The sequence below is a fragment of the Chlorocebus sabaeus genome, chromosome 9 (assembly GCF_047675955.1).
Source record: "Chlorocebus sabaeus isolate Y175 chromosome 9, mChlSab1.0.hap1, whole genome shotgun sequence".
Lineage (NCBI taxonomy): Eukaryota > Metazoa > Chordata > Mammalia > Primates > Cercopithecidae > Chlorocebus > Chlorocebus sabaeus.
In genome coordinates this window covers 49246947-49391125 of record NC_132912.1, presented here as the reverse complement: position 1 = coordinate 49391125, position 144179 = coordinate 49246947, and the positions used below count along the sequence as shown (strand labels likewise).

At 40.5% G+C, this 144179-nt stretch overlaps 1 protein-coding gene, 1 non-coding gene and 2 pseudogenes across 2 annotated transcripts; 1 reads left to right on the top strand and 3 right to left on the bottom strand.

The window, feature by feature from the left end:
• Window positions 1-12576: 12576 nt before the first annotated feature.
• On the bottom strand, window positions 12577-13563 carry LOC103215813 (olfactory receptor 6C75-like). Its single transcript, XM_038008881.1, is given in 1 exon segment — window positions 12577-13563. A coding segment is annotated over 1 exon segment (987 nt).
• Window positions 13564-46604: 33041 nt separating this feature from the next.
• On the bottom strand, window positions 46605-47460 carry LOC103215814 (olfactory receptor 6C75-like; annotated as a pseudogene).
• Window positions 47461-50294: 2834 nt separating this feature from the next.
• Window positions 50295-99722, top strand: LOC103215728 (ribosome biogenesis protein BMS1 homolog; annotated as a pseudogene).
• On the bottom strand, window positions 78236-78339 carry LOC119628219 (small nucleolar RNA U13). The gene has a single exon (XR_005244523.1). It is a non-coding gene; the product is annotated as a small nucleolar RNA U13 (small nucleolar RNA).
• Window positions 99723-144179: the final 44457 nt, after the last annotated feature.

Here is a 144179-nt window from a genome sequence, read left to right as displayed (position 1 = left end):
TAATTGATGCAGTTTCTTCATAGCATCGATGGTCATTACCATTTGCATATTTTTGCAGTAAATCATAATGGTTGTTCCTTTCCATGTTTAGTGCTTCCTTCAGGAGTTCTTGTAAGACAGGCCTGGTGGCGACAAAATCTCTCAGCATTTGCTTCTCTGTAAAGGATTTTATTTCTCTTTCACTTATGAAGCTTAGTTTGGCTGGATATGATAATCTGGGTTGAAAATTTTTTCCTTTAAGAATTTTGAATATTGCCCCCCACTCTCTTCCTGCTTGTAGGGTTTCTGCTGAGAGATCCACTGTTAGTCTGAGGGGTTTCCCTTTGTGGGTAACACGACCTTTCTCTCTGGCTGCCCTTAACAGTTTTTCCTTCATTTTAACCTTGATGAATCTGAAAATTATGTGTCTTGGGGTTGCTCTTCTCAAGGAATATCTTAGTGGTGTTCTCTGTATTTCCTAAATTTGAATGTTGGTCTGCCTTGCTAGGTTGGGGAAGTTCTCCTGGATAATATTCTGAAGAGTGTTTTCTAACTTGGTTCCATTTTCCCCATCACTTTCTGGTACACCAGTCAAATGTATGTTTGGTCTTTTCACATAGTCCCATATTTCTTGGAGGCTTTTGATCATTTCTTTTCACTCTTTTTTTCTCTAATCTTGTCTTCTAACATTATTTTATTAATTTGATCTTCAGTCACTGATATCCTCTCTTCCACTTGATCGAATTGACTATTGAAACTTGTGCATGCATCATGAAATTCTCCTGCCATAGTTTTCAGCTCCACCAGGTCATTTAAGGTCTTCTCTACACTGTTTATTCTGGTTAGCCATTCATCTTACCTTTTTTAAGGTTTTTGGCTTCTTTGCATTGAGATAGCACATGCTCCTTTAGCTCAGAGGAGTTTGTTATTACCGACCTTCTGAAGCCTATTTCTGTCAACTCATCAAACTCATTCTTCATCCAATTTTGTTTCCTTGCTGGCATGGAGCTGAGATCCTTTGGAGGAGAAGAGGCACTCTGTTTTTTGGAATTTTCAGCTTTTCTGCTCTGGTTTCTCCCCATCTTTGTGGTTTTATCTACCTTTGATCTTTGATGTTGGTGACCTACAGATGGGGTTTTGGTGTGGATGTCCTTTTTGTTGATGTTGATGCCATTACTGTATGTTTGTTAGTTTTCCTTTTAACAGTCAGACCCCTCAGCTGCAGGTCTGTTGGAGGTCCACTCCAGACCCTATTTTCCTGGGTATCATGATCAGAGGCTGCAGAACAGCAAATATTGCTGCCTGATCCTTCCTCTGGAAGCTTCATCCCAGAAGGGTACCCACCTGTTTGAGGTGTCTGTCAGCCCCTACTTGCAGGTGTTTTCCAGGTGTCACTACACAGGCATCAGTGACATGCTTGAGTAGGCAGTCTGTTCATTCTTGGAGCTCAAATGCCATGCTGAGAGAATCACTGCTCTCTCCAGAGCCATCAGACAGGGATGTTTAAGTCTGCAGAAGCTGTCTGCTGCCTTTTGTTCTACTATGCCCTGCCCCCAGAGGTGGAATCTATAGAGGCAGTAGGCCTTGCTGAGCAGAGGTGGGCCCCACCTAGTTCATGCTTCCCAGCCTCTCCTGGCCCCTTTGTTTACACTGTGAGCTACTTAAGCCTCAGCAGTAGTGGACTGCCCTCCCCCCGCCAATCTGCAGCATCTCAGGTCAATCTCAGACTGCTGTGCTAGCAGTGAGCAAGGCTCCATGGGCATTGGCCCCACCACGGCAGGCACGGAGGGTAACTCCTGGTCTGTCAGTTGCTAAGACTGTGGGAAAAGTGCAGTATTTGATCAGGAGTGTACCGTTTCTCTAGGTGCAGTCTGTCATGGTTTCTCTTGGCTAGGAAAGAGACATCCTCCACCCGTTGGGCTTCCTGGGTGAGGTGACACCCTGCCCTGCTTCATCTCATTCTCCACCAGCTGCACCCACTATCCAATCAGTCTCAGTGAGATGAATCACATACCTCAGTTGGAAATGCAGAAATCACCCATCTTCTGCGTCGATCTCACTGGGAGCTATAGACTGTAGCTGTTCCTATTTGGCCGTCTTGGAAGCAACCGCCACATCTTTTTATATTGTGTATCCCTTAACAAATTATTGTAGCTGTCATTATTTTGATAGTTTTGTCTTTTCACCTTCATACTAAACATATGTGATATATACCACCATCACAGTATTACACTGCTCTGAATTTGACTGTGTTTTTACTTTTACTACCAAGGTTTTCATGTTCATAATTTTTTATGTTACTAATTAATGTCCTTTAACTTTCTACTCAAAGAAGTCCCTTTAACATTTCCTATAAGGAAACACCTCAGCTTTTTCTCACTTTCATTTCTGAAGGATAGCTTTACCAGGTAAAGTATTCTTGGTTGAGTTTTTTTCCTTTAACAGTTAGTATAGAGCATTCCACTCCCACCTTGTGTGTAAGGCTTCTATTGAGAAAGTTGCTACTATTCTTATTGGGATTCCTTTATATGTAATATACTTCTTTTCTCTGGCTATTTTCAGAATTCTTTCTTTGTCTTAAATTTTTGATGGTTTGATTACACTATATCTTGATATAGTCTTGTTTGGGTTGAATCTGATTGGAGTCTTTTGACCTTCCTATGCCTGAATATTTATATCTTTCCTCATATTTTGGGAATTTTCAGTTATTATTTCTTTAAATCAGTTCTCTATCCCTATTGCTTTCTCTTTTTCTTCTCTACCTAGCATAATTTGAATATTAGCTCCTTTGATACCGTCCCATAAATCTTGTTTATTTTTTTTACCAGTTTTTTATCTTTTTTTCCTCTAACTGAATGTTTTCAAATAACCTATCTTTGCATTCAAAGATTCTTTCTTTTGCTTGATTAATTATGCTGTTGATGTTCTCTCTGTGTTGCATTTTCTTTTTCATTCATTTTATTCTTCTGGTCCAGAATTTCTGTGTTTTATTATTGTTTCAATATCTCTGTTAAATTTATTATTTGAGTTGTTTAATGTTTTCCTTATCTCATTGAATTGCTTCCCTGTATGTTTTGAAGTTACCTGAGCACCATTAAAAGAAGTACTTTGAATTCTTTGTCAGGCAGTATGTAGATTTCCATTTCTTTGGGGTCAGCTAGCAGGACATTATTGTGTTCTTTTGGTGGCAATATTTTCTTGTTGCCTTACATTAATGTCTGTAACCTTTTCCAGACCTTATAGGCTGGTTTCAGTGAGGAAAGATCTTTACTATGCAGACACATTGGGTTCAAGGGCACTTGTTGGGTGGGGCACAGCAGTTCTAGCATTGATGATGGTACAGCAATGTAGTCCCCATACAGCTCTGTCAACTGAGTTTGGTGTTGAAAAAGATTGCAAGGATCCAAAGCAACCAACACTGTGGATGTCTGCAGTGGCAGTGAGGGTAAAAGGGTCTCCAGTGGTAATGACTGTTAAGTTCCTCTGAGTCTCTTTTTCTCCCACTGGGAAAGTTGGGGCTTAGGGGATCCTTTTGATATTGAATCTGGCTTGTATGCCTACTTGCAGTAGCAGTGGCACTGGTGTCTGATTAGTGGTACCTGTGAAGCAACCACAAAGCCTACTCCTATAGCATGAATATATGTGGAGGAAATACAGGTCTGGGGTCTGAGGTGGTAATGGTAACAGTGCCCAGGGCACAGGCACCACCATGGACAAATTGGTAATGGTATGCCATGTCACATGCTTGTAGAGCAGCCAGGGATCTGGGAATGAGAACATGGACATGCACAGAGCTATAGTTCCTCTGGGATCAGGTTAATCCTAGTTCTCTATGGCAGCTGAACTGGTGCCCTAAGCACAGGCACACACAGAGAGACCTTGATTCCAAGGACCAGGGTGCAAACTAGCTCACAATGGTGGTGGTTCTTGTGTATGAGGCATGGGTCTATGCAGCCTTGCTTCAGAGACAGATCCAGAGCATAGGCTAGCTCACAGTGGCAGCTGAACTGGTATCTAAACTGTGGGCACATGCAGAGAGACTTTCACTCCAGGGTCCCGGATGTGAACTGGTGTCTGCGGCATAGTCATGTACAGTATGGCCACAGAGTTGGAGTCTGAAGTGTGGGAATTTATGGAGCAGCTGAGGCTCAGAGGTCAGGGACATACACAGAGTTGGTTGAGATGGCAGGTTGGGTCCCAGAGTGGCATAACAGCAGCTGCTTTTGGGGAAACAGGTGTGTACAGCCCCATCTTCCTCTCTGGGGATTCCTGGCAGGAATGTTAGTGTCCTCTGCAGAGCAGGTCACTGGGAGCCATGGCAGTTCCCACCACATGGCTGATACCAATAGATCCTACCTTTCTTATTTGTTCCTAGCCATCTCCTCGTATCTCAGGTATGCCAGTCTCAACAGTGATCCTTTCTGTGTGAATATTCTCTTTTCACTCCATGGTATTGCTGTAGATTATTAAATGGGCCCCTGAGTCCTCTCAGGGCCATTTTGATTTGTGGATACCTATCTATATTTGTTTTTAAGGGGAGAGGTGAGGGCTGAAGGGTGATGTCTTTTACTCTGCCATCTTGGTAAAGAGGGACTATTATTTTTCATTATAAAACTTTCAACACAATAACAAACGCAGCAGCTCTGCAGACGCAAACGACTCTGTCTGACAGCTTTGAAGAGAGCAGTGGATCTCCCAACACGGAGGTTGAGATCTGAGAAGGGACAGACTCCCTGCTCAAGTGGGTCCCTGACCCCTGAGTAGCCTAACTGGGAGACATCCCCCACTAGGGGCAGTCTGACACCCCACACCTCACAGGGTGGAGTACACCCCTGAGAGGAAGCTTCCAAAGCAAGAATCAGACAGGTACACTCGCTGTTCAGAAATATTCTATCTTCTGCAGCCTCTGCTGCTGATACCCAGGCAAACAGGGTCTGGAGTGGACCTCAAACAATCTCCTACAGCTACAACCTACAGCTGAGGATCCTGACTGTTAGAAGGAAAGCTATCAAACAGGAAGGACACCTACACCAAAACCCCATCAGTACGTCACCATCATCAAAGACCAGAGGCAGATAAAACCACAAAGATGGGGAAAAAGCAGGGCAGAAAAGCTGGAAATTCAAAAAATAACAGCGCATCTCCCCCAGCAAAGGAGCACAGCTCATCGCCAGCAACGGATCAAAGCTGGACGGAGAATGACTTTGACGACATGAGAGAAGAAGGCTTCAGTCCATCAAATTTCTCAGAGCTAAAGGAGGAATTACGTACCCAGTGCAAAGAAACTAAAAATCTTGAAAAAAAAGTGGAAGAATTGATGGCTAGAGTAATTAATGCAGAGAAGCTCACAAACGAAATGAAAGAGACGAAAACCATGGCACGAGAAATACGTGACAAATGCACAAGCTTCAGTAACCGACTCGATCAACTGGAAGAAAGAATGTCAGCGATGGAGGATCAAATGAATGAAATGAAGCGAGAAGAGAAACCAAAAGAAAAAAGAAGAAAAAGAAATGAACAAAGCCTGCAAGAAGTATGGGATTATGTAAAAAGACCAAATCTACGTCTGATTGGGGTGCCTGAAAGTGAGGGGGAAAATGGAACCAAGTTGGAAAACACTCTTCAGGATATCATCCAGGAGAACTTCCCCAACCTAGTAGGGCAGGCCAACATTCAAATCCAGGAAATACAGAGAACGCCACAAAGATACTCCTCGAGAAGAGCAACTCCAAGACACATAATTGCCAGATTCACCAAAGTTGAAATGAAGGAAAAAATCTTAAGGGCAGCCAGAGAGAAAGGTCAGGTTACCCACAAAGGGAAGCCCATCAGACTAACAGCAGATCTCTCGGCAGAAACTCTTCAAGCCAGAAGAGAGTGGGGGCCAATATTCAACATTCTTAAAGAAAAGAATTTTAAACCCAGAATTTTATATCCAGCCAAACTAAGTTTCATAAGTGAAGGAGAAATAAAATCCTTTACAGATAAGCAAATGCTTAGAGATTTTGTCACCACTAGGCCTGCCTTACAAGAGACCCTGAAGGAAGCACTAAACATGGAAAGGAACAACCGGTACCAGCCATTGCAAAAACATGCCAAAATGTAAAGACCATCGAGGCTAGGAAGAAACTGCATCAACTAACGAGCAAAATAACCAGTTAATATCATCATGGCAGGATCAAGTTCACACATAACAATCTTAACCTTAAATGTAAATGGACTAAATGCTCCAATTAAAAGACACAGACTGGCAAACTGGATAAAGAGTCAAGATCCATCAGTCTGCTGTATTCAGGAGACCCATCTCACACGCAGAGACATACATAGGCTCAAAATAAAGGGATGGAGGAAGATTTACCAAGCAAATGGAGAACAAAAAAAAGCGGGGGTTGCAATACTAGTCTCTGATAAAACAGACTTTAAACCATCAAAGATCAAAAGAGACAAAGAAGGCCATTACATAATGGTAAAGGGATCAATTCAACAGGAAGAGCTAACTCTCCTAAATATATATGCACCCAATACAGGAGCACCCAGATTCATAAAGCAAGTCCTTAGAGACTTACAAAGAGACTTAGACTCCCATACAATAATAATGGGAGACTTCAACACTCCACTGTCAACATTAGACAGATCAACGAGACAGAAAGTTAACAAGCATATCCAGGAATTGAACTCATCTCTGCAGCAAGCAGACCTAATAGACATCTATAGAACTCTCCACCCCAAATCAACAGAATATACATTCTTCTCAGCACCACATCGTACTTACTCCAAAATTGACCACGAAATTGGAAGTAAAGCACTCCTCAGCAAATGTACAAGAACAGAAATTATAACAAACTGTCTCTCAGACCACAGTGCAATCAAACTACAACTCAGGACTAAGAAACTCAATCAAAACCGCTCAACTACATGGAAACTGAACAACCTGCTCCTGAATGACTACTGGGTACATAACGAAATGAAGGCAGAAATAAAGATGTTCTTTGAAACCAATGAGAACAAAGATACAACATACCAGAATCTCTGGGACACATTTAAAGCAGTGTGTAGAGGGAAATTTATAGCACTAAATGCCCACAAGAGAAAGCAGGAAAGATCTAAAATTGACACTCTAACATCGCAATTAAAAGAACTAGAGAAGCAAGAGCAAACACATTCGAAAGCTAGCAGAAGGCAAGAAATAACTAAGATCAGAGCAGAACTGAAGGAGATAGAGACACAAAAAACCCTCCAAAAAATCAATGAATCCAGGAGTTGGTTTTTTTGAAAAGATCAACAAAATTGACAGACCACTAGCAAGACTAATAAAGAAGAAAAGAGAGAAGAATCAAATCGACGCAATTAAAAATGATAAAGGGGATATCACCACCGACCCCACAGAAATACAAACTACCATCAGAGAATACTATAAACACCTCTACGCAAATAAACTGGAAAATCTAGAAGAAATGGATAATTTCCTGGACACTTACACTCTTCCAAGACTAAACCAGGAAGAAGTCGAATCCCTGAATAGACCAATAGTAGGCTCTGAAATTGAGGCAATAATTAATAGCCTACCAACCAAAAAAAGTCCAGGACCAGATGGATTCACAGCTGAATTCTACCAGAGGTACAAGGAGGAGCTGGTACCATTCCTTCTGAAACTATTCCAATCAATAGAAAAAGAGGGAATCCTCCCTAACTCATTTTATGAGGCCAACATCATCCTGATACCAAAGCCTGGCAGAGACACAACAAAAAAAGAGAATTTTAGACCAATATCCCTGATGAACATCGATGCAAAAATCCTCAATAAAATACTGGCAAACCGGATTCAGCAGCACATCAAAAAGCTTATCCACCATGATCAAGTGGGCTTCATCCCTGGGATGCAAGGCTGGTTCAACATTCGCAAATCAATAAACATAATCCAGCATATAAACAGAACCAAAGACAAGAACCACATCATTATCTCAATAGATGCAGAAAAGGCTTTTGACAAAATTCAACAGCCCTTCATGCTAAAAACGCTCAATAAATTCGGTATTGATGGAACGTACCTCAAAATAATAAGAGCTATTTATGACAAACCCACAGCCAATATCATACTGAATGGGCAAAAACTGGAAAAATTCCCTTTGAAAACTGGCACAAGACAGGGATGCCCTCTCTCACCACTCCTATTCAACATAGTGTTGGAAGTTCTGGCTAGGGCAATCAGGCAAGAGAAAGAAATCAAGGGGATTCAGTTAGGAAAACAAGAAGTCAAATTGTCCCTGTTTGCAGATGACAGGATTGTATATTTAGAAAACCCCATTGTCTCAGCCCAAAATCTCCTTAAGCTGATAAGCAACTTCAGCAAAGTCTCAGGATACAAAATTAATGTGCAAAAATCACAAGCATTCTTATACACCAGTGACAGTCAAACAGAGAGCCAAATCAGGAATGAACTTCCATTCACAATTGCTTCAAAGAGAATAAAATACCTAGGAATCCAACTTACAAGGGATGTAAAGGACCTCTTCAAGGAGAACTACAAACCACTGCTCAGTGAAATCAAAGAGGACACAAACAAATGGAAGAACATACCATGCTCATGGATAGGAAGAATCAATATCGTGAAAATGGCCATACTGCCCAAGGTAATTTATAGATTCAATGCCATCCCCATCAAGCTACCAATGAGCTTCTTCACAGAATTGGAAAAAACTGCTTTAAAGTTCATATGGAACCAAAAAAGAGCCCGCATCTCCAAGACAATCCTAAGTCAAAAGAACAAAGCTGGAGGCATCACGCTACCTGACTTCAAACTATACTACAAGGCTACAGTAACCAAAACAGCATGGTACTGGTACCAAAACAGAGATATAGACCAATGGAACAGAACAGAGTCCTCAGAAATAATACCACACATCTACAGCCATCTGATCTTTGACAAACCTGAGAGAAACAAGAAATGGGGAAAGGATTCCCTATTTAATAAATGGTGCTGGGAAAATTGGCTAGCCATAAGTAGAAAGCTGAAACTGGATCCTTTCCTTACTCTTTATACGAAAATTAATTCAAGGTGGATTAGAGACTTAAATGTTAGACCTAATACCATAAAAATCCTAGAGGAAAACCTAGGTAGTACCATTCAGGACATAGGCATGGGCAAAGACTTCATGTCTAAAACACCAAAAGCAACGGCAGCAAAAGCCAAAATTGACAAATGGGATCTCATTAAACTAAAGAGCTTCTGCACAGCAAAAGAAACTACCATCAGAGTGAACAGGCAACCTACAGAATGGGAGAAAATTTTTGCAATCTACTCACCTGACAAAGGGCTAATATCCAGAACCTACAAAGAACTCAAACAAATTTACAAGAAAAAAACAAACAACCCCATCAAAAAGTGGGCAAAGGATATGAACAGACATGTCTCAAAAGAAGACATTCATACAGCAAACAGACACATGAAAAAATGCTCATCATCACTGGCCATCAGAGAAATGCAAATCAAAACCACAATGAGATACCATCTCACACCAGTTAGAATGGCAATCATTAAAAAGTCAGGAAACAACAGGTGCTGGAGAGGATGTGGAGAAATAGGAACACTTTTACACTGTTGGTGGGATTGTAAACTAGTTCAACCATTATGGAAAACAGTATGGCGATTCCTCAAGGATCTAGAACTAGATGTACCATATGACCCAGCCATCCCATTACTAGGTATATACCCAAAGGATTATAAATTATGCTGCTATAAAGACATATGCACACGTATGTTTATTGTAGCACTATTCACAATAGCAAAGACTTGGAATCAACCCAAATGTCCATCAGTGACAGATTGGATTAAAAAAATGTGGCACATATACACCATGGAATACTATGCAGCCATAAAAAAGGATGAGTTCATGTCCTTTGTAGGGACATGGATGCAGCTGGAAACCATCATTCTCAGCAAACTATCACAAGAACAGAAAACCAAACACCGCATGTTCTCACTCATAGGCGGGAACTGAACAATGAGATCACTTGGACTCGGGAAGGGGAACATCACACACCGGGGCCTATCATGGGGAGGGGGGAGGGGGGAGGGGGGAGGGATTGCATTGGGAGTTATACCTTATGTAAATGACGAGTTGATGGGTGCAGCACACCAACATGGCACAAGTATACATATGTAGCAAACCTGCACGTTGTGCACATGTACCCTACAACTTGAAGTTTAATAATAATAAATAAATTTAAAAAAAAAAACTTTCAACAATATGTAAAACTTTCAGAACTATGGAATTTTTTATTAAGGTAAGTGTACATATAAAATCATTTAAAAGTGAACAATTCAGTGGCATGCAGTATATTCAAAATGTTATGCAACCACCACCTCTAGTTCCAAAACATTTTTATAATATCATCTCCAAAGGAAACCCCATACCCATTAAGCTAATGCTCCCCATTCCCCCTACCCACACAATTTCTCTCTGAGGTATATACCCCCAAAGACTTGAAAACAAGTACTCAAACAAATACATGTACACATATGGTCATAACAGTACTATTCACAATAGCCAAAAGGCAGATATAGCTCAAATGTGTATCAACAAATAAATGAAAAAAATTGTGGAATATCTTTAGTATACTAAATTGTAGTAAACAAACTGTTTTAATCACAAACAATGCAATTATTTTTAAGCGATGTAACTTTATATGTATAGATAAAAGTAAATAAAAACATTGTATATATTTTCCATTTATTTCAAAGTAGATAATCAAATATGATCCACAATATCAGACTACTAATGTTTAAACATTTTAAAGGCTAAAAAAAGCAATGACCACTCAGTTCATTGGTATTGCTTTGTCATTTCCTTTAGCAATGCGAACGCTGCAAATGTGAGACAAAGAAACAAGCCTCTACAAAGTTGTATGGAAACCCTTATATACACATAGGGTGAGCAAAAATTTGGGTTCTGCTAGTTGAATGAAGTGTGTTTTTCTAATTGTTACATAATTATGTCCCTGAAACTTTCCCGTCATAGTCTTTTAATATCACCACTGTAGTGGGATTGATAAGGAATCAAAGAGACTGATGGGGTTGAGGAGGATATTTATTATTTAGGTGTGCCAGCTCAGTCAGATTAACATTTAAGGGACTGAACCATGAACAAACAGTTAAGTTACCTTTTAAGCATTTCGGGAGGTAGGGGGAGATCTGTGCCGGGGAACGTATATTACAGATGCAAGAAACAAAGAGAGTTATTCAGTTAATTGAGACATGCATTACATTTCTTACTTTCCAAGGAAAAACATGTTTTATGACTTGAGTTTATTGGTCTAGTGACCTTGCAGCTGCACAGCTAGAGAAACAGGGTCTTCACAATGCCTGAGAAAGGAGGAGAGATAAGGCTCACTAGCCACAGAAAAACAGGCAGTTAATTTTTAAAGGACTCCAGCTCTTTCTCTTTCTCAGGGGGAATTGGGCTTTCTTACATACAGCTGAGTTTCTGCTTACACAGTCTTTAATTTCTTTTAATTCCTGTTCCACCACAATCACAGAAATATGTGGTCAGAACAAAACATGATCATTACCATTAACCAACTACACAAAACAAATTCTAGTTCCAGGGTTTTGTCTCTAATTCATTTCCTATCAAAATCTTGAATAACTAAATTTCAGTTGTAGCATAAATGCTTCCATTAAAACATCTCATTGTCTTCTCTCTGTTATTCTCAAATTATATTTCTGTTACAGCATGTTTCTGTGTCACATGCAGTATCAACAGTGTCACTTCACATTAGTACTAAAATGAACATCCCAAGGTGACACAACCAAACCTCTCATTCCACAAATGAAGAGACTTGTTCATACATTCATTTGGAGAGATTTCACAGTCACAGACTTCTTCCCACCTGTGATTATATTTCTCCCAATTCCTTTAAACTTTCTGTAGTATGGAAACAAATATTAACTATTTAATTTCCTGTTCCAAAAATTGTAGTGTTTCTCTCCCTGTGCTGCTTCATTTTCAGGTCTGTGGGCTCTGAAATCAATCTTGCAAACCAATGAAACCAACAAGGACTTGCAATTTCATCTAGATACAGTTGTATGTTTTTATCATAGTGGGAACAAAAAGTGTAAAGATTTATATACAGAATATTCAACGTTGAAAGCAATTGTACTGAGTCATCTTAAGTAATTATATTGATATCCTGATAGTTGTGTATATATGCGTCCTTCCAAACTTCATACAATGATCATGTTATATCTACCCTTGAACTAACTTGATACTCTTAATACTTATAAATTTTGTTCTTCATCCCTTTGCACTTACCACAAGTAGATACTTGAAACTACATCATTCCAGCTTTGAAATTCTATATGCATCAAACAGATTCATGTATATGAGGTTCTTCACTAAAATTTGTTGAATCCTATTGATTTAAAACTAGTAAAAGATTCAGGAGATACTTTCATCCCAAAATAAAGATAATGTAAGAACTTTCAGGTTGAATTATTACATAAATTAGCCCTTATTCTAGGAATAAACAAACAGAACCTGAAAAAACCATATTTGCACATTTTTAATAAAGGATTCCAGAAACATAAGAAAGATTAGATTACATCAAGGAGAACGTGCATTTCTTCACTGGGAGGTTGTGATTCTGTTTTTACAATTTCACTCTGGACAGAGCATCACTCAGAGCCTGATGGACCTGCTTGTTCCGCAGAGTATAAATGATCGGGTTCAGCAGTGGGGTCACCACCGTGTTCACAAGAGCAGCCTCTCTGTTGGAATCCAGCCTGTCTATTTGCTTTGGCTTCACATATATGAAGACACAGCTGCCATACATCAGAGAGAGGACAATGAAGTGAGAGGAGCACGTGGAGAAAGCTTTCTGCCGCTCCTTGACTGATGGAAGTCGTACAATTGTGACTACTATATTGCCATATGCAATGATGGTTATAATGAGGGATGTAAAAAGAATGAATGAAATAAGGTCAAAGGCCAATATCTCAATAGATCTGGTGTCAGAACAGGAGAGTTGGATCAGAGGGCCGAGGTCACAGAAGAAGTGAGGGATGACAGGGGGTCTGCAGAAAGACAACTGGGAAACCTTTACCATGAGACCAGTGATGAGAGTGAAGTCCATGACAAAGCAGGCAGTGACCAGGTAGAAGCGAGTCTTCAGGCTCATGATGGTGGGGTAATGCAGAGGCTTGCAAATGGCCAAGTATCGATCCAAGGACATCACAGCCATGAGGAAGAAAATTGTTGACCCAAGAAATAAAAAGGAAAAGGCTTGCATGAGACAAGTAGTAAAGGGGATTGTTTGCCTGCCTGAAAGAAAGATGACCAGCAGTTTAGGAATAACTGTGGTGATAAAACAGCATTCACAGAAGGAAAAACTGCTGAGGAAGAAATACATAGGTGTCTGGAGGTGATGGTCAGCCCAGGTGATGGTGATTATGAGCATATTTGCTGTGATGGAGGCCAGGTACGCCAGAAGGTGCACCAGGAAAAGGACATTCCCCAGATGCTGGACAGCAGGAAATCCCTCCAGGATAAACTCCTGGACTGCAGTCCTGTTTGTTGTTTCTCCCATCATTGGTTTTCCATTTCTTCAATCAGCTTTCAGTGAACTATTTTACAGTGTCATGACTAAAGAATGGAGAACTTTATTAAACATGTAAAACAATATCTCTGTGAGAATTCGACTTTTTTATTTTCAAACATTATATTTTATGTAATTTTTGTTATGTAAACATCATGATTTTTATCTATGAATATACTTATATTACATGTAGCACAAAATAACTGTGCATGTAGCTATCAGCCTTCATAAAGAATAATGTAATTTTAAAAGTATTAGTCATTTTCCTATACAGTTTATTGCCAAACAGGAAAAGAAACTCTTCTTTAACTTATGTATCTGATCATCTAATACATTGCTGAGAAGATACCACTCATGGCATGCAGTTACAAGATGAATATTGCAAAAATAAATGTGTAACTTTAAAAAAACTTAAGGTCATTGAAGTCTGTCATCCTCCCAAAAAAACATTTCATCACGTCTTAGAGTTTGTTTCCATCTTGGGGGGCTCATAATAGCATATATAGGAAAAATACTCTGGCCCCAACTGCAGTCCTGTGAAGTGAGTTAGACTAAAAGAGTCAGAGACAAACTCTATCTAGGCCATTTTGACCTTTGATGAATTTGGTTTTCCCTTCATGCCATGCTAAGTGGTCAGTCCAGGGAAGAATATATTCTGACCCTTCAAGTTCACTAGTTACACTTTCATCTAGAACAAAGCCATCTAGAGATCAATGTCCCTCTAGGATTCCTGGTGGTTGCTAATTGGGCCTGTTGGAAATAGAAATTTATTACACAAGCATCACAGTTACACTTTCATTATGTGTGCAAATATATCTAAGGAATGACAACCACAATATAAAAAGAAGGGTTGTGGCTGGGCATGGTGGCTTACGCCTGTAATCCCAGCACTTTGGGAGGCTGAGGTAGGCAGATCATGAGGTCAGGAGTTTGAGACCAGCCTGACCAATGTAGTGAAACTAAAAATACAAAAATTAGCTGGGTATGGTGGCACATGCCTGTAATCCCAGTTACTCAGGAGGCTGAGGCAGGAGAATCACCTGAACCCAGGAGGTGGAATTTTCAGTGAGCCAAGACCATGTCACTGTACTCTAACCTGAATGACAGAGCAAGACTCCGTCTCAAAAAAAAAAAAAAAAAAAAAAAAAAAGGGGTTGTATGACTTGACCACAGCAATTATTTTCTGATTCATCCTCCTTGCTATTGTCCACCTAGGTAGAATAAATACTATTTCTCATATGTTTAACATTGGACTGTCTCTTGACACCAGTCAGTATCCACTAGGACCAATGGGCAGACTTCAGACACACCAGACATCATTAGGAGATGAACAAAGCCATCTAGAGACCAATATCCCTCTAGGATCCCTGGTGGCTGCTAATTGGGCACTGTTGGAAATAGAAATTTATTCTACAAGCATCATAGTTACACTTTCATTTTATGTGCAAATATATTTAAGGAATGACAACCACAATATAAAAAGAAGGGTTGTATGATTTGAACACAGCAATTATTTTCTGACTCATGCTCCCTGCTATTGTCCACCTAGACAAAATAAATATTATTTTTCATCCTTTGAATTCATAAACTTCTCTTAGGTGAGCTTTTGTCACTCTGGTCAACTAAAGTTCATCTCAGATCTCTGTCTAATTTAGCCAAGCCCAATACTCCTACTCTTTTCAGTGTGTGAGATCAGATTGAAGAGGAGCAGAGTCTGTTTGAGTTTACAGCAAATGAGTGGAAAGATGTTCCAAACACATTAAGGCCATGTACTCACCCCAAGCAGCTCACAGCAACCAGAGCTCTAGCCCCTGCTTTCCAAAAAACCAAGATGCTGTTCTAGGCCATTGGAAGTGTAAGAAAATAAACACTTGCATTTGAGATGTCCCTAATTTGTACCAGAGAAAAGTTCAACATGTGCATCATGCCTGCTAAGCATCATTCTTCAATGAATTCAGAGATTTCCTAAACTGAGATAAATGAAAGTGATAGCTTCATGGCCATCTTGCTTGATGAAATCCTGGGAAAGAAAGGAAAGAGCATACTTTCCCAACATCCTGCTGGAACCTGGGAGTGAGATCACTTGGAATTCCAAAAAGCTTTCACGCTCTTTGTAGGCCCTGGGCCTCCCAGACTACCATCCTCCTCTTGAGCCTGCCAACACCAACAGGAGAGGGTAATTGCTGGGCAAACACTCCAGGGCAGGGTAGGAGACAACATCCTCACCTAAACTGGCGTCTCGTATATAAATAGTATCTTTCCAAAGTGCATGCAAGCACACTGAGTTTGGCACTCCCTGATCTCTCCAGACTGGGAAGAATACCCACACCGTTGAAAGCAGAAATAAAAGTGATATGAATTTCCCTTACCATATGTTTAACATTGGACTGTCTCTTGACACCAGTCAGGATCCACCAGGACCAATGGGCAGATTCTAGACACACCAGACATTATTAGGAGATGAACAAAGCCATCTAGAGACCAATGTCCCTCTAGGATCCCCGATGGCTGCTAATTGGGCACTGTTGGAAATAGAAATTTATTCTACAAGCATCATAGTTACACTTTCATTATGTGTCCAAATATTGTCATATGAAAATGTCTGAAAGTGTCCTCCATGAAAATCTTCAAAAATGGAGCACATATAATAATTCCCCAAGTTTATAAAGTTCCAGATTACATTATGTTACTAAGATGGGGTTGAAGGGTCAAGTGAGGAACTTAGACCTTCACCTGGCAGTAATGAGATGGATGTCTCCTTTACTCTGCCAGAGCAGTGTCAAAGAAAGCCAGATAAAATGTAAGGTTTAAATAAGAGCCAGTGCTTCATAACGTAATACCCACAATGTCCAGGTTTTATTTGAAAACCACTTGCTATGCCAAGAACTAGGAAGATCTCAGCTTAAATTTAAGAAAACAATTAATGGACACTAACATTAAAATGACAGAGATATTAGAACTATATGACAAAGAGTTTAAAGCAGCCACCACAAAAATGCTTCAATAAGCAATTACAAATATGCTTGAAATAAATTTTTAAAAATAGAGTCTCAGCAAAAAATAGAAAGTTTCAGCCAAGATAGAGAAAACATAAAGAAGAACCAAATAAATTTTTTGGAACTGAAAAATAGAGTAAATTAAAATTTTAAAACAGTGGAAGGATTCAACAGCAGAATGGAGAGGACAAAGGGAAAATCAATTAACTGATAGATAAAACAATAGAATTTACTAAATTTGGGCAACAGAAAGAATATATACTGATGCCAAGTGTGGTGGCTCATGCCTGTAATCCCAGCACTTTGCGAGGTCAAAGTGAGTGGATTTCCTGAGCTCAGGAGTTCCAGACCAGCCTGGGCAACATGGTGAAAAACCCATCTGTATTAAAAATACAAAAACTTAGCCAAGCATGGTAGTGCATGCCTCTTGACTACTAGAGAGGCTGAGGCAGGAGAATCGCTTGAGCCTGGGAAGCGGAGGTTGCAGTGAGCTGAGATTGTGCCATTGCACTCCAGCCTGGGTGACAGAGCAAAACTCTTTCTCAAAAAAAGAAGAAGAAGAAAAAAGAATGTATACTGAAAAAAATAAAAGGAAATAAAGAGCCTCATGGGCCTGTAGGAATATAACAAATGATCCAATATTTATGTAATATATATATTATATATATGTTATATATATATATTCTATACATTCTATATATATTCTCTCTATATATAGAATGTGTATCCCAAACAACGGAACGGCAAAAGAACTGAAGCAAAAGTGGTAGAATTAAATGGAGAAAAAAATAAATCCACAATTACAGTTTTAGATTTCACCATTCTTCTCTTGATAACTGATAGAACAACTAGACAAAAATTATCAAGAATACAGAGTAACTCAATACCACCAACAACCAATAAAGCCTATCCAACAAAATAGAACACTCTACCCAATGATAGTAGAATTCACATTCTTTTCATGTGCCCATCAAACATACACCAACCACTCACACTACACTACAAAAACATACACTAATTACATTCTGGGCCACAAAATAAATTCCAATAAATTTTTTAAAGAATGAAACCATACAGAATGTGTTATATGACCAGTATTCAATCATTAACAAAAAGATAACAGGAAATTAACAGAAATGAATAGCAGAAAGATAACAGGAAAAAATCTCCAAATGCTTGGAAACTAAACAACATACTTCTGACTAGTCAATGGGTCAAGGAGGAAGTCTCAGGGGAAACAAAAAGCAAATTGAACTGAATGAAATAAAAATGTAACACTTGTGTGGCACATCTGAAGTAGTGCTGAGAAGGAAATTTATAGCACTAAAAGCATATATTTAAAAAAGGAAAAGCCTCAATAACCTAAACTCCCAACTCAAGAGTCCAGGGGCTCTTTAGTCAGCAGGTGATGAACCCTGACAGGTCTCTGTGTGACATAGCAGCACTGAGTTCAATCCTCCAGTCACTGTGCTCTCCTCCCAAGTGAACAGATTTCTCCACATTGCATGGCTGCTACTGGGACCAGGGGAAGGGGTGGCTCAAGCATTCCCTTAGCTGCTCCAGCTTGTGTTTAGTAAGTTGCATGCCCCACCAGTCCACAGCTCTGAGCCCAGCTCAACACTAGGACGTACCTGGGAATTGCAAACCTTGTGGCAAAAACAGCCCCTCAAGTTCATTTAGGGCCCCAGTTACTTTAGCAAGTCTTGCTGGAACTCAAGCTCTAACTCCTGAGACGGGAAATTTCCCTCTGGCCAGGACCAATCAAAATTCTTCTGTAGGCAGATGTCAGCTCAGTACAGCTCCCTTCTGCTTTCCACTGTGACAAGGTAGCACTGAGTTCAATGCAAAGCCTCACAATTGCTGTGCTCTCCCTCTCCAAATTGCAGATTCTCTGCGCTGTGTGCTGCTGCTGGGGGATAGGGGAGAGGGTGGTATCTGCAATACAAGACGGTCTTTTCTGCCATTTTCAATGTCTCTTTCAGCAATATGAAGTCAAAGCCAGATATTGTGATTGCTCATCTGATTTGGGGTTCTCGTGATGGTGCTTTATATATGTAGTTAGCTGTGAAAATTTGGTGTTCCTCCAGGAAGGATGAATGGTGTAGGCTTCTATTTGGCCTTCTTGCTCCATTCTCTTTCTTTGATTTCTTTCATTAGCATTTTATAGTTTTGGCATACACATTCTGTACATGTTTGATTAGATTCACATTGGAGTATTTCATTTTATTTGTCAATTGTACATGGTAATGTTTTAGTTTCAATGTCCACACATTTATTGTTAGTATACAGAAATATAATTAATTTTTCTATATTGATCTTGTGTCCTGTGGCCTTGCTGAACTCACTCATTGGTTGTTGATGTTTGTAAATGTTTTGTGTATATAAATTTGTTGGAATTTTCTAAATAGGCAGTCATGTCATCTTCAAAGAGTAGCAGTTTTATTTTTCCTTTTGATCTGTGTGTCTTTTGTTTCTTTTTTATGTCTCATAGCACGGGATAGACTTCCAGTGCTATGTTGGATGAACGTAGGAAGTGGGCATTCTTACCTTGTTCCTGATCCTCAGGGGAAACCATTCAGTGTTTCACTCTTAAGTATGATGTTAGCTGTGGGTTCTTTGTAGCAAGTTGAGGATGTTCCCTTATATTCCTATTTTTCTGAGAGTTTTAATATAAGTAAAACTTTGACAAATGCTTTTCTGTAGCCTAAAATAGCATAATGTGAATTTTCTTCTTTAGCTTCTTAATATGGTAGATTACATTGATTTCTGAATATTAAACCAGCCATGCATACTTGGAATAAACCCCACTTTGTCATCATATATAGTTCTTTGTATATATCACTGCATTCTATTTTCTAATTTTTATTAAGAATTTTGTATCTATATTTATGAGAGACATTGGCCTCTAGTTTTCCTTTTGTATTATCACTGTCTAGTTTTGAAATAGAGTAATAATATCTTCATAAAATGAATTGTAAAGTGTTTCTGCCTCTTCTATTTCTTTGTAAGATATTTCATAAAATTGGTGTTAATTTTTTTTTTTTTTTTTTTTTTTTTGAGACAGATCTCACTCTGTCACCAGGCTGGAGTGTAGTGGTGTGATCTTGGCTAACTGTAACCTCCATCTCCTGGGTTCAAGTGATTCTTCTGCCTCAGCTTCCCAAGTAGCTGGGATTACAGGTGCCCATCACCACACCCAGCTAATTTTTGTATTTTTAGTAGGGATTGGGTTTCATCATGTTGGCCAGGATGGTCTTGATCTCTTGACCTCATAATCTGCCCACCTCGGCCTCCCAAAGTGCTGGGATTACAGGCATGAGCCACCGTGCCTGGCCAATTTTTCTTAACACATATGGAGATTTCTTTTTGGGAGTTTTAAAATTTTGAATTCAATTTTCTTATTTGATATAGGGCTATTTAAAGAATTTATTTCACATTGAGTGAGTTGCGGTATTGGTTCATCTCCTTAAAGTTGTCAAATTTATAGCTGTAGTGTTTTTAGCATTCCCTTATTATCTTTTTAATGTTTGTAGGGTCTCTATTAATGTCTCCTGTTTCATTAGTGATATTGATAATTTGAGTCTTCTCTCTTTTTTCATTGTCAGTCTTCCTAGAGTTTTGTCAAGTTTATTGATTTTTTTCCAAGAACCAGCTCTTTTTAATTGATTCTCTCTTTTATTTTTCTGTTTTGAATTTTATTGATTTCTGCTCTTATAACTATTTTTTTTTCTTGTTTTTACTTGCTTTGAATTTATTTTGCTCTTCTTTGTCTGGGTTCTTGAGGTAGGATTTTAGGTCATTGAGATTTTTTCATGTTTTCTAATGCATGCTTTTAGAGCTATACATTTTCCTCTCAGCACTCTTTAGGTTGTGCCTCACAAATGCTGTTTTTATTTTATTTTATTTTATTTTATTTTATTTTTAGACAGAGTCTCATTCTGTCACCCAAGCTGGAGTGCAGTGGTGCAATCTAGGCTCACTGCAACCTCTGTCTCCTGGGTTCAAGTGATACTCCTACCTCAGCCTCCTGAGTAGCTGGGACTACAGGCATGTGCCACCATGCCTGGCTAATTTTTTTTTGTGTAGTTTGAGTAGAGACAGGGTTTCACCATGTTAACCAGAATGGTCTTGATCTCCTGACCTCATGATCTGCCCTTCTTGGCCTCCCAAGGTGCTGGGATTGTAGGTGTGAGCCACTGCGCCTAGGCACAAGTGTTATATTTTTATTCTCTGAGAATTCAAAATAGCTGTTCTGAGGAAACTAAAAGAAATTCAAGATAACAGAGAGATGCAACTCTGAATCCTAACAGATACATTTAACAAAGAGATTGAAATTATTAAAAAGGATCAAGCAGAAATTCTGGGTTTGAAAAATGCAATTGACCTACTGAAGAATGCGTCAGAGTCTCTTAATAGCAGAATTGATCAGCAAAAGAAATAACTGGTGAGCTTGAAGACAGGTTATTTGAAAATACATAGTCAGAGGAGACAAAAAAGAGTAAAAAGAATAAAGCACACAAAACAATCTAGGAAATACCCTCAAAAGGGCAAATCTAAGAGTAACTGGCCTTAATGACAAGGTAGAGAAACAGACAGGGCCAGAAAGTTTATTCGAAGGGACAATAACAGATAACCTTCCATACCTAAGAAAGATATTAATATTCAAGTACAAGAAGGCTACAGAACACCAAGCAGATTTAACCCACAGAAGACTACCTCAAGGTATTTAATAACCAAACTCCTAAAGGTAAAAGATAATGAAACTATCCTAAAAGCAGCAAGAGAAAAGAAACAAATAACATACAATGGAGTTCCAGTACATCTAGAAGCATACTTTTCAGTGGAAACCTTACAGGCCAGGAGAGAGTTACATGACATATGTAAAATCCTGATGACAAAAAACATTTTCCCTGTAATAGTGTATCTGGTGAAAACATTTTTTAAGCATGAAAGAGAAATAAAGACCTTCCTGGAGAAACAAACACTGAGGAATTTCATGAATACCAGACATGTCTGACAAGAAATGCTAAAGAGAGTTATTCTGAAAGAAAAGGATGTTAATGAGCAATAAGAAATCATCCGAAGGTACAAAACTCACCAGTAATAGCACACAGAAAAACACAAATATTATAACACTGTAATTGTAGTGCATAAAACAAATAACAAAATGGTAGAAGTAAGTCCTTACTTTTAATTACATTGAAAGTAAACAGACTAAATTCTCCCATTAAAAGACATAGAGTGGCTGAATGGATAAAAAAGCAAGACCCAGTGATCTGTTGTCTACCAAAACACACTTAACCTATATAGATACACTGAAAATAAAGGGATGGGAAAAGATATTCCTTGCCAATGAAAACCAAAAAAGAACAAGAGTAGCTATGTTTATATCAGTTAAAATAGATTTCAAGACAAAAACTCTCAGAAGAGACAAAGAAAGTCATTATCTAATGATAAAGGGGTCAATTCTGCAAGAGGATATAACAATTGTAAATATATATGCACTCAACACTGGGGCACTCCGATGTATAAAGCAAATATTATTAGAGCTAAAGAAAGAGACAGATGTTAATACAATAATATATGGAAACTTCAACACTCCACTTTCAGCATTGGACAAATCTTCCAGACAGAACATCAACAACGAAACATTGGGCTTAATTTGCACTATAGACCAAATAGACCTAATAGATATTTACAGAACATTTCATACAATGGCTGCAGAATATACATTTTTATCCTCAGCATATGGATCATTCTCAAGGGCAGATCATATTTTAGGTCACCAAACACGCCTTAAAGCATTCAAAAAATTAAAATAATATCAAACCTTCTCTGATCACAATAGAATAAAACTAGAAATCAACAAGAGGAATTTTAGAAACTATCCAAACACATGGAAATTAAACAGTATGTTTCTAAATGACCAGGGAGTCAATGAAGAAGTTAAGAAGAAAATTGAAAAATTTCTGGAAACAAATGATAATGGAAACACAACATACCAAAACCTATGGGATACAGCAAAAGTAGTATTAATAAAGAAATTTACAGTTATATGTGCTTACATCAGAGAGGAAGAAACACTGCAAAATAATAATAATAATAATAATAATAATAATAATAACCTAACATTGCATCTTAAAGAACTAGAAAAGCAAGCAACCTAACACCGTAAGTTAAAGAACTAGAAAAGCAAACCAAATCCAAAACTAGTAGAGGAAATAAATAACAGAGCAGAAATAAATACATTTGAAATAAAGAAAATACAAAAGGTCAATAAAATGAAAAGTTGTTTTACGAAAAGATAAATAAAATGGACAAACTTTTAGCTAGACTAAGAAAATAAAAAAGTAGACTCATGTAAATGAAGTCAGAGTTCAAAAAGGAGACGTTGCAATTGATGACACAAAAATTCAAAGGATCATTAGTAGCTACTATGATCAACTGTATGCAAACAACTTGGAAAAGTTAGAGGAAATAGATAAATTCCTAGACACATACAACCTACAAACAGTGAACCATGAAGAAATCAAAAAACTGAATAGACCAACAACCAGCAAGAAGATCAAAGCTATAATTAAGTCTCCCAGTAAAGAGAAGCCCAGGGGGGCTGCTTCCAAGATGGCTGAATAGGAACAGATCTGGTCTGCAGCTCCCAGTGAGATTGATGTAGAAGATGGGTAATTCTTGCATTTCCAACTGAGGTACCTGATTCATCTCATTGGGACTGGTGGGACAGTGGGTGAAGCCCACAGAGGGTGAGCTAAAGCAGGACAGGATGTTGCCTCAACCAGGAAGAGCAAGGGGTTGGGGGATTTCCCTTTCCTAGCCAAGTGGAGCTGTGACAGATTGTACTTGGAGAAATGGTACACTTCTGACCAAATACTGTGCTTTTTCCACAGTCTTAGCAACCAGCAGACCAGGGTATACCCTCCTGTACCTGACTCGGAGGGTCCCACGCCCATGGAGCCTTGCTCACCGCTAGTGCAGCAGTCTGAGATCAACCTGTGATGCTGCAGGTTGGCAGGGGAGGGACGTCCACCACTGCTGAGGCTTGAGTAGCTCACAGTGTAAACAAAGAGGCCAGGAAGCATGAACTGGGCGGAGCCCAGCCCAGCTCAGCAAGGCCTACTGCCCCTATAGATTCCACCTCTGGGGGCAGGGCATAATAGAACAAAAGACAGCAGACAGCTTCAGCAGACTTAAATGCCCCTGTCTGATGGCTCTGAAGAGAGCAGTGGTTCTCTCAGTATGGTGTTTGAGCTCCAAGAATGAACAGACTGTCTACTCAATCAGGTCCCTGACCCCTGTGTAGCATGACTGGGAAACACTTCCCAGCAGGGGCCAACAGACACTTCAAACAGGCAGGTGTCCCTCTGAGATGAAGCTTCCAGAGGAAGGATCAGGCAGTAATATTTGCTGTCCTGCAGCCTCCACTGGTGATAAGCAAACAGGGTCTGGAGTGAACCTCCAACAGACTCCAACAGACCTGCAGCTGAGGGGTCTGACTGTTAGAAGGAAAGCAAACAAACAGAAAGGAATAGCAATAACATCAACAAAAATGACCTCCACACAAAAAGCCCATCTGTAGGTTACCAACATCAAAGACCAAAGGTAGATAAAATCACAAAGATGGGGAGAAACCAAAGCAGAAAAGCTGATAATTTGAAAAAACAGAGTGCCCCTTCTCCTCCAAAGGATCGTAGCTCCTTGCCAGCAAGGGAACAAAACTGAATGAAGAATGAGTTTGATGAGTTGACAGAAGTAGGCTTCAGAAGGTCGGTAATAACAAACTTCTCTGAGCTAAAGGAGCATGTGCTAACCCATTGCAAGGAAGCTAGAAACCTTGAAAAAAGGTTAGGCGAATGGCTAACTAGAACAAACAGTGTAGAGAAGACCTTAAATGACCTGATGGAGCTGAAAACCACGGCACAAGAACTTCGTAATGCATGCACAAGCTTCAATAATCGATTCAATCAAGTGGAAGAAAGGATATCAGTGACTGAAGATCAAATAAATGAAATGAAGCTAAAAGACAAGATTAGAGAAAAAAGAGTGAAAAGAAATGATCAAAGCCTCCAAGAAATATGGGACTATGTAAAAAGAACAAACATATGTTTGATTGGTGTACCAGAAAGGGATAGGGAGAACGGAACCAACTTAGAAAACACTCTTCAGATATTATCCAGGAGAACTTCCCTAACCTAGCAAGGCAGGCCAGCATTCAAATTCAGGAAATACAGAGAACACCACAAAGATACTCCTGGAGAAGAGCAGTCTTAAGACACATAATTGTCAGATTCACCAAGGTTGAAATGAAGGAAAAACTGTTAAGGGTAGCCAGAGAGAAATGTCGTGTTACCCACAAAGGGAAGCCAATCAGACTAACAGTGGATCTCTCAGCAGAAACTCTACAAGCAAGAAGACAGTGGGGGGCAATATTCAAATTTTTTTTGGTTGCTCTGAGCTTCCTTTATTTTATTTTTAAAAATTGAGGTATAATTCATATACAGAAAAATTCAACCTTTTAGGGTTACAGTTCTATGAGTTTTGACAAATGAATACAATCATGTAAGCTCCACCAAGATTACAATATAGAAAAGGAAAGAATTTTCAACCAAGAATCTCATATCCAGCCAAACTAAGCTTTGTAAGTGAAGGAGAAATAAAATCATTTACAGAGAAGCACATGCTGAGATATTTTGTCACCAGCAGGCCTGCCTTTCAAGAGCTCCTGAGGAAGGAAAGGAAAGGAACAACCGGTACCAGCAACTGCAAAAACATGCCAAATGGTAAAGATATCAATGATATGAAGAAACTGCATCAATTAATGGGCAAAATCACCAGCTAACATCATAATGACAGGATCAAATTCAAACATAACAATAATAACCTTAAATATAAATGGGCTAAATGCCCCAATTAAAAGACACAGATTGGCAAATTGGATAGAGTCAAGACTCATCAGTGTGCTGTATTCAGGAGACCCATCTCACACGCAAATATGCACATAGGCTCAAAATAAAGGGATGAAGGAAGATCTACCAAGCAAATTGGAAAACAAAAAAAAAAAAAAAAAAGGGGGGGGTTGCAATCTTAGTCTCTGATAAAACAGACTTTAAACCAACAAAGATTAAAAGAGACAAAGAAGGCCACTACATAATGGTAAAGGGATCAATTCAACAAGAAGAACTAACTATCCTAAATATATATGCACCCAATACAGGAGCATCCAGATTCATAAAGCAAGTCCTTAGAGACTTACAAAGAGACTCAGACTCTGTCACAACAATAATGGGAGACTTTAATACCCCACTGTCAATATTAGAGAGATCAATGAGACAAAAAGTTAACAAGGATATCCAAGACTTGAACTCAGCTCTGAACCAAGCAGACCTAATAGACATCTACGGAACTCTACACCCCATATCAACAGAATATACATTCTTCTCAGCACCACATCACACTTCTAAAACTGACCACATAATTGGTAGTAAAACATTCCACAGCAAATGTAAAAGAACAAAAATCACAACAAACTGTCTCTCAGACTGCAGTGCAATCAAATTAGAACTCAGGATTAACAAACTCACACAAAACCCCACAACTACATAAAAACTTAAAAACCTGCCCCTGAATGACTTGGAGCAAATAATGAAATGAAGGAGGAAATAAAAATGTTCTTTGAAACCAATGAGAAAAAAGACACAACATACCAGAATCTCTAACACACATTTAAAGCAGTGCATAGAGGGAAATTTATAGTACTAAATGCCCACAGGGAAAACAGGAAAGATCTAAAATCAACAACCTAATATCACAATTAAAAGAACTAGAGAAGCAAGAGCAAACAAACTCAAAAACTAGCAGAAGGCAAGAAATAACTAAGATCAGAACAGAACTGAAGGAGACAGAGACAGAAAGAAACCTTCAAAAAATCAAAGAATCCAGGAGCTGGTTTTTTGAAAAGATCAACAAAATAGACCACTAACAAGACTAATAAAGAAGGAAAGAGAGAAGAGTCAAATAGACATAATAAAAAAAGATAAAGGGGATATCACCACTGATCCCACAGAAATACAAACAACCATCATAGAATACTATAAACAGTTATATGCAAATAAACTAGAAGAAATGGATAAATTCCTGGACACATACACCCTCCCAAGACTAAACCAGGAAGAAGTTGAATCTCAGAATAGACCAATAAGAGGTTCTGAAATTGAGGCAATAATTAATAGCCTACAAACCAAAAAAGGTCCAGGACCAGATGGTTTCACAGCCAAATTCTACCAGAGGTACATGGAGGAGCTGGTACTATTCCTTCTGAAACTATTTCAATCAATAGAAAAAGAGGGAATCCTCCCTGACTCATTCTATGATATCATCCTGATACCAAAGCCTGGTAGAGACACAGCAGAAAAAGAGAATTTTAGGCCAATATCCCTGGTGAATATAGATGTGAAAATTCTCAATGCTGGCAAACTGAATCCAACAGCACATTGAAAAGCTTGTTCACCATCATCAAGTTGGCTTCATCCCTGGGATGCAAGGCTGGCTCAACATATGCAAATCAATAAACATAATCCATCACATAAACAGAACCAATGACAAAAACCACATGATTGTCTCAATAGATGCAGAAAAGACCTTTGACAAAATTGAATAGCCATTCATGCTAAAAACTCTCAATAAACTAGGTATTCATGGAACTTTCTCAAAATAATAAGAGCTATTTATGACAAATCCACAACCAATATCATACTGAATTGGCAAAAACTGGAAGCATTCCCTCTGAAGACCAGCACAAGAAAAGGATGTCTTCTCTCACCACTCATATTCAACACAGTGCTGGAAGTTCTGGCTAGGGCAATCAGGAAAGAGAAAGAAATAAAGGGTATTCAATTAGGAAAAGAGAAGTCAAGTTGTTTCTATTTGCAGATGACATGATTGTATATTTAGAACACCCCATGGTCTCAGCCCCAAATCTCCTTAAGCTGATAAGGATCTTCAGCAGTCTCAGGATACAAAATCAGTGTGCAAAAATCACAAGCATTTCTATACAGCAATAATAGACAAACACAGAGTCAAATCATGAGTGAACTCCCATTCACAATTACTACAAAGAGAATAAAATACCTAAGAATCCAACTTACAAGGGATGTGAAGGACCTTTTCAAGGAGAAATACAAACCACTGCTCAACGAAATAAAAAAGGACACAAACAAATGGAAGCACATTCCATGCTCATGGATAGGAAGCATCAATATCATGAAAATGGCCATACTGCCCCAAGTAATTTATAGATTCAATGCTATGTCCATGAAGCTACCACTGACTTTTTTCACAGAATTGGAAAAAAACTACTTAAAAGTTAATATGGAAACAAAATATAGCCAAGGCAATTAAAAAGAACAAAGCTGGAGGCATCATGCTACCTGACTTCAAACTATACTACAAGGCTACAGTAACCAAAACAGCATGGTACGGGTACCAAAACAGATATATAGATCAATGGAACAGAACGGAGGCCTCAGAAAGAACACCACACATCTACAGCCATCTGATCTTTGACAAACCTGACAAAAACAAGCAACGGGGAAAGGATTCTCTATTTAATAAAAGGTGCTGGGAAAACTGGCTAGCCATATGTAGAAAGCTGAAACTAGATACCTTACTTACACTGTATACAAAAGTTAACTCAGGATGGGTTAAGGACTTAACTGTAAGATGTAACACCATAAAAACCCTAGAAGAAAACCTAGGCAATACCATTCAGGACACAGGCATGAACAAAGACTTCATGACTAAAACACCAAAAGCAACGGCAACAAAAGCCAAAATTGACAAATGGGATCTAACCAAACTAAAGAGCTTCTGCACAGCAAGAGAAACCATCATTGGAGTGAACAGGCAACCTACAGAATGGGAGAAAATCTTTGCAATCTACCCATCTGACAAAGGGCTAATATCCAGAATCTACAAAGAACTTAAACAAATTTACAAGAAAAAAACAAACAACCCTATCAAAAAGTGGGCAAAGAATATGAACAGACACTTCTCAAAAGAAGATATCTATGCAACCAACATACATATGAAAAAAATGCTCATCACTGGTCATCAGAGAAATGCAAGTCAAAACCACAATGAGATACCATCTTAGGCCAGTTAGAATGGCAGTCATTAAAAAGGAAACAACAGATGCTGGAGAGGATGTGGAGAAATAGGAACACTTTAACACTATTGATGGGAGTGTAAATTAGTTCAACCATTGTAGAAGACAGAGTGGTGATTCCTCATGGATCTAAAACTAGAAATACCATTTGACTCAGTGTATACCCAAAGAATTATAAATCATGCTACTATAAAAACACATGCACATGTATGTTTATTGTGGCACTATTCACAATAGCAAAGACTTGGAACCAACCCAAATATCCATCAATTATAGACCGGATTAAGAAAATGTGGCACATATATACCATGGAATACTATGCAGCCATAAAAAAGATGAGTTCATGTCCTTTGCAGGGACATGGATGAAGTTGGAAACCATCATTCTAAACAAACTCTCACAAGGACAGAAAACCAAACACTTCATGTTCTCACTCATAGGTGGGAGTTGAACAACGAGAACACATGGACACAGGGTGGGGAACATCACACACTGGGGCCTGTTGTGGGGTGGTGGGCTGGGGGAGGGATAGCTTTAGGGGAAATATCTAATGTAAAGGACAAATTGATGGGTGCAGCAAACCAACATGACACATGTATACCTATGTAACAAACCTAGACTTTGTGCACATGTACCCTAGAACTTAAAGTATAATAATAATAAAAAATAAAAATATGTGAATTGGGGCATGTAAAATATAAAATGTGGGGACGGGGATTAAAAATTTTGAATTTTGAAAATGTGGTCAAAGTTATCCACTTAGAATAACTTCTTATAACTGTAAGAAGTTTTAGTAAGCTTCATGACAACCACAAAGCAAAAAACTATATGGGCACAAATAGATTAAAAAGAAAGGAATCAGAGCATACCACTACAGAAAATCATCTCATCACAAGGAAAGACAGGAAGAGGAAAAAATGAACAAAGCATCTACAAAACAACCAAAAACCAACTAACCAAATGGCAGTAGCAAGTCCTTACCCATGAATAAGTATCTTGAATGTAAATGAATTAAATTGCTAAATAAAAATACTCAGAGAGGTTGAATGTACCAAAAAAAGACCCAACTATATGTTCCCTACAAAAGACTTACATCACTTTTAAGGACACCCATAGACTAAAAGTAAAGGGATGGAAAGGATATTTCATGACAGAAAACAAAGAGCAGGGTTAGCTATACTTACATTAGATAAAATAAACTTTTAAGTTGGAAACTATAAAATAAGGAAAGGAAGGTAATTATATAATGACCAAGGGGTCAGCTAATAGAGAAAAAATAATAGTTGTAAATATATATGCACCCAACATTGAGGTACCTAAATATAAAGCAAATATTAATAGATCTGAAGGGAGAAGTGGATTGTAATACAATAGTTGTAAGAGACTTCAGTACCACACTTTTAACAATAGAGAGATTGCCCAGACAGAAAATTAATAAGAAAACATTGGATTTGAACAGTGTTTTGGATAAAATGGCTCTAATAGACATATGCAGAACATTCCATTCACCAACCACAGAATGTATATTAGTCTGAAGCAGATAAATAAGAAATAGAAAGGGAAACTTAAAATATATTGAGGCAGAAATAAATGAAGCAGAGACTAGAAACACAATAGAAAGATTAACAAACTTAAAAAAGATAAGAGTTGGTTTTATGAAATGACAAAAAAAAAAAAATTTAGCTAGACTAACAAAAAAGAGTGAACATTCAAATAAAGAAAATCAGAAATGCAAAAGGAGACATTACAAGTGATGCCACAGAAATACAAAGAATAATAAGAGAGGATTATGAACATTATATGCAAACAAATTGGATAACCTAGAAGAAATGGATAAATGTCCAGAAACATGCAGTTTATTAAGAATGAATCATGAAGAAACAGAAATATGGATAGACAATAAGTAGTAAGAAGATTAAATTAGTAATCAAAACCTTCCTACAAAGAAAATCAGGAACAGATGGCTTTACTGATAAATTGCACCAAATATGTAAAGAAGAACGAATACCATCATTTCTCAAACTCCTCCAAAAATGTCAAATAGGAGGGAAGATTTCCAAATCCATTTTATGAGGCCAGCATTACTCTGATACAAAACCAGAAAAGAGCCCTACAAGAAAAGAAAATTATCAGCCAATATCCCTAATGAACATAGATGCAAAAATACTTTTATTAGCAAACTGAATTTAATAGAACATCAAAAGGATCATTCACCATGATCGAATGAGATTTATCCCAGGAATTTAAGTATGATATGACAAACACAAATCTATAAATGTGATACATCACACTAAGAGAACAAAAGAAAAAAATGCGTGATCCTCTCAAATACAGAAAAAAGCATTTGACAAAATTCTTTTTTACAGCATTCTTTCATGATAAAAACTTTCACAAATTAGTTATAGAAGGAACAAAACTCAGTACAATAAAAACTATATATAACAAACACAGTGTTAACATTGAACTCAATGGTGAAAAGTTGAAAGCTTCTAAGATCAGAAACAAGAAAACGATGCCCACTCTTACCACTTATATTCAATACAGTTCTGGAAGTACTACCAAAAGCTACTATGCAAGACACCAAAATAAAAGACATCCAAATTGAAAAGGAAGAAGTTAAATTGTCTTTCTTTGCAGATGACATAATCTTATATATAGAAAACTCTAAGCACTTCATAAAAACTATTAGAACTAATAAATGAATTCAGTAAAGTTGCAGAATAACCTAGAAGAAACTGATGAATACTAGAGAAATCTGTATCATTTCTACACATTAACAACAAACTGTCCGACAAAGGAACCAAGAAAACAATCTCATTTACTGTATCATAAAAATATTTAGGAATAAATTTAACCAAGGAGGTGAAAGTTCTGTACATGGAGGATGATAAAACATTGGTGTAAGAATTTGAAGAAGACACAAATATATATAAATATATCCCATGTTCATGGTTTGGAAGAATTAGTATTGTTAAAATACTCATACTACCAAAAGTGATTCAGTGAAATCCCTATCAAAATTTCAGTGACAATTTTTACTTATACTAACTCTAAAGAATCTGAAAATTCATGTTGGTTAATGTGAATCTATTTAAAATAAAACATTTGGGTACTGACTTTCAAGAAAGGTCAAGTAACAGTCCTACTACCAGAAAGTCCCTGAAAAAGAAAGTTTGCTAACAAGTACTAACCTTTTCAAAATGCTCAAGGTAGGCAACTTATTCTTTATTTACTTGGTTGTGGAAATGGAGACTATCCCAGAAGAGGTAGGTCTGCCTGCAGGTCTCCTAATGACAGGCACAAGAACCAGTGCCAAAGGAGAATCAAATGTGTAGCCACCAGGCACTCAGAGGTGTGTCTAGGCATCGAGGTGGGAAACGTTCCTGGCTCCAAGTTCTATGTATGGGGATTGAGGTGAGCCTAAGCATTGATCTCTTTCTGGGCATGGAGTGGAGGGCGTCTCACTGTACCATAATCCATGTTGGAAACATGTTGAGAAAACAAAATAAGCAAGAGAAGACAGAAACACATACTGTATTCCATTCAAGAGCACGCAAAAGAAATTTTTGATTATACAAATAAAAAGAATTGTTTTCTTTTGGTGTGGGCTATTGACTGGGTAGAGCCAGAGGAAATTTACGGTGAAATGGGAATGTTTTATAATTTGAGTAGTGGTTACATGGCTGTTTACTTAAGTAAAAAATTATCAACCTTTACAGTTAAGATTTGTGCATTTTACAGTATGTAAATTAGACCTCCATAAAGAAAATACTACATTAGAAACCAAAAAAAATTGGGGAAAATAGGGGAAAAAGCAAAGACAATTTAATCATAAAAAAGTATTTCTGTTGCTTAAGCTGCTCTTTCTTAACATATATAACTAAGTATCTTACAAGTTTTTAACCCTGGGACAGGCATGCCAAATCTAACTCTGAAGACTTTCACAGAGGACCATGTTGACTATTGAGAATGATGACAGTATGTTACTATATGCAGTGAAATGGCAATTGCAATATTTTTCTGCTGAAATTTCTCATTTTAGACAGTGAACAATTAAATATCCCCTGAGAATCTGTTGTGATTTTAGTTCCTGCTTCCTTTTTCACACTCCACTGATGACAGGTGAATGTTCCAGGGCTTTGTGCTTCCGGACCTTGTGTGCCTTCATTGGTGATAGCAAGTAATCCTGTGCTACCAGCGGGAATTTAAATGTATTTTCATTTATGACTGCAGTGATGCTCACCTACTTAGCAAGGTGAGGAGCAACTGGTTGTGGGGAAAGTGGCTAACAGGGTCTATAAGCAGGTTAATTTGGCCTTTGTGGTCTCCTTTTCGGGTTTGTTTTGGGATGGATACACATCCAACCAAATTTGACATTAATCATGGTGGATTGTGTCATCATGTCCCATAGAATGAATAAGACTATGTTCAAGAATTCTATGTAGTTACACCAGCAAATGCTAATGAAAATTTGGGGCATTTTTATTATCTTAATGTCTAGGATTTATTAGCCAGATTGCCATAGGGAAAAACTATGACTCTTACTCCTCCAGGGTTTGGAAATCTCTGTCTTCATTGAAAATAACTTGCCTTAACAATTGCCTATTGATTTAACATAAGGCATCAATTGACTTTCTGTAGGTCTAACTTTTTCTTTTTTCTTTCCATTAGCCTAGGAGAAAGGTCCTGGCTTGTTGAAGAAAAGAGAAGCACATAATCACAGAAGTTCTATTTCCTATGCACTGCTTCTTGGTGAGTACTTGGCCGCAGGGATGATTTACAATCTAATAGGTTAAATATTTAAACCAGAGGCTGGTCTAAGAGATAAGTTGAAGCAATGGGTTTGGACAAATCAAACAATTAAATCAAATACAATTTAATTATGGTATCTTATCCACTAGAGCACTAATTTCCAGCAGATGCCCAGATTCCTTCCCAAAGATTGTATATCAGTTCATCGAGTTTCTAGCTGGACTTTGGCTTTTTAAAAAACTAATGTTCTTCTAGTGATTGCAGTGGGCATCCAGACACAATTCCACTCCCACCGGAATCTTCCAATGTAATAATAATATGCCCAGAATAAGGAGCATTGAAGAGTAATTTATGACTAACAGCAGAAGGAAACACTTCCATTCTGCTAGTTTGATAGAATGAGAAGAATACTGATTCACCTGTTACATGCCTATCCATTGAGTCTGAACAACAAAGTTATGTAACCATTTTTTCCCCATCTTTAGACATGGTTTCTTTTAAATCCATGGACTGGGTAGTTATGAGATGCTATGATAGTGAGCTTTAAGGCTCACTCTAGGGTCTTGGGTAAAGAACTCAAGCTAAATGAACTTCAGGAAAATAACTGGGTTGGAACATGGTAATAGGAACACGGCTTTTTCATGTTTTCTATATTCAGAGGGCCAAAGTGAATGCATAGGAGGACATTATAGCACACATGTCATATCTGAAGTGTCAAAATTAAAACTGTGATCTCATGAAAGAATATTATCTGGGGGATGACAGTCTTCATTGTTATCTGTCTGAGAAAAATAATAATTTTTATTTTACATTGTTCACCTTATGGAGTATTATTCAAAGATGTTATTGTTTGGAAAACTTAAATTGCACATAAAAATTATTCTCCAAAACAAAACCAAAAAATAAACTTTCAATGTTTGTAATCTAACAATGCAAAATGTTCGCAATAATTTATAATGAAATGGTTCTGAAAATAGAAAATGATCTCTCATTCAGAATAGCAACTGCAAGAAGTGTTTTTTTTTTTTTTTTTTTTTTTTTTTTTTTTTTTTTTTTTTTAAATATGGCCATCAATTAAATTATTTGGTCTTTAGTGAAATTTTCCACCTAGCAGATCTAAAAAGTGTTGGTGACAGATGGAGGCATGGAGATAAAGATGGACATGAGAAATGGGACAGTAGTCCAGGAATTTATCCTGGAGGGGTTTCCTGCCATCCAGCCCCTAGGGTATGTCCTCTTCCTGGTGCACCTGCTGGCATACCTGGCCTCCATCATGGGAAACACACTCATAATCACTATCACCTGGCTGACTATCACCTCCAGACACCTATGTATATTTTGCTCAGCAGTTTCTCCTTCTGTGAATGCTGCTTTATAACTGCAATTATTCCTTAGTTGCTCGTCATCTTTCTTTTAGGCAGGTAAATGATTTGCTTTGCTGCCTGTTTCATACAAGTCTTTGCCATTGTATTTCTGGAAGCAGCAGCCTTGCTCCTCATAGCTGTGATGTACTGGCTATTTGCAAGCCTCTGCATTACCCCACCATCATGAGGCTAAGGACTTGCTTCCCCCTGGTTACTGCCTGCTCTGCTGTGGGCTTCACTGTCATCACCGGTCTGGTGGTGAAGGAGGTTTCCCAGTTGTCTTCCTGTGGACCCCATGTCATCCCTTACTTTTTCTGTGACCTCAGCCCTCAGAAAGGATTCTAGACTTTCAAAGAGTATTGAGTGATTTAGGTTGTTATGTCTGAGAAGGCTTGACTATAAGCTACTGTAGGGGTTATGGTCTGTTAAAGACAGGTATGTCTGTGTCTCTCATGTTTCCAAAAAAGAAGTTAGATAATTTTAACACTTCCTAAAAATAGGGAATTTCTGAGAGTGCTGACAATGGGAACCTTCATCTCTGGATGTCAGAACTCTGAGCCACATTCTAGTAAATCCACAATCCAGCTGGAAGAAGTGACCATAAGAACCCATAAGGGAAGAAGATTCGGCCGTTCTAGCAAGATGGAATTCTGAGCCTAAGTCATAGCCAGTATCCCAGTGAGCAAAGTGTGGCTCCCAGAGGGTGGGGTTTCCTTAATTTGCACTGAAAAAAACAAACCCAGAGAGAAATTATTTAAAAAAAAATTAAACTGTTTATTTTGGGATAATTGTAGATTCACATGCAGTTTTAAGAAATAATACAGAGAGATCCCTGTCCCCTTTACCCAGTTTCCCACAATGGTAACATCTTGTAAAATATAATATCACAGCCAGGGTATTGACACTGAGAAGGTCAAGATACAGAACACTCCCATCACCACAAACATCCCTCTTGTTGATCTTTTAAATTCACATCCAGTTCCCTCCTGCTGCAACTGCTAATCCATTCTCCATTTCTAGAACTTTGCCATTTCAAGAAATATGCATATACATATATGTATATGTGTGGGGGTATATGTATGTGTATATATAACTATATAAGATGTAGCCATTTGGGTTGGCTTTTTTCACGTAACGCAATTCTCTGGAGATTCTTCCAAGTTGTTGTGAAACTACCTTTGCAAAAATTATATCAGTGAAAAAAAATAACAGTGAGCAAGCTAACCCACCCTTCATCTTGCCTTTCCCTTAATTATTCCTGGGCTTTTGGGCCAAGTTGACTTTGAAAGACATTTATAGTTTAAGTAGTAATAGCCCTTTCCCCAAACTCAACCATCTCTATAAAGCTAATGAAAAGTCATCAGGCTAGGGGCTGGAGAGGAGCCTGATTCTGCTAAGGTATAGACATAAGTTGCCAGCCGTTCCTTCAGATTACACCACTGTTGTAGATTGGCCTTTCAAGATACCTTTTCAGGTTTTTTTTTTTTTTTTTTTTTTTTTTTTTTTTTTTTTTTAAACATGTCTGAAACTCCATAGCTTTACCTTGACCCCATTACTCCACCTGGACCCACCAACCCTGCACCTGTGACCCCACCTAGAAGCAATTTAGCATGCAGGAAAATGGCTTGACCCCCTGTGATTTCATCTCTGCTCCAATCAATCAGCAGCAAGCCTAGCTACTGCCATCCCTTCCCCCAAACTACTTTTGAAAACTCCTAACCTAGGAGTTTTGGATGAGACTAATTTGAGTACTAACTCCAACTTCCACATTGTGTGACTGGTCTCATGTTTGTTAAACTCTCTCTTTACTACAATACTGTGGTCTTTATTTGCACACCAGGTAAAAACAAAACAGAAAACCCTCCTTGGGCTGTTACAGTTGCATGTGTCAATAGTTCACCCCCTTTTAACAGCTGAATATTATTCCATTGTATGTATGGACCATATTTTGTTTAATAATTTACCTGTTGAAGATATATGGGCTATTTTGAGTAGTTAGCTATTATAAATACATCTCTAAACATTTACATACAGGTCTTTGTATGAACATAAGATTTTGTTTCTCTTGGATAAATGCCTAAGAATTCAATTGCTGGGTTGTATGGTAGTTGAATGTTTAGTTTTATTAAAAAATGACAAACTGTCTTTCAAATTGGCTGCAACATTTTACATTTCCACCAGCAATGCATGAGTGATTCAGTTTCTTCACATTCTTGGTAGCATCTGGTATTACTATTTTTGTTTCATTACAATTAAAAAATTAAACATCCATTTGATTAAAAAAAACAAAAAACAAAAAACACTTATCTATGGGAGAGGAAAAACAAATGGCAGATGGGAAGCAGGACTAACTTGCAGCTTCCACTCAGAGGCACAGAGCAGCTTGTGGAGACTCACATTGTGAGCTATTGCTCCAAGAACTACCACAGGAACATACCAGGAAAGACAAGAGAATCCATGGACCCTTTGAAGGAAGTGGTTTACCCCTGCAGGCCCTGTGAGACAGTCAAAAAACTGTGAATGCCCAAAGTATGAGGGCGAATGACTGCCCCCCAAACACACATCATCACTGCAGAACCTGAAGGTCCAGTTCACAAGAGAAAGATTTAACCTTACTTGGAACTGAGACAAATTTAGAGAGCTGAGTGAAATATAAGGGTAGAGAAAGCAGTGGGAAGGGCCCTGTGGGCACTCTCAGTCCCCAGGGAAACCATTCCTGACTTTGTCTCACAGGGGTCCTTGGGAAGAGCTGCCCGTGAACTGGGGAAAGATCACAGGGAGAAGGAAACTTCCAGCTAAACTTAGTAACAGTTTCAACTGAATTTGAAGTTTCTTGGACAGAATGTAGGGGAAGGGTGAACAGGGAGTGCGGATAGTAGCACAGAAACCATGGGCAAGTGGGGGGGCACGAAACCCAAAAGCCCTGCTTACTTTCTCAGCAGGGAGGTCGTCTGGGGCAAGATCTCAGCCCTGCTCACCAGTTGCCTGGATGTAAATTCAGTGCTATCTATGGGGGCACCTTGGGAGTAAGACTGGTCTTTTGGGCTGCGTGGGAGCTGGGTAAGGCCTGTCACTGCTGACTTTTCCCCAGTTCCCTAGTGACCTGTACGACATAGCAGAAACACCCATAATTTCCCTGGGAATGGAACTCCATTGGCCTGAAAACCACACCCCCAACTCCCCACAGAAGCTGCAGCAAGCCCAACCCAAGGAGATTCTGAGCTCAGACATGCCTAACTCTGCCCCCACCTGATGGTCTTTCTCTACCCTCCTTGGTAGCTGAAGACAAAGGACATAATATTTTGGGAGCTCTGTGGCTCCACTTACCACCTGAGAAACCTGAATATTTATCTAGGTGACCCTAGGGCGGCTTGTATCCTCCCTTTACTGCTGCAGTTGATGCTCTCTTGAAAGTGACATCTCTTGGCTGCAGGCCAAAAAATACAAAACTATAGCACTAAACAAAACTATAACCAAGGTCCCACACAGAGTCCACACCACTTCCCTGCTGCCTCCACTGGAGCAGGTGCTGGTACTCATGGCTAAGAGACTTGAAGACGATCACATCACAGAACCCTTTGCAGACACACCCCAGTAGAACTCCAGAGCCTGCTAGCCTCGCTGGGTGGCTACACCCAGAAGATAAATAACAATCACTGGAGTTTGGCTTACAGGAAGTCCCATTCCTAGGGGAAAAGGGAGAGGAGCACATCAAGGGAACACCCTTGTAGGACAAAAGAATCTGAACAGCAGCCCTGTGTCCCAGATCTTCCCTTTGATGTAGTCTACCCAAATGAGAAGGAACCAGGAAAACAATTCTGGTAATCTGATAAAATAAGGTTCTTTAACACTATCAAAAGACCACACTAGCTCAGCAGCAATGGTTCCAAACCAAGAAAAAAAAAATCTCTGAATTGCCAAAAAAAGGAATTCAGAAGATCAACCAGGGAAAGACAAATACCAACATAAACAAATAAAAAACATGTTACAGGGGCCAGGTGTGGTGGCTCATGCCTGTAATGCCAGCACTTTGAGAGGTCGAGGCAGGCAGAGCACGAGGTCAGGAGATCAAGACCATCCTGGATAACACTGTGAAGGTGGAGCTTGAAGTGAGCAGAGATCATGCCCTTGCACTCCAGCCTGGGAAACAGTGCAAGACTCCGTCTCAAACAAACAAACAAACAAAACATGTTACAGGATAGAGACAGAAAAATCTCCAGAGAAATAAAGAGGATAAATGAAAAACAATCACTACTTCTGGAAATGAAGGACACACTTAGAGAGTGCAACATACACTGGAAAGTCTCAACAATAGAATCAAACAGGTAGAAGAAAGAACTTCAGATCTTGAAGACAAGACTTTCAAATTAACCCATAAAGAAAAAAGAATTTTAAAAATGAACAACATCTCCAGGAAGTTTGGGATTATGTTAAACAATCAAACCTAAGAATGATGTGTGTTCCCAAGGAAGAAGAGAAATCTAAAGTTTGGAAAATATATTTGAGGGAATAATTTAGAGAAATTTCCCTGGCCTTGCTAGAGATCTAGACATCCAAATACAAGAAGCTCAAAGAACACCCGAGAAATTAATCGCAAAAAGACCGTCATCTAGGCGCGTAGTCAACAGGTATCTAAAGTTAAGACAAAGGAAAGAATCTTAAGAACTGTGAGGCAAAAGCATCAGGTAACCTATAAAGGAAAACCTATAAAGGAAAACCTATCAGATTAACATCAGATTTCTCAGCAGAAGCCCTACCAACTAAAAGGGATTGATGTCCTATCTTTAGCTTCCTTATACAACTACCAGCCAAGAATTTTGAATCCAGTGAAACTAAGCTTCATAAATCAAGGAAAGGAAACTAAGCTTCATAAATCAAGGAAAGATGTAGTGTTTTTCAGACAAATAAATGCTGAGAGAATTCGCCACTACCAAGCTAGCATTACAGGAATTGCTAAAAGGAACTCTAAGTCTTGAAACAAATCCTTGAAACACACCAAAATAGAACTTCCTTAAGGCATAAATCTCATGGTGAGAGGTGACAATGCACTAGCAGCCCTCACTCTCGGTGCCTCCTCGGCCTCGGTGTCCACTCTGGTGGCACTTGAAGAGCCCTTCAGCCTGCCACCGCATCGTGGGAGCCCCTCTCTGGGCTGGCTGAGGCTGGAGCTGCCTCCCTCTGCTTGCCGGGAGGTGTGGAGGGAAAGTCTCCAGGGCCACACACAGAGCGGCAGGCCTGCACCCCTGGCCCAGGGCAGTGAGGGGCTTAGCACCTGGGCCAGCAGCTGCCGAGGTTGCACGGGGTCCCCCAGCAGTGCTGGCCTGCCAGCCCTGCACTTAAATGCTGCACTCAAATTCTGGCCGGGCCTTAGCTGCCTCCCCACAGGGCAGGGCTCAGGACCTGCAGCGGGCCATGTCTGAGTTCCCCCACTTCCCTGGGCTCCCGCGTGGCTGGAAACTCCCTGAGGGGCACTTCCCCCTGCTCCATGGCACCGGGTTCCATCCATAGCCCAAGGGCTGAGGAGTGCAGGATTGGCTGGGGACTGGCGGACAACTCCACCTGCAGCCCTGGTGCAGGATCCACTAGGTGAAGCCAGTTGGGCTCCTGAGCTGGATGGAGACTTGGAAAACTTTTATATCTAGCTGGAGGATTGTATGTGCACCAATCAGCACTCTGTATCTAGCTAATCTGGTGGGGACTTGGAGAACTTTTATGTCTACCTAGAGAATCGTAACTACACCAATCAGCACTCTGTGTCTAGCTCAAGATTTGTAAATACACCAATCAATACTCTGTGTCTAGCTCAAGGTTTGTAAATACACCAATCGGTACCCTGTATCTAGCTAACTCTGTGTCTAGCTAACCTAGTGGGGACTTGGAGAACTTGTCTGTCTAGCACTCTGTGTCTAGCACTCTGTGTCTAGCTCAAGGATTGTAAACGCACCAATCAGCAGTCTGTCAAAACGGACCAATCAGCTCTCTGTAAAATGGACCAATCAACAGGATATGGGTGGGGTCAGATAAGGGAATAAAAGCAGGCTGCCCCAGCCAACCATTGCAACCCACTGGGTTCCCCTTCCACACTGTGGAAGCTTTGTTCTTTTGTTCTTTGTGATAAATCTTGCTGCAGCTCACTCTTTGGGTCCATGCTGCTTTTATGAGCTGTAACAGTCACCACAAGGTCTGCAGTTTCACTCCTGAAGCCAGGGAGACCATGAACCCACCGGGAAGAACGAACAATTCCAGACGTGCTGCCTTTAAGAGCTGTAACACTCACCACGAAGGTCTGTGGCTTCTCTCCTGACAGTGAGACCATTAATCCACCAGAAGGAAGAAGCTCCAGACACATCTGAATGTCTGAAGGAACAAACTCCGGACACACCATCTTTAAGAGCTATAACACTCACCATGAGGGTCCATGGCTTCATTCTTGAAGTCGGTGAGACCAAGAACCCACCAATTCTGGACACAATGGGACCTACAAGACAATAACACAATAATAATAATAATAAACCAACCAAGAACAACAAGGTATTCAGGAAACAACTAGCACAGTAAAGGCAATACCTCACTTCTCGATACTAAGGCTGAATGTAAATGGCCTACATGCTCCACTTAAGAGATACAGAATAGCAGAATGGACAAGAATTTTACCAACCAAGTGTCTACTGTCTTCAAGAGACTTTCCTAACACATAAGGATTTATATAAACTCAAGGTAAAGGGATGGGAAAAGATATTCCATGCAAATGCACACCAAAAGCAAGCAATAGTAGCTATTCTTATATCACATACAAAAAAGCAACAATTGAAAACAACAAAGAGACTGGGCAGTGACTCACGCCTGTAATCCCAGCACTTTGAGAGGCCGAGGCGGGTGGATCATGAGGTCAGGAGATAGAGACCGACCTGGCTAACTCAGTGAAACCCCGTCTCTACTAAAAATACAAATAATTAGCCAGGAATGGTGGCACGCACCTGTAGTCCCAGCTATTTGGAAGGCTGAGGCAGGAGAATCTCTTGAACGCGGGAGGCAGAGGTTGTAGTGAACCGACACTGGGCCACTACATTCCAGCCTGGGTGACAAAGTGAGACTCCAGCTCAAAAACAAAACAAAAAACAAATGAAAAAACAAACAACAACAAAAAAGAGGGACCTTATATAGTGAATAGTCCAGCAGGAAAATATATGTGCACCTAACACCAGAGCTCCCAAATTTATTAAACAGTTACTATTAGACCTAAGAAATTAGCAATACAATAATAGTGGGGGACTTCAATACTCCACTGACAGCACTAGACAGGTCATCAAGACAGAATTAAACAAAGAAACAATGGACTTAAACTATAATCTAGATCAAATGAACTTAACAGATATTTATAGAATATTCTACTCAACAGCTGCAGACTATACATTCTATTCATCAGCACAAGGAACATTCTCCAAGACAGACCATGTGATAGGTCACAAAACAAGTCTCAATAAACTTAAGAAAGTTGAAATTATATCAAGTACTCTTTCAGACTGCAGTGGAATAAAATTGGAAATCAACTTCAAAGGAAACCCTCAAAACCATGCAAATACATGGAAATTAAGTAACCTGCTCCTGAATGATCATTGGGTCAACAATGAAATCAAGATGGAAACTAAAAAATTCTTTGAACTGAATGGTAATAGTGACACAACCTACCAAAACTTCTGGGGTACAGCAAAAGTAGTGCTAAGAGGAAAGTTCATGGCATTGAATGCCTAGGTCAAAAAGTCTGACAGAGCACAAATAGACAATCTAAGGTCACACCTCAAGGAACAAGAGAAATGAGAACAAATGAAACCCAAACCCAGCAGAAGGAAAGAAATAACAAAGATTAGAGCAGAACTAAATGAAATTGAAACAAAAAATTTATGAAAGAAAAATGAAACACAAAGCTGATTGTCTGAAAAAATTAAACAAAATTGATAGATCATTAGCAAGATTCACCAAGAAAAGAGAGAATATCCACATAACCTCAATTAAAAGCTATATGACATATTACAATTGATACCACAGAAATACAAAAGATCACTCAAGGCTACTATGAACACCTTTGTGTACACCAACTAAAAAACCTAGAGGAGATGGATAAATTCCTGGAAATATAAAACACCCCTAAATTAAACCAGGAAGAAATAGAAACTCTGAACAGACCAATAACAAATAGCGAGATTTAAATGGTAATTTAAAAATTGCCAACAAAAAGAAAACCCAGAAGCAGAGAGATTTGCAGCTGAGTTCTATCAGATATTCAAAGAAGAATTGGTACCAATCCTATTGACACTATTCTAAAAGATAGAGAAAGAGGAAATTCTCCCTAAATCATTCTGTGAAGCCAGTATCACCCTAATACCAAAATCAAGAAGGGACATAACAAGAAAAGAAAACTACAGACAATATCCTTGATGAACATAGAGGAAAAATCATCAACAAAATGCTAGCTAATAAAATCCAACAGCATATCAAAAAAATAATACACCATGGTCCAGTGGGTTTCATACCAGGGATGCAGGGATGACTTAACATATGCAAGCCAATAAATGTGATACACCACATAAACAAGATTAGAAACAAAAATTGCATGATCATCTCAATAGATGCAGAAAAAAAAATTGACAAAACCCAGCATCCTTTCATAATTAAAACCTTCAGCAAAATCGACATAGAAGGGACATACCTTTTGGTAATAAAAGCCATCTATGACAAACCCACAACCAACATTATACTGAATGGAGAAAAGTTGAAAGCATTCCCCCTGAGAACTAGAACGAGACAAGGATGCCCACTCTCACCATTTCTATTCAACATTGTACTGGAAGTCCTAGTCAGACCAATCAGAAAAGAGAAGGAAATAAAGGACATTCAAATTGGTAAAGAGGGAGTTAAACTGTTGCTGCTTGCTGATGATATGATTGTATATCTAGAAAACGCTAAAGACTTATCCAAAAAGCTTTGAGAACTGATAAATGAAATTGGTAAAGTTTCAGAATATAAAATTAATGTACACAGATCAGTAGCATTGCTATACACCAACAGCAACCAGGCGGATAAGCAAATCTGTACTCCTTTTACAGTAGTTGTGAAAAAAATAAAATACTTAGGAATATACCTAACCAAGGAGGTGAAAAACCTCTACAAGGATAACTACAAAGCACTGCTGAAAGAAATCATAGATGACACAAACAGATGGAAACACATCCCATGCTCATGGATGGGTAGAATTAATATTGCCAAAATGACCACACTGCCAAAAGCAATCTACAAATTCAATGCGATTCCCATCACAATACCACCATCATCCTTCACAGAACTAGAAAAAGCAATCCTGAAATTCATATGGAACCAGAAAACAGCCCATATAGTCAAAGCAAGACTAAGCAAAAAGAACAAATCTGGAGGCATTGGATTACCTGACTTCAAACTATACTATAAGGCCATAGTCACCCAAACAGCTTGATACTAGTATAAAAACAGGCACATAGACCAGTGGAACAGAATAGAGAACACAGAAATAAAGCCAAATAATTACAGCCAACTAATCGTCTACAAAACAAACAAAAACATAAAGTGGGGAAAGAACACCCTATTCAACAAACAGTGCTGGGATAATTGGCAAGCTACATGTAGATGAATGAAACTGGATCCTCATCTCTCACCTTATACAAATATCAACTCAAGATGGATCAAAAACTTAAATTTAAGATCTGAAACCATAAAAATTCTAGAAGGTAACATCAGAAAAACCCTTCGAGACATTGGCTTAGGCAAACACTTCATGAGCAAGAACCCGAAAGCAAATGCAACAAAAACAAAGATAAATAGATGGGACTTAAACTAAAAAGCTTCTACACAGCAAAAGAAATAATCAGTAAAAAAACAACACACAGAGTGGGAGAAAATCTTCACAAACTATGTATCCAACAAAAGACTAATATCCAGAATCTACAAGCAACTCAATCAAATCAACAAGAAAACAAACAAACAATCTCATCAAAAAGTGGGCTAAGGACATACATAGACAATTCTCAAAAGAAGATATGCAAATGGACAACAAATATATGAAAAATGCTTGACATCACCAATGATCAGGGAAATGCAAATCAAAACCACCCTACTCCTGCAAGAGTGGCACTAACCAAAAAAATAAAAAATAAAAAAATAGATGCTGGTGTGGATGTGGTGAAAAAGAAACATTTTTATACTGCTGGGGAAATATAAATTAGTACAACCACTGTGGAAAACAGTGTGGAGATTCCTTAAAGAACTACAAGTACATCTAGCATTTGATCCAGCAATCCCACTACTGGGTATCTACCCAAAGAAAAAGAAGTCATTGTATGAAAACCACACTTGCATGTTCATGTTGATAGCAACACAATTCGTAACTGCAAAAATATAGAATCTGCCCAAATGCCCATCAATCAGCAAGTGAATTAAAAAATGTGTTACATATATACCATGGGATACTACTCAGCCATAAAAAGCTAATGAAATAATGGCATTCCCAGCCACCTGGGTGTGATTGGAGACCATTATTCTAAGTGAAGTAACTCAGGAATGAAAAACCAAACATTGTATGTTCTCACCCATAGGTGGGAGCTAAGCTATGAGGACACAAAGGCATAAGAATGACACAATGGGCTTTGGGTACTTGGGGGAAAGTGTGAGAGGGGTTGAGGGATAAAAGACTACACACTGGGTACAATGGACACTGCATGGGTGAGGCGGGTGCATCAAAATCTGAGAAATCACCACTAAGAATCTATCTGTGTAACAAAACACCACCTGTTCCCCCAAAACCTATGGAAATAAAAAATTAAAATAAAAAATACCATTCTTAGGAAATCTCCTTTATATCTATTAAAATATTAAGTAGAAATAGATATCAGCATATGGAAACAATTTTTATTTGTGATTATCTAACTTCAGAGTTTAAATTAAAACAACAACAACAAAATGATATCAATCTTTTTGGAAGTATTTCCTCTGAAGTTAAAACAGATGCATTTCTAACCTGGAAATAGGAGCTAAAGGCGCATAATGGTTAAGGATTAAATAATAAAGAAATGTAATCTTTAAAATAGGTTATCAATCAGAAAATAACCAAGTAGTTGATAACATAAGTCCACCAGAAAAAAATGCTTAATTTGTTTATGTTATTTTCATTAACAATAAGAAGTAGGTAAGCAAATAACTTAGATCCTATCTTCTTGATTTTTTGGAAGAAATCACACAAATGTGGTTTGATATCTTCCTCCCCGATACACATACCCCTTCCATAGTATATATGGCCCAATATACAATCTTCCATCATGTAATTATTAAGTGCATTTTGATAAATAGTAATTAATTCTGTTGAATCCTTTTAATGGCTAGAGATGAAGTGAAATGAAAAGAGTGTAAATGAATATATTTTGATAAATTCAAGCACATGGGTTTTATCAGGAGGAAGAATAAAAATTCAGTAAGTGATTTTATAATTAAAATAGATTGTTATCAACACATGGGATACTGAGGGAGAAGATAGTTATGCATACCAAATGTGACCTTGAGAAAACAGAGGTTTCCACCTTGCTGGAGACGTGCAGAGAGGTTAAGTGAGCTCCACTAGAGACTCTCCACTGGAAACTCTGTTGACCGCACACCACTGGACTGGAGACATATGGTTCTCTAAAGCCTTCTGTTCCAAGGCCATGCAATGCACCTTTTAAAAGATCATGGTATCTTCATTCTGCACATAGTCTCCCTTAGGTCCTGGTGGACGTGCTTGTTCCACACAGTGGAGATGAGCAGGTTCAGGAGCGGGGTCACCACCATGTTCACAAGAGCAGCCTCTCTGTTGGAGTCCAATCTGTCCATTTGCTTTGGCTTCACATATATGAAGACATAGCTGCCATACACTAGAGAGAGGACAATGAGGTGAGAGGAGCAGGTGGAGAAAGCTTTCTGCCACTCCTTGGCTGATGGGAGCCATACAATTATGTCTACTATGTTACCATATGCAGTGGTGGTTATAATGAGGGAGTAAAAAGAATGAACAAAATGAAGCCAACATCTCAATAGATCTGGTGTCAGAACAGGAGAGTTGGATCAGAGGGCCGAGGTCACAGAAGAAGTGAAGGATGACATGGGGTCCACAGAAAGACAACTGGGAAACCTTCACCACAAGACCAGTGATGAGAGTGAAATCCATGACAAAGCAGTCAGTGAGCAGGAGGAAGCAAGTCCTCAGGCTCATGATGGTGGGGTCATGCAGAGGCTTGCAAATGGTCAGGCACTGATTCAGAGACATCACAGCTATGAGGAGGAAGCCTGTTGCTCCCAGAAACACAAAAACCAAGGCTTGTATGGAACAGGCAGCAAAGGAAATTGTTTGCCTGACTAAAAGAAAGATGACCAGCAACTTTGGAATAACAGCACTTCTGAAGCAACACTCAAAGAAGAAGAAAATGCTGAAGGACCAGAGGACCTTCCCCTGGTGCTGGACAGCAGGGGACCCAACCTTGGTGAATTCCTGGACAGTTGTCCCATTTCTCACTTGCATAGGCATCTCTTTCCACAGCAGCAACATCTACTGGTCTTAACCTACAAGAAAGAGATATAGGGAACATGGAGTTTCTAGGGGAGCACAAGATCAGGTCATTTAACTGCCTGAGGAGAAGACTGGAGAGAATAGCAGAGTGGACCAGCAAGTTGGTGCACACATCAGAAAGACCTGAGTTCAACACTAGTTCTACCTCCTGAGAGCTGGGTAATCTTTGGAAAGTTAACTTGTGTCAACTTCACCCTCTGTAAAATGAAGACAATGATAGGACCTAAATGCTCATATTGTGAGTATTAAAGCATGTAACTATTTGAAAAGTGATATCAACGTTATCTACGTGATCCTCAAAGTCTACTGTAATATTATGATCATTGTCATATTGCTAAGTATAGTGTATTCAGTAGACAGGGTTATCAACATCTGCATAGTTATAAAACATTTTATTGTGTTTACATACAATCAGTTTGTAAATAAAACATAACAGCAATTTTATTAATATTCTCTTGAACAATACTTTTTAAATTGTACAATAATTCTTTGTTCCAAATCCTTATCAACATGACTTCTTGAAGAGTTTACTAACGTTTAGTACAAAGCTGGTGACCTAAATTCAGTATTTCTATCACTCTCCGCCATAATCATGAATGTCAGGTTGCACCTACTCCTTCTTCCACAGAAGTAGAAACTGAGGCTTAGAGAGTATCAAAAAAGTTAAGTTACACAGCCAGGAAATACAGAGCTTGGATTTGGCCAAGCCTGCTCACATCCAAAGCCCCTGCTATTTCCAAACGCTATGGCAATTTTTTTTTTTCCAACAGTGCCCAGGCTGGAGTTCAGTGGCACAATCATGGCTCAATGCATCCTCAACCTCCTGGGTTCAAGCAGTCCTCGTCCCTCAGCCCCCTGTGTAGCTGCGACTACAGGCACACATCACCATGGCTGGTCAAAATATTTTTAATAGGAACAAATCTATTGTTGACATTCTCTCAAACTTAAATGACAGTTAAACTTAATTTATTTTACTTTTACCCATCCCTCAGATAATTTTTTTTTTTTGAGACGGAGTCTCACTCTGTCGACCGGGCTGGAGTGCAGTGGCCTGATCTCAGCTCACTGCAAGTTCCGCCTCCCAGGTTTACGCCATTCTCCTGCCTCAGCCTCCTGAGTAGCTGGGATGACAGGTGCAAGCCACTGTGCCTAGTTTAGATAATATTATGAATGAATTACTGACCTACAAATAACACAGATTTTAGAGATTATCTATTTTAGCACAACCATGTTACAGAAGCAATCTGAGATCATCTGAGACATGGTAGGGGTTCAAGGGAGGTGGGTAGCTCCCTGACATGGTATGAACTGTAAATCTAGGATTAACTGTGTGGTGTTCTGAGGCTGCATGCTGGCATATCAGGGATGGGGAGTTCACAGGATTAGCCCAGTTAGGAAGGACATTCCAGGGAGCTGGCACCACCCCTCTTATACATCAAAGTTCAATGAACCTTCTTCCCTCTTTAGTCCCCTTAATAGAGTGTTTCTTTCATGATGGCTATTGGGAGCAAGCCCCCCAAAATCTGGCCATGAACTGGCCCCAAACTGGCCATAAACAAAATCTCCGCAGCACTGTGACATGTTCATAATGGCCCTAATGCCCAAGCTGGAAGGTTGTGGGTTTACGGGAATGAGGGCAAGGAACACCTGGCCCACCCAGGGTGGAAAACCAGTTAAAGGCATTCTTAAGCCACAAACAATGGCATGAGCGATTTATGCCTTAAGGGTATGTTCCAGCTGCAGTTAACTAGCCCAACCTATTTCTTTAATGCAGCCCATCCCTTCATTTCCCATAAGGGATACTTTAATTTAATATCTATAGAAACAATGCTAATGACTGGTTGGCTGTTAATAAATATGTGGGTAAATCTCTGTTCGGGGCTTTCAGCTCTGAAGGCTGTGAGACCCCTGATTTCCCACCTCACACCTCTATATTTCTCTGTGTGTGTCTTTAATTCCTCTAGCGCCACTGGGTTAGGGTTTACCCAACCGAGCTGGTCTCAGCAACTGCCTTGGGCTCTAGCACCTCAATACTAAGCTAGGGTCTGCAGTCTGGAATGCAACTCTGCTAACCTGCTTTGGATAAGCATTCCCTGAATGTGCTGCTCAGGCCACCAAAGCCCTCACCCCCAAGCCACAGGGCCCACAGAGCACCTTGAAGGAGCCTCAGCTTCTGCTCTAGGTGACAGCAGGGCACGATGTTTTCTGCTAAGATCTTTCAAAGAAATTACACAGCTTGCTTTCCTGAGGATTTTAAAATTCCAATTTGAATGCTGCTACTGACTTGACGTAAAATGCAGAGTGAAATTTTCGGCATTTCATATGATTTTTATTATTTCTTAATTAAATGAGACACTGAGATGTGCCACCAGAAATAGTCACAGTCACTATGGATTCTAAGTAACGGAAGGATAGAAATTAAGGCTACAAAGATTGTCATTTGGTTAAAGGACATATAGTTGTAGCCATGAAGAATGGGGCTAAATGAATGGGAGAGCAGCGAAAGGATGGTCCAACTCAGATACTACATACTAGCTCCTAGAGCTGCTTTGAATCTAGAACCACTCTCCACCTTCAGTGTCCATGAGGACCAGACCTGTTTTGACCCTTGTTTTTGTTTTCACTCATGTTTCAAGGTTATTATGCATGAGCTACCACCTGTGAAAATAAAACTCCCTCTTGGCCAAGGTTGACTGAACTTCTATTGGCTTCAAAATGAAGAGTCAAACTAAGACAGATGTGAGGAGAAAGCAGAGATGAGCCTTCCCAGCTCCTCTGTGTTTGGCTGGATGTATCTTTTCTCATCAGTAGACATGTTGTACAGAGGTGAGGCACACTACAAGAAGCAGCCAGCCTCTGCCATCCAGCGCATGCTCACTCTGGCAGTGACTTTCTCAATCAGCCTAAGCAAAGGCTCCTCCACTGTAGCTGCACTGGTCCCTTTCCTTCTCTGTCTTACAGGTGGCCTCAGTAAGGAAGGCAAGACAGAGAGATATCTCTACCAGAGGTTGAGTAGTCTAATCGTATAAACAGATTGAAAAACTCAAGAATTCAGATACGGCCGGGCGCGGTGGCTCAAGCCTGTAATCCCAGCACTTTGGGAGGCCGAGACGGGCGGATCACGAGGTCAGGAGATGGAGGCCATCCTGGCTAACATGGTGAAACCCCATCTCTACTAAAAAATACAAAAAACTAGCCGGGCGAGGTGGCGGGCGCCTGTAGTCCCAGCTACTTGGGAGGCTGAGGCAGGAGAATGGCGTAAACCCGGGAGGCGGAGCTTGAGGTGAGCTGAGATCCGGCCACTGCACTCCAGCCTGGGCGACAAAAGCGAGACTCTATCTCAACAAAAAAAAAAACAAAAAAAAAAAAAAAAAAGAATTCAGATAGTCCAGTGTATCTCCTCTGGCTCCTGAAATCCCACAGAAGTTGACCTTCAGAAGACAGGACAATGTGGGAAAGTTTGAAACTTCCTGGAGACTTGTTACATGGCTTTGACCAAAAGGCTGATAGTGATATGGACAATAAAGTCCAGGCTGAGGTGGTCTCAGATGGAGATGAGGAAATTCTTGGAAACTGAAGCAAAAGTGACTCTCGTTATGCTTTAGCAAAGGGACCGATGGCAGTTTGCCCCTGCCCTACAGATCTGTGAAACTTTGAACTTGAAAGAGATAATTTAGAGTATCTGGTAGAAGAAATTTCTAAGCAGCAAAGCATTCAAGAGAAAGCAGAGTGTAAAAGTTTGGCAAATGTGCAGCCTGATGATGCAATAGAAAAAAAAAAACAAAAAACATTTTCTGGGGAGAAATTCAGGCCTGCTGGAGAAACCTGCACAAGCAATGAGGTGCTGAATGTCAATCACCAAGACAATAGGGAAAATGTCTCCAGAGTACATCAGAGACTTTCACAGCAGACCCTCCCATCACAAGCATGGAGGCCTAGGAGGGAAAATGCTTTCCTGTGCCAGGTTCAGGGCCCCCCTGCTATGTGCAGCTTATGGGCTCAATGCCCTGTATCCCAGCTGCTCCAGTTGTGGCTAAAGAGGGCCAAGGTATAGCTCGGGCCATGGCTTCAGAGGGTGCAAGCCCAAAGTCTTGGCAGCTTCTATGTGGTGTTGAGCCTGCGGGTGCGCAGAAGCCAAGAATTGAGGTTTGGGAACCTCTGCCTAGATTTCAGAGGATGTATGGAAAGAGCTGGTTGTCTAGGCAGAAGTTTGCTGCAGGGGTGTGGCCCTCATGGAGAATCTCTGCTAGGGCAGTGTGGAAGGGAAATATGGGGTGGAAGCCCCCACACAGAGTTCCCACTGGCATACTGCCTAGTGGAGCTATGAGAAGAGGGCCACTATCCTCCAGACCCCAGAATGATAGATCCACACACAGCTTGTAGCATGCACCTGGAAAAGCCGCAGATACTCAATGCCAGCCCATAAAAGCAGCCAGGACAGTTGATTTTATGCAGATTTTATGGAGCCTGATTTCCTAAAAAACCTCACTAATTCAGTGATTACCAATTTATTGGCCACAGATTCCCAGGTACCTCAGACATCACTGAAAGGGTCTCTGTAAGTCCATGGGGTCTCCAGGCATCATCTAGAAACAGTCATATCTCACACATACAGATATTGCTGTTTTTCAAATGTATGTAGATGAGTTGTAATTTAGGAGTTTTACAGAGTCAACAGGTACTAAAAGTAATACTTCAATCATATTGGAGGTTTATAAAAATGTTTATAATTTTTTATTAAAATGTAGATTAAGTTAGGAAACCACTTCATTAGACCAGTTGTTATCTAGGTCTGAGCCATCCAGTATGGTAGCCACGTGTGACTATTTAGCATTAGAATGAAATTAATTAAAAATTCACTTTCTTCAGTTTCCCTAAGTACATTTTAAGTAACCACATGAGGCTAATGGCTAAATGACCAAAAAGTGTAGATATATAATATTTCCATCCTTGCAGAAATTCATGCTGTTGATGTTGACACTTAAGATGAATAAAAAGTAACTTAACCATGAAATGTAAATTTAGCAGAAGTCAGTCATCTAATTTATAGCATAACAGAGAGAAAAGAAATTGGGGATGATTAATCAGTTTCTACCCTTGTTTGGTGAACAAATACATCATCTCTTCATAAAGAAATAAATGAGATTTATTGGTTTTTTTTCTGGGTATTGCCTGGATTGTAAATGCTTCTCCCACCTCCTTATCCCAACCTTCTTCCTTGTAAGTTAGTTACTTGTTATTGGCAAATGGCAACTATGGAGACTAGAAGAAACACAGAAAGAAAAATAGTGGGTCCAAAGCTGAAAAGAAAAAGAAGTGGCATCTGCAGGATCTCCAGCTAGGGGATGAAGAAGATGCTGCGAAGAGAAATCCCAAAGCTGTTGCAGTTCAGTCCGCTCTGCAGATGGCTCAGTCCTTTCACAGGTGTGTTTAGCTGCAGTCTGGTGCTTATTCTATTGATTCTTTTTAAATAGTAAGAGCCTTTCACAGGTGACATTTGTATTCACAAGTCTAGTCCAGCTCCAAAAGACAAGGAGATGCATGGTATGTGACTTTTACTAAAATGTGAGAAGCCTTTCCCATAGAAGCTGCCTTGCCTCCAGCATCTGCACACTGGTTGGTGTTTCTCACCCAGGATAAAAGAATTTACAGAATTTGTTTGTTCCTAAACTTTAAACTGTTTCTATGGTGATAAGTGTGCTTTCCCCCTTGGATATGTTTTACGTAGTTGTAATATAAAATACAAAAATTACAATATTTAATACTAACATAGCTTTATTTAGTGAGTCCTTGTGATATTCTTAGCAGTGTACTTTAAACGTTATTCAACTAAATCCTTCCAGCAGCCTCACCGGAGTAGGAATCATTCTTGCCCTCATTTTATGGATAGGAAAACTGAGGTCAAGAAAACGAGTTCCCTCCAATCATATAACCAGTAAGTAGGAGAGGCAAATTTAACTCCAGAGCCTCTGCTCTTATCTGTTATGATGCACTGCTTTGGTATTTACTTTTTGATTTTTTAAAAATTATTAAAATCACTCATAAAACAGATTTAAGGAGTGTTTAATTTTCAACTGTCTATACTATTGAAGTCATCTTGTTACATCTTTATTAAACAGTAATTATTTGGATAGAGGCCAGAAATTAACAAGTTAATAATTGACAAGTTAATTATATTTATATATTGTCTGTTGTACTCTCTATAAAATACACTAAAGTACTCATATCTATAAGTATACTAAAAAAAGTCTACTTACAAGGTTGATACCTTTTACTCTATTTTGAACGTGAGTTTACTTTTTTTTTTTTTTTAAATGAATAGGACACAGGATTTGAAGACAAAAAACATCATATTCCAGTGGTTGATTGAACTCCACTAGAGCCCCCATCAATAGTGGCAGTGGTGACGGGGTCTCCAAAGTTGGAAAGCGCACTTTGATATAATGCCTCATTCCGAACTTCACCGGGCAGAAGTTGACCGAGATCAGAGGCCCTGTGACGATCGTGTCAGGTAAAAGATGCCAGACACAGAGTTGGCGTGGCTGTTGTCATCTGAGGGACATGCGTGTGTTTGTTGTTTACTTGAGTGGAGCATGTTAAATATTGTCATATTATGTTACCTCTCTTATACTTTTACTAAGTTGGCTATAGCTTCAGAAAAGGGTAAGTTCCCAGAGATAAGGATGTGATACATATCTTATCCTGACTGCTCTATGGCTCTACCAAGCATGTTCCTTGGAAGGGCCTAGCAGGCCTGGTCACTGTGAACACATCATTTAACAGAGAGCACGTACCTCCTATGTGCCAGGTGCACATGCTTGCCCTTATGAAACCACATGCTGGTGGCAGTGCGCATTTTCTCTTTTTCCTGTAAGAATTGTCTGCTTTGGGAGATGGTGACCTTTCCAAGTTTGAAGGAAGATGAAATAAACTTCCAGTGGTAGAATGGCAATGCACACTCTGAAATCTCTTGTTATTGCAGTAATATAGTTAGATTGAGGTTTTTCTTTATCTTTGGAGCATCCATATTTTCTTTTCCTTTTTTTGAGACAGTCTTATGCTGTGGCACAGACTGGAGTGCAGTGGTGGGATTACAGCTCACTGCAGCCTCAACCTCCCAGGCTCAAGCAATCCTCCTACCTTAGCCTCCTGAGTAGTGTATGCCACCATACCTGACTAATTTTTCTTTGCCCCCCCCCTTTTTTTTTGAGACAGAATCTTGCTCTGTTGCCCAGGCTGGAGTGCAGTGGCACGATGTCAACTCACTGCAACCTCCGTCTCCTGGGTTCAAGCAATTCTCCTGCCTCAGCCTCCTGAGTAGCTGGGATTACAGGCATGCGCCACCATGCCTGGCTAATGTTTGTATTTTTAGTAGAGATGAGGTTTCACCATGTTGGCTAGGCTGGCCTCGAACTCCTGACTTCAAGTGATCCACCTGCCTTGGCTTCCCAAACTGCTGGGATTACAGGCATGAGCTGCTGCACTGCGCCCGTCCTCCTTTTTTTTTCTGTTTTTTTTTTTTTTTTTTTTTTTTTTTTTTTGAGAGATGGGGTTTCCCCATGTGGCCCAGGCTGGTTTCAAAACTCCTGGGCTCAAGGGATCTGCCTGCCTTGGCCTCCCACTGTGCCCAGTCCACATTTTCTTGACCATTTTCTTATAACCTTAATTTACAAATGATTATCGTTATGAATATTCTGTTACATTATGTTTGAGGATGTTTGTAGCTATAGTGGGAATACGGGAAGTTTTTTTTTTTTTGTGGAGCACTCATTTATTGAGGAGAAATTCCATTTACAAACAATTTTATGGTAGATTAAAATAAAGCAAATACTAATTCCAACTGTATAAGTATGTAACAATACAAAATAGATTGTTCCAAATTCTTTTGTTTTTTAATTTAATATTGATGTCTCCCTTGCCTTTGAGAGAAAATATTGCATTGCAAAGCTGATGGGTGTTTGAGTGAAAAAATATATATCAAACTCATCCTTAATGTAACCTGGTGATCATACTTTGGTTGATATGAGATTGGACATTAGCTTGGAGATGAGCCATTTTATTAAGCCACAGTGACCTCCTCTCTTCACTAAATTTGAGTGGAAGATAAACTTCTTCCAGATATTAAGTGGTAAATTTTTGGAATGGTCAGAATCGGTACCTTTTATCTTTTTATTCTGTTATTAGATGTGTATGATGGGTTGCAAATAATTTATTTACTTTTGTCTTTTTTTTAATTATACTTTAGGTTCTAGGGTACATGTGGATAACGTGCAGGTTTGTTATATATGTATACTTGTGCCATGTTGGCGTGCTGCACCCATCAACTCGTCAGCACCTATCAACTCGTCATTTACATCAGGTATAACTCCCAATGCAATCCCTCCCCCCTCCCCCCTCCCCATGATAGGCCCCAGTGTATGATGTTCCCCTTCCCAAGTCCAAGTGATTTCATTGTTCAGTTCCCACCTATGAGTGAGAACATGTGGTGTTTGGTTGTCTGTTCTTGCGATAGTTTGCTGAGAATGATGGTTTCCAGCTGCATCCATGTCCCTACAAAGGACATGAACTCATCCTTTTTTATGGCTGCATAGTATTCCATGGTGTATATGTGCCACATTTTCTTAATCCAGTCTGTCACTGATGGACATTTGGGTTGATTCCAAGTCTTTGCTATTATGAATAGTGCTGCAATAAACATACGTGTGTATGTGTCTTTATAGCAGCATGATTTATAATCCTTTGGGTATATACCCAGTAATGGGATGGCTGGGTCATATGGTACATCTAGTTCTAGATCCTTGAGGAATCGCCATACTGTTTTCCATAATGGCGGAACTAGTTTACAATCCCACCAACAGTGTAAAAGTGTTCCTATTTCTCCACATCCTCTCCAGCACCTATTGTTTCCTGACTTTTTAATGATTGCCATTCTAACTGGTGTGAGATGGTATCTCATTGTGGTTTTGATTTGCATTTCTCTGATGGCCAGTGATGATGAGCATTTTTTCATGTGTCTGTTGGCTGTATGAATGTCTTCTTTTGAGAACTGTCTGTTCATATCCTTTGCCCACTTTTCGATGGGATTGTTTGTTTTTTTCTCATAAATTTGTTTGAGTTCTTTGTAGGTTCTGGATATTAGCCCTTTGTCAGATGAGTAGATTGCAAAAATTTTCTCCCATTCTGTAGGTTGCCTGTTCACTCTGATGGTAGTTTCTTTTGCTGTGCAGAAGCTCTTTAGTTTAATGAGATCCCATTTGTCAATTTTGGCTTTTGTTGCCGTTGCTTTTGGTGTTTTAGACATGAAGTCCTTGCCCATGCCTATGTCCTGAATGGTATTACCTAGGTTTTCTTCTAGGGTTTTTATGGTATTAGGTCTAACATTTAAGTCTCTAATCCATCTTGAATTAATTTTCGTATAAGGAGTAAGGAAAGGATCCAGTTTCAGCTTTCTACTTATGGCTAGCCAATTTTCCCAGGACCATTTATTAAATAGGGAATCCTTTCCCCATTTCTTGTTTTTCTGAGGTTTGTCAAAGATCAGATGGCTGTAGATGTGTGGTATTATTTCTGAGAACTCTGTTCTGTTCCATTGGTCTATATCTCTGTTTTGGTACCAGTACCATGCTGTTTTGGTTACTGTAGCCTTGTAGTATAGTTTGAAGTCAGGTAGCGTGATGCCTACAGCTTTGGGAAGTTTTGATAGAGGTGAAGACGTTGGCCTGCAGCTGAACAGCAAGATCATGGTTATCATGGAGCCTGTCAAGTCAGAATTTTCCCTGTTTGAGCACTTTTATTCATCTGGGTACACTTTTGATATTATTTAAATTTAGAACACAGCAAGGAAAACAGGATGGAATTTATTTTATTTTACCAGTTTTTGCTTATAAAAATGAACTTCTGGTACACTCCTATAAACGTGTATGGTGTTTTGCTGGATGCAATTACAAAAATGAAACTTAGCATTGATGGTTACAGTTTTTTCAGGGTCTTTTTAAAGTAAAGTTTTCATCTTTTCACTTACAGGTAAAAAGTGCAGACTCACCATTATTGAATGTGGGTGTGACATTAACATGATAGTTGATCTGGCTAAAGCAGCAGATCTGGTAAGTCAGCAGGGGCAGCCTGGGGTGCTGATGGAGACTTACAGCATTGTGATAGGTTATTTACCCTGTGATGAAGGGAAGAGAGTTTTATGATTATTAAAGGAAACATGATCATCATCAGGGATACAGTAGATGTGACTGAATTGATGATAATTATAGTAATAAGTGTTATTATATTAATAATAAACATGGAATGTGCACAATGACATGTATTCCAAAATCTTAGAGCACATCACAGGATGGAGAAAACCTTTAATGAACACAGCTAATAAGAGCTCATTAATATGTGTACATAGATATGTAAAAATATATCATAGTAAGTGTCATTTCTTCTTGGACCCTTCCTGTCACCGTGCTGACTGCTTTCTACAAACTTGGCTTACATAGACCCTTGATACACCCTTGAGATGAGTAGGCATTATCTGTAGCTTACAAAAGATGAAATAGAGGCTCCCAGCAGTTAAGTAACTTGTGTGAGGATGGGACCGTTCTTCTCGATGGTTCCAGAACCTTCATCCTTAATGATAATGCTAAAGTACATGAATTGCCTGAAGAAGTGGTTAGAGTTTATCAATAGAAAATCTAGACAGTACTCAGTGTATGGAAAATGTACATGCTCTTGCATTTATGGAAATGATAATGCTCACTATTTCTGATATTCTATTAACTACTTAGTTTAATCAAAGATGGGCATTTCTGTTTCCATATTTTGTTATTTTTAGTTTATCTATGGAAAGATAAGAACAAAAGTGTATTTAATATTAAAATTACAAGTTTCCAGTAATCAATTCTGAAATTATTTAGCATCTTTGAAGTGTCTTAAATTTTAAAAATTGGTCTTATCTGCTTATATTTTCTTATAGACTACCATTCATTATAATCTTACAGTGTTTTGACTTGATTTTAAACTGGTACCTGTTTAAAAAATACTTCTGAGCAATTGAGTTATACAAGTTGACATACAAGATAGAGGTTTCCACTGCATACTTCTCAAAAAAAAAAAAAAAGATCGTTTTTTTTTTTTTCTATGAGGATATTGAAACAAGAAGTTGGTTTTCTGTACATATTTAATATATTTCATTGATTATCACTTGCTTCCCATTCTTTGGATGTCAGAGACCTGTTATTTGGCTTAAAAGTACATTGCAGAAAACTTCATTTCTTTAAATTAGGATTTCTTAGGTAAGGGCCAGGTTAGACCCAGCCTTTTCTGAGTTACTTCTCATGCATTAAAATTCTTAAAATGGAAGTTTATATCCTAGTGGACATTGTCTTATGGTTGCCTTTTAGAGCAAGTCAGAGGGTGGTGGTTTCTCTGTCTGGGTGATGCCTATGTAGTCATTTGATTTAGTCTGGAGTGCGACTTTTCTGTCAAGGACCAGATAGTAAATATTTTCGGCTTTGTGGATCATATCTCTTGCAGCTACTTAGCTCTGCAGTTGTAGTGCACAGGCAGCCATAGACAGTATGTAAATGAATTAATGTGGCTGTGTTCCAATAAAACTTTAGTTACAAACACAGGTGATGGGTGGATTTGGCCCGTGGGCCAGTTGCCAACCCCTAGTGTAGGTGGTCTGTTTTGGTAGTTTCTTTGAGAAATGATGTGTTCTGTTTGTAGGTACTGATGCTTACAGATGGCAGCTTTGGGTTTGAAATGGAAATGTTTGAGTTTCTAAACATCTGTCAAGTATACGGTTTTCCTAAAATTGTGGGAGTTCTCACCCACCTTGACTCCTTCAAGCATAATAAACAACTGAACAAGACAAAGAAGCAATTAAAACACAGGTTCTGGATAGAAGTTTACCCTGCAGGAAGAGAAATAATTGTTGGATACTAACAGTATAATCCTACTAAAATAGACTGAAGAGGGCTGATGCAGTGGTGCATGCCTGTAATCCCAGCACTGTGGTAAGCAGAGGCTGGTGGATCACTTGAGGCCAGGAGTTTTGAGCTCAGCAAAAATGACCAAACCCTGTCTCTACTGAAAATGCAAAAATTAGTCGGGTGTGGTGGCATGCACCTGTAATCCCAGCTACTCAGGAGGCTGAGACATGGAATTGCTTGAACCTGGGAGGGAGAGCGTGCAGTGAGCTGAGATCGTGCCACTGCACTCCAGCGTGGGTGACAGAGTGAGACTCCATCTCACAAAAAAAAAAAAAAAAAAAAGACTGAGGAGGCATTGCTAAAATCTCTCTAGGATTTGGATTTGGCTCCTGAATTCCCATTGTGTATGTGTTCACAGTCTCTGGAAGGTTTCCCTCAAGAGGGTGCTTATTCTGGGTCTCCTGGTATATCTCACTGCTGCACCAGGCAGTGTCTGGCTGTTTTGGGGTCAGGACTTAATAGAGTACATCAGAAGTTTCTGCCAGTTACAGGATCGGGCACTGCCCCTTCCTTTCCATGCTGCTCTGGTCCATCGGCCACAGAACCGTTTCTGTGCTCAGAGGCCTCACCTCGCTCTCCTCACCATACTTAGACAGATGAACCTGCTCAGCTGCAGAGCAGTCTGCCTCTGTGGGATTCTAATAAGTCCTGAAAGAAGCCAGCAAGACTCTGGAAGCCTCAGAACAGTGGCTTTGCTGGAAGTCTCCCTTCTTAGGATTGCTTCTTGTAAACAAGAAGAGCTTTTATTTTGTTGCAGTATTGATGAGAATTTAATTGGAATTTAATTTTTAATTTTCCTTTAATGTTTAGGGTGCCAACTGTTCTACCTTTCTGGAATGGTGCATGGAGAATATCAAAACCAAGAAAACCACAATCTGGGCCATTTTATTACAGTTGTGAAGTTTAGGCCTCTCACATGGCAAACTTCTCACCCTTATATCCCGGCAGAGAGGTAAAAAGTGATTGTAAACTTTTTCTTCCTGGGCCATATATTTCAAAGCTAAACAGGCTGGAAAAAGAAGAGTGGTAGGATTTATTTTGTGCCTATTTGAATAGTGGGGGTAGAAGTGCAGTTGATGGGAAATGTCTACTTATATCATTGCTCAAAGATGCTGTGCCTTTGGGAGTAAATTAATTATGAGATGTTTAGGAAAATGGGAGGACTTGGAAGCATTTAAGGCTATAGGATGTGGCCCCATCCTACGTTCATCCTCAGTTTTCAGTGATGCTGCCTTCGTGCCCGGGTGCTTGAGTCCTCGTGTGTGCCTTCAGTTTCCTTCCTTTGTGCTCTTCTTTGTGCTGTGGTTTTCTCAGCCTGGAAAACCCTTTCTCCATCTGCCAGAATCCAAACCACAGCAATAATCCCAGAGCACAGGCTCACCCTCTTCCAGAAAGGGATTTTCTGAATATGTTCTTCACTCTTCCCTGACCCCAGGTGGACATCATCTCCCTGTCTGGTGTCTTATGGAATGAATGTCACTTTCAGCCTAGAGACGCAATTGTGTTCCTGCCCCTTTTCCTCTGCTGGATGGTGAACGGTGCTTCCTTATTTCTTCATTTTCTAGTTTTCTAAATGAAGTGCTTAGTGGACAAGAGTGTGATGAGTCATTGACACATGAAAGGAGGTATAAGAACTTTTGGCATTCATTTCTACTGTATGATTGAGTTTATTTTTCTAGGATGGAAGATTTGACAAACCCAGAGGATATCCAAACAAACATCAAATGTGACCGGCAGGTGTCACTTTATGGTTATGTAAGAGGAGCACACTTGAAAAATAAAAGCCAAATTGACATGCCAGGTATTCTCTTGTTGTAGAACATACTAGAATTACACATAGGATTCTTGGGATGGCTTTATTTCTCAGAAAAACTGAAAAGTGACCAAACAAGGGAAGATGGCCTTGCTGGACGTTTTAAAAGTAAGCCAGCTGTGTGTAGGCCTGCAAAGGTGTTACCGAATCCCCTCTTCTCTGACCTCTTGTCTTGTAACTAGAGGGCCACTGTTTCAGTGTGGCACAATGCCCTTATTTAGTGTCATGGGTTAAGCCCTTGGACTATGGCTCGTTTTTAACCCCCCAGTCAACAGTGGATACTTCTGACTTCTTGTCAGCTGAAGCTGGCTTTTTGGATCCTGTCTTCCAGGGGTAGAAGATTTTGCCATGAGTGACATCGGTTTCCTCCCAGACCCTTGTGCTCTTCCTGAACAACAAAGGAAGCACTGTTTAAATGAGAAGGAGAAGCTGGTTTATGTGCCTGTTTCTGGGGTTGGGGTGTGCTGTGTGACAAAGACGCTGTCTATGTTGCCTTGGTGGCAGCCACGGTTTTCAGGCTTCGGTGAGACGGGAGTCATTGCTCTGAACTCTCATTACTCTTTCTGAATCTGTTTTTTAATCACAAAAAGTAAGGTACTCAGCTTTTACTTATTGAAGATTTTTCTCTTGTACTTATAATAAAGGCCCAAATGCATATTGTAAATATATAGGATAAAAATAATACTTTTTTTTTTTTTCATTTTACCAAGCAGAAGAGTCCTGTCCTCCAGGCCTCCTTGATCCATGGCCCCAGCACAGGCCCTGCTGCCATGTGGCGCCTGCACAGCCCATCCCCGTTTCTACAAAATCAGTGTGCTTTCCAGTTCTCATTGGTCCTTTTCTCATTCACAATGGTCTCCCCATTCTGTATTTTAAAGTGGATTTTAAATGTTTATTTCTTAGTTCTGTAGTTGAATTTTATTGGGTTAAAATCAGGGTTATTTAAAGATGTTAGAAAAGCTAGCATTGTTGTAGCACTGGAACTGCGATTTTTCTAGCTAGGTGTTTAGGTTATCAGGTTACATACTCCCTGAAGTTTGGAAAAGTTTAATGGAGATGGGAATCCATTTCAAGTTTTGCTCTAAGGATTTTCTTCTCTGCTTTTTGAGGCATTAAGAAAGGTTCTCAGGAAATGTGTCTAAGATAATTTTGAGAAACTGAGTGAAACCAGTGTCTCTCCAGGATCTCTGTGCTTTCCTCACGTGCCTTTTCTTGGTGGCTTTGACAGGATGAAGTGGGGCCCATCTATGAACTGGTCCAGAGTCTCATCTCCACCATCTCCACCATTGATGCCAAGATGGCTTCAAGTCAGGTGATGCTGTTTGCTGGTTCCAAGCCACTTGGGTCAGAGGATATAGATAATCAAGGGAAAGTCTGCTTTTTTTCTATTTTTAATAAAAAGATACATTTTAGAAGATGTGTAATTCTGCTATCATAACACGTTTTGGTGGAATTCGTTCTAGGTTGTTTTGGTTTTGTGGGTGTGTGTGCATGTGTCCCTGAGGGCTTGTCACTTACTTGACATTACGAGGGAGTATTTTCTTGAAATAAAATACACGATGCATTTTTCAACAGACCCCAAATATTCTTCAAATACCACACCATCTTCCATAGGTTACTTTTTGTTTTTTTTTAAGAGACCTAAGGGCACTCCGTTTTCTTTTGGAGGCCAAAACACTAGAACAGTCAGGGAGTTTGTGGCTGTCCAGAAGCCACATGCCTTGCCTCTGAAAGTTTTATTTAGATTATGTTGTATTATCTCCCATGGGTAGGTTTCCACTGATATATGGCTTATGTGAATTATTTCTCAGTCTGGGTTGGGAATTTGTATACCTTTATGCTTAGTGGATGTTTGCAAAACATTGGTTTTGTTGGATTGATTGATGACTCCCAGTAAAATTTATCTGAAATTTTTGAGATTACCTAGTATGTAATTTGTTACAGTGTGCATAAACTACCTAGCACAATGCCTGACAGATACGAAGTGTTCGCTGAAAGATCACTCTTTTATAATGAGTGTTGTTAGCTACTTTCATTTTTCCATATCCTTTTAGTCATCCTTGTCTACAAGAATACTCTCTTCTAATACAGTTATAGTTAAAATACATAATTTTATTTCTATATTCTGAGCACTTCCTTTTTCTATACAGTCTTCATGTAGTCATCATTTTGTTATTATTGGGGTATTCTTTTTTTATTTTGAGACAAAGTCTCACTTTGTCTCCCAGGCTCGAGTGCAGTGGTGTGAACTTGGCTCACTGCAGCCTTGAACTCCCAGGCTCAAGTGATCCTCCCACTCCAGCCCCACAAGTAGCTGGGACTATAGGAGTGTGCCACCACACCTGGCTAATTTTTTAGTTTTTTTTCTAGAGATGAGGTCTCACTATGTTGCCCAGGCTGGTCTTGAACTCCTGGGCTCAAGCAATCCTCCTGCCTTAGCCTCCCAAAGTCCTGGGATTACAGATGTGAGCCACTATGCCTGGCCTATTATTTCTGTATTCTGCCACTATACCTGGCCTATTATTGCTGTATTCTAACTTATCCATCTCTTATGGTATGATTTTTAGTTTTTTTCTAATTTGTGTTTTCATAATTTTACATATCTTGCTATGTTAATTAGCTTTATACAGTTTTCTTTCATCCTGTGATTTTAGCCTCCTGATGATTCTTGTCTGTCAGTTATGGCACTGGTGACTTAAAATGGATATTCTTCCTCTGTCATTCCTCCTACATTTGTTAGCCGGCATTTTTAACAAAGAGCTTTCACTTCTCCCCTTTATTTTGGTATCACTGCTGACTAATGTACTTGCATTTTGTTCCATGGGTTATTTTCCATCACTATCATTATTCTTTCTGATGCCTATGCTGTCCCAGATTTGGCCACGGGAGCCTTCAGCCTGTCTCCTGTGTCCTTTCAACTGTCTCTGTTAGTCTTTGAGCATTTCTTACTTTCTGATAAAACAAGAGGATCCAGGCTCATTTTGCCCTTTTCCTGCCTTGGGCCTGGACTTGGCCATTTCTCTTAAGGATCATGTGTTTTTAGCTTAGAAATAAATCAGCTTTCCAAAAGATCTACAAAACATTAACTTCCTTTTTAAGTGATTTTTTCCTAAAATTAGATTTTTTTTTTTTAAAAGGCTTATTTCTTTATTCTCCCTATAAGTTCTTTTGAAGTATGGTGTTAGGGAACCATGCCTGAGTTTGTTTATTAAATGTTCCAATTTTTATCAGATCATTTTTTCCCTATGCTATGTCATCTTAAACAATTCCTTGACATTTTCTATTTCTTTATGTTTTTGTTGACTATATTGCCATTTCTAGATTAACTGATTAATGTACAAGTTAAATTATTTTGCATTTCCTTGGTAATATAGGCTGTTGATGTCAAAGGAGGAAAAACAAATGGACTTGAAAATTGGCCAAATGCGTCGGAAAGCCATTTTTGGAGATGAAGATGAATCTGGAGATAGTGATAATGAAGAAGATGATGAAATGTCTGAAGATGATGGGTTGGAAAATGGCTCTAGTGATGAGGAAGCAGAAGAGGAGGAAAATGCTGAGATGACTGATCAGTATATGGCTGGTAAGGGCGTCAAACGACAGAAACTTGAAGAGTTGGAAGAAGACAGTGAAATGGATTTGCCAGCATTTGCTGACAGTGATGATGACCTTGAGAGGAGCTCAGCGGAAGAAGGGGAAGCAGAGGAAGCTGATGAAAGCAGTGAAGAAGAGGACTGCACTGCAGGAGAGGGGGGCATTTCAGGATCAAAGGCTGTTGGAGAAGGTAGTGAAGCAGGGCTATCACCAGCGAATTGCTGGAGTGACCGTGTGGATCTGGAGAAGTCTTTGCTGATGAAGAAAGCAGCCCTCATGACTTCCGATTCTGGGCATTGCACAGCTGAAGAGGCGTTTGCATCTGAAGATAAATCTAAAGAAAGCTCCTCGCTCAGTGCAGAGGAAGAGGACTCAGAAAATGACGAGGCTATTAGAAAAAAGTTTTCAAAGCCTTCTCAAGTGAGCAGTGGTCAGAAACTGGGGTCAAGGAACTTAACTGATGAGACCAGTGATATAGAAGATTTACTCAAAGAGGAAGAAGATTACAAGGAAGAAAATAATGATTCCAAAGAAGCCTCAGATAAGCTTAAATTTAGTTGGTTGCTGCCATGAACTTGGCTCTCGAAGTGGTACCCAGTGAAATGTCTACATTTGGGGGTCTGTTGATTTTGAGATTAACTGTTGAAATGCTGCATTGTGGATGGATCTCAAGGGAGGGGAGACACGTGAACAAGCCTAACTGGAGGTTGGCATTGGTCATTTCAGGTGCCCTCAAGTGGAAGGAAGACCTTTCCAAAAAGGCAGCTGAGGGCTTTCTGAGGCAGCAGCAAGCAGCTCCAAACCTCTGAAAGCTTATTTATGGGACAGGTAAAGAATTCTAGTTCAGAGCTGGAAACTTTTTAGTTTCTCTGATTGTTTTCTGAAAAGGAGATGAGGGAATTGGTTGATTGGGCTGGTATTGTTGACATCCATAATTGCTGGCCATCACATTTCATATTTGGCAGATTAATCATCAACTTATGAGGACCACACTTTGATCTTATGAAGTAGACTTATGGGTTTGTTGTAAAACTTGATGCAAATACTGTCCATTGCATCATGTTATGTCCCCTATTTAAAAGTCCTTCATGAGAAACTTTTTGAGAATTTGGTGCTAGAAAAATACTTCTGACCATAAAAATATTTATTTTTTCCTTTCTGAGAATGAGAACCCTGTATAACACAGTTTGTTCTCCCTTTTGCCCTTCTCTTCTGATTTCATGCTTTATTAAACTTACCTATATGTTCTTTCTGGTAGAATTAATGCAAAAGTAAATAGATAGTGGTGAACTTTACATTGTGCTCCCTGGTTACTGCACGATGAGATCAAGGCCACATGGTGAGATATTTGGGCTCAGCACACTGAATTGGGAGGGTTGCTGTGAACTGATTTTCATTCAGGTTTTGTCTAAGTACGCTTAGTGATGAGAGGCTCAACAATCTTTAGAGCTCTTCTTTAATCATCTAAAACTCTGCTTTTAAATGTTCCTTCCCTCCCTTGAGCCCTAATAGTCTCGTTCCTCGGCCTCCTTGCTGCTGCCGTGCAGGAGCGCAGGAGCCCCACACATGTAGAGCAATAGCTTCCTGGCTCTCTTAACCTGTGACTGCCCTGCCCTCTCAGTGCCTAACTCATATGTGGCCATTGCTATACCCACCACAGACAGAGGCCCTCAGTTCCTGAGTTCGAAGACTCATGGCCTAACTTGTCGAAAACAATGAGTCCTCCAGGGCTGTAGTTTTTGTTCTCACTTTTCTGCCATGGTGTCCTCTTTAGTGGCAGAAGATAATGAAGAAGAAGATCATGATACCCAAGAAGAGCTTGCAGGGTTGTTTCATGTCAACCAGCCTGACAGAGAGTGGAAGCACAAGGCTGACTCTTTGGACTACTCCAGATTTCTTGTAGAGGCCTCCCATGACTGGGATTTAGAGGAAGTAAGGCTGGGTAGTACATTTGATTTATTAGAGGATTGTTCTAGAATAAGATTATCTGATGTCAATATTGCTTACCTGTTGTTGGCTTCTTATTTTTACAGGATTACAGGTCATTCTCCCAGATATTACAGTGGGCACTTCATGTATCCTAAGCAGTAACATGTTCTGAGTTTAGTTAGACCATGTACATGGCCCACGGAGGACAGGTTCAGCTTCCAGTGTGCACAGTAGCGTGCATTTTCATTTTGAAGTGGCGCACATAAGTTTTTATACATCAGATGTATTTTGTGTCTTATCACTAGGATATACGTAGCACTCCTGAGTTAACATTTATAGTTTTTGCTATTTGTAAGCATAGAGAAATCTGTGATACCTGTAAATGTTCTTCCTGCAGCTCACCACTTTGTAATCACACTGGAATTCATTCAGTACTCAAACTCACCGCAGCTTACCCTCCTCTTAGACGTCTTCTCTTTCTCTCTCTCTCTCTCTCTTTTTTTTTTTTTTTTTGAGATGAAGTCTAACTCTGTTGCCCAGGCTGGAGTGCAGTGGTGCGATCTCGGCTCACTGCAACCTCCACCTCCCGGGTCCCAGTTCAAGCAATTCTCCTGCCTCAGCCTCAGGAGTAGCTGGGATTATAGGCATGTGCCACCATGCCCGGCTAATTTTTGTATTTTTAGTAGAGATGGGGTTTCACCATGTTGGCCAGGCTGGTCTTGAACTCCTGACCTCATGATCCATCTGCCTCAGCCTCCCAAATTCTCTTTTTGTTTTTGTTTTTTTTTTGAGACACCGTCTTTCTCTGCATCTTGGACTGGAGTGCAGTGGCATGAGCGTATGGCTCAATGCAGACTCGACCTCCTGGGGTCAAGGGATCTTCCCACCTCAGCCTCCAGAGTAGCTGGGACTATAGGCATGAGCCACCAGGCCTGGCTAATTTTTGCATTTTTTGTAGAGAAAATGTTTCACCATATTGAGCTAGTCTCAATCTCTGGGCTCAAGTGATCTTCCTGCCTTGGCGTCCCAGCCTGCTGGGATTACAGGAGTGAGCTATCGTGCCAGCCCCTTTCTCTATATTCTTTTCTGCAATGTTCTGATCTTCCAAAGGTTGCCTTCTTTTTTGTCAATTCTGTTTGGCTTAGATGTCGCTTCTCACAGAGGCCCAATTGCTATCATACTGCCTATTGTAATTCACCAGGTACCACATAATGAATTTTATGAGATTTTATTTAACCATTCTTTATGGTGAAATTTAATACAGATATAGAAAACCACATGAAAACAATTGTTTAACTTAATGGGTTGCCAGAAGGTGAAGACTCCAGCACTCAGGCTGGAAAATCAAGCTTTGCTGCTCAATTGTGACACCAGTCACAGTCCCCTTCCTCCCTGTAGAAGGAGGTGTGGTCCAGCTTCTTATGGGGACTCTTTCCTTTTCTTCCTGGTTTCCTCCTCCATGCTTCCATAAGCATCATAGTTTACTTTTACCTGATTTTCATTACTGTTTTTCACTCTATCTTTTAACACTTTTAGTCAACAATCTTTCCTTCCCATTTCTTTTTTTGGGTTACATTTTATTTAAGAAATCAAGTCTTTGGTCTGCAGAATTTCTTGTATTCTGGACTTTGTGGATTGCTTTGCATCCCTCTGCAGTTTCACAGGCCCTCCCGTATTTCCTGTGAACGGGTATGGAGCAATACTAATAGAACTTCTGTGATGAGCGGAATGTATATCTGAGCTGTGGGTTGTGGCTTCTTGTGGCTACTGAGCTCTTTAAATGTGGCCAGCGAGACTAGAGAACTAAATTTTAAATGTTATTTAATCTTAATTAATTTAAATAGCCACATGTTTCTAGTTACCTTATAGACAAAACATCTAACGGTTGGATAGGATTTACATTTGATTTTTATTTTGCGGCAAAACTGCTTCCCAAGTGGTGGGTGGCGTTTTCTCATTAGGAGGCGCATAAAGACTGGTTGTGTCCTTTTAATGATGTTAGATGTTATCATTTGTTGGTGCTCAATGCCTAGAACCATCAATTTCTTAAGAACACAGAGTGATGATGTTCTATTCAATAATTTCTCTTTATTTATCAGCTGTAATACTTATTTAAAGAGAAACTTTTTCTCTTCTACTATTTGGTTATCCACTTCTATATATATAAGGTAAATGCTTAATTTTTTTTTTGGAGACAGAGTCTTGCTCTGTCACCCAGCCTGGAGTGTAATGGTGCAATCTCAGCTCACTGCAACCTCTGCCTCACAGGTTCAAGCAATTCTCCTACCTCAGCCTCCTGAGTAACTGGGTTTACAGGTGCCTGCCACCGTGCCCGGCTAATTTTTATATTTTTAGTAGAGATGGTGTTTCACCATGTTGGTCAGGCTGGTCTCAAACTCCTGATCCTGTGATCTGCCCACCTCAGCCTCCCAAAGTGCTGGGATTACAGGAGTGAGCCAACGCGTCCGGCCCATACTTGATTTTTTAATCAGTTTTTCCAAAGGACACTTGTTAGTAAGTTTCACTGTGGTGTCATGGATATAAATGTAGTTGATGTGCCTGGTGCTGCTGCACCTGTTATCCTTATTGAAACTCCTCTTTATCCCACCTGTGGCCTGTGAGAGTCTCTGCATGCCAACTCCTGAGTTCTTATGTGACGATCATAGTCATCCTTGATCAATTCTTGCTCTGTGATGTCAGAGAGCTCTTGGAATCAGCCATAAGAAGTCCTGATTTCTTTTAGTAGAAAATGGTATTTCAACCTGACAGCCTAGGCATAGGAATGCTTACTGCCATGAGTTGGTCATTACTTCTAGGCCTTCTCAGCTACCCGAACCAGGAGAGTCCATACAGATATTTCCAGTTCACATTCAGGACTACATCCTATTCATTCTTCCACTGGAGAATTATTCCCTGGTTGAATCAGAAGATGATGAAATTAGAGAATCACATAATTACTCATTTGCTTTATCCCATATTACACACAAAATAGTGTCAGAATAATATGATTACTGAAAACAGTTAAATAATATTTTCCCTCATATACTCACTCATTTCTCTTTTCAAAAGTGACTGTGCCATTTTACTGACCCACTGGCACTGTATGTGGGTTCCAGTTTCACCATTTCTTCACCAGCACTTGTTATTATGTCTTTTTGATTATAGCCATCCTAGAGGGGATGAAGTTGTATCTCATTGCAGTATTGACTTGCATTTCCCTGATAGATAATGATGTTGAACATCTTTTCATGTGTTTATTGATTATTTGTATATATTCTTATATTGTTTACCCATTTCAAAAGTTGGATTACTTAGTTGTATGTGTTGTTTATATATCCTGGATGTAAGTCACTTATCAGATACATAATTCTCAAATATCTTCTCCTATTTTATAGGAATTAAGTTTTCAAACAGACGGGTTTAGATTAACAAGTATCAAGACCAACTTTGTAAACTACTGTTTCATTGCATCGCCTTAGAAACCTTAATAAAATTGAAAATTAGTTGAATTAGTAATTATCTGTTTGTTTACTTATGAGGTTAATAGGCTAGTAGTATTTAATACTTTCCCTATCTGCTGCTTCATGTGTTTTATCTCTGCAGTTACACTTTCTCCATCAAAGGTAAAGTTATTTCCTAGACTCATTTGGAAGGAGAATATCCATGAAAGTGGGAAATATTTAAAGGCAAGGTGTTGCGTACTGCCATTTCTTAGACTTGTTTTGCTGAGTGATTGGAACATCTCACCTAAGTACTCACTTTTCTGCATAAGGCTATGAACAGTCTCAGAGATTGTTTCGTGACTGGAAAGTGGGAAGACGAAAAAGATGCAGCCAAGGTCTTAGCAGAAGATGGTAAGTGAAGAGCTGGGTTCTTCAGGAAGACTGGCTTCTCAAACTTTATATTCTTCTGTATCTTAGACAATAGTGAAATTGAAAATCATAGTCACTTGTGAAATGCTTTGGGGAATTGAGACAGGAGTAATGAGCCAGGTAATATTCTGGTTTTTCCTTTTATGATGATCTTATTTTCTTAGTTGGCTAACTGATTTACTACATATGGACCTTAAAAGTGAGAAACTTTCCATAAATTTTATCACATGTTTGTTAAAAATAGATTTTGTGTGATGTGAAAAATATACGCAAATAGCATTTATATTTTTCTTTTGATAATAAAGGTAGTATGCATTGTGGAAAATTTAGAGTGAAAAATACAGAACATACCGGAATTCTATCAACCTGTAAGGAAACCTTTGTTAACTTCTTGAAGTATTTACTTCTAGTCACTTAAAAATCATGTGTATAAACCTTTTTAGTTGTACTTTATATAACTTTTGAGAGGAGGATTGCTTAAGTGATGTACTTTATATAAATTTTGTCATCAAATTTTTTCAAAGGTTTCATTTTTATTATTTGAATATCATACCATAATTCAAGTCACAATTTTTTCAACATCTAAGTAGTTTTGTACTTTGCTCATTTTATAAAGAACTCCACACTGAACAACTTTGAAATAATTCTTGGCTCACACTTTTTACACTCTGTTACCCAGGCTGGAGTGCTTTGGTGTGGTCACGGCCCACTGCAGCCTCAGCCTCGCAGACCCAAGTCTCCTGAGTAGCTAGGACCACAGGCATGCATCACTATCCCCAGCTAATTTTCTAATTTTTTTGTTCCGACAATCATTTTCTGTTGCCCAGGTTGGTCTCAAACTCCTACGCTTAAGAGATCCTCCTGCCTCAGCCTCCTGAGTAGGTTGGACCACAAATGTATACCACCATGCCTGGCTAATTTTTGATTTTTTTGTACAGATGGGGGTCTTGCCATGTTGCCTAGGCTGGTCTTGAATTCCTGGGCTTAAGCAATCCTCCCACCTTAGCCTTCCAAAGTGCTGGGATTATAGGCATGAGCCACTGTGACTAGTCTGTAGTATTTTAATGTATTCTTTACATATATACAATTTTTTTTCCTGGACTTTCTAGTTTATATCATTGATCTCTGTTGGTTTGTTTATTATTACTATAATTTAGAACCCTATGTAGCTTTATCACATTATTAAGACACCAGTTATTAAAACTGTGTCTCAACAGTTTCTTTCTCTTTCTGTTCTGCTGGGGGGCTTTTTAAAGGATTCTCCTGACTATTCTCACTTCCTTAGGGTTTTTTCCATAGGAACTTAAGAATCGTCTTTTGTTTTCAAAAGAAAGTGTGGTGGGTTTCTTTTTTAATCACTTTAGTGAGGTATAATTGATGGTAAACTACAGTGTTTAAAGTGTACAATTTGATAAGCTTTAATATGTGAATATACCATCGCCACAATCAAAATAATGAACACATTTATCACCCTCACAGTTTTCTTACGCCACTTTGTAACCCTCCATCCTGTCCTCTTCCATTGCCAGGTACATTCAGCTGCCTTGTGTCACTATTCAGTAGGTATTTGCTTTAGAATTTAATCGAAATGGGATCCTACAGTATGTACTCTTTTCTGTCTAACTTCTTTTTCTCAGCATGATTATTTCAAGATTCATCCATGCTGTTGCATCTTCATTTCTTTTTGTTGGCTAGTGGGTAGTCCATTGTATGATGTGTAGCAATTTATTTATCTGTTAACCTGTTGATAAACAATTATTTCCAGGTTTTGGCTATTATGAGTAAGGTTGCTGTGAACATTTTTGTAGAAATCTTTATATGAACCACCACCCTATTTCTTTTGGGTAAATAAGTAGTTCAGAATGGACTAAGTGGGTCATATGATAGGTACACATTTAAGTTTTTAAGAAATTATCCAACTGTTTTCCAAATTGTTTACACCATTTTCCATTGCCACCATAACTTTATGTGACTTCCGGTTGCTTCACTCTACATCTTTGCCAGTACCTGGTAGTGTTAGTCTTTTTTAATTGTAGAACCTTCTTTTAGGCATAGAGTGGTATCTTGAAGTTTTAGTGACTAATGGTATCGGGCATTTTTTCATGTGCTTATTTGCCATCTGTGTCTTCTTTGATGAAACATCTGTTCAACTCTTTTGCACATTATTTTAATTTGGTTACATTCTAAGAAATTTTATGTATTTTTGATACAAATTCTGTATCACATGTGATATGTGATTATTTGTGCCTAGTGTGTGCTTTGTCTTTTCATATTTTTAATAGTTTTTCACAAAGCAAAGTATTTAATTTTGGTGTAGGTCAATTTATCAAAATTTTCTTTTTCTTTTCTTGAGATGGAGTCTTGCTCTGTCTCCCAGAGTGCGATGGGATCTCAGCTCACTGCAACCTCTGCCCCCTGGGTTCAAGCCATTCTCCTGCCTCAGCCTCCCTAGTAGCTGGGATTACAGGCACTCGCCACCACACCCAGCTAATTTTTGTATTTTTAGTAGAGATGGGGTTTCACCATGTTGGCTAGGCTGGTGTTGAACTCCTGACTTCAGGTGATCCACATGCCTCGGCCTCCCAAAGTGCTGAGATTACAGGCATGAGTCACTGTGCCCTACCCAAAATTTTCTTTTATGGACTATGCTTTTGATACTGTATGTAAGAAATCTTTGCTTCATCTAATGTCACAAATTGTCTTTTATATTCTATAAGTCTTACAGTTTCAGGTTTTACATTTAGGCCTATAATCCTTTTTGAGTTAATTTTTTTATGGTGTTGGGTATGGATTTAGGTTCCTTTTGACATATTGATATCCACTTTTCCCAGCACCATCTGTTGAAAAACCATTTTTTCCCCATTGAATTAGCCTGTATTGGTTGGCCATATATGGATGAATATTTCTGGGCTCTCTGTTCTGTTCCTTTGATATATTTGTTTATTTTTATACCAATACCAACAGATTGTCTCAGTGACTTACAGCTTTATACTTAGTCTTGGAATTAGGTAGTTTTCAACTTTAGGTAGTTTTGCAAACTTTAGTCTCTTTTTCAAAGTGGTTTTTGTTAATCTAGGTTCTTTGCATTTTCATATAAATTTTAAGATGAGCATGTCAATTGCTAGAAAAAAGCCCACTGCAATTTTGATTGGGATTTCATGAAACTTGTAAAACAATTTGGGAAAATTGACATATTAACGACGTTGACTTTTCTGATCTATGAACATAGTATCTCTCCATTTATCTTGTTCTTTAATTTCTCTCAGCAAGGTTTTCAGGATACAGGTCTTATACAACTCTCAACAATTTATTTTCATATCAACTTGTACTTGTGTATGGCTAACATGTAAGAAATACAGTTTATTTTTTATTTTGCTCTGTATCCTGCAATGTTGCTAAATTACTCATTAGTTTTTTGTTTGTTTGTTTGTTTGTTTGTTTGGGACAGAGTCTCTCTCTCTTTGTCACCCAGGTTGGAGTGCAGTGGCGTGATCTTGGCTCACGGCAGCCTCTGGCTCCCAGGTACAAGCAATTCTCATGTCTCAGCTTCTCAAGTAGCTGGAATTACAGGCAGCCACCACCATGCCTGGGTCATTTTTGTATTTTTAGTAGAGATGGGGTTTCACCTTGTTGGCCAGGCTTGTCTTGAACTCCTGACCTCAAGTGTGTATTTGGAGGGGAGGGGTAAACTTTGACTAAAGAGTGTTGATGGTTTTCTAAGTAAATACTTCTTCCTATCCTAAGGATTGTTTTCTTGTATGCTGCTTTTTCTCCTGTTCTGCACAATAAAGCCTGGGGTTCCAACTTCTACTTTGACCTTTCACTCTGGTCTAATCTCATATGGTTCTCCCAATTTCTGTGCAGGATGGTTCTGGGAGCCGAGCAGGAGCCCCCTTTCTCTACAGAGAGGCTGAGATAGATGCCAGTGGTTTTACTTTCTTTCTTTCCTATCTGGATGACTTAACTTTTCTTGCCTTACTGCCCTGGCTTAAACTTCCAGGACAGTGTGGATAAGAAGTCAAAGTAAAAATCCTTGCTTTGTCCTGATTTTGCTTATTTTCCAAGTGAACTTAGGAATCACCTTTCCTATTTCCAAAAGAGAACTTTGTGGTGTTCTTTTTTACTAAGAAAACTTTTAAGTTTGAGGTAATTGTAGTTTGACATGCACTTGTAAGAACGAATACAGAGAGATCTCCCGTATCTTGTACTATAGCGCTATCTGTGTATATATGTACTATATATACTATGTGTACTGTAGTACAACGTCACAGCCTGGATGCCAACATTGATACAATCTGCTGATCCTATGTAAATTTTTCCAGTTTTACTTGTGTGTGTGTTTTATGTGTGTGTGTACTTCTGTGCTCTTTTATCACATGTGTAGGTTTGTGTGTCTACCAACAGTTAAGATACAGAGCAGTTCCATCACAAGGATCGCTTGTATTGCTGTTTTATAAACACACCCACGCCCCTGCTGTTCCCCAGCCCCCAGTTCCTTCCCTTGTGAACCATAATGTGTTTTCTGTTTCTACAATTTTGTCATCCTCAAGAATGTTAAATAAACAGAATTATACAGTCTATAACCTTTTGGGAGGGGCTTTTCTTCACTCAGCATAATTTCCTGGAGATCCATTCATGTTAGTGTATGAACATAGTTCATTCCTTTTTATTGCTGAATAGTGCTGCATTGTATAGGTGTACTGGTTTGTTTAACCATTCATCTGAGATCAAGCTGGGTTGTTTTCAGTTTGTTTTGTTCTGTGTTTTTTAAAGAAAGGGTCTTGCTCTGATGCCCAGTCTGGGGTGCAGTGGTGCGATCTTGGCTCTCTGCAGCCTCGACCTCCTAGACTTAAGTGATCTTCCCACATCAGCCCGCCAAGGATCTGGGACCACAGGCATGGACTACTGCACCTGGCTAATATTCACATTTTTTGTAGAGACAGGATCTTGCTGTGTTGCTCAGGGTGGTCTTGAACTCCTGGCTTATTTTCAATTTTTGACTATTAGAATTGAGCTATTATGCACACTTGTATACAAGTTTTTGTGTAAATATGCACTTCCCACTTTTCTGGGAAATAAATGCCCAATAATGCAATTGCTAGGTCATATGATAATTGCACAGTTTCATAGGAGACTGCCAGAGTAGTTGGGCCATTTGATGTTTCTACTAGCAATTATGTGATCCAATTTATTTACATCCTTGCCAATGTGTGGTGTTCTCACTGTTGTTTATTCTAGCTATTCTAATAGGTATGTGATATTTCACTGTGGTTTTAACTTCCCTGATGACTAATAATGGTGAGCATTTTTTCATGTGTTTATTTGCATTTTTATATCTTATATACAGATATAAAATATCTGGGGATGTCTTTGGGTTTTTTTTGCACTTTTAAAAATTGAGTTGGGTTGGGTACTGTAAGTTCATTACATATTTAACTCCATTGTCAGCTGTGTGATTTGCAGAAATTTTCTCCTAGTCTGTAGTTTTCACTTTCTTAACAGGGCCTTTCACAGAGCAAAAGTTTTTATTTTTGATAAAATCCAATTTACCAGTTTTTGTTTGTTTGTTATAGGGAATATCAAATTTGTTTCAAGTGGAGGAACTATTTCCTATTCTTTGATCCTGAAGCTTTTCTCCTATGTTGTTTTCTAAAAGTTTTTTTTTTTTTTTTTTTTTTTTTTTTTGAGATGAAGTCTTGCTCTGTTGCCCAGGCTGGAGTACAGTGGCGTCATCTCAGCCCACTGCAACCTCTGTCTCCTGGGTTCAAGGGATTCTCCTGCCTCGGCCTCCTGAGTAGCTGGGACTACAAGCGCGTGCCACCACATCTGGCTAATTTTTTTGTATTTTTAGTGGAGATGGGGTTTCACCGTGTTAGCCAGGATGGTCTCGATCTCCTGACCTCGTGATCTGCCCACCTCTGCCTCCCAAAGTGCTGGGATTACAGGCGTGAGCCACTGCGCCTGACTCTAAAAGTTTTGTAGTATTTTTTGTTTTCTCTTTACACCCATGATCTATTTTGATTTTATGAGATATGAGGCTTAGGTCAAGGTTTATATTTTTGCATGTGGGTATATAATTTTTCTAGCACCATATGTTCCATTGAATTGTTTTTGACTTTTGTAAAAAAATAGTTGAGGATCTTTATGTGGATCTCTTTCTGGGTTCTCTTGTGTTCCATTGAGTTCATGTGTCAATCCCTTGGCCAGTACCACCCTTGCTGTGTAGGTTCCTGTAGCTTTATAGTGAGTGTTAATGTTAAGTTAGAGTGTCTACTCTTACTTTATTCTTCTTTTTCAAAATTGGTTAAGCTATCCCAGGGCTTGTGACTTTCCATATAAATTTTAGAATAAACTTGTTTATGTCTACAGCAACCTAGCTGAGATTTTTATAGGAATTGCATTAAACCTATAGATCAGTGTAGGGGAGAATCTTTTTCTAGTTTGAGTATTAAAATATATGAACACAGTATACTTATTTATCTTAGTTTTTTTATTTCTTTCTTCAGTATTATGATTTTCAGCACACTGGTTGGAAATATGTTTTGATAAGTTTAGGCCTAAGTATTTCATTTTGATTGATTTTCATTTGTCTTTTATCCTGCTAAACTCGCTTATTAGTTGTAGGAGGGTTTTGTTTTGTTGTGTTTTTGTAGATTGCCTGGGATCATCTACACAGAAAATTGTGTAGAAATCATAGGAACAGTGTTATTTCTTTCTTTTCAGCCTGTATGGCTTTTCCTTCTTCTTTTTTTTTTTTTTTTTTTAATTAAATTGTTTGGGGATAGAGATGGGGTCTTGCTATGTTGCCCAGGCTGGTCTCAAATTCCTGAGCTGCAGTGATCTGCCTGCCTCAGCCTCCCAGAGTGCTGAGATTACAGGTGTGAGTGACCTCTCCTGGCCTTCTTTCTGTTTTAAAATTTTCTGCCTTAATTCAGTGACTGGACTTTTAGTACAATGTGGAGTAGGAGTGCTGAGAGTGGACTTCCTATGTTGTTCCCAATCTTTTCACTGTTATCTGTTTATTATCATGATAGGGTGTAGAATTTTGTCTAATGCCTTTTGGTGTCAGTTGCTACAGTCATCTGGATATGGGTTTCACTCTTTACTCTTTTGATATAAATTACATTGATCTTTTCAATTTTATTTTTTGAGACACAGTCTTCCTCCATCACCCAGGCTGGAGTGCAGTGGTGCGATCATGGCTCACTGCAACTTCAACCTTCTAGGCTCCAGTGATCCTCCTGCCTCAGCCTCCTGAGTAATTGGGACTACAAGTGTGTGCCATCATACCTGGCTAATTTGTTGTTGTTGTTTGTTTGTTTTGTAGAGCCAGGTCATACTGTGTTGCTCAGGCTGGTCTTCAACTCCTGGCTTCAAGCTATCCTCCCACTTCGGCCTCCCAGTGTTAGGTTTATAGGCAGGAGTCACTTCACCGGGCCCGATTCATTTTTTGATTGCTGAACCAGATTTGCATTCCTGGAATAACTCTCACTTGGTCATAAATAAAAATAAAAATACAACATATGGAAATGTGTGTGTTTTTTTGTTTTTTCTTTTCATGTCAGATGGTTAATGTGCTAATGTTGTAACAAGGGTCAAGGGTGGCATATCCCACATACATGCATGAATACCCAGTCATCAAACTTATGAACTATGAAAAGATGGCCATGTGAAAATTTTTATACAAATCTTTTTATGTGTTATTGGATTCCATTTGATAGTATTTTGTTGAGGACTTTTTGCATTCATGAGGAATATTGGTCCGTGGGTTTTTTTTTTTTTTTGGTTTGTTTTCTTTTTGTAGTGTTCTGTCTTCATCTGATTTTGGCATCAGGATAATACTAGCCTCATAAAATGAGTTGCAACGTGTTCCCTATTCTGTTTTCTGGAAGAGTTTGCATGGAATTGGTATGAATTCTTAAATATTTGGTGTAATTCTCCAGTGAAACCATCTGGGTGTAATTCTCCAGTGAAACCATCTGGGCCTGGAGATTTCTCATTCAGAAGCTCTTAATTACAAATTTTGTTTCTTCAATGGTATAGGATGATTCAGGTTATCTATTTCATCTTGCCTGAATTTTGGTAGTTTATGATTTTCAAGGTATTTCAAGGCCCGTTAGGGAAGTGGAAGTTGCACTGAGTGCCTTCTTGAAGAGACCAGCTTGGGTAGTCTGAGGGTGATGTTTAGAGTATTTGCCTAATACTCTTTAACGGCTGCGGGAGCCTTTTTGATAACCCTTGTTTTATTTGTGATGTTGTTGGTTTGTGTCTTCTCTGTTTTTATCTTTATCATAAAATTTATTAGTTTTGTTGATTCTATTCAAATAACCAGCTTTTTCTTCCATTGATTTTTTTCTGTTTTCAATTTTGTTGATTTCTGCCCTTTATTATTTCTGTTCTTCTGCTTGTTTGGGGTTTATTTTGTTCTTTTTGAAATTTCTTAGATTATTGGTTTATCTTTTATCATTTCTAAAGCGAGCATTTAGTGCTTAAATTTCCTTCTCAGCACTGCTGAGCTGCACCCCACAAATGTTCAAATGTTGTGTTTTCATTCGTATTTCCTTTGGCACTTCTTTTTGGCCCATGCATTATTTATAAATATGTTTTTTTAATTATCAAGTATTTAGAGAGTTTCCTGTCTTTCTGTTATAGATTTCTAGCTTGATTACATTATGTTCTGAGAACATATTCTTATGATTTAAATTCTTTTAGATTTGCTGTGATTTCTTTTATTGCCCCAAATGTACTTTTTCTTGGTAGATGTTCTGTTGTCCTTAAAAATGTGTGTATTTTGCTGTTGGGGAGTGGGGTGTTGTACGGATGTCAGATTTTGCTGGTTGACTGTTCAGATCTTTTGTAAATCCTTGCTCCTTTGCTGCCTAGTTTCACTCTGTCACTTATGCTACAGTGCAGTGGCATGAACATGGCTCATTGAAGCCTTGACTTCCTAGGCTCAGGCAGTTCCCCTGGCTTAACCTCCTGAGTAGCTGGGACTATAGGTGTGTGCCGCCACACCTGGCTAAATTTAAAATGTTTTGGAGAAACGAGGCCTTGCTATGTTGCCCAGGCTTGAACTCCTGGCCTCAAGCGATCCTTTGTCTTGCCCTCCCAGAGTGCTGGGATTACAGGCATGAGCCACTGCGCCCGACCTCTGCCTAGTTTTAACAGTTGCTGAGACGAGGATGTTGAAGTAGATGTCTTCTTGGTGGGTTAATCCTTTTGTCATTAAGCAGTTGTTATGGTCACTTCCTTTTCACGCCATTGGTGAAGGAGGGGTCCCTGCCCTAAAGTGTAGGAGATGGCTGAACACAACACCTGGTGTGGATGGATGAGATTGACAGCAGTGTTTTAGTCACATATACCCACAGCTCAGAGGAGGACACTGAATGCCACACAGGGTCAGATGGGTACCGTACTCTGTAGCGGAGTGAGGGCTGGGGTCTGAGGAGGCAGGCAGGCTTGATAGTAACAAGAGCGCACAATGACTAATGGTTCCCGATGGGGGATGCAATTGGCTTGTTTGAATAAATTCATGGGCTGGCAGACAGGTGAAGTGAAACTTCTTAGGCTGAAGTGCAGCTGCTCTGGCTGATAAAAGAACTAGCCAGGTGGGGAGCCTTTCCTGCTGGGTGGCAGGGTAGGAGCTGTCTGTCAGAAACAGGAAAACCCATGGCTAGGCCTTTGGGGCCCTGTAAGGCTCAAAGATGTCAAGGCAGCATAGGAAATTTTAGATCTTAAAATTCAGCGAAGACCCTCTCTCCAGCTCTGGTAAATTATTTTACTTGAAATCTACTTCATGAGATATTAATATATTCATTCCTGCTTCCTTAAAAAATTAATGATTATATAAGATATCTTTCTCCATTCTTTTACTTTCAACCTACTTAGGTCCTTAAGTGAATTTGAAGTTTCTTATGAACAGTATCTAATTGGGCCATGTGTTTATTTTAGGCTCTCCATCAATCTATCTTTTGGTTTATTTAGACCATTTACATTTAAGGTGCTTATTGTTACGTAATTACTTAAGTCTGATGTTTTTATTATTTTCTTTGTTTCCTTTTTCCTTCCATCTTCATCTATTTCTGTATAATGTAGTTGCATGTATCTCTTTGTATAGTCTTACAGTGTTTGTTCTGGATGTTACAATATGCGTATTGTAATATAGTAGTCCACTGGTACCGGTATTTACTACTTCAAACTGTGGAAACCTTCCTTCCATTTAGGCCTCTTTACTTTTCTACTTTTGTAAATCACTGGCTTGAGTATCAGGTGGTGGTATAGTTTTTGTTTCAGTTATCAAATGTGATTTTAAAAACTGTGGATTGTCTAGTGTATGTATCCACATTTCTGGTCCCTCCCGTGATCCCATGTTCATCCCTTCTGCATAAGAACATTTTGTAGCCATTTTTTATTTTGATTTTTTTGTTTTAATATTTTGTATTGTAGAAATGACAGAACATATCTCTGTAGCCCTTTTCTTTAACATTTCTAAATTTACCAGTGACAAATTCCTGTATTCTCTTCCTCTGAGAATGTCTTTTTTCTCTCTTCATTTCTGAAGGGTAGTTTCATGGGATATAAAATTTGTAACCAACAGTTTTTTTTTTTTTTTTTTTTTTTTAGCAATTGAAAATGTTGTGCCACTTCTTTCTGGCCGCCATGATTTTAGAGGAGAAATACAATGGCATTTGAGTTAGCGTGTCCCTACAGGCATTCTGCCTCTTTTGGTCTTTGTTTTTAGTTTTGAAAGTTTAATCAGTGTTGCTTTCTTTTGGTATACTTTGAGGTTTGCCCAGCTTCTTGAATCTGTAAGTTTATATCTTTCGCCAAATGTGGGAAGCATCAGGAATCAGTTATTTGCATGCTTTCGCAGCTCTGGTCTCCTGTAGGACTCAGATAACATGAATGCGGGGTCTTTTGTTATTGTCCCACAGGTCCGTGTGGCTCTATTCATTTGTTTTCAGGTTATTTTCTCTCTATTGTTCAGACTGGGTGAATTCTGTTGATCAGGTTTCAGCTTCTCCGATTCTCTCCTCTGTCATCTTCACTTTTACTCAATAGAGCCCATCCAGAGAGATTTTTTCAAATTTCTGTTCCTGTATTTTATATTTCTGTAATTTCCATTTGATTCTTCTTCAGTTTCTTTGCTGAAGTTTTCAGTTCTTTGTTTGTTGCCATAGGATTTGTAGTTGCTTGTTGAAGCATTTTTATACTGGCTGTTATAAGCGATGAGTCAGATGATTCCAACATCTGACTCATTTCAGTGTTGATGTCTTCAGTTGTCCTTTCACATTAAAATTATGATTTTCTCAGTGGTATGACAGGTCATATTCTGTTTCATCCTACATATTTTGGTTATTCTGTTAGGAGGCCTATGTAAATTTTTTATTTTTTATTTATTTTTTATTTTTTTATTTATTTATTTTTGAGACGGAGTCTTGCTCTGTCGCCCAGGCTGGAGTGCAGTGGCGTGATCTCAGCTCACTGCAAGCTCTGCCTCCCGGGCCCACACCATTCTCCTGCCTCAGCCTCCCGAGTAGCTGGGACCACAGGTGCCCGCCACCACACCTGGCTAATTTTTTGTAGTTTTAGTAGAGATGGGGTTTCACCGTGTTAGCCAGGATGGTCTTGATCTCCTGACCTTGTGATCCGCCTGCCTCAGCCTCCCAAAGTGCTGGGATTACAGGCGTGAGCCACTGTGCCCGGCAATAAATTTTTTATTTTTGCAGGCAGTCCTCCTGTTTAAGTTTAGTCTGTAGGTCTTGGTCTACTTTGTGGGCTGTAATTCCAATGACAATTTAATTTCAGAGACTTCATGGTGTTATTTTGGTCTGTTTGGTGTATCTGATATCACTGGGGCTCTCCCATCAGTCCCTGCTGATGCCCACCTGAGGGAACAGGGGAGCTGCCCCAGGCTGGGCCACCTGCTGCAGCTAGGTGGGTGGGGAATGGTGGTTGTCTTGGTGTGTGGAGCTGGTTTTCTTGTTGTGGGGAAGATCTCCTTTGATCTGGGGGCATTGAGCCTGCCTGGGTTGCCTTCTATTCTAGGTTGGGAGTTGGGAAACACTGGGTCTGGGTCACCTTCCTGTTGGATGGGATCCAGGGAGACACCTGGCCACTATGTATTCCCTAGTCCTAGAGTCCCTCAGCAGCCTTTTTCTTTCCACCTTTAGGAATTCTCCAGTGGTCATCTCCTGTCTATTATTTCTAGAGTTTAGGTTATACTTCTTAGTCAAGAGGAAATAATGTGTTGTCTTCTCTAGACCAGAAATCCTTGGTGGTGGTTTTGGGTTGTAACTGTGCTAAAGGGAGAATTGGCATATTTGTGATGTCAAGGCTTTCTTTTCAAATGAGGACATATCATCATTCAGTAGATGATATTTACAACACCTGCTTCCTTGGGTTGAAGAATGTGGTTAAGGCAAGGAAAGTACTTAACGCAGTGCCTGGTGTGGAGAGCACTTATGAGTGTTGGTGGTGATGCTATTTCTTTTGTCCTTTGGTGGCATATGAAAGCTTCTCTTCTTTTTTTTTAAATAAATTTCCAGTGCATTTCTTGTTAGGTTTATTCCTGTTTTATCCTTTCTTGCTTTTATTACAAATAGGAGCTTCCTATCTATTATAACTTCTACCTGGTTCTTTGGCCCTTATGTGAAAATGTTTTAATAGCCTTCTAAATGTTGCTCTCCCAGGCTGAGGCAGGAGCGTTGCTTGAGCCCAGGAGGTCAAGGCTGTAATACACTATGATAGCCACTGCCCTCCAACCTGGGCAACAGAGCAAAAACTCTACCATCTCTTAAAGTACGAAAAGTAAGTCAGATCATTCCACTGCCTTGCTCAAAATCCTCCTCAATTTCTCATCTCACTCAAGTAAACCCAAAATTCTTACAATGACCTAGAACTGTGCCATCTAATATGGTGGGCATTAGCCACCTGTAAGTAAATTTAAACCTATTTAAAATAACATAAATTTTAATTTTTAGTTTAAAATTTAATCTTCAGTCTTGCTAGCCACATTTCAAATGCTTAATAGCCACTTGAAATATTGTAATTTGCTATGGAGTTGGGCAACGCAGATATATAGCATTTCCATCAGCACAAAAGTTCTATTGGAAACCATTGGTCTAACATCTGGAAAGGTTATTAACTGCCTGCCTGTGGGCAAAACACACTTCCCTGATGCATTTTTTTGGTGGTTGGGTGATTGATTTTTAGATAACTGGAATTTGGTACCAGCAGTTATTTGTGTGATTTAAAATTTTAAAAACTTGTATCTTGAAGAGAATACAGAATATTACAACTAAAAAAAAAGTTGCTCTCCCAAATGAGTTTTAACTTGTCTATTTCTTTCATTCTTTTTCCTTTTCCTTTTTTTTTTTTTTTGACACAGGGTCTCACTCTGTCACCCAGGCTGGAGTTCAGTGACGCAATTATGGCTCACTGCAACCTCTGCCTCCCGGGCTCCCAAAGTGCTGGGTTTATAGGCATGGAGCACTGCACCCAGCCTTATTTGTCTATTTCTTTTAAAAATGGGACCTATAATTGAGCCCAGAGCTGCAAAAACAAATGAAGGAATGAATGAGTGAATAAGCTCTTCCCATGGGTTTGGTGCTCTACTCTTAATCTAAATGTTATGTTTTATATAATCTAAGATTTCCCCTAGGTGTGTTACATGATTGTGTTGTGTTGAACTTACATTGCGACTCTTTTTAACATGTGCTGGTATCAGCGTGGGGCTTTTCTATTCACTCTTTGAACTATTTGTTTGGGGGACATAGATAGACCTTTATGTCTCTCATAAAGAGTGTCCACTGGATGTGTTGGCTCATGCCTGTAATCCCAGAGCTTTGGGAGACTGCAACAGGAGGATCACGAGGTCAGGAGTTTGAGACCAGCCTGGCCAATATGGTGAAATCCCATCTCTACTAAAAATACAAAAATTAGACAGGCCTGGTGGTGGGCGCCTATAATCCCAGCTACTTGGGAGGCTGAGGGAGGAGAATTGCTTGAACCTGGGATGCGGAGGTTGCAGTGAGCCAAGATCGCACCGCTGCACTCCAGCCTGAGTGGCAGAGTGAGACTCTGTTTCAAAAAAAAAAAAAAAAAAAAAGTGTCCATTGGAAAAATTGAAACTGATTTTGACATGAAGTTTGACTTGAATGTGGATTGGGTCCATTTAGTTTACCTAAACAGATGATGAAATACTAACTGTTTTACGAAGCATTCCCTAGTGCAAAGTTTTGCCTGTGTCTGTATGTGTAGTGATGGGAATGATGTGAATGAGGCTTGGAACGCCGAGCACACTGTGGGCCTGTGGTGGGTGGGGCCAGCAGCACAGGCATGCCTGGCTCACAGAGCAGCCTTTGGGTGTGCTTTTCCCAGAGGAGTTCTATGGTGATTTTGAAGACTTGGAAACAGGGGACGTGCACAAGGGAAAATCAGACCCCGATACTCAGGTATGACTTTATTGTGGCTGGCTGTTCTTGGTCATTGTGTTCTGAGAGAGGCCCACATTGAGAAATGCAAATCTTACTTGTGATGTGTGAAGATTGCAGACTGGATGGATAGATTTCTTACTAAAGGGTGGTGGGGATGTGGGGGCCAGAGAGAAGCTTCCTTGTTTACTTGTTAAGTTTTGAATGACAATTACTACCGCTTCTTGCCACAGTCATTTGCCAAGTCTGCTGTGATTTTTCATTCACAGAAGTCTTAGCTCCTCAGGCTTACATTCCACTGTTGCCATCATTCTCCTTCTCTTAAATTTAAGTGTCATTTAAAAGAATGAAGTCCCTGTTCTCCAATATTTCTTTAGAACAGGGTCTGGGAGCATCTCCGTGAGGGACACATCTGTTATTTTTATTCTAATTTGTGTTCCCAGCGAGCTTAAGGAATGGCAGCTAATTGTAATGCAGATGTAACCATTTCCTATAGCAGCACCATGTTATTCAGAGAGAAAGGTCATGTTATGTTTTGTTTTATTGATAATGATAACAGATTTTTGCTAAGATTTTTGTTTAAATAGAACTTTACAAAGTCTAATGTTTAAAGAAAAGACCTTCATAACTGTACACAAAATTTTTTCTTCTGGAAATTTAAGAATGAAGATGTAGAGAAAGAAGTTAAGGAAGAAATTGACCCCAACAAAGAGGAAAGTGCCACGAAAAAGCATTTGGATAAGAAGAGAAAATTGAAGGAGATGTTTGATGCAGACTATGATGAAGGAAAAAGCACATATTTTGATGATCTTAAAGGAGAAATGCAGAAACGAGCACAGGTAAGAAGCCTCAGTTCCTCTCAGCCCCTTGTCAAGACTATCATAGCGCAGGAATCCCTGACTTTGTTTGGGTCCCTGCTTCCTATCCTGCTTCTGTGCCTTTCATTTGGACTCCTGCGTAGAGATGCATATGAGTGTGTTTATTCATGCAGTGAGCTCATTGTTTCTGCAGTCAGAAGGTCACCAGAAAAAGATTCATACCTATTTTGTAACAAGAATTAGGAAACAGAAATGACTGAGACATGGTCTCTACTTTTGAGACTTTTACAATGTAGTGATCTAAGACAGTGCATTCATTTCAGTGCAAGCATTGGCTGCCTATTCCGATCGCTGCTCCCTGATTTGAATGGCAGGTGATCAGTGGCCCGTGTGGCTTATGGACACACCAGAGCTCCCAGGAGGAGTGCTCTGAAAACTCATCCTGGTCAGAGTTTACAAGGACATGTGGAGTGTAAGGTCTGATGCGAAGATAAAGGGAGATGGTGTAGCCCTCCTGCCTGGGGGTGCTGAGCAGGTTGCTGGAGGCGGTGATCTCACTCTGAAGGAGACAGACACAGAAAAGTGTGTACAGTTGATGGTGAGCATCTGAGTTGCGCCATGTTAGTGAGGCCAGGAGTGCCTGTGTAAGCTGGAACAGATTAGGTATATGATTTGTGAAACAGAGTTTCATCTTAGGTCTTCATTTAGTCAAAGAACTCTCTCCTGATTAGACATTAGCTTAGTGGTTGCAAGTCTGTGTTGACCTTTGACAGGCATGACTAGGTTAACTCTGAACTTTTTGCTTCACACTATTTACAATTTAAAATTACCTAGAGCCTTGTGGGCCATTGGAAAAGACTGTTTCACTCTGAAATGGGAGTCCTTGGAGGGTTTTGAGCAGAGGAGAGACATTCAGGTAATCGGATCACTCTGCCAAGAGATCAGTCGGGTGGCACAAACCAGAGAGCTGGCAGTGGAAATGAGACAAAGAGTCAAACCTGGATAGACTTTATTTAGAAGCTGGGTCAGTAGGATTTCCTGGTGGACTGAATGTCGGGTGTGTAAGAGGAAATGAGGATGACGACTGGAAGTTCCTGGAAGGATGGGTTGTTGTAAGTGAGACAGGAAACCCTCTGTAGATGCAGCTTTGGGAAGATGATGTTTGGGTCGGTTGGGTGTCATGCAGACAAGCGGAGTGTCAGGTCTGGAGAGAGAGGTCTGGCCAGGGACTTAGATGTACAGCCCTCAATATGTAGATGCTACTTAAAGCTGTGAAGTGGCTGGGGAGTGAGTGTAGAGTGAGTTGGAGGAGCAGCACTGGTGTGGGCAAGAGAGGACGACTGTGGCCATGAGGCCTGAGCAGTGCCCGGGAGGGAGAAGCAGTCTAAGCATGCACGCATGCGGGAGGCCAGCTGTACACGGAGACGACGCGCTGTTCAGACCCGGCTGCCATGTTAACTGCGGTGAAGGCAGAGTTGACCACTGGAGCGGGGGCATGGAGGCCTTCAGCGATCTTAGCAAGCACCAATTTTCATAGATGTAGGAGAATGGGAACAGAGGAATTGGAGGCTGTGACTGCAGAAAACTTTGAGGGGTTTTGCTGCAGAGAGAAGCAGAAAAATGGAGCAGTTGGTGGTGGAAGAAGTGGAATCAAAAGGTTTTGAGATAAGAGAGAGAACAGAGGGAAGAGCTGTTGGAATAAAGTCCAGGAAGAGTGGATGGTGTCTAGTGAGCCAGTGATGTGTGGCCCTGAGTAGAGGTCTGGACAAATCATCTGTGCCTGAGCTGCCTGTAGAACTTTCTGTGATCATGGAGATGCACGTCTGTTCTTCCCAATATTGTAACCCTGGCTGCAGGTTGATATGGACCACTTCCAGTGTGGCTAGTGTGATTGAGGAACTGTGTTTTAAATATTTGTAATTGTAATTAATTTTAATTTAAATAGCCACACATAGCTCCCCTACGGGCCAGGTTGGAACTCTAATAAGGCTGGATATGGGAGGAAACCCTGGTAGAGGGTTGACCATGGATGTTCTTTTGGTTTTGGAGTGAATCAGGAAACAGCCATCAGCTGAGTGAAGGTGAGGGAGGTGGTAGGTGTTTGAAGACAGGGGGAAAGTGTGAAAAAATTGTTCGGAGAGGAAGGAAAGAAGGTGTGGACTGGGGACGTTTCCAGTGTTCAGGCACGCAGGGCTCCACAGAGTTATCTACATTTGCTGTCCCTTGGAGCAGCAGAGAAGAAAACGGGACATATTCTGAGCAGATTGCAGAGGTAAAATGTGTGGTTTTGTTTGTTTGTTTTGAGACAGAATCTCACTCTGTCACCCAGGCTGGAGTGCAATGGCATGACCTCGACTCACTGCAACCTTCGTTTCCCGGGTTCAAGCGATTCTCTCACCTCAGCCTCCCGAGTAGCTGGGACTACAGACACGCACCACCATGCCCAGCTAATTTTTGTATTTTTATTAGAGACGGGATTTTACCATGTAGGCCAGGTTGGTCTCAAACTCCTAACCTCATATGATCTGCCTGCCTCAGCCTCCCAAAGTGCTGGGATTACAGGCGTGGGCCACCGTGCCCTGCCAAATGTGTAGTATTTTTAATGGGATAAAGCCTCCATAATTCTGTCCACAGTTCCTTTACTTAGAAATTGCTCCTTTGTTCATGTTAATCTTATGTTTATTACCGATAACGGCATATGGGTTTTTTCCCTGTCATGTGTAGCTGAATCGCGCAGAATTTGAAGATCAAGATGATGAAGCCAGAGTTCAGTATGAGGGTTTTCGACCTGGGATGTACGTCCGCATTGAGATTGAAAATGTTCCCTGTGAATTTGTGCAGAACTGACCCCCATTACCCCATTATCCTGGGTGGCTTGAGCAACAGTGAGGGAAATGTTGGATACGTGCAGGTGGGTCCCTTTGCTGCATATTTGGTGCCTGAGGCTCTGTGGATTTCCCCTCCATCAATCATCTTACGCTCTCGTCCCCTCAGATGCGTCTGAAGAAACATCGCTGGTATAGGAAATCCTCAAGTCCTGAGATCCAATCATATTTTCTGTAGGGTGGAGGAGGTTTCAGACCATCCCGCTCTATTATATCGAAGACCACAATGGAAGAAAAAAGCTTCTAAAGTATACCCCACGGCACATGCATTGCGGAGCAGCCTTTTGGGGTAAAATATGATGACAATAACTTGCTTATTGTCAAGATTACACCTTACAGGCTGCATCATTACAGCTTTGTGCTTTTCCTGTCATAAAATTCCACTCCTAAGATTTTTCTCTTTTCTGGGAGCTGGGAGGTGGTTTGGAGTATATATGTAAATCTATATCCAAATGTAAATATCCATATCCAATATGTAAAACTGGAATTTAAAATTTGTGGTTTGCTATATTGCTTTTTTTCTTTTTCCTATAAGGCCCTATCACTCCACAGGGAACTGGTTTCTTGGCAATACAATCTGTCAGTGGCATAATGGTAACTATCTTGGATGATTTCTTTTACAGATTGGTTTGAGAAATGTATCCTGAATGTGGGTTATTATGTACATGAGACTTTAAGTTGAAAATTATTCATTTTTAGTATTATAAAGTAAATTTCTGTTTGCTTTTAATCTTCCTACATCCTTTTCAGTAGGGTGTGGGAGTAGAGGAGGTGAGGTGGAAGAATTATAATGGTCCTGAAGACATATTCTACTTTTGTGCATCTTTTGGATTTATTTATCTAAGCAAATACTTAAACAGTGTTCACCATGTGATAAGCACTACAGGAGGTTGTGAGGAGCCATCAGAGACCAGCCAGACGCGAGACTCCCTGCAGCCATGCTGGGGTAGCAGTCTGTTCACTCCATTTTCATTTGACCAGTCAGGCAGGGCAGGGTTTATCGGTCCCATTTAACAGAGAAGAAAGCAGAATAATGAGCAGATGGAACCTGCCCTGGAGGTCCAAATTTTGATTTCCTAAACATTGCAACTGTATTTTTCTTTTCCATTTCATTCTAAATAGATCATTATAGTGAATTACATTCCTCTGAAATCACTCTCGGGAGAGTACTCAAGTTGCCCCCGCCCCCCCCACACACCTTTTTTTGAGTCAGAGTCTCACTCTGTTGTCCAGGCTGGAGTGCAATGGTGCTATTTTGGCTCACCACAACCTCCGCCTCCTGGGTTCAAGTGACTGTCCTGCCTCAGCCTCCTGAGTAGCTGGAATTACAGGTTGCACCACCACACCCAGCTAATGTTTGTATTTTTAGTGGAGATGGGGTTTCACTATGTTGGCCAGACTGGTTTTGAACTCCTGACCTCAAGTGATCCACCCGTCTCGGCCTCCCAAAGTGCTGGGATTACCTACGCTCAGCCTCAAGCCACCCTTGTTAGCTTGGCTTAACGATTTTAAAGTTTTGGATTGCTTTTGTCAAACCACTGGGTTGCCAGTTCAAATGGTCTCCCTTGTTTTTCTTAGCTAATTGTAAGTAAAATTCACTTTGGTAATGTATTGTGTCACATAGAATTGAAGTTTTTCTTTAGCTGATATTATTCCTATTTTCAAATTTTGGGGTTTCCATTATCCTGATTTTCGGATACCTGCCACAGGAGTTGTCCTTGATCTGGATAAATCCATAAAAATTGTGAAGAAATTAAAGCTAACTGGTTTTCCATATAAAATTTTCAAGAACACTTCATTTATTAAGGTCTGTATATCTATATATTCTCATATTTATAAATGTCCATATTGTTTGAGAAAAGGAATGAAATACCTCTAAAATATGGGCCTCAAGTTTTTAGAAAAGTATTTGAAATCTTTTATAAACTTCATATTTTGTTTGCTCCTTTATATTCTGTGTTACTTAAATATGCTCAAAAAAGCTATTTTTTTGAAAAGTAAACAGTTGTTTAGGAATTGAAGCGGTTACTCATGACTTCCATGTGAGACTGCCACAGAACTCATAATGAAAATATGTCATTTTATCCACTGGCTTTTGTTTCCTACTTTTTCAATTTGTGTTAAGAAAGGGAAAAAAATCACAAGTTTGTCTAACCATTCAGTAGAAAAATAGACAAAAGCATTTGCAGACAACTTGGCAAGGGTACAGAGAAATGGATGTACTGTTTTTCAGTATTTGGGGAGGGTGGTTTGAGCAGCATTTATTGACAATTTCATTAGTGGGGATGTTTCCATTACAAACACAGGGTTAGGAAGATCATAAAATTGTTCTTGCAATATAAGGTAATAATACCACCGGCGTTTATCTTACTGTTTTCATGTTCTAAGTGCATGCACCTGAGTAAAAGCATCTGAGCGGCAGTCCAGTCTGAGAGACGCCAGCAAAGGCTGACTAGGTCAGTTCAGTCCAGTAAATCCCTCTTGGATCTTCTCTTCCACATAGACAGCGGTGATGAGCATGCCCATGAACCCACATGATTATTTTGGGGGAAATGAAAGGGTTGTATTTTTGAGGTAGTAATTGTACTTTCAGGGGCAAATACATTTTGATTATTGTATCACCCTTCAATGAGTTGTTTTTTTTTCTTTAACCAAGGATATATGTTTGAGGGAAGAAGTAAAGCATCAAGTATATGATTTTGTGTGTGTTTTTATCTTGCTATACCTGTAGGGAATGTTTAATTCTGCCTTGGAAGTAGCCAAATTTGAAGGTGCTGTGATTCGAACTGTCAGTGGGATAAGGGGGCAGATCAAGAAAGCGCTCTGAGCTCCAGAAGGAGCTTTCCGGGCCAACTTTCAGGATAAACTGCTGATGAGCAGTGAGTGTCTTGAGTAGTGTTCAGGGCAGGGTGTTACCATTCATGCTTGACTTCTAGCCAGTGTGACGAGAGGCTGGAGTCAGGTCTCTAGAGAGTTGATCAGCTCCAGCCTTAGATCTCCCAGTCTTATGCGGTGTGCCCATTCGCCTTGTGTCTGCAGTCTCCTGGCCACACCCAGTAACAGTTCTGTGATCTATGAGAATAGTTTCCCTAGCGAGCTTTCCCTTCAAATACTTTGCAACCAGGTAGGGAAATTTGGAGTGAAGGTTTTGTTCTTTGTTTCTTCACAATATGGATATGAATCTCCTTTTGAAAATGTTAAAGTAAATTACCTCTCTTTTTAGATATTGTTTTCATGCACACTTGGTATCCTGTTTCCATCCCAGCCTTCTATAACCCAGTAGCATCTTTGTTGAAGCCCAGTGGGTGAGAAAGACACCTGGTCAGGAATGTGGACCACCAGCCAACTCTGGGTTAACCATGGCGTCAGACTAAAGGCGAACAAGGACTCTCTGTGTAAGGTACCAGTCGCGTGTGTGTTAGTGGAGATGCAGTCTGTGCCCTGCAGACAGGGAGTCACACAGACACTGTTCTATAATTTCTTACATGCTTTGAATGTTCAAGTATAAAGTCTAATGTTAAATTTGATTGAACAGTTGTATATTCACGGAGTATTTTGCAACAGAACACCAAAAAATGGTAATAGTGGTTCTTTCTGGATTGAAGACAAACTTTTCTTTTTTAAAATGAAATTTATTTTATATATTTGAGGTTGACCACATGATCTTAAAGGATACATATAGTAAACTGTTACTACAGTGAAGCAAATTAATGTATCTACCATCTCACGTAGTTTCATTTTTTTGTGTTTGACAGGAACAGCTAAAATCTACTTATTTAACAAAAATCCCAAAGACAACACATTTTTATTAACTGTAGCCCTCATGTTGTACATTAGATCTTTAAGTTTTTCATCCTGCATGTCTGCTACTTTGTATTATTTTAATGTACATCTTCCCATTTACTATTGGTCATTTCCTATTTGGCCCATTTTTCAACTGGGTTGTTTTTTTGCTCTTAAGTTGTAAGAGTTCTTTACTGATTTTTGGATATTAACACTTTATCAGATATGTGATTTGCAAATATTTCTTCCAGTCTGTAGGTTCCCTTTTCATTTTATTGGTTGTTTCTTTTGCTGTGCAGAAGCTTTTTAGTTTGATGCAGTCCTCCTTGTTTATGTTTGCGTTAGCCTGGCTTCTGGTGCAATATCCAAAAAATTATTGCTAAGGCCAATATCAAGAGGCTTTCCCCCTATGTTCTCTTCTAGGAGTTTTATGGTTTCAGGTCTTCTTTAGGTCTTGTATCTGTTTTGAGTTAATTTTTGTGTGTGGTGTATGATCAGGGTCCAATTTTATTCTTTTGCATGTGAAAATCCAGTTTCCCAGCACTATTATTGAAGAGAATATCTTTTTTTCCATTGTGTTGTCTTATTTGCCCTTGTCAAAAATTAGTTGGCAGTATATGACCTTTATTTCAAAGGTCTCTGTTCTGTTCCATTGGTCTGTTTTTTTGGTTGTTGTTTTTGTGCCAGTACCATACTGTTTTGATTATTATAGTTTTGTAATACAATTTTAAATCAGGAGATGTGATGTCTCCAGCTTTTTCTCTAACAGTAATCTGTTGGCTGTTTGGAGTTTGTTGTGGTTCCATATGAGTTTCAGGATTGTTTTTTCTGTTTTTTTGAGATGAAGTCTCACTTTGTCACCCAAGCTGGAGTGCAGTGGCATGATCTTGGCTCACTGCAACCTCCACCTCCTGGATTCAAGCAATTCTCCTGCCTCAGTCCCCCAGGTAGCTGAGACTACAGGCAGTGTCACCATGTCAGGCTAATTTTTGTGGTTTTAGTAGAGACAGGGTTTCACTATGTTGGCCAGGCTGGTCTCCAACTCCTGACCTCATGATTCACCTGCCTCGGCCTCCCAAAGTGCTGGGATTACAGGTGTGAGCCACCACGTCCGGCCAGAATTGTTTTTTTCTATGCTGTGAAGAATGCCATCAGAACTTTGATGAGAATTGTTTTAAATCTGTATATTTGCTTTGGGCAGTGTGAACATTTTAACAATATTAATTCTTCTGACCATGAACATAGGATATCTTTCCATTTGTTCATATCTAAATTTCTTTCATCAATGTTTTATGGTTTTCAAGTGTACACATCTTTCATCTTCTTGGTTAAATTTATTCCTAAGTTTTTGTTTTTCTTTGATGCTGTTGTAAATGAGATTATTTTCTTGATTTCTTTGTCAGCTAGGTTATTTGTATATAGAAATGCGACTGATTTTTAAGTGTTGAGTTTATGCCTTGCAGTTTAACTGAATCAATTTAGTAGTTCTCACAGTTTTTTTGTGGAATCTTTGGGGTTTTTTAGATAAAGGATCTTGTCATCTGCAAAAAGAGATAATTTTACTTCTTTAATTTAGTTGCCTGTTTTTTTTTTTTTCCTCATCTGATTGCTCTTGCTAGTACTATGTTGAATACAAGTGACAAGACTGGGCATCTCTATCTTGTACTCAATCTTAGTGGAAAAGCTTTCAGTTGTTCCCTCCCCACTAACTATGATGTAGGCTGTGGGTTTTTCATAAATGGTCTTTATTATGTTGAGAAACTTTCCTTCTATACATAAACTATTAAGAGGTTTTATGAAGAAAGGTTGCTAAACTTTGTTAAATGCTTTTTCTGCATCAATTGAGGTGACCATGTGGTTTTACATTTTATTTTGTTAATGTGATATATCACATTGATTTGCATATGTTAAACCAGGCTTTCACAACAGGGAAAAATCCCACTTAATCATTATGTATAATTTTTTTGATGTGTTGTTGAATTCTATTTGCTAAAATTTTTTTAGGATTTTTGCATCAGTGTTTAATTTATTGGAGAAGTTGACTTGTAGTTTTTTTTTGTGTGTGTATGTGTCTGTTCTGGTTTGGCTTAGGTATTAAGGTGACACTGGCCTGGTGAAATGTGTTTGGAATTATTTCCTCTCGCTCTATTTTTGGGAGGAGTTTAAGAAGTAAACTCCCAGGGGATGGGAGTGACTCTGGACATGGGAGTTACATGGTAGTGACTCTGGACCCTGGAGTGGTGGAACACAGCAGCATCCCAGTCTCCATGAGGCCAAGTACAGCACCAGCAAGGACCCCAGAATGGTGGAGCACTGCTGTGGCTTGGGCCCTCGGGGGCAAGGACCAGCGCAACAACGACTTCTTCCCCTGGAGAGGCAGGTGTCTGGGCAACTCAGATTCTCCAGGGATAGTCCAGTTTCAAGAAAACAGGGTTCTACAGTTGTTTGTCCTGAAAGGCAAGGTACCCCAGTTCAGCCAATGCTATTTTCCTGGGATGTGGGGGTGCCATGTTGTCTCATCCCTGTCAGGTGTGGCTGCTCAGCTCAGCCAAGACTCTGATTCCCTGTGAAGTGGGGCAGTGCTTCAGCTCTCATGCAATGAGAGGTTGTCTGCTCTGGGTAGCCAAGGCACTGATTCTCTGGAGAGCAGGGCACCAAGTCAGCTCAGGCCCCAAGGGGCAGGGCACAATTGCAGCTGGGAGGGGAGGGGCACAGCAACGTGGCCCCACAGGGTAGGGTGTATGCTGTGATGTGGACGTGTTTGTTCCCATCAGTACTCCTGTTGAAATTTGATTCCAAATGTGGTGGTGTGGGAGGTGGGGCCTAGTGGGAGGTATTTGGGTCACAGGGGCAGATCCTTTATGAATAGGTTAGGCCTTTTCATGGGACTGCATTAGTTATCTGGAGTGGATTATCAGAGTGAGTTCAGCTTCCTAGACTCTCGTGTTTCCTCTCTTGCCATGTGAGCCCTTTGCATACACCTGTTTCCCCTTCCACTTTCCCCATGAGATGAAGCAGCACAAGACCCTCACCAGATGTGCTGCCCTATCTCAGACTTTTCAGACACAAGCAGGGTGAGCCAAATAAACCTTTTTTATAAAATAAGTTTCCGAGTCTCAGGTATTCTGTTACAGCCATACTAAATGGCCTAAGACAGTGTAACAGCAGCTCAGGGGTGGTGGGCCACTAGGCAGGGGTGATACAGAGCAACAAACCCTGAGGATGGTAGAAGGGTGCAGTGGCTGCTCACCCTGGGCGGGACATGCTCCCTAAGTGGTTCCGGGTCCAGGAGGTCACGTTGCAGCAGCAGCTGGTCCATGGGGGTGGGGCGCAATGTCGGTTCCTTCTCTGAGGGGAGTGCTGGGGCTGCTGGGCCCCTTTTGCTTCCTTATCTCCGCAGGGAGACATCCCCTCTGCTTCAGGCTGATCCCTCTGGGGATGGGTGGTGGGGGACAGATGTTTCCTTCTCTCCTTTATGTGACCGTCCTGGTTTTCTGTGCTCTACCGGATTTCTGCTACTCCTTGATGCACTCTGGGGCTCTCCTTTAGAACCTTCATCAAAATATAGTTGTTTGCTGCTTTGGCTGTCTTTGTCAGAGGACAAACGCAAGGGACTATTGATTGGCCCCTTGCTGGTGTCCCTCCCTCTTAAACTTTTCACTGGGTACTCTTTTGAACCACTTTTTCCCCCACCATATATATGTATTTTTAAAGCATCAATGTGCTAATTTCTATTGAAGCAATGTGGATTTTTCTGAAAGTTTTAATGTTTTAATAAGCTTTTAATTAAAATGCTAATGTACATACAGAAGAATGCCCAAATCGCAGGTGTGCAGGTAGATGAACTGTAGCACACCAGGCTGCCATGCTCTGGACCAAGCAGTAGCCTCACCCTGTGGCCTCTCCCAGGCACTGCCACCCCAACCCACAAAATAGCTACTTTCCCAGTTCCTGACGTAGATTTGTTCTGCCTGGTTTTGAATTTTATAAAATACAACACATTCTATTTAGCCTGGCTTCTTTGCTTCAGTATTACAGGACACAACCATGTTCTTGTCTATGGCAGACATTGATTTATTGTCATTGCTGAGTTCCATTATATGACTGTGTCACCATTTATCCATTGATGAGTAAAATGATTTCCTGTTTTTGGCTGTTATCCCATGGCCCTGAACGCTAGGTCTGGATATGGGACTTGCGGGTATGCAGGGGCACACACACTTCTGCTGGAGGATCCCTGGGTGGGGTGGAGACTCCAGGGCACCTGTGCTCTGCCTCAGTGTGGAGGCTTCTGTGTCATGTTCTGGGAGCACAGTGGCTTGGCCTCCACCAGCAGCACAGCTTAAAGAGTTCCTGCTGTTCCACATGCTTGAAGACAATTCAAGTTTTGTTTTGTTTTGTTTTTCTTTTTTTTTTTAGGTTTTCAGTGCCTGTCTGGACTTCTATTTTCATTTAGATTTTTGGTTTCTTAGAAATTTCGTTATTCTCTTCATAGCTTAAAAACGTATTTGAAAAGATTTGTTTTCATGTGGAGTATTTAGTTTTGTGATAAGTGGGTTGTTCAAGGCATCAGTCTGCCACTCTGCTAGAAACAGAAGTCTCCCAGGCATTTCTTTTTATATAAAGTAGTTAATGAAATTTTGAACCAGCTTACATGAATTTTTGTTAAAATACACTTCAGGATGTGGTGCCCATTATCCATTCTACTCTTCTGTGAGAAGCAGATTTCTCTGAATTCTTGAATTCGAAAACAATTGGGGTTCCTAAACAGAGAATATGGAATATTATTGGGGATGATGTCTTTAATAATACATTTCAAGACATAGGAGAAACTTTTTCTATACGGTTGACTTTAATAAAAGCCTAGGGCAAAACTTTCAATTTATTAATAGTATTTATGAGGCAATTAAGAATTTGTGCCATCTTGATTAAACATAGAATTTAAGATTACCTTGAAAATTCAGTACAGAGTATTTTGGCTCCATCTGTTTTTGAGTCTCCCTTCTTTCAGCCAGCCTTCCATCAGAAATAGAATAAAGTTAAACTTCTTAATTGGAATCAGGAATCAGGACTCTTTGGCTGCTGATTGAAAGAAGAACTATCCTTAAATCCAGAGTGGGCCAGGCGTGGTGGCTCATGCCTGTAATCCTAGCACTTTGGGAGGCCAAGGCAGGTGGATCACCTGAGGTCAGGAGTTCTAGACCAGCATGACCAACATGGTGAAACCCCATGTCTACTGAAAATACAAAAATTAGCTGGGCATGGTGGTGTGTGCCTGTAGTCCCAGATACTTGCGAGGTTGAGACAGGAGAATTGCTTGAACTCGGGAGGTGGAGGTTGTGTGAGCTGAGATTGTGCCACTGCACTCTAGCCTGGGCGACAGGGCGAGACTCCATCTCAAACAAACAAACAAACAAACAAATGAAAAACCCAATATCTAGAGTGGTTGATAGTCAAGATGAAAAACTAAATTATTTTTGTTAGGCTGGGAAATAACCACCTCAGTGGCCTAAAGACAAGGCCTGAAATTTCCATGAAAAGAAACTGGGATCTATTCATCTGCTCTGTTGAGACCCCATAGTTCCATATCATAGAAATGGGCACAGAGGGTTTTCGGGGGAGAGTTGTAAGTATAAGCTCTCTGTTCCTCTGTATACTGAGAATTGTGGGGGTCCACTGAGGCAGTTCATATTTGGCAGATGATTGAGACCTGATTTCTCAGGGCCAGTGGACTCTGGTGTTGCTGATCTTGTGGAAAAGTCAACCCAATGAGAAGATTTTATGCAGAAGTTTTAAATACACATTGGTCATAATTTGAATATGTCACGGTCTTTATTTTTCTTTTCAGCCAGTCCTAAGGCAATCCTGAGGCAAAAATTCACTGCAGATTCCAAAAGCCTCGCAGAAGGCCCTGCCATTTAAGAACAAGCCCAAGACCCAAGCAAAGGCAGGCAAGGTGCCGAAGAACAGGTGGAGACCGGCCGTCATACGCGAGCCTCATGAAAGAAAGGTACTATTGCCCATGCCGTACTGCATGCTGCATTTAGATAGGAAAAGAACGCTCTCAGCAGCATACCTCCTGTTTCTACTGCAGTCTCAGTTATTCAGGGCACTGGAACTAAAGTCAGAGGAAGAGCCAGAGTCCATTTCCCTTCCTTTGCCTGGTCCTGCTCTGCCCTGCGCTTTTGATGGGGATAACAGGCACATGGCTGGGGAACTCCTCTGTCTTGGTTAGCTGCACACAGTGTCCACAGAATGATGAACACAGGTGGTAAAGGTAAAATGCGATCACACCTGTGTCTCCATGCCAACAATGACTTCCTAGCGCAGGATGCATTTTCATGCAGTTAGCATTCATTTGGATCGTGGGTTGCCTCTAGTCTTAGTGCTTAGGATGCGAGTGTGTCAGGTGGCTGAGAGCATTCTGATACTCACTGGCTTTTGTCGTTGTCAGATCCTCGCGCTGCTGGATGCTCTGAGTACGGTGCACAGTCAGAAGATGAAGAAGGCCAAGGAGCAGCAGCACCCGCACAATAAGGAGCACTTCAGAGCCAAGCAGAAGGAGGAGGAGGAGAAGCTGAAGCGGCAGAAGGACCTCAGGAAGAAGCTCTTCCGAATTCAGGGGCAGAAGGAAAGAAGCAACCAGAAGTCCGGTTTGAAGGGGGCTGAGGGCCAGTTGCAGTAAGCCTTTGGACTGGAGGGACTGTCCCTGGATCTGCGGAGGTGGACAGTTGCAAACATCACAGTTTGAATGCCTGTGAATGACAAGTCAGTGGGCAAGAGCTCAAGAGATGTCTCTACCCTAACTGTGCCTGCAAGAGGGGGAACGGAGAAGCCTGGACTGCTGGGACTGGGTTCGTTCTCACCACCTGGGGCTGTAGAGCTTTAAAGTGATGTAAGCTGTGGTTCTGTGGATTCTCTTACTTTCCTCTGCATGCCTCAGTTTAATTATTTTGTGCTACAAAACTATCATTAAAAATTTTTTTTGTTAGTTTTGGTTTAGTAGTTTTCATTAGGGATGAATGCCTGTCAATTCTTTGTGGATAATTATTTATTCTACCACCTTCATGAGGAGTCTTCCAGAAGAGAAAGAAATATTCACTTGAACCCTCAGCTCTCATGGAAAATTTTAGAGAAGGGTGTGTAGTGTTTTTGTTGTCTGTTATTTCCTTTGATCACTGGCCCTTGTGGACATTTTCTATCTTATTTCGTATGTTTTCACATTAGTATAGTGACAAGGTAACAGTAAGTACATTTTTAAAGCTTTAGACCAGGAGATTGTCAGGTGCAGAGACCAAGTAAATTGTATATATCAATGAGATAGGCTTCCCATATTATGCTCATATGTTATGCCCATATTATGCTCATGCATTATACCTGCCTAGCCGCGCTTTTTTTTTTTTTTTTCCCCCCAGACAGAATCTCACTCTATCATCAGGCTGGAGTGCAGTGGTGCGATCTGGGCTCAGTGCAATCTCCACCTCCCAGGTTCGAGTAATTCTCCTGCCTCAGCCTCCCAAATAGCTGAGATTACAAGCACACGCCACCACACCCAGCTAATTTTTGTATTTTTTGTAGAAATGGGGTTTCACCATGTTGGCCAGGATGGTCTCAAACTCCTGACCTTGTGATCCGCCCGCCTCAGCCTCCCAAAGTGATGGGATTACAGGTGTGAGCCACGGTGCCCAGCCCATTGCCTTTTTAAAAAATTAAACATTATATTGATGTAATCATACTATTATATAGGCGATGAATGTATTTTATGATTGTATGTTGATATAATTATATGAAATCTAATCCTATACAATGTAATCATAGAGTCACATATAGTTGTATACTTTGCCCAATTTCTTTCAATAGTAACATTTCACACATATCACAATCAGGATATCGATATCAATACAGCCCACTGATTTTATTCACATTTCCCCAGCTTTACTTTCCCCAATGTATACTCCTCCATGTGTGCATGTGTGTGTAGAAATATGGAATGCAGCTGGGCACAGTGACTCACGCCTGTAATCCCAGCACTTTGGGATGCTAAGGCAGGAGGATCACTTGAGCCCAGGAATTTGAGACCAGTTTGGACAACATGGTGAAACCTCATCTCTACAAAAAATACAAAAATTCGCCAGATGTGGTGGTGCACACCTGCAGTTCCAGCTGCTTGGGAGGCTGAAGCAGGAGGATCACTTGAGCTCAAGAGGTCGAGGCTGCAGTGAGCTGTGATAGCACCACTGCACTCCAGCCTGGATGACAGAGCAAGACCCTGTTTCAAAAAAAAATGTATATTTACGGATAGCTATATAAAAATATATATACACAAATATATATGTAGAACATATATATACACACAAATATATATGTAGAACACTTCATGAATTTGTGTGTCATCTGTGCATGGGGCCCATGCTGACCTCTGTGTTGTGCCAGTTGTAGTACGTGTGCTGCTGACATGAGTACCGCATTGCCTTTACAACATCACAGGGGCCAAAGAGGGTCAGCAGGATTGTGAGCAGTTGGCCTAGTCTGAGAGGCTGTCTAAAAGCCGAAAGCTGTCAATAGACAGGTGCTCAGCTTTGTGTCTCCATAAGAAGGGAAGGGGATGTGAGGATCCCATCAGGGCTGGGTCTATCTGGGAAGTGACTGTTGGAACACACCCAGACCAGACCTTTCTGAGCAACTCTGGGTGTAAATTTTCCTCTATTCCTCAAGAGCTATTAGGAATTTCATCATCCAGCATGCTGATAGGCCTGGGGACTGACACATAGTAAGCCCATAACAATTATAAAACAATTTAAAACTAATATGTTATATAGCATAATCTGTACATTTTTAAATGCAAACCTATAATTCAATTAAAATGTACAAGACACTCTGTCATACCATGTTTTATAATTAAGTAGCTTATAAGGTGATCAGCAAGTGGCTTATACAACAAGCAAATTTGTTCAAAGAGAAGCCTTGCAAATAAGTATTTATAATTGTATAGTTTTATATTTCAGCCAGAAGAGTGAACTCCTTTAAGCAATGGGAGAAATAAAAGAATGTTTAATTGCAGTTGCAGATGATTGTCTTTTCCAAAGACAATGTATGTAGGCAGAAGTCATACCTGTTAATATGAAAAATCTTGGTTTACCATATTTGGAGAACAAGGGAAATGAAAAGTTTGTATATCAAGATTATTTAAAACTAAAGTTAAGGAATCTCTAATGTCTGAAAGAAACAATAAATAGCATTTTCCATGTAGAATTTTTATTGGTGAAGACCCCACCTGGCCGGGTTAGTAAAATACAGTCACACATCAATTAAGGATGGGGATATATTCTGAGAAATGTATCATTAGGCAATTTTATCATTGTGTAAACATCATGGAGTGACACACAAGCCTAGATGGTACAGCCTACTGTGCACCTGGGCTCTGTGGTATGGCCTATTGCTTCTAGGCTACAAACCTGGACAGCATGTGACTGTACTGACTACTGTAGCCAGTTGTAACACAGTGGTAAACATTTATGCATCGAAACATAGAAAAGGCATAGCAAAAATAGGATATGGTGGAACCACCGCCATATATGTGGTCTGTTGTTCACTGAACGTCATGCGGCATGTGGCTGTATGTATACACATAGTTTTTGCTGTGAGTTTGCATCCATCTCATAGGTAGACATATGTCACAATGAGGACCACACTGGAGACTGTGTAAATTACTTTTCAATACTAATAGCTTATTCATTTGATATTGTCAGCAAGTATGTTGCAAAAATAAATTCCCCCAGAATGTGAGTTCCCTGAGAGCAGGAACTGGGTTGTTCACCTTGTTGGCACTTGGAGTAGAGCCACTGAGCTTAGCGCTGCATAAAATTGCTTGGAAGAAAGAAGGGAGGGCATTCCAGGTAACTGAAGTATTGCTATGCAAAGTAAGCATTTGCCCTCTAAAATATTTTAACAAATTTTATAGAAACCTTTCTCAATTGCATTGAACTTTATTGATTGTAAAAATTACTCTGTTATACCTTTCTATGCTTTCACTATGCACAGGCAGTCATAGGTGCTGGGTATGTTTTGAAAACGTATTGAACCTACAGTGTACATATCATTCCATGCCATTAAATATTCATATTTAATCATAGATGTGTTCAGTTGTGTTTGGTTTCCTATTCATGGATGTACTAGATTGTTTCTTTTTTTTAACGAAACGTGTGAACTTGCTTTAAGTATTATCATTTGGTGACATGCTCGCCATTTCACACCTGGCTGACTCCCATGTCTATTTAAGAAGATTTAGTTTAAAAATTAAAAAAAAATTTTTTTAAGGCCGGGCATGGTGGCTCACGCCTGTAATCCCAGCACTTTGGGAGGCCGAGGCGGGTGGATTACAAGGTCAGGAGATCGAGACCATCCTGGCTAACATGGTGAAACCCCATCTGGTGGCGGGTGCCTGTAGTCCCAGCTACTCGGGAGGCTGAGGCAGGAGAATGGCGTGAACTGGGGAGGTGGAGCTTGCAGTAAGCCGAGATCAGGCCACTGCACTTCAGCCTGGGCGATAGAGCGAGACTCCATCTCAAAAAAAAAGAACTTTTTTTTAAGAAAAAAATCTGTATGTAGGTAGACCCATGTAGTTTGGACTTGTGTTGTTCAAAGGTCACAACTGTACCTGTGGTGACTGATATGAAACAGAGGACCAAAAATGTTAGTTTTATTTCCCCATCTGGTCCCATTTAAAAGAGGTGTTCAGGTCTGAGAATTTTCACATGTACGAGGTTCCACAGTCAGGATGCCGAGGAGCTGCACCCCTCTTGCTGGAGTCCAGCCCTCCCCACCCAACCCTGCTGACTGCTGATGCGCCTTCCATCCCTGTCACACTGTTGTCTCGGGAAGGTCACGTGAGTGGAGACACGCAGCATGGGATCTCTGTAACTAGCTGCTTTCGCCAAGCATCATGTTTTTGATCCATCCCAATGCTCTGTGTGCCAGTGGCGTGTTCCTTTCAATTGTGGAATGGTGTTTGCCTGCGCAGGGAGACACGGGTGGTTACCCCTTCATCCATGGGAGGACGTGTGGTTGTGTCCAGATTTGGGCGATTATGGATAGAGTTGCTATAAATATTTGTGCAGAGGTTTTCATGTGAACACAATTTTTCCTTATTGCAGGGAAAATCGTTGTGGGACTGCTGGGCTATGTGGTTTAACAGAACTGTCAAAGTGCTTTCCAGTGTCACCTCACTGTGGTTTTGATTTGCATTTCCCTAATGACTAGTGTTGATGGTCTCTCATAGGCTTGCTGTCTTCCACATAGAGCGTCCTCTTCAGTGAGGATCCAAGTCTTTTACCCACTTTTGTTTGGATGGTTTTCTAACTGTTGATTTTGAGAGCTCTTTATATATATGTCTGACTACTTTCTTTGTTGGATATGTGGTTTGCAAATATTCTCTCCCAGCCTTTAGCTGTCTTTTCAGTGTTTTTTAATAGTGTCTTTTCCCAAGCTATGTTTTTTATTTTGATTACGTCTAATTGATGGATTTTTGCTTTTATATACATTTGGCGTCATGTCTAAGAACAATTTCCCTAACCTCAAGTGATGAAGATTTCTTCCTATGTTTTCTTCCAAAACTTTAAACACACACTCTCTCCCTCTCTCTCTCTCTCGTACCAAATAAGGAGGAAACATTCATGACAATTGCAGTCCTGGTTTCTGTAGCTGGTCACATGGTGCTATAACTACGTTCTTCCACTCCCCAGTATGTATTCCCTTTGCTTTCAGGAAGCCTCTGCTGGTTGTGGTTTTTAACCTGGTGGGGAACCCTCATTCCCAAAGGTTCTGGACTATTACTAATCATGACTAGATTGGGTTGTTGTGCTTTTCCATTGATCTTAATCACAGCACATTCCCCAAGAGCCCTCCTATACCCCAGACATGCTCTTCCCCAGTCCGTTGTGAAGCAGCAGGGTAGTTTCTCCTTGGTGGTCTGGACCAGCCACCCCCACCAGCGCAGGAACTCCTTCTTCACCTGTTGATCCAGAGGCATGAGGAGCTTGGCACCGCCAGGTGACAGCCTAAACTTCCAGTGCAATGGATCATCTCTGTGTCTCCTGGCGGCAGCATTCCTCCCTCTGGAACTAAGACCTCTAGGCCAGCAGAGCATAAGGTATTGGGGACGAGGAGCAAAACTTTTGCTAGTAATTTTGTTATTTCACAAATGTTATATACATGGAATCATATAGTATGTACCTTTTAAAGATTGACTTACTTTTTAAAATTGATAATTTATTTGAGTTTCATTCAAGTTGTTTCATGTATCAGTAGATTGTTCTTTGTAATGCTGGGTAGTATTCTATAATATGGATGTACCGCAATGTATCCAACCATTTACCATTAAAGGACATCTGGGTAGTTTTCTGTTTGGGGTTATTACAAATAAAGCTGCTATGAACATTTGTATATAAAATTCTGTCTAAAAACAAGTTTTTGTTTGTGTCCTAGAAATGCCCATGGTTGCATTTTCTTGGTCCTATGATAAGTACATTTTCAGTTTTATAAGGAACTGCCAAATTTTTTCCAGAGTGGCTGTACCATTTTACATTTTCACCAGCAAGTGTGGGTGCTCTGGTGTCTCTGCATCCTTGCCAGGATTTGCTGTTATTCACTATTTTTTTAAAAAATATTTTTAAAAGTTTTTTAGCTGGAGTCTCCATCTCCCAGGCTGGTGTTCATTGGTGTGATCTTGACTCACTGCAACCTCCATCTCCTGGGTTCAAGCAATTCTCCTGCCTCAGCCTCCCAAGTAGCTGGTTATGGGCATGTACCACCACGCCTGGCTAATTTTGAATTTTTAGTAGAGATGGTATACTATTCTTTTTATGCATTGCTAAATTTGATTTGCTAACACTGTCTTGAGGATTTTTCCATCTAGGCTTATGAGCAAAATCAGCCTGCAGTGTTCTTTCTTCTGTACCTTCCTCCTCTCTCCCTCCTTCCCTCCCTCCCTCCCTTCTTTCCTTTGTGCTGTCTTTGCTTTGTTTTGATATCAGGATAATGATATCATGTTCCTTTCTATTCTATTTTCTGGAAGAGATTGTGTAAAACTCTCGTTGATTCTTCTTTAAATATTTGGTAAATTCTCCAGTGAAACCATTTGGGTCTGGATATGTTGTGTTCAGGAGCTTTTTAGTTACAAATCCAATTTATATAACGGTTATAGGACTATTCAGTCCTATAAAATAAGCTCCAGATGGACTCACACTTTAAATGTAAAGAAAAAAAGGCAAAAAGAAAATAAAGAAAAGGCTTGTGAACAGGTGGTTATTTGGGAGCAATCCTAGGATGCAGGAGAGAGGGAATGGAGCTGCGCCAGGTCTGGGGAAGGGAGAGAAGGCAGCCTGAGACCAGGGCCCGAGGACCCATTCCAGCCAGCAGTGCCTTCTGTGCACTTCCTCAAGCTCACATGTTCTTCCAAAGTTGCCATCATGGAGAGGTAGGCTTCCATGTAGTCTTGACTCCATTCGATTTGAATCCTTGGGTCGCTTTTCCTGTGATCATACTCAACCCTGATACAGCCATTGCTGGGGCCTCCCCTGGCTGGACGTTCCGCTTTTGGTCCACATTCTTTCCTCCTACCCCGAGGCCGGCCATGGGCCTCCCGAAGGCTGGCCGGGAGGACCTCCCTGCCACGGCCGTGCTCTTGATCTGCCCATGCTGTCGCCTCCATCTCCTCCTCCCTCTCCATCCTCACCACCAGTGCTCGCGTCAGTGGGAGCTTTCCACTCAGCAAGCCCAGGCAGGTGTGTCACGTGAATTTCTCTTGGGCCTCGCACTAGAGGTAGAGGTGCCATTGTCACCCCACCTGCTGAGGATACGCTGGGGCTGGCAGTGGCTACCCAAGACCAAGGGTGTCGCCATCTCCATCCTGTGCCCACCCAACCCTGCCCCCTGGGCTCCCTTCAAATCTTTTTTTTTTTTTTTTTTTTTTTGAAATGGAGTCTTGCTCTCTCTCCCAGGCTGGAGTGCAGTGGTGCAGTCTCAGCTCACTGCAACTTCCACTTTCCCGATTCAAGCGATTCTCCTGCCTCAGCCTCCCAAGTAGCTGGGACTACAGGCACCTGCCATCACGCCCAGCTAATTTATTTTGTATTTTTAGTAGACACGGGGTTTCACTATGTTGGCCAGGCTGGTCTTGAACTCCTGACCTCGTGATCTCCCTACCGCAGCCTCCCAAAATGCTAGGATTACAGGCATGAGCCACGGCACCCCACCCCTTTCAAATCTTAACAGAGAAGTCCCCGAAGTTTCCTTGGGTCCATTGGATGGATGGGCCTCTTGGACCCCTCAGCCTCCGGGCTTCCCTTGAGGTCCTGGAGCTATGTGGGCTCCAGCTCTGGGAAGGTGGACCCCCATGCATGTGTCCTGCCGTCACTGTTTCTATGGAGTCTGGCTCACACTCAGTGAGCCATAAGGGCTTGTTCAAGGTCATCTGTCCCACTGATTTCAGACTCAGGGTGGAGTCTGAAATCATCTGTCCCCTACAGTGCACTCAGAGCCCTGTCTGGACTAGGGCACACACACATGCATGCTCATATGAACACACATATGCATATGCACACACACATGCAAGGCTGCAAGGCGCATGCACACACATGTACAGGCACACACATGCACGTTCACATGCACAGGCACACATGCACAGGCACTCATGCACCTAGAGCCTTCTCATCTCTGCACTTTGAGTCCTCCCTCCCCTTGCCCATCCTTGCCCATCCTTGCCCATCCTTCAAGGCCTCAGTCAAAACCATCTTTTACAAATCGTCTCTGGTTGACTTTCCTTTTTGTTTTCTCTCTTAGAAGAAGTGATGCTGTCCTCAGTCATCCAGCATTCACTGGGCGCTTGGTGTGTGCCAGGCCCCAACGTGGGTCTTGGGCATGTTCCAGTCCTCATGTCCTCAGGGCTCCTCGGTGAGTCGAGGGTGAGGAGGACACGGAGGCACAGGAGGCCATGGGGCAGGTCTGGGTCCACTCAGGCTCCAGAGCTCAGCCCTCCCTGCCGAGTCAGGGTGAGCAGGACAGATGCCTGCTCCTGGAACTTGGAGGGCGCGATGAACACGCAGGCAGGGAGGCTCCAGGCTCAGGGTCTGTGGAGCAGAGAAAGGAAGCTTCCAGGACAGCAAATAATTCCTGGAGTGCCAGGGCAAGAGGGGAACCTGGGTGGAGGAAAGCATGAACAGGGCAGAGGTTGGAGGTGGATGTGGCCCCCGAGCATGTTGGAGGCGACTGAGCTGCTCCGTGACTTTGGGCGTCTTCGTTCATCCCTGCATTTGCACATTTGTTAAACAAACCTACTGAGACACTTGTTTTCTTTCCATGGTCCGTATATTAGGAATATAGAATAGAGTTAGCTTCCTGGGGAAATTCTAAAGAAGTATTCTTAGAGAAGAAACCAGGAGGCATCGTTGTGGGATGTTGGTCCAGGGTCTTGGGTGTATCCTTTGGTATTTTGCGGGTCAGATTAGCACGAATTATGTCCCCAGGTGTTGAGACTGCAAAGTGCAGGTTCCCTCCTGCCCGCACTGATGCCTTCGGGGGATGGCCTGTCTGCTCTTCTAAGAACAGTTAACTCAGTCTCAGCTGACCTCAGCTACCTGTGCTTTCTCCAGCCAGGCTCTGTGTTTTGTGCTTTCACTCTCAAAACAACCCTGTTATTATCCCTGTCCCACAGACGAGGATGCTGGGCCCCTGAGAGGCTCAGTAGGTGCCTGAAGGTCTTCCAGCCAGGAGGTGGCAGAGCCAGGGCCGGCCTGGCCTGAGGACTCCGAAGCTCCCACGGGCATAGCTCCTTTGTGCCAGCTGTGTCGGAGTTTTCTGTGGTCCTCACAGCCATCTTCCTGGTCGGCTGAGGTACAGACAGGGTGGAACTAGGACCGCCAAGCTAGAACCAGAGCTCGTTCCTAAGCAGGGCACCCGGGCCCTGCCTACGGTGCTGGGCAGGTTCCTGGTGTGGAAGGTGGGCTCAGATCCTGCTGTCACTGTGACCATGGGGCTTTTCTAGGCACCCTCCTGACTGCTAACACCAGGAGGGCCTATGATGGGGGACCGCTGCCCCATGACGTGTGCCAGGTTTCTGCACATGACCGCTGGGAAAGGCTGGCTCTGGGCTGGGTGGACCCGCACTGCCTGCTGGCCCCTGCACCCAGATGGTGCAGCCCACACCCCTCTGATGCCCACCCACGCTCAGCCCTGGGACTTCCCTCCTTCTGCTGTGTCTGACCCTGGTTGCCCTGGTTCTGCCACCGGCTCGTAGCAGCCCTTCCGGAAGCCACGTCCTCCAGGGAGATTTGATTATGTCCTGGTGGTGCGACCTCGCTAATGCAATCAGGAAGTTTTCTCAAGACTTCAGCTGCTTTGTTGGTGGCCAGGCCTGGCTCTCAGCAGCTCTGCAGGCTGGAAGGGCCCAAGAGACCCTCCACCCACCGGGGGTCTCCAGCAGTGGGGAAGGCTCCGGAGCGTTGCTCTTTGCTGCTCTGCTCTCCTCCCTTCTTGGGGTAAGCTCCTTGGCTCTGATTTTATTTGGAATCATCGAGAGCCTGTATCTGTCTAGAAAAAGCAGATGAAGAATTAGCACCATGGAGAATACTCCAGAAAGTAGTCATTTTCTATCAAGGTTAGGCTCTTAATTGAAAATTTTAAGAGGAGAGGAAATTAGGGGAGAATCCAGATATTCTCTTCATTATGGTAAACAGCTGTAATCAGAGCCCGAGAGCTGCGCTCACTCCCAGGGGTTCTCCCAGGGTTACCAGAGCTGTCACGGTCACCTTCACCGACCTGCACTGTTGTCAGTGGGAGGGGCTGGCGGGGTCAGGGGGTGCTCTGGGAAGTGGATCCAGGAGGGCTGGGTTGGATCCGGGGGTGCTGAGTTCAGAGGTGACTCTGCTTAGCAAGTGTGAAATACCGGACAGGGCCTTCCAGGCAGACGGAAGATTGAGAACTGCGGCCGAGCAAGTGCGTCTGGGAGCCTTAGTTGAGGGTCTAAGTTTTCCCAGCAGGGCAAGGTGGAGGGTGAGGATGCTGCAGGCCAATTTTCTACGGCCTCAGAGTGAGGACAAGAAGCGGGAGACGGGCCACAGGGATGAGGGTGCCTGCTCCCTGCAGCAGGGTGCACACCACGGCCGTGCAGAGGCACCCGGCGGCAGGTATTGGGAAAATGCCCTTCCTGTGTGTGTCCTAGGGGCTGGGCACGGCCTGATGGGCCCCCTTTGCTCACAGTTGCAGGAGCCCATCCATGTGGGGTCCTGCTGAGCTGACTTCCATAGGGCCAGGAAGGACTGACCCGGCCTCCTTGCTCACTTCGCCTTTTGGACAGTGTCCTGTAGGTTTCTGTGAGCAGAGCACACAGAAAGGAGATGCCCAGTAATTTCACTTAAAAACATTTTTTTAGATAACAGCAAAGGTTCTTCAAAGCTCATACTGTTAGATATTTCTGAGGCAATAGCAGAAGGAAATTAATAGCTAGAAAAAGGAGGTCCACACTCATTAATTCCAGTCAATAACATAGTGTGATTTTATAAGAAGGACAAAAGAAATTCATACTTTCTCATGAGTTGTAAACATGTTAAAAAATAAACAAATTTCTTTGTTATGTTGAAGAAGATAGTAAGAAAATTTCAGTCCACCAGACTGGATTAAGAAAATGTGGCACATATACACCATGGAATACTATGCAGCCATAAAAAAGGATGAGTTTGTGTCCTTTGTAGGGACATGGATGCAGCTAGAAACCATCATTCTTAGCAAACTATCACAAGAACAGAAAACCAAACACCGCATGTTCTCACTCATAGGTGGGAACTGAACAAGGAGATCACTTGGACTCAGGAAGGGGAACATCACACACCGGGGCCTATCATGGGAGGGGGGAGGAGGGGGGAGGGATTGCATTGGGAGTTATACCTGATGTAAATGACGAGTTGATGGGTGCTGACGAGTTGATGGGTGCAGCACAGCAACATGGCACAAGTATACATATGTAACAAACCTGCACGTTATGCACATGTACCCTAGAACTTAAAGTATAATAATTAAAAAAAAAAGGAAAAAAAAAAAAGAAAAACAACTATAAAAATGAAAAAAAAAAAAAACAAAAAAAAAACAAAGAAAACAAAAAAGAAAAAAAAGAAAATTTCAGTCCACTATCACATTATCTTTCTCTCATATTGGAAATGGTTTAAAAGATGGTGCTTCATCTATTCATTTATTCATTAAATCAATCAACAAGTGTGTATTGAGAACTGTGGTGGTAGTAAAATATGCCCAAAAATCCTTTGACACTTCCCACATGAAAGAGGTTAATTCCCCTGCCTTTGGATAGGGACTGGCATATGACATTGTGAATGAACACGACACAGTGGAGATGCTGCTGCTTGACTCCCAGATGCATTAGAAAGGGGGTGCAGTTCTACAGGGCTCTCTAGGGGCATGTGTCTTGGGAGTCCTAAGCTGTCATGCAAAAGCCCAGCTACCCTGAAACTGACATGTTAGAGGGACCACATGGAGAGCCCAAATACAGATAGAGAGGCATACCTGAGGAACATCAGCTTTTGCAGCTGTTCAAGTCTTCCCAGCCCAGGAAATAGCCATGGGAGGCCTTTGAGATGAACCCAACCCAGTCACCTTCTGACTGCAATCACATGAGACGTCCCAAGCCAGAACCACACAGCTGAGCCAACTCAATCCCCAGGACCAAAAGAGATAATAATAATAAATCACTGTTGGTATTGCATACCATTAAATTTTAGTGATTGGTTACACAGCAGTAAATAACTGGGGAAAGCCCCTAAGGTATGTCAGGCACTGTGTTAGGTATTAAAGACATCCTCCCCTAATGGAGTTTAAAACTTGATGAGTCTAGCCAGGCATGGTGGCTCATGCCTGTATTTTCAGTGCTTTGGTAGGCTGAAGTGGGAGGATTGCTTGAGCCCAGGTTCAAGGCTGCAGTGAGTCATGATCACACCACAGTACTCCAGCCTAGGTGACAGAATGAGATCCCAAGTCTAAAAAAAAAATTTTCCCACGAAGTACTCCACATGAATACAAGAAACAATGCCCTTGCCTCCCTGATTTTGCAGTCCAAATAGCAAATAGGGAAATATTCAGATTAACAGATACATACCAATATAACAAAATGTAGACAAGTGCTAAGTAAATGAACAGCAAACAGAACTGACTAACAGGAGGGTACTCTTGGGAGCTGCAGAATCAGGGAAAGAATCAGCGGGGACAAAGGAGCTGGGCTAAAGTCAAGGATTCATGTGGGAAAAGGTGCAGGGTGGGAAAGGCATGTCATCCTGAATATGACAGGGCAGCATGAGCTGCTTGGGAAGACAACTCCCATGCAGGGAAGAGCATGAAGGAAAATCAACAAGAAGCAGAAAATCAAGAGTCACAGCAAGGCCATAGCACAGCTTTAAAATAACTAGACTTTATTTTCTAGGCAAGAGGAAGGCCCTGAAGGTTGACAAGCCATGGACTTGCCATGATGGAAGTACAGGCAGGTAGCCTGGCAGTAGAAGGAACATGGACTGATATGTTGAAGTCAGTCTACAGGGAGGGAAACCCATCAGGCGGCTCTTGAAATAATTTTCCAACACTGTAAGAAACGTCTTTCACTCTGCTACCCTCCTCTCCCATGACCTGCCCCAGCTCCTCCAAAATGTCACATAGTGCCTCTCCTCTCTGTTCCAGCACTTTCTAGCCTCTGCAGCCATGACATTCTCTTAATGACCCACATTGTCTCACGCTGGGGATACAGTTAAGGGGCAAACTTCCCGGCAGCTCTCTGCTGAATGGATGGGCTCGTTTCATCTCCAAGTCCACCGACAGCTGTTTCCTGGTGATCCGAGGAGTTCTGAGTGTTTGTTTGTTTGGACTGTTTGATCCCCAGTGTGCTACACGGTATCATTAGTTCACAGATGCCTGACAAGTTTTATCCTAAAGTGAACCATACAAGTGGAGACACATTCAAGTGTTCCCTGAAGTAGAAGCATTCCTGGTTTCTGGAAGAGATGATATATAATAAGAATGACATGGTGCTTTCATCTTCAAAGCCCTATGCAAACATCACCTAATTAACCCTAACTCCATACCTGGAAGGCAGGGAAGCATCATTAAACCTGGGTTTCAGGAGAGGAGATTGGAAACTACACGTTAATCAGCCTTGGTGCCAAAACCAGCAAGGAAGAACTCCTGACCCTTACTGCTAAGCTGAGGCCGAGAAGAAAAATCAACACTGAAATTTTTAAATTTATCACAAAAGTCATATATGATAGCTCTTTGTAAAGCTTATCAGAGAATAGGAAAATAAATGGTATTCATACAGGGAGGCAGGATTCCAGGGTGCTGGCTCTGGATTTTTTACTGCCTAGCAGTGTGACCTAGCCATACTTTGAATTCCTCATCCGTCAAAGAAGCCCTGTTAGTCTGATTCCCAACACATAACAGCCTTAAAACAGTTCATGAAAAAAGTGCTCCAAGAATGAACTCTAATGAGGTCCCACGCGATACAGATCATTTTAACAGCTGGGAAAAGGCGTAAGATAGACGAGTCCTCATCCTTCCTTTTTACATAATTTCCACCTCATTCTGCCACATTTCCACCAGCAGAACTGTCCCTCATTACCACTCCAAGCAGTATGGTCAGGCTCTCTCTCTCTCCCCTCCATCAAACTTCCCCCCAACACAGCCTTAGAGCTTACTGACACCTTGGCTTCCAAGCAAGTTCAGGTTTCATGGAAGCCTTTCCAGAGGGACTTTGCATCTTAACAGGGGACAAAAGTCCTGTTCAGCCAAACTGAAGTCTTGATTGTGATGTTCTGGCCACTGGGAACTAACTTGCAGAGGAAGTGTCTTGGGATAGTGGGACCCGTGTATGATACCACCCGACATCGACAACAGCCCCAGTAGCAGTCAATGTTTTTTGCAGGTTTTTGTTTGTTTGTTTGTTTTTGAGACAGAGTCTCACTCTGTCACCTAGGCTGGAGTGCAGTGGTACCATATCGGCTCACTGCAACCTCCACCTCCCAGGTTCAAGCGATTCTCCTGCCTCAGCCTCCCGAGTGGCTGGGATTACAGGTGCTCACCACCACGCCTGGTTAATTTTTGTATTTTTAGTAGAGACAGGGTTTCACCACTTTGGCCAGGCTGGTCTTGAACTCCTAACCTCAGCTGATCTGCCCGCCTCGGCTTCCCAACATGCTGGGATTACAGGCATGAGCCACAGTGCCCAGCTGCGGCCAACATTTTTTGAGTATTTACCGGGAGTCAAACTCTATTTTAAAAGAAGACTGGTGTTGTGATCAAGAGAGCATGGTCCCTGGTCTTCCTGATGCTATGAAATGACTTCATCTCTCTGTGCTTCAGTCTCATCTCTGAAATGGGAAAATAAAGTGTATCTATCCCCTAAGGTTACTGTGATGATTAAATGAATGAATCCCATAAAGTGCAAAGCACAGTGCCAGGTATGTAATAAGCACCAAAAGAGAGTTGCTATCATTATAGACACTGACTTGTACTAACAAGCATGTGTTAATGCAACCTTGTGAGGTGGATTCTAGTCCCATTTTATGCAGAGGCTGAGGCACGGAGGTGAACATGCTTGTCTCAGATGAATGGCTAGTCAGTGGTGGGCAGCCTGGCTGCAGAGCCCAGACCTTACCACCGTGTTGAACCATGGGGCCCCATGGCTTCCAGGCCCTTCTGGGGCAGTGGCAGAGGGTTGGCACTTACCAGCCTGCGTTCAAGTCATAACTTGTCCACATCAAACACATGAATGAAGTTCTCTCTTTTCTCTCTGACTTGGTATCTTCATCTTTATTATAATATCCCCCATAAAAGCTGGCCATGAAGATCAAATGACTTGTGCAAAAAGATTTTGAAAATTCTGAAATGCTCTCCTTTCAAAGGTAAGGAATTATTATTATCTGTTGCAGCATAAACTGAAGTGAGAGCTTTAGGCAAGAGCTAGAAGAACTCAGGCTCTGAAGGCCTTAGAAGACCACCTGTGCTTCCATGGATCCTCAGGTCATAGAGACAATTGGCCTCCATGATCTATCATCTATTGGCTCCTCCTTGGAGAAACTTGGTCAGATCTGGGTTCAGTGGGCCTGGGAACTGGGTACCAGCAGAGCAGGAACCCAGGGGCAGACCCCATGCTGCAAACTCTACTGCAGGCCCTGCCAGGCACCCCTCCCCACCACATCATGAGGTGGTAAACCTCCATCCACCCCACAAACCAAGAAGCCCATCACCAATCAGGTGCTGTGCATGGCTGTCATTCACTCCCTCACTGAAGTTCCTCCTAGGCCAGGCAGCCACAGGAAGGGGCCCTGGGGACTGTGAAATCCAGAGGTCTCTGAGGAAGGTAGGATGAAGGGGGGCTTTGCCAGGGACTGCAGGGTTCCAGTGTCCTTGGTTCCCATGACAGGAGCTGTGTCCGCCCTCCTGTTTTTTCCGTTATTGCCTGAGCCATGCTGAGGTGCCCAGAGCACTGTGGGCCAACTGGGGTCAGTACCTTGCTGATTGGCCTGGGGAGAACACACACACACACACACACACACACACACACACACACAGAGGCCTTTGGAGAAATTCACCCCAACTCTCTGGTGCCTGGCATTCTCAGCGTGTGGTCTTTTAAATTCCCAAGGCCAATGACTCAAACTACTATGCTGGGGATGTTAGAGGATGCAAATATGTATTTTTGAATGACAAACTATTTTCTAATGGTGGCAAGTCTGCTTTCACAGCTAATCAATGTGATCTATTTTAAAAATTATTATTTTCCACAGTACAAGACACAATAGCCAAGATTTGGAAGCAAACTAAGTGTCCATGAACAGATGAATGGATAAAGGAAATGTGGTTCGTGTACACAGTGGAGTATATTCAGCCATCAAAAAGAATGAGATCCTGTCATTTGCAACAACATGGATGAAACTAGAGGTCACTATGTTTGGTGAAATAAACCAGGCACAGAAAGACAAATTTTGCATGTTCTCACTCTTGTGTGTGAACTAAAAATTAAAAACAACTGAATTCATGGAGACAGAGAATAGAAAGATGGTTACCAGAGCCTAGGAAGGGTAGTGGGGTGGGGGCAAGAGGAATGGCTAATGGGTACAAAATACAGTTTGACATGAGTAAGATCTTTGATAGCACAACAAGGTGACTACAGTCCACAATTTTTTGTATTTTTAAAAGTAACTAAAAGAGTATAACTGGAATGTTTGTAACACAAAGAGATGATAAATGCTTGAGATGGATACCTCATTTACCCTGATGTGATTATTATGCATTGTGTGCCTGTATCGAAATATCTCACATACCCCATGAATATATACTCCTACTGTTGTGGGAAGTCAAGGACCCCGAATGGAGGGACCGGCTGGAGCCATGGCAGAGAAACAGAAATTGTGAAGATTTCGTGGACACTTATCAGTTCCCAAAATTAATACTTTTATAATTTCTTATACCTGTCTTTAATCTCTTAATCCTGTTATCTTTGTAAGCTGAGAATGTACATCACCTCAGGACCACTATTGTACAAATTGATTGTAAAACGTGTGTGTTTGAACAATATGAAATCAGTGCACCTTGACAAAGAACAGAATAACAGTGATTTTCAGGGAACAAGGGAAGACAACTGTAAGGTCTGACTGCCTGTGGGATAGGGCAGAATACAGCCATATTTTTCTTCTTGCAGAGACCTATAAACAGATGTGCAAGTAGGAGAGATATTGCTGAATTATTTTCCCAGCAAGGAATATTAATAATTAATAACCTGGGGAAGGAATGCATTCCTTGGGGGAGGTCTATAAACAGCAGCTCTGGGAGAGTCTGTGTTATGTGGTTGAGATAAGGACTGAAACACGCCCTGGTCTCCTGCAGTACCCTCAGGCTTATTAGGGTGGGGGAAAATATCCTGCCCTGGTAAATTTGAGGTCAGGGCAGTTCTCTGCTCTCAAACCCCATTTTCTGTTGTTTAAGATATTTATCAAGACAATACGTGCAAGGCTGAACATAGGCCCTCATCAGTAATTCCAATTTTGCCCTTTGCCTTGTGATCTTTGCTTTTGTCCTTGCTCTGTTTTCTCAGAAGCATGTGATCTTGTTCTCCATTTTTTGCCCTTTGAAGCATGTGATCTTTGTGACCTACTCCCTGTTCGTACATCTCCTCCCCTTTTAAAATCCTTAATAAAACTTGCTGGTTTTGTGGCTCAGGTGGGCATGATGGACTTACCAATATGTGATGTCACCCCTGGTGGCCCAGCTGTAAAATTCCTCTCTTTGTACTCTTTCTCTTTATTTCTCAGACCAGGCAACACTTAGGCAAAATGGAAAGAACCTACATGGAAATATTTGGGGTGGGTTCCCCTGAAAACCCACTATGTACCCATAAAAATGAAACATTTTTAAAAATATGATTTACCTATCTTGTGTTTTGGTTCACAAGAACCACTGTCTCTCATCCCAGGGTGAGAGCAAAGGAATAACTCAGGATAGCCCTGGAAAGGTAGTATCCAGTGGCCAGCTGCATTCCATCCCCCACCTGCAGCCACGGCCCAGGTGCCAAGCTGGCTAAGGTGACGAGGTCTGGGGACAATTATGCTGGGAGTGTCCACGCTGCCCCTGGGCTCTATCACTCCCTTAGTCTGCTCATCCGCTGCCACTCTGTCCACTCCTCTGCATGCGATTTCCTGTCCTTGCAGCTTGATCTTAGTACAATTTGCACATACTTTCCCACTCAGGAAGAACGTCTCCATTCAAATCCCTCGCAGGATATGGTCTATTTTGGAAGCCACTTAATGGCAAAGGTGAGTGATGTGCCCAAGGTTGTACATATTTCCAGACCCCTCCTTCCCACTAGTTTCTCCAAATGCCACCCGTGGCTCCAGGGCTTTGCCTGATCATCATGGCACTAGCATTAAACACTATCAAGGCTGCTCTGTGGGCCCAGCACTCCAGCAAATGAATAGAAACATAATGTTCCGGCCAAGCTGATTTGTCTATCACTTAACCAGAGTAAGCGAGAGAAGAAACAAACAGTGGGAGAAGATGTCTCACGCATACTAAGTTTAGACCACCCCAAAACTGAGTCAGATGGTGACTTTCTAATGCCTCCCGGGGACAGCTGCTTCTCAGAGGAAGACTATTGCATGGTGAGTTTTAAGGATTTTTTTTTCCCCCTGAAATAATGCTACCACTCAATTTGGGACATTCCCCTAAACACAGTCCTGGTTCTGCTCCCAACAGCCTACCCACCTGCCACAACCCTGACCCACAGCTTCTCCACTGCCACCTAATCCTGTCATTTAACTGGAACAGAAGGCAGGTTTGTCCAGGCACAGTGGCTCATGCCTGTAATCCCAACACTTTGGGAGGCCAAGGCAGGCAGATCACCTGAGGTCAGGAGTTCAAGAGCAGCCTGACCAACATGGAGAAACCCTGTCTCTACTAAAAATACAAAATTAGCTGGGCGTGGTGGCGGGCATCTGTAATCCCAGCTACTAGGGAGGCTGAGGCAGGAGAATCACTTTAACCCAGGAGGCAGAGGTTGCAGTGAGCCAAGATCATGCCACTGCACTCTAGCCTGGGCAACAAGAGCAAAACTCCGTCTCAAAAATAAACAAATAAATAAATAAGAAGAAGGCAGGTTTGAGAAGAAGAAGGCAGGTTTGAGAGCTCTGTAGACCCCAATAGGAGTATTCATCACACCTTTCTTGTGAGAGCAGACTTTCTGAGTGTCTGGGTTCCTACATCCTAAAGTAAGCCAGTGCTGCCGTCTGGCATTGCTTCACAATTGGCAGACATTCGCACTCTTAGCTGCACTAACTTTTATTCTAAAGTAAGTAATGATTACAATTTTGAAATAAATCTAAGAATGTGGAGGTGGGGGGAAGTAAGAAGAGTTTCTATCAGGCAACATCACGCAAGAATAAGGTCTAAGATAAGCCGGGTTTCAAATCAGTGTCAGGCAGGAGGATCCTCTAAGGGGCGGACAGTGGATCCTCCCCAGGACCAGGAGGGGCCGACAGGCACTTCATGCCCCAAAGCCACAAGGAAGAGTGTCATCCACAGCATTTTTCCCCAAAAGCAGAGCCAGCTACCGATGTTAGAACAGGAGCCTCAGGACAGGCCTTCCCAGAGCTTATTGGAATTCTGGTTTAAGCCCCAGAATTCATCCTGTCTGGGACATTGGTTCAAGATTCTCAAGTGGCTCCATAGCAGGAGTCACTGACATTTTCTATTCTCATGGCCAAACATCTTAGCAGAACATGAGCAGTGGTGACTGAAGAGGCAAGCTACAAGCTGGGACCAGGGCATCTGCCAATAGGCAGAATGGGTGGGAATAGGTCTCAACTGACCTATTGCCTCCCATTCTGTGACTCCAGGGGGCTCTAGGCCCTGGCAGAATTCTCCTTGCTTTGACAACCTCTCCTCTTGCTCTCCTCCAGGTTGGGGCTGGAGATGTTCTATGCAGAGTTTTTGCAAGGGGAAGCAGTTACTTTATGAGCGATGCTTCAACCTGCCAACTCAATAGCCCTTCCCTTTTGCAGCTGGCGTGGGTGAAGATGTTTAAGCTTGATTCCCCTTGGAAGCTCTGATCAACCCTGCTCAGAACCGCCAGTCCCCACTTAGTCTTGGAGAGGAGGCGAGGATGTGTGTTCTCTGTGTGTAGCCTTATGGTCTGCAAATGCTTACAAAAACCTATGAAAGAGAGACTACTCATTTTAGAGGGAAAAAAACAAAAAAACAAAACAAAACAAAAACCTGAAGCTTAGAACATTTAAGAAATTTCCCCTAAATCCATCCAGCAAGCAAGAAGTGGGGACAAAATGTGAGTCCACTTGGCTCTCAGCTCCAGCCTCAAGCACCTTTTAGAGCCACGGGGATTGCACAACACGGACTTCCTCTGCCAGAGTAGCAAGACCATCTTTTTTACATGAAACAATTAGGATAGGCTAGGCGCAGTGGCTCACTGTAATCCCAGGACTTTGGGAGGCCGAGGCAAGTGGATCACCTGAGGTCAGGAGTTTGAGACCAGCCCGGCCAACATGGTGAAACCCCATCTCTACTAAAAATACAAAATTAGCCGAGAGTGGTGGCATGTGCCTGTAATCCCCGCTATTCAGGAGGCTAAGGCAGAATCACTTGAACCCGGGAGGCAGAGCTTGCAGTGAGCCAAGATCACACCACTGCACTCTAGCCTGGGTGACAGAGCAAGACTCCGTCTCAAAAGGAAAAAAAAAGGATAATTTTTAGGTAATCATTAAGTGTATATTTATTTACATGATATTGTTTGATCATGTTCTTAAATCATCAAGTCTGTTTCACCTCCTTATTCTAAGGTTCTCAAGGATAAGAACCACATTTCCTTTTAAATAATTTTCTTCCTTGCTTCTCTTCACTAAGGTAATCTCCGACATGATTAAAAAGTGTCCCCAGTCGCCACCTGGCAGGGCATAGCTTAGAATGCAATTGCTGGAATTTAGTTCTATATTTTTTTCCATAGCATTTCTATCAAGCCAGCTGAAACTTCAGCATGCGATGCATTGCTTCTGAAACCAATGTTTGCTCTTAATGATGTGTATATACTTACTACCAAGAAGACTTAGGTACGTGCTTCGTCCCTTAGACAAAGGCGTGGTTGGGGCACCCTAAATAAGTATTATTATCAGAGCTCTGTGTCCTCCATACCCCGTCAGTAAAGGGCATGTGTGTTGTATGTGGTCAAGACTTCATTCTTAACATTCTCCTGTAGTTCCACTGACTAAACCCTCATGAAAGACAGACTTTAATATACCACATATTATCAGAGGAGGGCAGACATGTGTTTATCATGTTAGGGCAGGGTGTCATATTTTCAATATAACATCAATAAATCAAAAGAAATTCAGTCATCCCATGGAGTATTGGTCAAAAGCTTTCTCAAAAGTCACCCGAGAAGTCATTTCACAAGGATTATTTTCATCTCGACTTACTTCTTACTCAGAAATAGAAATTCTTTCAGGATACTATTTTAATTGAGAACAAAAGGTATTAATCCCAAAGTTCAAGTAAAAATTTTTTTAAAAGAAAAGTAAAAGTGCACATGGGACTAAAAGTTCATCGTCCCACTTTGAAATAGACTGCCTGCATGCATTCTCATTGTCAGGAACCCAGAAATATCAGCCCTGTTGACCAAAAAGAAGGCCCCTTAGCCCAAGTGAATCTCAACGTGAGAATACCAAGGTAGTAATGTCCAATTTCACCACAAGTTTCTGGATACTGTCTCCAGGGAAACCTTCAGAGAATTTGCACACCATCTGAATACACAAGGGCAGACAGATCATCAATGAGGGGCAAATAAATCAGTGATAACTTTCATAGAAACAAAAATACTATAGCAGTAGGTCTACATGCTATGAAGTGGACAACTGGTTAAGCACTTACTCAGGTGTCATCAGAACAATATTTTTTCCTCACCTGAGTGTAAATTCCTCCAATATAATTTATATTTATTTGAAAACATAGACATTTAATAAGATATTTTATTTATTTTTTATTTTTTAAAGTCAGGTATATTGATATGTAATTTACATAGAGTCAGATTTACCCCTTTTAGGACTACAATTCCATGAGTTTTGAAAATATAAAGTTCTGTATCCACCACCACAAGTACATAGAAGGATTCCATTAGTTCAGAACATTCTCTTAAAGACAAACTTTGATATACCACATGTTATCAGTTCTCCTGTGCCTCACTATAGTCAATCCCCCTTCCCTACCTCCAGCCCAAGGCAATCAATGATCTGTTTCCTGATTCTGTATTATCCAGTATGTCACATAAATGGAATAAAAAAATACATAGCACTCTGATGTGGCTTGACTTTGTAAATTTTTTTTAAATCTTTTATTTTAGGTTCATGAGTACATATGCAGGTGTGTTATACAGGTAAATTCATGTTATGGGGGTTTGGTGCACAGATTATTTCATCACCCACGTACTAAGCATAGTTCCTAATAGGCATTTTTTCTGATCCTCTCTTTCCTCCCAACCTCCACCCTCAAGAAGGCCCCAGTGTCTGTTGTTCCTGTCTCCATTTCCATGTGTTCTCATCATTTAGCTCTCATTTATAAGTAAGAACATGTCGTATTTGGTTTTCTGTTCCCACATTAGTTTGCTTAGGATAATGGCCTCCAGTTCCATACATATTCCTGCAAAGGACATGATCTCATTCTTTTCATAGCTGCATAGTATTCCATGGTGTACATGCACCATGTCTTATTTATCCAATGTGCTATTGATCGGCATTTAGGTTGATTCCATGTCTTGTGAATAGTGCTGTAATGAACATTTGTGTGCATGTGTCTTTATGGTAGAATGATTTATATTCCTTTGGGTATATACCCAGTAATGGGATTGCTGGGTTGAATGGTGGTTCCGCTTTTAGTTCTTTGAGGATTTGCTACACTGTCTTACACAATGGTTGAACTAATTTATACTCCCACCAGTGTATATAAGTTTTCCCTTTTCTCCACAACCTCACCAGCATCTGTTATTTTTTGCCTGTTTAGTAATAGCCATTCTAACTGGTTTGAGATGACATCTCACTGTGCTCTTGATTTGCATTTCTCTAACGAGCTTTTTATCATATGCTTGCTGGCTGTGTGTATACCTTCTTTTGAAGAGTGTCTGTTCATGTCCTTTGCTCACTTCTTAATGGGGTTATTTGTTTTTATCTCATAATTTTGTTTAAATTCCTTATAGATGCTAGATATTAAGCCTTGGTCAGATGCATAATTTCCAAATATTTTCTCGCATTCTGTACATTTTCTGTTTACTCTGTTGATAGTTTCTTTTGCTGTGCAGAAGCTCTTAGGTCTAATTAGATCCATTTGTCAATTTTTGCTTTTGTTGTGATTCCTTTTGGCATAAAAAGACATTTTAAAGAGTATTCTCCATATAAAAGTCAAAGTCTGCTTTTGAATAACTCAAAAGTCTTGAGTATGATTACATGTAGACTTTTTAAAAATGTGTGCCCCATGGTTTCTTTCTCTCTTGTCTGGTACCTGGTGTCCTACAACAGCTAAATCCTTGGGATAGAAAGGGTGACATGGCTTTTCTTTTCTCTTTTTTTTTCTCCTTCCTTCCTTCCTTCCTTCCTTCCTTCCTTCCTTCCTTCCTTCCTTCCTTCCTTCCTTCCTTCCTCCCTCCCTCCCTCCCTCCCTCTCTCCCTCTCTCCCTCTCTCCCTCTCTCCCTCTCTCCCTCTCTCCCTCTCTCCCTCTCTCTCTCTCTCTCTCTCTCTCTCTCTCTCTCTCTCTCTCTCTCTCTCTCTTTCTTTCTTTCTTTCTTTCTTTCTTTCTTTCTTTCTTTCTTTCTTTCTTTCTTTCTTTCTTTCTTTCTTTCTTTCCTTCCTTCCTTTCTTTCTTGATGCAGTTTTGCTCTTGTTGCCCAGGCTGGAGTGCAGTGGCGCGATCTCTGCTCACCACAACCTCCACCTCCCAGATTCAAGTGATTCTCCTGCCTCAGCCTCCTGAGTAGCTGGGATTGTAGGCATGTGCCACCATGCCTGGCTAATTTTGTATTTTTAGTAGAGACAGGGTTTCTCCATGTTGGTCAGGCTGGTCTTGAATTCCTGACCTCAGGTGATCCACCCACCTTGGCCACCCAAAGTGCTTTTATGGGTGTGAGCCACCATGCCTGGCCTGATGTGGCTTTTCAAGTGTCTCTGTCTCACTCTTCTTCACTTGCGGTGTAGTGGAGGTAAAACAGAAACCAACCTGACCTGAATATTCTTGCCACTTGTTCCAAGCGATCCCTGCCCAGAAGGAATGGGAAGGAGGGAGTGGGAGAGGAAGGTGGCAACACTGTTTCCAAGCAAGGAGTGTGCTTCCAGAATCCTCTTTAACCTCGCTGTTTCCAAAGCAGAGTCTGGTTAATGAGTCAGTTTGGGGTTTGAATGTAACTTTGTTTTATAAGACTTGACATCTCAGTTCAGACAATATTTCATTTTTGAAAACAAGTAAAAGGATGACCACTTATTTGTAGGTTCACATTTTTTCTCTGGAATATATATACATACATATAATTTTTTTTAAAAAGACATGCTTCTTAGTTGTGGCTGTAAGTAACTGCTCATTAACTTTATCATCAGCAAGTGCTCATTAATTCCTAATTGAGCCAGGTGTCTCAATTAGGAAATGGCACCACTGGATTTGGAGTTATAGAAAACTTCTCATTGTACTTGTAATGGAAAGACGTGTGTGTCTGAGAAGAGTTTAACTTCACATACCTGAAAGTAAGTGCAATCCCAAGGGATTTGTTTTGTGTGAGTCTCTAGATAGCAAGATGTAAGATGAGAGGAGAAAGAGGGGGATGGTATATTGTCTTGCTTGCAAACAGACTCTGGTGTCCATCACTAAAATGTAGATATGCACATATCTACATTCCCCTGAAACAAGTCCTATAATGAAGGCATCTTTCCCTGGAGAGTGGCATATTTAATTAGAATGGATTTATGTGCAGTTGGCTTTCCAGGATAGACTCCAGAGATGAACATCTTGTTATGGGAAAGCCCAAGAGGTGTAGCCGCCAATCTTCCTCCAGCAGACTTGGCATAATATGAACAGTATAGTATAGAATGTTCTGCCTCTTGTGAAGATACAAAGCCAGACTCACTGGCTTCTGCTCATTTTTTTAAGAGTTGGCTCTTAGAACCCAAAGTGTACCATGTTTTGCTGAAATAAGCAAACTGACCTCTGTGGTCAAAGTTGAAACCCTAAAAACCTATTTCTTGGCCTCATAGCTGCTGTCATTTAACAAGAAGGAAGGGTCTCCCTCCTATCCAAATTCCTATTATATTGGATTTCTAAATATAAGGCATATGCATCCTTTAAATGCAAATAAATATTACATTCTTACCTCAATAACCAAAAAGGTACTCTTTACAATGCACCAACTAGGTCCATTTTTTTCATTAATCTCTTCTAGAAGACAGTTTTCTTTAAAGATTTGACATGGTAGCTTATTGCATAAAGAGAAAACCATAGTGATTTTAAAGAGATAGTAGTTTATGTAGTTTCAATTTTTAAAACTAAAACACAAAAAATGAGTAAACATGTTATTAGAATATTAAATAATGGAATGTCAAGATAGCTTACATTTGCATAGCTCCTTTCAGTTGACAACAAATATCTTATAAATCTTTACAACAATTCTTTGGATAAGGCAGGGAAGGTATCACACACAGCCCACCAGCAAATCTTATCATCCTCTGCTGAGTTCAGAAACTATAAAATAATTAGAGACTGCAGATTCAAATACTGTAATAAAAATTTCAAATTGAATTGGAGATTGTGTTAAATTCAAATGTGACTGAAACTGCTATTGATATATGTATCTATCATCCTAACTGCTCTGGTCACTTTTATTGACTAATTAGAAATTTCTAATCCAAAATTTATCTAATCCTTAGCAGTGTTCATTTATAAGCAACCACAGAGCCATGTGAGAAGTCTGGGGTCACCTCTGTTATCCAGCATGTGCAATCCATAATAACCCAACAATTTAATACAAACATTTTCTGTCAAAGAAAGTTTACCAGCATGATTTCTGTCTTATATTGTGCACATATACCAGGCCGTGCTGGTGACCCTTAGCGATTCTGGTAAGGCTTTAGGAAATTGCTTTATCAGGAGGCTTGCCAAATAAACTACAGATTACTTTGCAGAACAGCATCAGAAAGAAACTTTCCAGGGTTTAACAAAAAGATACAGTCAAGGAACACAGGCTGAAATAAGGAATCGGCAGCTCCAGAAGAAGAGAGAGGCAGAGAAGCACACGCCCTGCCAGGGTTCATCCTGCCCTTGAACTGCTGGTAGTAAAGTTAATCTGTAAATACTTTGAGGTGATTAAGAAGTTGGGCATCACTCTAAATGTAAATAAGTCCTGTTTCCTTTCCTAGAAGCTGGCTCTGATTGGGGCAGTCACCAGCTACTTAGACTGCTGATAAATTTAAGATCCACAGTCTAGTTCCTAATTAGCCCTGTCTTCTTATGAAGTCAAAGCTTAGCAAACTCATTTGTAAATACAAGTACACCCAGAGACCTCGTTCTCCACAGATTCATGGAGAAGTTGGTTTGTCATACACAGAAAGCCATATTAAAGTCTGAAAGCCCTGTGTTGATGATGGATTGCTTACCAAATATTTGGTAGAATGTGGTGTCATTTCCTTCAACCAACAAATCTGAAAAGTAATTTGAAAGAACATCCTAACAATTGAATTTTGGTCCTTTTTCTGATAATGAGATTTCTGTCCCTTCAACTTATAGCTTCTGGAAGGAGCACAATGAATTATTTATTTCCCACTCACTTGCTCCCTCTCTCTGCATAGGCTTTGTTCATTCCTCTATCTTATCGTAATAAGCCAGGTCATCACTGAACTCAGTTTAAATCACAACAGTTCGGTGTTGCCTGCTTTACGGGTCTGGATGGCCTACTTTATATTGTTTGTTCTTCACTAAAGTTGGTGTGTTGGTATAAGATTGTATAACTGCTTCACCCTGGGAACCCTCATAAAAATGAGAGGGTTGGCTAATAAAACTATCCCAGTGTGCAAAAGTGTCAATAACTTCCTTAGAGGCAGGACAAATTCAAGGCTGCGGAAAGCACATACTTTCAGGGCCAGAGAATGGAACCACCCCCTCTAGAGTTGGTGCCTCTGCAAGCCGGTGGGGTCCTGGGAATCACAATGCCAATTGTTCTCTCCATGTTTTGCAACGCAACACCATTTCCTCACTTCTGTTTCCTTTCTGCTTCTGCTTTGCCACTGTTTGCAGACACAGGAATAGGTCAGTGGGCTCAGATGAAGACAAGACCCCTGCCGGAGCACAGTCATGTTTACGGGCCAAGTGATGATCCATCACCCTCGCTGTGTTTACATGAGGGATTCCATAAACAGTTCCTGTACAGCTGCTGTTCTTGCTATCTGTTTTCAGGATTCAGAATGGTGTTCTAGAGCAACTGAAGTCTGATGCTGGTGTTTGGAGCAGAAATGAATGTGCGGATTCTTTACCAGCCTGTATTGTGTTCCACACTTTCATTCCCAGCACCCTGAAACACGCGGAGTAGCTTCTTCTGCCAGTCACTAAAAGCAACCAGCACCTTGAATCAAAGCGGTTTTCTCCCCAGAGTTTTAGAACGCTCGAAGGAAGAAGTAGAATCCAAGGTGACTTCTCAATTGCGGATACAGGGCAGGAAAAGGGTAGCATGTGGAGTTCGGGTGGGGAAAGCGGGTTCTTCTCTCTACAGGTCGCATGAATTTGAGCTGCAAATTAATTGCAGGGTACATTTCACCTTCCCTCAAGCAGATGCACCTGAGGGAGACTGCGTGAGAGGCAGGATAGCATAGAGCAGCGGTCCTCAAAGTCGGGTCCCCATTAACAACATCTGGGAACTTGTTGGAAATGAGAATTATCAAACTTATAAATCACAGACTTTGAGAGCAGGGCCCAGAAATGCATGTTCTTAAAAGTCCCCCAAGCATTTTGATGCAGCTAAAGTTGGAGAACCAGTCCTGGAAAGAGCACAGCATACAGCAAGGTTAGAGTCCATCCTCAAACTGCTGTGTGCCAGCCCTGGCTCTGCTGACCTTGACCAAGTGATTTAATTCTTGAAACCTCAGTCTTCATCTGGAAAACAGGCAGTAACAATTAAGTTGTTGGGACCATTTTGTGAATGTATTTTGCCTATTACACACTTAATATAGTGTCTACTGATGGAAAATACTCCACAAACAAAAGTTGTCATTGCTTTTATTCTTTTGGAAACACTAGGACTGGAACAAAGTATACACTCAATAAATGAAATGAACAAAGGAAATAATGGATGAATGTCAGTACTCTAGGTGGTTAGCTTGTGTTGAGAAGGAAGATGCTAATGGCACTGTGTAACTAGACCTCTGCATTTTAGGGAACGATTTATTCTCTGAGACTTTATGAACACAAACGCATTTAACAAATAGAAAAAGTAGGAAGAGAGGGAGGAAAGAGAAAAGAAAAGAGAAGGGAATTGAAAGGGTAATTTTTCTGCATCTCATATTACATGCAGACTGTGGCTCAGAGCATTTATTTCTCCAAGTATCTACCCTAGGACTGTGAAATCCATGATGTCTTTAGGGACTTCTTTCTCTTTTCCTCTACCCTTCTCCCTTCAGCTGAGGGCAACTTGTTCCTGATGAAGAGCTACTTTTTGTTCCCCCTAATTCTGATACTTGTTGGGGTGGAGTGTTTGAACAGGGAAATTGGTGAGGGGTTCTGAGAGTGCCAGATAATGGGATGAAAGAGGTGGGGCCCAGGGGCTCTTGAGGGAGCTCCGAGGACACCTGACTGTGGGATCACAGGAAGCATCTGCTCATGGGATTATAGGGGTGACTGCTTATGGGATCATAGAGGGTGTTTGATCATGAAATCACATAGGGTGGGTGTCTGATTATGACTTCAGAAAACAAAGTCACAATAGCCACCCCAGGTATGAAGTTAGATTAGAAGAGGCAAGGAGATCTGCTAGTTGGGAATCTCTGCAAAACCCAGCTGAATCTGATAGTTCTACTGCCTGCACTTTGCTGGGAGAAAAATCTGCAGTGGCTTTGACAAATTGAGACAGGACTTTTTGCCTTGATATGAAGCCATGAATCAACTACCAAACACACAATAAGAGTAAGGGAGACTATGTGTCCAGCCTTCACACCAATGCTGAATTTTCTCTGCTGGACGTGACTTTACTTTGAGAGCAGAAGACAGTGATAGTGACAGGAGGCAGTCAAATGCCTGGGCAAATAGGGGCGGGTCCTAGTGAAACCCCCAGCCGAAGACTGTTACAAAGTCTGAAAGTCAAACTACCAGTTAAATCCTCAGATTAGATTGAGAACTTGTCTTCCCATTTGATGTGCTTTCCTCTGACTGGTCCCCACCCTTCACCTATTTTACACATACTTACTCTTCCCTAATTGGTTTTTCTACACTGTCATGCCCACATTTAAGTGGTGTCTTCACTTTAACCTTTTTTTTTTTTTTTTTTTTTTTTTTTTTTTGAGACGGAGTCTCGCTCTGTCACCCAGGCTGGAGTGCAGTGGCCGGATCTCAGCTCACTGCAAGCTCCGCCTCCCGGGTTTACGCCATTCTCCTGCCTCAGCCTCCCGAGCAGCTGGGACTACAGGCGCCCGCCACCACGCCCGGCTAGTTTTTTTGTATTTTTTAGTAGAGACGAGGTTTCACCGGGTTAGCCAGGATGGTCTCGATCTCCTGACCTCGTGATCCGCCCGCCTCGGCCTCCCAAAGTGCTGGGATTACAGGCTTGAGCCACCGCGCCCGGCCCACTTTAACCTTTTTTGCATACTCACAAAACAATCAGCACACACCCCGCTTTTGAGTCCATAAAATGCCCTGGACCCAGCCACATGTGGAACTTTCTTGCCTTTGGATTGGGATACTACCCCCATGTCCCCTCTCAGCTGAAAACGGTTTTATCACTCAATAAATTTCTTTACCACCCTCCTCAACCTTCAATGTCCAGCCTTCAATATCCTCATTCTTCTTGGATGTGATACAAGAACTCCAGAACCACCGAACGCAGGTACAAGCTGTAACACAGGTGAGCTGGGGCATGCCAGCATAGCCAAGCAGGGCTCATGTGGGGCATCGCCAGCCAGAAGTCCCCGGCTTGCATAGTGACCAAGAAGAAAAATCCTACATCAAAAGCAGTGGCAGCTGCAAAATGTTAAAAGGTGCATGTCAAAATGAGTTTAGCTGAGCATTTCTTCATTTTTTTTCCCATATCAGGCCCATAGGAGAAGTCAAAAAACAACAAAAGAAAAGAATCTATATGTATTGTGAGGGAAAGACATTTCTCAAAAGTCAGAAGCATAGCACTCTGAAGGAAGACCCCAGGCTCACCCCAAGACTTGAGGCAACAGAGCCCCCTGCTTTTAATGACATATTTGCGCCTGGTTCTTTGTGGCTATGACCCATAACCGCCATTCCACCTTCCCCAGCCCTGCCCTGAGTCCATTTTCTGCAAATAAGGCACCCCAAAAGCCACGGCCTCTTCTAACGAGACTTCCTTCATAAAAAATGCAACTGTGAGTCAAGATATAAACTCCCTCCAAGTTAGGTTAATTGTAAGCCCACATAGTAGACACAGGATGCTGTTTATCCTCAGTAGAAGGATGTCTTAACTAAATTCCACCCCTCTGGTCACCACAAATTTTGAGCATCTGAAACTATTTGATCAAACAACTCTTCTCCATGAAAGAGATTTCTGTTCTTCTTCCCTGAAAGTTCTTTGTCCTCACCTGGCCCCTGTGAGCAATTTCCATCCTTTTGCCCCTACCCCCACCCCTATCCAAGACCACCTTCCCACTAGAAATGGAGCTCCAACCAAATGGAGCTCCAACCAACAGCGTTTGCATCCCTAGTGCTGAGAATGTTGACAGTGCTCAGCCAGTGGCTGGTCGGGTGGCTGATCCTTAGAGCATAAATCACTTCTATGGAATGAAAACCCTTTTCTTCTTTCTGAAGTCATTTTCATTCTTACCACCAACCCTCCTAATTCTGGTCTCTACTAGTCTCTATGCAGTATCATCAGGTGTGGGCTATATAGAAAATCACTCCTTGCTGACCCACCAATGCTATCAGACACAGAATAAGTGCAGGGGGACCAGAAGGAGGAGTGACAAATTTCTCTTCTAACAGTTATTATCCAACAACAAGGAAGTGAATACTCTGAAGCCAACATAAATAAATGAGTAAATACATAAATAAATACCAAATACCATGCTTATACTAGAAAAATTAAGCCCTTTATGACAAAAATCCTTTACCAGAAAGCCTTGCATAATATATTTGTGTTTCCCTTTGCTCTCCTCCTCATTTTATTAATATAAATGACCAAAGGCAGCAGAGAGGAGATATCATTCACTGTACTAAAGTAGGAATCTAGTGAGAAACTCATTTCCAAAAGCTCTTAACTTATATCCAGAACATATTCACAGGCCAGGCCTGATGGATCATGCCTCTAATCCCAGCACTTTAGGGAGCTGAGAAGGGAGGATCCCTTGAGGCCAGGAATTTGAGACCAGCCTGGGCTACATTAGGGAGACACCATCTCTACAAACAAATTTTAAAAATTAGCTGAGCATGGTGGCATGTGCCTGTAATCTCAGCTACTTAGGAGGCTGAGGTGGGAGGATTGTTTGAACCTAGGAGTTCAAGGCTACAGTGAGCTGTGATGCTGCCACCACACTCCAGCCCAGGCAACAAAGCAAGACCCTGTCTCTTAAAAAAATTATATTTGATTATCTGACAAGGATAACTCTAATTGTACTCAAGCAGTAGGGCTAACTCGGGAGGCTTGAAAGATGACCCCAATTCTGAAATGAGATGCCACCCTGAGCAGAGGGCCCAGCCAACCTGTGCCTAGATTCCTGATGCAGGGAACTGTGAGATAACACATTGGTGTTGTTTTAAGCTGGTAAATCTGTGGTACTCAAAAAGCAATGCAACTTTAAATAAAAATATTGACTAGGGTAAACTAATTTTATTTATATATGTGCATTTATTTGTGTATCTGTGTATGTAATCATACATCAACAAAGAGGCTGTCCCTAACCAAACTCTAGACAGGCTCCTCTGAGCTCATTTTTGGCTAGGCCTCTTCCTTGCTGTGTTCTCCAGTGCCCAGTTTTAGCAAGACTCCGGCCACGTTGGCTCAGCCAGAATCTCCCACCCTTGAGATCTGATCCAAGTCCCTATTCCACACCATCCCCCAAGTGATTATCTGATCACCCTAGCTTGCATTCAGCAAGAATCCTGTCAAGTCCATTTAGCCAGAAATCCTTCATCTCGCTGACTTAATTCAGTAGTTTTCCATCATCCACTGACCACCAACTTGGCTTCTTGGCTATAAATCCCCACTTACCCATGTTGTATTAGGAAATGAGCCCCGTTCTATACTGAGGCCTCTTTTTCCCTGTTTTGACAGCCCTTAACATCTGTTTTTACTACATATATCTTTGGCTCTTGTTTTTCTTTAAAAGCGCAGGTATGTGTAATAAACACATAAAATGCACACAGCCTATCCACATACTCATGGGCCATTTATAAGAAACTAGACAGCATATGGTAATGTACACATGCATGTATAGTGTATACATGTGTATATTACTTACTGGAGAAGTGAGGAGTTTCCTTTACCTAGGATATTAATGAGGCCTTTAACTGACCCAAAGAGGTTTGTTGTGATTTAATTTTTTCCTCCTGTTCTATTTCTTCAGTAAACCCAGCAATAGTCTAACCTTAAAAATGGAGTTGATGTCCTTATAGGTCATTACCTTTAAAGAAAACCAAAGCAGGTGTTTTCTCTTGGATGTATTAAAAATACCTAAAAGGAAGCTTAGATAGACTTGTGGCACAACAAATGCATTTAATGTCAACTAATGCAAGCTGCTGAAGGTGTGGCCACTGAGCATTTGATTTTATAGAAAAGAATATCTAGAGAGTATTTTTGAGAATAACATGGCTGTGCTATAGCTTATACTTTGGAGAGCATCCCAGGTTTGCTTATTCTCTGCCTTCAATATTGAGTTGAAGGATTTTGGGAAAAGGGACTTGTTAAACATATCCCTTCTATTCCTGGAAAAGTAGAAATATAAAGTGTTAATAATGCCAATGTCACTGTGACCTCCTCCACTGACAGGACTGTTTATGCCAGGTCATTTTTCCAGCACGTAGGGAGTAGCTTTGACAGATTGGTAACTTATTTTTTTAAGATGGGAGACATCTAAAATATTTATGTTTTCCTCTCTTAGTCCCATCTCTCATATTTAGAAATGTTCTCAGACTTTAAAACAATGCACAAGGCTTCAGTTTTCTGTCATATGACTTTAGAAGGAAAAGTTTGTTCATAATATTTATCCTCTTACATAAAATTTATGTAGAAAAATCTCACCTCCGAATATGTTAAATGACAAAATTACTTTATAAAATGTTTATGCACATTTTATAACCTTGTTTTCATTTGGCCATGGGAAAGTACAAGGTGCAGTAGACTTCAACAGTCTTGAGTGGCAGGAATAATTCAGAAAAAGAAGATAGTTGACAAATACATTTAAAGAGTCCTAATCTGAAGATGGTAAAAATGTAGAAAGACCTCGTTGGCTTTCTGGGTGTCGGTTTCTTCAGCAGTCCAAACCTAAGTTTAGAAGGAAGCTCAGCATTGAGTACTTTCACCTTCACGGATAAGCTTCAGCTTGCTCTTGCTGAGAGAAGAAGGCAGAATTCGTTTGAAGTATGAAGCCTTTTTGTAAACTTTGGAGATATCAAAATAAATGTAGATATATAAATGTATTTTCTGAGATGATATGCCTCAGTTTCTGTAACCATTTCACCTGGAATGTCTAATCAGTCCTATGAGTGTATTCCCACATGTGCCCAGCTTCTACGAAAACCAATCCACTGCCTCATGACAATTAAGTACATGTTATTTAAGGAGGAAAAAAAATTAAATTGTTAAATCTAGTGTGTAGGCTTCTTACCATAATAGAATTTCTTTTATTACATTAGTTAAAGACTTAATCTAAATGATAAGGGTTAAAAATGGTTAATTGTCCTACATCAAACTTGTATTAAATAGGTCCATTTATGTATGGAAGAGGGGGAGAGTTCATAGAAGCTGGACACAAGCTCGTACGCCTGTGAGTCAGTAAAGACTGAAGTAATGTCCCATGTTGAGTTGGTTATTTTGATACATGATGATTACTATCTTTGAGGTAAAACAATTTTTTTAACTGGAAAATCACAAGATATATTCATCATATTTTTCAAGAAAGATCGTTTTCCTGCATGGAAAATAGGTTAAAATAACACTGTATGGAAATTGCATTTAGGTTCTTAAAAAATAATCTGTAGAGATATCTGTGCAATGTATCTGTGCAATATATAGTTTGTTCAGATTACTTTTTATCTGGGGAATGAAGTTCTGAAATGTCTTCAAATGACTTTTCATCAATTGAAAAGTACTCCAGTAGGAGAATGATTGGACCATGGTGTGTGGTAGTGGAAAAGAAAAGCACCCTCTGTTTTTTTGAAGGGAATAACTTTAAAAAATACTAAACGTTTGTTTAGTTGGTACAGCTAAGAATTTAGCTTGTCGGCCAGGCGTGGTGGCTCACGCCCGTAAACCCAGCACTTTGAGAGGCGGAGGCAGGCGGATCACGAGGTCAGGAGATTGAGACCTTCCTGGCTAACACAGTGAAATCCTGTCTCTACTGAAAATACAAAAAATTACTCGAGTGTGGTGGTGGGCACCTGTAGTCCCAGCTGCTCGGGAGGCTGAGGCAGGAGAATAGCATTAACCCGGGAGGCGGAGCTTGCAGTGAGTTGAGATCACCCCAATGCACTCCAACCTGGCGACAGAGCGATACTCCATCTCAAAAGAAAAATAATAATAATAATAATAAAAAAAAAAAGAATTGAACTTGTCAGTTTTAACATTGCTGTTATACCTGAAATAAACTTATGTGATGTTCAAACCAAAGGATGTATATGGCAGCATTGTCCATAATAGAATATTACTATAATCAGCTCACATCTACATCAACAAAAGAATGGACATAGAAAAAACCAGACTATTCATACAATGGAATCAGAGTTGGCAATAAAATTAAAGAGCTAGAGCTTCAAGTAACTAGTTGATGAGTCTCAGAAAAAAAACTGAGGAATAAAAATAAGTCACAGAGAAAATCATTAAACATGACTCTATCTGCATAATATAAAAAATAGGCCAGATTAAACATTATTTTGTTTTGGAATACGTTTTCTTTTTTTCTTTCTGTTATTGTTTTGTTTGTTCGTTTTTGTTTGGGATGGTGTCTGGCTCTTGTTGCCCAGGCTGGAGTACAGTGGCATGATCTTGTCTCACTGCAACCTCTCTCCCTCCTGGGTTCAAGTGATTCTCCTACCTCAGGCTCCCTATAGCTGGAATTACAGGCGCGTGCCATTACACATGGCTAATTTTTGTATTTTTAGTATAGACGGTGTTTCACCATGTTGGTCAGGCTGGTCTTGAACTCCCGACCTCAGGTGATCCACCTGCCACGGCCTACCAAAGTGCTGGGATTACAGGCGTGAGCCACGTATGATGGCAGGATCTCGGGTCACTGCAACCTCCACCTCCTGGGTTCAGGCAATTCTCCTGCCTCAGCCTCCTGAGTAGCTGGGATTAGAGGCATGGGCCACCATACCAGGCTAATTTTTGTATTTTTAATAGAGACAGAGTTTCATCACGTTGGCCAGCCTAGTATCGAACTGCTGACCTCAGGGGATCTGCCCACCTCAACCTCCCAAAGTGCTGAGATTACAGGCATGAGCCACTGCACCCAGCCTTGGAATACATTTCTGTATGTTAAAACCATAAAAAAGAGAAAGTGACTGACTAATGGTGAATGATTATAGCACCTAAAAAGCATAGAGATTTTAAGTGCAGACTCAGGAATTAAACTGCTCTGCTTCCATTTCTACCACTAATTCACTGCGTGACTTACTTGACCTTGGTCAGTTGTCCAATATCTCTATGCCACAGTGTCCTTATCTAAAGAAGGGTGGTACGTGCACCTATCTCATACGATTATATATGGATAAATGACTTTAAATCTCATCGCATGTGTGTTTATTATTCAGACTGAGTTCTAGATGGTGGTTACCTCTAGTGGGGATGAGGAGGCAGAGCAACGCAATTTGAAAGGGGAGCACTGGGGCCCCAAACATTTTCTCAAATCAACTGCATCACATGGTTGGTATAGCTTCAGTAATATTTTATTGGCCTAGTGTGGTGGCTCATGCCTGTAATCTCAGCACTTTGGGAGGCCGAGGCAGGTGGATCACCTGAGGTCAGGAGTTTGAGACCAGCCTGGCCAACATGGTGAAATGCCGTCTCTATAAAAATACAAAAAATTAACCAGGCGTGGTGGCACGTGCTTGTAATCCCAGCTATTTGGGAGACTGAGGCAGAAGAGTCACTTGAACTAGAAGGCAGAGGTGGCAGTGAGCTGAGATGGCAATGATGCCATCTCAGCGTGCATAACGAGCGAAACTCCGTCTCAAAAAAAAATTATTTTTGTAAACGGCACATATACACTACATGTGTCTTTTATGTGTCTTGTATTTTACATTTTTTAAAGTTTGGTTTTAGACTAGGAAATTATTTTCCCATTTTTTTCCTTGAAGAAGTACAATAGACCAACGAGGGCAATATAGTGCGACTTTGTCTCTACAGGTGGCATGTGCCCGTAGTTCCAGCTGCTTGGGTAGCTGAGATGGGAGGACAACTTGAGGCCCGGAAGTTGAAGCTGCAGTGACCTATGATTGCACCACTGCACTCCAGCCTGGAAGACAGAGTGACACTCTGTCTCAAAAAAAAAAAAAAAAAAAAAAAAAAAAAAAAAAAAAAAAAAAGGACAATATACCACTTAAACGGAAAGTTTAAAATTAATAAACTATTGTGTTTATTATTCTATTTCTAAAACTTGGTATTTAAATATCACTTGTTGCTAAATTGACTTCATTTTAAACAGCACTTGGTATACACATACCAAATGGTTTTCAATCTGTACATTTGACTAAGGTGAAGCTTCTAAGGAATAAACTATTTCCTCTGGGCAAGGATGCATTTGTAGGACTATAAAACTATAAATTTTCTTGAAGAACATGGTATGACTTAGTAAATTTATAGCTGGCATGGGCTCTCTAGTTTAATTCATATTTAAGGAAAGTAAAGTGCAGTAAATCAGTTTTTCCGAAGTGGCTTCGTTTTTCTTACAAGTCCTCCCAATGCATTGTTCATGTGTCAAGAAACAAAAAGTTCTTGTGGTTTTTTTCCAATGGCCCAAGAGACACAGATAACAAAACATGGGTTCGTGTCCTACATTAAACCAATCTGGAGCCTTCCATCATTGGTCTGCAGTGATGGAAATCTGTCCTGATTTGTCATCTTTGAACCTGCTCTTTCATATCAATACTTTAGTTGTAATCACTGCCTGTTTTAGCTGTTTGTGTCCCTGGGATTCTGTTATGTTGATCTGTTTGAGTTCTATTCTCTGCCATTTTCATTCCAACTTTATGTAACCCTGAACACAGCTCTAACACTAAAACCCCAGGACCGAGATCTCACACAGGTGAAGAACAGAGGTTTGGATGTCAGTGATTTCATCAATGATTAAACAGTTAATGAACAACAAAGCTGAAACCAGAACCAAGTACTACCAGATCCCTAGCAACGTGTGTTGCACTTCCTCATTTGGCCTTTCCCTTCACTTAGTGCACCCTAGTACGTCCATAAGAGCAGGTGCATTTGCATTGCCCTGCAAGGTGTTCTGACCACTTTTCCCTCTAAATATTAATAAATATCATCCAATGAACAACACACCTTAGAGGCTAAATAGAACTGGCTATAGCACTGGAGTTTGTGACAATCTGGTCCTGTTGGCCCTCTTAGCTCATCTACCAATGTTCTCCATCTAGCCCATGCCGAACAGTGGGCTCCCACCTCAGGGCCCTTGACTTGCTCACCCTATGGTTGGAATTCTGTCCCTAGATGTCCACGTGGCTTACTCCACTACCTCCTTTAGGTATACACTTAAATATTACCTTATTGGTGAGGCCCAGTCCAGTCAGGCAATTTAAGATGCAACCTCTTCCTCTTGCTGATACTTACCGGCTTTCTTCCCTGCAATACTTATTTTTTCCATGGAACTTTTCCCCATCTGACAGAGTATATATTTTAACTGTATGTTGATTCTGTTTCTTCACTACCAGAAACATATGTTCCATGAGATCGGAGATTTCCAGCTGCTTTTCCCACTGCTGTATCCCCCATGCTAAGAACACAGGAGTCAATCAACAAATATTTGATGGAAAGGAAGAAGAAAAGGGTGAAAATAGCAAGTAAAAGTCAGCACAGCTTCCTCTTTACTTGCCATCCGGCACTGCCCACCTGCCTGCCATGTGTTATTGAGGGATGGTCATGCCATTCACATTTGTCACACAGTATCTTATTAAAGTTCTCAAATAAATAACCTTAGGTTATTTAATTAACTGATCTTGACAAATAGGGAAGATAAACAGAAGTCACGATCTAGTGTGCAAAATATCTGATTTTTACGCATTTTTATTTCTTTTGTTTCTTTGCAGTCTTTGTCTTTCTGGCATCTCCCTCTCTTTTTCTCTGTGTGCTCCTCCTCCTTTGCACTTTTCCCCATGTTTTGGCTAAACACACCTGTGTCACCAAACCACACTGTGGAGCAGAGACCTTGGAGGGTCACTGAGCTGCATACTAACTGCAGCCAATCTGCCTTGGGGAGCATCTAAAAAGGAACGGGCAGCTTCAGCTGAAATTGGATAAGTCCTTCTGTAAACTGAGAGCCTCTAATAAGCATTTTATTAAAATTAAACAAGATATTGTTCATTAAATTGCAATCAGTTGTTGCTGATGGAGAAACACTAAAATCAATTATTTTTAAAACTGAGTTTTTCAATTAGCTTTTCATTTTTCTTTTTTAAGATTAATTTTTTGCTTTTCTGGAAAATAAAAGAGTAAACGTGAAAAAGTGAAATAGAATTCAGTGTGAAAAGAAAAGGTTAACCCTTGTAACATTAGGTGGATTGCTTGTCAGTTTGCACATGAAGCAGAGGTTTATTTATTTATTTATTTATTTATTTTTGATTGATTGATTGATATTTTTGAGACAGAGTCTCTCTCTGTTGCCCAGGCTGGAGTGCAGCGGGGCGATCTCGGCTCACTGCAAGCTCCGCTTCCCGAATTCACGCCATTCTCCTGCCTCAGCCTCCGGAGTAGCAGAGACTCCAGGCACCCGCCACCACGCCCAGCTAGTGTGTGTGTGTGTGTGTGTGTGTGGGTGGGTGTGGGTGTGTGTATTTTTAGTAGAGAATGGGTTTCACCGTGTTACCCAGGATGGTTTCGATCTCCTGACCTCGTGATTCACCCGTGATCCATTCCTCCCAAACTGCTGGAATTACAGGAATGAGCCACCATGCCTAGCCAGAAAATACAAATTCTAAAAGAAATTCTATATTCCTTTCTTTGAAAAAACTTAAATATATTTTGTAACATTTTACCTGACTCCATTGTTCTGTCTCAGAATTCCTGGATATTATATGCAAATTTATTTGTGTGTTTATATATAAATGCACATCTTTCTGGAGTGTGGGTACAGTAATCTCCAACAATGATTTTTACTTTTAGTGACCCCAAAATGATGAAGAATTACTACTGTCTAATCTCTTTTCGACTTGAAAAACAGTGTGATAGAAGTGTGTGGCTTTTCATTTATTGTGGTATTTTTATTTGAAAAGAGCCTAAATCAAAGCTCTTTGGTTATAAGAAACAGAAGCCCAAATGACTGAGCTGAAGCAGATCAAAGCTGTCTATTAATCAGGGCTCTGACTGGCAAACAACAATGGCACCAGCCACCACGCCCGGCTAATTTTTTGTATTTTTGGTGGAGACGGGGTTTCACCGTGTTAGTCAGGATGATCTCCTGTTAGTCTATTTCTTTCTGTGCATTCCTTCATAGTCCATTAGTGAACCATTGTCCTCATTTATGTGGAAACCACACTTACTCATTATTGCAAAACCATCAGGGATAGAAGTATACTAGCAAGGTGTCTTGAAATATTGGCTTTTGAACACTAAAGTCAAAAGGAATGGGCAAGAAAGAACTTGAGTGTTGTGCTCCTTGGGAATTGGTTTTGCTTTTTTCCTGTTTTTCAAAAATTTATGTTAGTGTACGCATCAAATAATTTATGACTAAATTCTCTTACATACATTCATATAACTAAGAAAGAACATCTTACATATTTTTATCTATCTTTCAAAACTTCATAAAACAAATGGCAATCACTAGAATTTGGCTAGGGACTGTGACAATCATCCCACTCTTCATTTTAAGGTCTGAAGTGAAAATTGAAACAGCAATTAGGTGAATAATAACTGTTCGCCTGTCAGTAACAGAGTAGGCTGTCAATCAATACTACTTAAAACTGTTAGGAAAGAGAATGGATGGTACAGAAGACACACAGAAAAGAAAACACTAAGGAAATGAAACAAACAAGACTGTAATTAAATGATGTGTTTATTGGAGTAGAAAGCAGAGTTCACATTGCAAAAACCAGAGCACATGTAAATAAAAGTTTATTCATTTAATAGGTAAAAAGAACAGAGTTATGCCTTTTATATTGTTAAAAGATATATACCGCACTCAAAAATAACTTTATGCATTAAATAGAAAAACTGTAAAATGTATATAATTGACACTCTTAGAAATGCAGGTAGAAGTTAAGAGACACCAATTCATGGGTGGAGACTTCCAAAACGCTTCCATAAAAACACTTAAATAAACTAAACACACCCACAGTTGAAAACATTTTCCAGTAATTAAAATGTATGTATTCCAAAATTTAGTATTTTAATCATGAAATTGTGTTTCACATACTCATGTGCACTCTAAACATTTTGTGAGTTAAAAAAGTGACTTTTAAAACTGAAAAATATAATTTGTTACACATCTTCAAACATGAAGTTTTAAATGGACCAGAAGCACAATGTGACTTCGAGTCTCTCTCCTAATGCCTAAATGTAATGTTTTGCTCTAAATTGTATCCTGGAACAGAAAATGGACAATAAATAAACTGAGGAATTTTGAACAAGTATGATCTTTAGATATCAATAATTCATCAATATTGATTCTTTCATTATATCAAATATACCATAGTAAGATATTAATAATAGAGAAAACTGGGTTTGGGCTTTCCAGGAACACCATCCTATTTTCACAAATTTTCTGTAAATCTAAAATGGTTCTAAAATTAAAATCCCATTTAAAGCAATTGTATTATATAAATTAATTAAACCTGAATTGTGGAAAATATCACTTTTATTAAAATTTTTCTTGACAGCTTTTTAAGACAAAGCTTTTATTTTCTATTTTTAGGTGAAACTGCACACATTTTCAGTCAAATTGTTTATTTGTGACAAAATTTGCAATACTAAAAGCTTTATAACTTCCAGAGTCATAATAACGGAAAACAAAGCATACTGTTGGTTTTATTTTTGGCTAAGCACCTGACATGTAAGGCTGAATTGGATGCACATTTTGAGTACGTAAAACTCTTTGCAAAGATAATTGTAATTGTCCTGTTTCTATAATTAGTATTTATAATTACAACACAAGAAATCAGTGTCCAGAGATAAATACATGATAAACAATATTAAAATGTTTAATCCAGTAGTTTTAGATGAGAATTTCTTTTAGCTAGTGACCCCAGATGTCATGCTTTAGAACAGGGGTTTGGAAACTATGGCCCCCAGGCAAAATCAGGCATGCAGCATTTTTGAGAAGGTCTGTTGGAACACAGCCATATCCACTTATTTATGTATTGTTATGTATTGTTTATAGCTACTTTCACACTACAACAGCAGGACTGAATCACTGCAACAGAAATTGTATAGTCTGTAAAGGCTAAAATATTTCCTATCTGAGTTCTTTTTTCTTTCCTCGAGATGGAGTCTTGCTTTGTTACCAAGGCTGGAGTATAGTGGTATGATCTCGGCTCACTGCAACCTCCGCCTCCCGGATTCAAGCAGTTCTCCTGCCTCAGCCTCCAGAGTAACTGGGATTACAGGCACCAGCCACCATGCCCGGCTAATTTTTGTATTTTTAGTAGAAAAGGGGTTTCACCATGTTGGCCAGGTTGTTCTCAAACTCCTGACCTCGTGATCCACCTGGCTTGGTCTCCCAAAGTGCTGGGATTACAGGCGTGAGCCACTGTGCCTGGCCTGCTATCTGGCTTTTCACAGAAAAAGTTTCCCAGCCTTTGACTTAGAACCCAGGGCAAATGGAACAAAATGTATTCAAATTACTTGACATGAAAATAAACATAATACATGAATCCTATCTATTGTGCATAATCTTCATAGGAGGTAATATCAGTCCCATGGTGTAGAAGAGGAAGGGGAGGCTCAGAGAGGTTAAGTAATATTTTGAGCAGAATATAACAAATATCCAAAGTATGATTTTGACTTATGTCTAACTAGCTTCAAAGTCTTTCTACTTTGTCAGATTTTCCCAGTTGTAACTTGCTATTTAATTTAGCAAACATTGAATATTTACTTCCCCAGTACCTGGTAAGTCACTGAGGTAGAGGTATAGAGTGACTTCTATAGAGGTAAACTTGCCTTCAAGAAACTAAAATCTAGTGAAAGAACCAGAGAACTAGATAAACATGGCAAAGCATGAACAAAGGCAGGCCATATAGGTTAATCAAGTGTAGAAGTAAAGAACCTACCTGTCTTGAAGTCCTAGATCTACTACAGGTAAGCTGGGCAACAAATCTAGTTATGGAATCTTTCTGTCATGCAACTTTCATGTTCATTTGGAAAAGATGATAGTTACTTGTCTTATGAAGATTGTGAGGAATAATGCATTATTTTATTCAATGTATACTACTGAGCATCTACTAGATACTCAAATATGTCTTGATTTGTATCTAAATTTAGATGCTATAAAATCATGCAGAAAATGAGGAGTCATTATCTAATTTTAAGTAGGAAAAATGTGAATCGATACTAATACTAAAAACTAATAATTTACTCAATGCCAGGCAATGTTACCAGTGTTTTACGTTTTCAGAAAACAATTATGAGATAATTATGAAGAAAACAATTCTTCACTTTTCAAGAAAGAAAACCAAGGTAATGAGAAAGTAAGTAACTGGCCCACCCAAGGTAGATATGTTAGTGGATTTCATATTCTTGACTTCTAGTCAAACACTATCAAAATTGACAACTAAAGAAATAATGAAATGCAATAAAATGTTTATAGCATTTAAGAGGATAAATTAGTTTCTTAATGTCTAGATTTTATGTTAAGTAAAGAGCTTGCAGGAAAAGTAACTGACAGTTGATGATTTTGATTATAATCAGTCAGATTTTTTCCATATTTGAGCAAAAATTGTAATTCACTTATCCAGTGAATTAATTCACTTATCCAGTGCTTTCAGTGTAGATTCGCTGCGTCATGTAACTTATGTCACCTCTTATAAATTGAGATGAAAAATGAAGAAATGATTTATTTATCTTAAAACAGTTCTATGTTGATGATATAAAAACTGACATGTTCATCTAAAATATTTGATAAGTTGCATTATACATGATTCATATCTTATGTATAACTTATATATGATATTTGATTTGGTTTATACACAAAGCAACAAATGTTTCTGTATAAGAAAGTTATTTTGCTTATTATAGAATTTAAAACTAAAATTATTCTTCCACGATGTCCATTTAACAATTTAAATTTAGGAAACATCTGGCATGTTCGATGAGTATTTACTTTGTATAATTGTGTTCGACATTTTAGTGCATTCCCTTTAGCAGTTTATTTCAACAACCAACGCATGTGAACTTGTTCCTCACTAAACATTTATTTTAGCAAAGTTTTAGACCTCCAGATTTTATGAAAAATTGCCCAGGCTGGAGGGTTGTGGCGTCATCTTGGCTCACTGCAAGCTCCACCTCCCGGGTTCACGCCATTCTCCTGCCGCAGCCTCCTGAGTAGCTGGGAGTACAGGCGCCCGCTACCACGCCCGGTGAATTGTTTTTCTTGTATCTTTAGTAGAGACAGGGTTTCACCATGTTAGCCAGGATGGTCGTCATCTCCTGGTCTGGTGATCTGCCTGCCTTGGCCTTCCAAAGTGCTGGTATTACAGGCGTGGGCCACAATGCCCGGCCAAAAGTGTGGTTTTTTAAACTCTGAAGACATAACTGTACCACTGAGAACCCAAAGAAAATTGGACTAACTGTTTAGTTTTGTGATTTGATGTCTGAAAAATAAAATTCTTTAGTTTCCTTTCATTTTTCCTCAGAGAATATAAACTGTGTTGTGATGTCAAACTCATTCTAAGTTTTGATGTCCATGGGCAAATTGTTTGCTCTAATTAAAACAAAATGAAGACAAATCTCTTACACGTAAATCTTTGATGGTGGTGGGAAATGTAGCTTCATGTTTTTAAAGTCTTCCCAGAAGTCAAAATGCCTCTCAATCTTGTAACTCTACTTTTTATAGCTACCTAAAATAATTATTAAGGCATATTTGATATACTGAAATCAATTTATGTTTGTGTTTTGTTTAATAATTGGGATCCGTGGGACCATTTGCTGTAAATATCCTATATTTTTAAAATGTAGGATTTATTTTTAAAAAAACTTTGTTTAAAGTATGCAGAAAAAATATTTATACTTAAAAATATAAACTCCATTAACAAAAATTGTTCAACAAATCTCTATTAATTCAATACATTGTATGCTTAATTTTCGCAGTCAGTTTTTCCTTTTCTTCTCTTTAATTATGTGATGTTATTGAATGTCTTCTGAAAACTTGAGCATAGGAAGTTGAAAGTGTATAAAGTAAAACAAATTGTAAGGAGAG